Source organism: Taudactylus pleione, unplaced genomic scaffold (genome assembly GCF_031769625.1).
Source record: "Taudactylus pleione unplaced genomic scaffold, aTauple2 ptg001337l, whole genome shotgun sequence".
NCBI lineage: Eukaryota > Metazoa > Chordata > Amphibia > Anura > Myobatrachidae > Taudactylus > Taudactylus pleione.
This window is the reverse complement of record NW_028285737.1, coordinates 914,242-1,058,420: the sequence shown is the minus strand read 5'-3', so window position 1 is coordinate 1,058,420 and position 144,179 is coordinate 914,242. Positions and strand designations below refer to the sequence as shown.

At 45.9% G+C, this 144,179-nt stretch overlaps 2 protein-coding genes across 2 annotated transcripts; one reads left to right on the top strand and one right to left on the bottom strand.

The window, feature by feature from the left end:
- Positions 1–61,189: 61,189 nt before the first annotated feature.
- Positions 61,190–133,018, bottom strand: LOC148443071 (uncharacterized). The gene is made up of 6 exons (XM_088463299.1): positions 132,962–133,018; positions 131,256–131,367; positions 127,882–127,979; positions 126,719–127,436; positions 122,908–124,062; positions 61,190–62,090 (listed from the first exon to the last, which is right to left on the bottom strand). The coding sequence occupies exons 2-6, from the start codon at positions 131,305–131,307 to the stop codon at positions 61,495–61,497; spliced, it is 2,619 nt and encodes an 872-aa protein (XP_088319425.1). The 5' UTR covers positions 131,308–131,367; positions 132,962–133,018; the 3' UTR covers positions 61,190–61,494.
- On the top strand, positions 84,883–96,461 carry LOC148443072 (uncharacterized). Its single transcript, XM_088463286.1, has 7 exons — positions 84,883–84,931; positions 88,870–89,024; positions 90,504–90,695; positions 90,886–90,964; positions 91,083–91,180; positions 91,322–91,430; positions 93,493–96,461. The coding sequence occupies exons 2-7, from the start codon at positions 88,920–88,922 to the stop codon at positions 94,590–94,592; spliced, it is 1,683 nt and encodes a 560-aa protein (XP_088319412.1). The 5' UTR covers positions 84,883–84,931; positions 88,870–88,919; the 3' UTR covers positions 94,593–96,461.
- Positions 133,019–144,179: the final 11,161 nt, after the last annotated feature.

Genomic DNA, 144,179 nt, shown 5'->3' with positions numbered 1-144,179 from the left:
GATAGCGCGGGTGGTGGGGGAGGGTCTGTATATAGTATAGGGATAGCGCGTGTGGTGGGGGAGGGTCTGTATATAGTATAGGGATAGCGCGTGTGGTGGGGGAGGGTCTGTATATAGTATAGGGATAGTGCTTGTGGTGGGGGAGGGTCTGTATATAGTATAGGGATAGCGCGTGTTGGGGGTGGGTCTGTATATAGTATAGGGATAGCGTGTGTGGTGGGGGGAGGGTCTGTATATTGTATAGGGATAGCGCGTGTGGTGGGGGAGGGTCTGTATATAGTATAGGGATAGCGCGTGTGGTGGGGGAGGGTCTGTATATAGTATAGGGATAGTACGTGTGGTGGGGGAGGGTCTGTATATAGTATAGGGATAGCGCGTGTGGTGGGGGAGGGTCTGTATATAGTATAGGGATAGCGCGTGTGGTGGGGGAGGGTCTGTATATAGTATAGGGATAGCGTGTGGTGGGGGAGGGTCTGTATATAGTATAGGGATTGCACGTGTGGTGGGGTCTGTCTATAGTATAGGGATAGCGCGTGTGGTGGGGTCTATATAGTATAGGGATAGCGCGTGTGGTGGGGTCTGTATATAGTATAGGGATAGCGCGTCTGGTAGGGGGAGGGTCTGTATATAGTATAGGGATAGCCCGTATGGTGGGGGAGGGTCTGTATATAGTATAGGGATAGCCCGTGTGGTGGGGGAGGGTCTGTATATAGTATAGGGATAGCACGTGTGGTGGGGGAGGTCTGTATATAGTATAGGGATAGCGCGTGTGTTGGGGGAGGGTCTGTATATAGTATAGGGATAGTATGTGTGGTGGGGGAGGGTCTGTATATAGTATAGGGATAGCGTGTGTGGTGGGGGAGGGTCTGTATATAGTATAGGGATAGTGAGTGTGGTGGGGGAGGGTCTGTATATAGTATAGGGATAGCGTGTGTGGTGGGGGAGGGTCTGTATATAGTATAGGGATAGTGCTTGTGGTGGGGGAGGGTCTGTATATAGTATAGGGATAGCGCGTGTGTTGGGGGAGGGTCTATATATAGTATAGGGATAGTACATGTGGTGGGGGGAGGGTCTGTATATAGTATAGGGATAGCGCGTGTGGTGGGGGAGGTCTGTATATAGTATAGGGATAGTACATGTGGTGGGGGGAGGGTCTGTATATAGTATAGGGATAGTGCGTGTGGTGGGGGAGGGTCTGTATATAGTATAGGGATAGTACATGTGGTGGGGGGAGGGTCTGTATATAGTATAGGGATAGTGCGTGTGGTGGGGGGAGGGTCTGTATATAGTATAGGGATAGCGCGTGTGGTGGGGGGAGGGTCTGTATATAGTATAGGGATAGCGCGTGTGTTGGGTTAGGGTCTGTATATAGTATAGGGATAGCGTGTGTGGTGGGGGAGGGTCTGTATATTGTATAGGGATAGTGCTTGTGGTGGGGGAGGGTCTGTATATAGTATAGGGATAGCGCGTGTGTTGGGGGAGGGTCTGTATATAGTATAGGGATAGTACATGTGGTGGGGTCTGTATATAGTATAGGGATAGCGCGTGTGGTGGGGGAGGGTCTGTATATAGTATAGGGATAGCGCGTGTGGTGGGGGAGGGTCTGTATATAGTATAGGGATAGCGTGTGTGGTGGGGGAGGTCTGTATATAGTATAGGGATAGCGCGTGTGGTGGGGGAGGGTCTGTATATAGTATAGGGATAGTACATGTGGTGGGGTCTGTATATAGTATAGGGATAGCGCGTGTGGTGGGGGAGGGTCTGTATATAGTATAGGGATAGCGTGTGTGGTGGGGGAGGGTCTGTATATAGTATAGGGATAGCGCGTGTGGTGGGGGAGGTCTGTATATAGTATAGGGATAGCGCGTGTGGTGGGGTCTGTATATAGTATAGGGATAGCGTGTGTGGTGGGGGAGGTCTGTATATAGTATAGGGATAGCGCGTGTGGTGGGGGAGGGTCTGTATATAGTATAGGGATAGTGTGTTTGGTGGGGGAGGTTCTGTATATAGTATAGGGATAGCGCGTGTGGTGGGGGAGGGTCTGTATATAGTATAGGGATAGTACATGTGGTGGGGTCTGTATATAGTATAGGGATAGCGCGTGTGGTGGGGGAGGGTCTGTATATAGTATAGGGATAGCGTGTGTGGTGGGGGAGGGTCTGTATATAGTATAGGGATAGCGCGTGTGCTGGGGGAGGTCTGTATATAGTATAGGGATAGCGCGTGTGGTGGGGTCTGTATATAGTATAGGGATAGCGTGTGTGGTGGGGGAGGGTCTGTATATAGTATAGGGATAGCGCGTGTGGTGGTGGAGGGTCTGTATATAGTATAGGGATAGTGCTTTTGGTGGGGGAGGTCTGTATATAGTATAGGGATAGCACGTGTGTTGGGGGAGGGTCTGTATATAGTATAGGGATAGCGCGTGTGGTGGGGGAGGGTCGGTATATAGTATAGGGATAGCGCGTGTGGTGGGGTCTGTATATAGTATAGGGATAGCGCGTGTGGTGGGGTCTGTATATAGTATAGGGATAGCGCGTGTGGTGGGGGAGGTCTGTATATAGTATAGGGATAGCGCATGTGGTGGGGTCTGTATATAGTATAGGGATAGCGCGTGTGGTGGGGGAGGGTCTGTATATAGTATAGGGATAGTGCTTGTGGTGGGGGAGGGTCTGTATATAGTATAGGGATAGCGCTTGTGGAGGGGGAGGGTCTGTATATAGTATAGGGATAGCGCGTGTGGTGGGGGAGGGTCTGTATATAGTATAGGGATAGCGCGTGTGGTGGGGGAGGGTCTGTATATAGTATAGGGATAGCACTTGTGGTGGGGGATGGCCTGTATATAGTTTAGGGATAGCGCGTGTGGTGGGGGAGGGTCTGTATATAGTATAGGGATAGCGCGTGTGGTGGGGGGAGGGTCTGTATATAGTATAGGGATAGCGCGTGTGGTGGGGGAGGGTCTGTATATAGTATAGGGATAGCGCGTGTGGTGGGGGAGGGTCTGTATATAGTATAGGGATAGCGCGTGTGGTGGGGGAGGGTCTGTATATAGTATAGGGATAGCGCGTGTGGTGGGGGAGGGTCTGTATATAGTATAGGGATAGCGCGTGTGGTGGGGGAGGGTCTGTATATAGTATAGGGCTAGTGCGTGTGGTGGGGGAGGTCTGTATATAGCATAGGGATAGCGCATGTGGAGGGGGAGGGTCTGTATATAGTATAGGGATAGTGCGTGTGATGGGGAGGGTCTGTATATAGTATAGGGATAGCGCGTGTGGTGGGGTCTGTATATTGTATAGGGATAGCGTGTGTGGTGGGGGAGGTCTGTATATAGTATAGGGATAGCGCGGGTGGTGGGGGAGGGTCTGTATATAGTATAGGGATAGCGCATGTGGTGGGGGAGGGTCTGTATATAGTATAGGGATAGCGCGTGTGGTGGGGGAGGGTCTGTATATAGTATAGGGATAGTGCTTGTGGTGGGGGAGGGTCTGAATATAGTATAGGGATAGCGCGTGTTGGGGGTGGGTCTGTATATAGTATAGGGATAGCGTGTGTGGTGGGGGGAGGGTCTGTATATAGTATAGGGATAGCGCGTGTTGGGGGAGGGTCTTTATATAGTATAGGGATAGTGCGTGTGGTGGGGGAAGGTCTGTATATAGTATAGGGATAGCGCGTGTGGTGGGGGAGGGTCTGTATATTGTATAGGGATAGCGCGTGTGGTGGGGGAGGGTCTGTATATAGTATAGGGATAGCGCGTGTGGTGGGGGAGGGTCTGTATATAGTATAGGGATAGTACGTGTGGTGGGGGAGGGTCTGTATATAGTATAGGGATAGCGCGTGTGGTGGAGGAGGGTCTGTATATTGTATAGGGATAGTGCGTGTGGTGGGGGAAGGTCTGTATATAGTATAGGGATAGCGCGTGTGGTGGGGGAGGGTCTGTATATAGTATAGGGATAGCGTGTGGTGGGGGAGGGTCTGTATATAGTATAGGGATAGCACGTGTGGTGGGGTCTGTATATAGTATAGGGATTGCGCGTGTGGTGGGGTCTATATAGTATAGGGATAGCGCGTGTGGTGGGGTCTGTATATAGTATAGGGATAGCGCGTCTGGTGGGGGGAGGGTCTGTATATAGTATAGGGATAGCCCGTATGGTGGGGGAGGGTCTGTATATAGTATAGGGATAGCCCGTGTGGTGGGGGAGGGTCTGTATATAGTATAGGGATAGCACGTGTGGTGGGGGAGGTCTGTATATAGTATAGGGATAGCGCGTGTGTTGGGGGAGGGTCTGTATATAGTATAGGGATAGTATGTGTGGTGGGGGAGGGTCTGTATATAGTATAGGGATAGCGTGTGTGGTGGGGGAGGGTCTGTATATAGTATAGGGATAGTGAGTGTGGTGGGGGAGGGTCTGTATATAGTATAGGGATAGCGTGTGTGGTGGGGGAGGGTCTGTATATAGTATAGGGATAGTGTGTGTGATGGGGGAGGGTCTGTATATAGTATAGGGATAGCGCGTGTGGTGGGGTCTGTATATAGTATAGGGATAGCGTGTGTGGTGGGGGAGGTCTGTATATAGTATAGGGATAGCGCGGGTGGTGGGGGAGGGTCTGTATATAGTATAGGGATAGCGCGTGTGGTGGGGGAGGGTCTGTATATAGTATAGGGATAGCGCGTGTGGTGGGGGAGGGTCTGTATATAGTATAGGGATAGTGCTTGTGGTGGGGGAGGGTCTGTATATAGTATAGGGATAGCGCGTGTTGGGGGTGGGTCTGTATATAGTATAGGGATAGCGTGTGTGGTGGGGAGAGGGTCTGTATATAGTATAGGGATAGCGCGTGTTGGGGGAGGGTCTTTATATAGTATAGGGATAGTGCCTGTGGTGGGGGAAGGTCTGTATATAGTATAGGGATAGCGCGTGTGGTGGGGGAGGGTCTGTATATTGTATAGGGATAGCGCGTGTGGTGGGGGAGGGTCTGTATATAGTTTAGGGATAGCGCGTGTGGTGGGGGAGGGTCTGTATATAGTATAGGGATAGTACGTGTGGTGGGGGAGGGTCTGTATATAGTATAGGGATAGCGCGTGTGGTGGAGGAGGGTCTGTATATTGTATAGGGATAGTGCTTGTGGTGGGGGAAGGTCTGTATATAGTATAGGGATAGCGCGTGTGGTGGGGGAGGGTCTGTATATAGTATAGGGATAGCGTGTGGTGGGGGAGGGTCTGTATATAGTATAGGGATAGCACGTGTGGTGGGGTCTGTATATAGTATAGGGATTGCGCGTGTGGTGGGGTCTATATAGTATAGGGATAGCGCGTGTGGTGGGGTCTGTATATAGTATAGGGATAGCGCGTCTGGTGGGGGGAGGGTCTGTATATAGTATAGGGATAGCCCGTATGGTGGGGGAGGGTCTGTATATAGTATAGGGATAGCCCGTGTGGTGGGGGAGGGTCTGTATATAGTATAGGGATAGCACGTGTGGTGGGGGAGGTCTGTATATAGTATAGGGATAGCGCGTGTGTTGGGGGAGGGTCTGTATATAGTATAGGGATAGTATGTGTGGTGGGGGAGGGTCTGTATATAGTATAGGGATAGCGTGTGTGGTGGGGGAGGGTCTGTATATAGTATAGGGATAGTGAGTGTGGTGGGGGAGGGTCTGTATATAGTATAGGGATAGCGTGTGTGGTGGGGGAGGGTCTGTATATAGTATAGGGATAGTGTGTGTGATGGGGGAGGGTCTGTATATAGTATAGGGATAGCGGGTGTGGTGGGGTCTGTATATAGTATAGGGATAGCGTGTGTGGTGGGGGAGGTCTGTATATAGTATAGGGATAGCGCGGGTGGTGGGGGAGGGTCTGTATATAGTATAGGGATAGCGCGTGTGGTGGGGGAGGGTCTGTATATAGTATAGGGATAGCGCGTGTGGTGGGGGAGGGTCTGTATATAGTATAGGGATAGTGCTTGTGGTGGGGGAGGGTCTGTATATAGTATAGGGATAGCGCGTGTTGGGGGTGGGTCTGTATATAGTATAGGGATAGCGTGTGTGGTGGGGAGAGGGTCTGTATATAGTATAGGGATAGCGCGTGTTGGGGGAGGGTCTTTATATAGTATAGGGATAGTGCCTGTGGTGGGGGAAGGTCTGTATATAGTATAGGGATAGCGCGTGTGGTGGGGGAGGGTCTGTATATTGTATAGGGATAGCGCGTGTGGTGGGGGAGGGTCTGTATATAGTTTAGGGATAGCGCGTGTGGTGGGGGAGGGTCTGTATATAGTATAGGGATAGTACGTGTGGTGGGGGAGGGTCTGTATATAGTATAGGGATAGCGCGTGTGGTGGAGGAGGGTCTGTATATTGTATAGGGATAGTGCGTGTGGTGGGGGAGGGTCTGTATATAGTATAGGGATAGCGCGTGTGGTGGGGGAGGGTCTGTATATAGTATAGGGATAGCGTGTGGTGGGGGAGGGTCTGTATATAGTATAGGGATAGCACGTGTGGTGGGGTCTGTATATAGTATAGGGATAGCGCGTGTGGTGGGGTCTATATAGTATAGGGATAGCGCGTGTGGTGGGGTCTGTATATAGTATAGGGATAGCGCGTCTGGTGGGGGGAGGGTCTGTATATAGTATAGGGATAGCCCGTATGATGGGGGAGGGTCTGTATATAGTATAGGGATAGCCCGTGTGGTGGGGGAGGGTCTGTATATAGTATAGGGATAGCACGTGTGGTGGGGGAGGTCTGTATATAGTATAGGGATAGCGCGTGTGTTGGGGGAGGGTCTGTATATAGTATAGGGATAGTGTGTGTGGTGGGGGAGGGTCTGTATATAGTATAGGGATAGTGTGTGTGGTGGGGGAGGGTCTGTATATAGTATAGGGATAGTACGTGTGGTGGGAGAGGGTCTGTATATAGTATAGGGATAGCGTGTGTGGTGGGGGAGGGTCTGTATATAGTATAGGGATAGTGAGTGTGGTGGGGGAGGGTCTGTATATAGTATAGGGATAGCGTGTGTGGTGGGGGAGGGTCTGTATATAGTATAGGGATAGTGCTTGTGGTGGGGGAGGGTCTGTATATAGTATAGGGATAGCGCGTGTGTTGGGGGAGGGTCTATATATAGTATAGGGATAGTACATGTGGTGGGGGGAGGGTCTGTATATAGTATAGGGATAGCACGTGTGGTGGGGTCTGTATATAGTATAGGGATAGCGCGTGTGGTGGGGTCTATATAGTATAGGGATAGCGCGTGTGGTTGGGTCTGTATATAGTATAGGGATAGCGCGTCTGGTGGGGGGAGGGTCTGTATATAGTATAGGGATAGCCCGTATGATGGGGGAGGGTCTGTATATAGTATAGGGATAGCCCGTGTGGTGGGGGAGGGTCTGTATATAGTATAGGGATAGCACGTGTGGTGGGGGAGGTCTGTATATAGTATAGGGATAGCGCGTGTGTTGGGGGAGGGTCTGTATATAGTATAGGGATAGTGTGTGTGGTGGGGGAGGGTCTGTATATAGTATAGGGATAGTGTGTGTGGTGGGGGAGGGTCTGTATATAGTATAGGGATAGTACGTGTGGTGGGAGAGGGTCTGTATATAGTATAGGGATAGCGTGTGTGGTGGGGGAGGGTCTGTATATAGTATAGGGATAGTGAGTGTGGTGGGGGAGGGTCTGTATATAGTATAGGGATAGCGTGTGTGGTGGGGGAGGGTCTGTATATAGTATAGGGATAGTGCTTGTGGTGGGGGAGGGTCTGTATATAGTATAGGGATAGCGCGTGTGTTGGGGGAGGGTCTATATATAGTATAGGGATAGTACATGTGGTGGGGGGAGGGTCTGTATATAGTATAGGGATAGTACATGTGGTGGGGGGAGGGTCTGTATATTGTATAGGGATAGTGCGTGTGGTGGGGGAGGGTCTGTATATAGTATAGGGATAGCGCGTGTGGTGGGGGGAGGGTCTGTATATAGTATAGGGATAGCGCGTGTGTTGGGGGAGGGTCTGTATATAGTATAGGGATAGTACATGTGGTGGGGGGAGGGTCTGTATATAGTATAGGGATAGTGCGTGTGGTGGGGGAGGGTCTGTATATAGTATAGGGATACCGCGTGTGGTGGGGGGAGGGTCTGTATATAGTATAGGGATAGCGCGTGTGTTGGGTTAGGGTCTGTATATAGTATAGGGATAGTGTGTGTGGTGGGGGAGGGTCTGTATATAGTATAGGGATAGTGCTTATGGTGGGGGAGGGTCTGTATATAGTATAGGGATAGCGCGTGTGTTGGGGGAGGGTCTGTATATAGTATAGGGATAGTACATGTGGTGGGGTCTGTATATAGTATAGGGATAGCGCGTGTGGTGGGGGAGGGTCTGTATATAGTATAGGGATAGCGTGTGGTGGGGGAGGGTCTGTATATAGTATAGGAATAGTACATGTGGTGGGGTCTGTATATAGTATAGGGATAGCGCTTGTGGTGGGGGAGGGTCTGTATATAGTATAGGGATAGCGTGTGTGGTGGGGGAGGGTCTGTATATAGTATAGGGATAGCGCGTGTGGTGGGGGAGGTCTGTATATAGTATAGGGATAGCGCGTGTGGTGGGGTCTGTATATAGTATAGGGATAGCGCGTGTGGTGGGGGAGGGTCTGTATATAGTATAGGGATAGCACGTGTGGTGGGGGAGGGTCTGTATATAGTATAGGGATAGTGCGTGTGGTGGGGGAGGTCTGTATATAGTATAGGGATAGCACGTGTGTTGGGGGAGGGTCTGTATATAGTATAGGGATAGCTCGTGTGGTGGGGGAGGGTCTGTATATAGTATAGGGATAGCGCGTGTGGTGGGGTCTGTATATAGTATAGGGATAGCGCGTGTGGTGGGGGAGGTCTGTATATAGTATAGGGATAGCGCGTGTGGTGGGGTCTGTATATAGTATAGGGATAGCGCGTGTGGTGGGGAGGGTCTGTATATAGTATAGGGATAGCGCGTGTGGTGGGGGAGGGTCTGTATATAGTATAGGGATAGTGCTTGTGGTGGGGGAGGGTCTGTATATAGTATAGGGATAGCGCTTGTGGAGGGAGAGGGTCTGTATATAGTATAGGGATAGCGCGTGTGGTGGGGGAGGGTCTGTATATAGTATAGGGATAGCGCGTGTGGTGGGGGAGGGTCTGTATATAGTATAGGGATAGCACTTGTGGTGGGGGAGGGTCTGTATATAGTATAGGAATAGCGCGTGTGGTGGGGGAGGGTCTGTATATAGTATAGGGATAGCGCGTGTGGTGGGGGAGGGTCTGTATATAGTATAGGGATAGCGCGTGTGGTGGGGGAGGGTCTGTATATAGTATAGGGATAGCGCGTGTGGTGGGGGAGGGTCTGTATATAGCATAGGGATAGCGCGTGTGGTGGGGGAGGGTCTGTATATAGCATAGGGATAGCGCGTGTGGTGGGGGAGGGTCTGTATATAGTATAGGACTAGTGCGAGTGGTGGGGGAGGTCTGTATATAGTATAGGGATAGCGCGTGTGGTGGGGGAGGGTCTGTATATAGTATAGGGATAGCGCGTGTGGTGGGGGAGGGTCTGTATATAGTATAGGGATAGCGCGTGTCGTGGTGGAGGGTTTGTATATAGTATAGGGATAGCAAGTGTGGAGGGGTCTGTATATAGTATAGGGATAGCGCGTGTGGTGGGGGAGGGTCTGTATATAGTATAGGGATAGCGCGTGTGGTGGGGGAGGGTCTGTATATAGTATAGGGATAGTGCGTGTGGTGGGGGAGGGTCTCTATATAGTATAGGGATAGCGCGTGTGGTGGGGGAGGGTCTGTATATAGTATAGGGATTGCGCGTGTGGTGGGGGAGGGTCTGTATATAGTATAAGGATAGTACGTGTGGTGGGGGATTGTCTGTATATAGTTTAGGGATAGCGTGTGTGGTGGAGGAGGGTCTGTATATAGTATAGGGATAGTGCGTGTGGTGGGGGAGGGTCTGTATATAGTATAGGGATAGCGTGTGTGGTGGGGGAGGGTCTGTATATAGTATAGGGATAGCGTGTGGTGGGGGAGGGTCTGTATATAGTATAGGGATAGCACGTGTGGTGGTGTCTGTATATAGTATAGGGATAGCGCGTGTGGTGGGGTCTGTATATAGTATAGGGATAGCGCGTCTGGTGGGGGAGGATCTGTATATAGTATAGGGATAGCGCATGTGGTGGGGGAGGGTCTGTATATAGTATAGGGATAGCCCGTGTGGTGGGGGAGGGTCTGTATATAGTATAGAGCTAGCACGTGTGGTGGGGGAGGTCTGTATATTGTATAGGGATAGCGCATGTGGTGGGGGAGGGTCTGTATATAGTATAGGGATAGTATGTGTGGTGGGGGAGGGTCTGTATATAGTATATGGATAGTACGTGTGGTGGGGGAGGGTCTGTATATAGTTTAGGGATAGTGCGTGTGGTGGGGGAGGGTCTGTATATAGTATAGGGATAGCGTGTGTGGTGGGGGAGGGTCTGTATATAGTATAGGGATAGTGCTTGTGGTGGGGGAGGGTCTGTATATAGTATAGGGATAGCGCGTGTGTTGGGGGAGGGTCTGTATATAGTATAGGGATAGCGTGTGTGGTGGGGGAGGGTCTGTATATAGTATAGGGATAGTGCGTGTGGTGGGGGAGGGTCTGTATATAGTATAGGGATAGTGTGTGTGGTGGGGGAGGGTCTGTATATAGTATAGGGATAGTGCTTGTGGTGGGGGAGGGTCTGTATATAGTATAGGGATAGTGCGTGTGTTGGGGGAGGGTCTGTATATAGTATAGGGATAGTACATGTGGTGGGGGGAGGGTCTGTATATAGTATAGGGATAGCGCGTGTGGTGGGGGAGGTCTGTATATAGTATAGGGATAGTACGTGTGGTGGGGGGAGGGTCTGTATATAGTATAGGGATAGCGTGTGTGGTGGGGGAGGGTCTGTATATAGTATTGGGATAGCGCGTGTGGTGGGGGGAGGGTCTGTATATAGTATAGGGATAGTGCGTGTGGTGGGGGAGGGTCTGTATATAGTATAGGGATAGCGCGTGTGGTGGGGGAAGGGTCTGTATATAGTATAGGGATAGCGCGTGTGTTGGGGGAGGGTCTGTATATAGTATAGGGATAGCGTGTGTGGTGGGGGAGGGTCTATATAGAGTATAGGGACAGTGCTTGTGGTGGGGGAGGGTTTGTATATAGTATAGGGATAGCGCATGTGTTGGGGGAGGGTCTGTATATAGTATAGGGATAGTGCGTGTGGTGGGGGAGGGTCTGTATATAATATAGGGATAGTGCGTGTGGTGGGGAGGGTCTGTATATAGTATAGGGATAGTACGTGTGGTGGTGGAGGGTCTGTATATAGTATAGGGATAGTGCGTGATGGGGGAGGGTCTGTATATAGTATAGGGATAGCGCGTGTGGTGGGGGAGGGTCTGTATATAGTATAGGGATAGCGTGTGTGGTGAGGGAGGGTCTGTATATAGTATAGGGATAGCACGTGTGGTGGGGGAGGGTCTGTATATAGTATAGGGATAGTACATGTGATATAGTATAGGGATAGCGCGTGTGGTGGGGGAGGGTCTGTATATAGTATAGGGGTAGCGTGTGTGGTGGGGGAGGGTCTGTATATAGTATAGGGATAGCGTGTGTGGTGGGGGAGGTCTGTATATAGTATAGGGATAGCGCGTGTGGTGGGGGAGGTCTGTATATAGTATAGGGATAGCGCGTGTGGTGGGGTAGGGTCTGTATATAGTATAGGGATAGCGCGTGTGGTGGGGGAGGGTCTGTATATAGTATAGGGATAGTGCGTGTGGTGGGGGAGGTCTGTATATAGTATAGGGATAGCCCGTGTGTTGGGGGGAGGGTCTGTATATAGTATAGGGATAGCGCGTGTGGTGGGGGAGGGTCTGTATATAGTATAGGGATAGCGTGTGTGGTGGGGGAGGGTCTGTATATAGTATAGGGATAGTGCGTTTGGTGGGGGAGGTCTGTATATAGTATAGGGATAGCCCGTGTGTTGGGGGAGGGTCTGTATATAGTATAGGGATAGCGCGTGTGGTGGGGGAGGGTCTGTATATAGTATAGGGATAGCGCGTGTGGTGGGGGAGGGTCTGTATATAGTATAGGGATAGCGCGTGTGGTGGGGGAGGGTCTGTATATAGTATAGGGATAGCGCGTGTGGTGGGGGAGGGTCTGTATATAGTATAGGGATAGTACATGTGGTGGGGGGAGGGTCTGTATATAGTATAGGGATAGCGCGTGTGGTGGGGGAGGTCTGTATATAGTATAGGGATAGTACGTGTGGTGGGGGGAGGGTCTGTATATAGTATAGGGATAGCGTGTATGGTGGGGGAGGGTCTGTATATAGTATTGGGATAGCGCGTGTGGTGGGGGGAGGGTCTGTATATAGTATAGGGATAGCACGTGTGGTGGGGGAAGGGTCTGTATATAGTATAGAGATAGCGCGTGTGTTGGGGGAGGGTCTGTATATAGTATAGGGATAGCGTGTGTGGTGGGGGAGGGTCTATATAGAGTATAGGGACAGTGCTTGTGGTGGGGGAGGGTTTGTATATAGTATAGGGATAGCGCATGTGTTGGGGGAGGGTCTGTATATAGTATAGGGATAGTGCGTGTGGTGGGGGAGGGTCTGTATATAATATAGGGATAGTGCGTGTGGTGGGGAGGGTCTGTATATAGTATAGGGATAGTACGTGTGGTGGTGAAGGGTCTGTATATAGTATAGGGATAGTGCGTGATGGGGGAGGGTCTGTATATAGTATAGGGATAGCGCGTGTGGTGGGGGAGGGTCTGTATATAGTATAGGGATAGCGTGTGTGGTGAGGGAGGGTCTGTATATAGTATAGGGATAGCACGTGTGGTGGGGGAGGGTCTGTATATAGTATAGGGATAGTACATGTGATATAGTATAGGGATAGCGCGTGTGGTGGGGGAGGGTCTGTATATAGTATAGGGGTAGCGTGTGTGGTGGGGGAGGGTCTGTATATAGTATAGGGATAGCGTGTGTGGTGGGGGAGGTCTGTATATAGTATAGGGATAGCGCGTGTGGTGGGGGAGGTCTGTATATAGTATAGGGATAGCGCGTGTGGTGGGGTCTGTATATAGTATAGGGATAGCGCGTGTGGTGGGGTAGGGTCTGTATATAGTATAGGGATAGCGCGTGTGGTGGGGGAGGGTCTGTATATAGTATAGGGATAGTGCGTGTGGTGGGGGAGGTCTGTATATAGTATAGGGATAGCCCGTGTGTTGGGGGGAGGGTCTGTATATAGTATAGGGATAGCGCGTGTGGTGGGGGAGGGTCTGTATATAGTATAGGGATAGCGTGTGTGGTGGGGGAGGGTCTGTATATAGTATAGGGATAGTGCGTGTGGTGGGGGAGGTCTGTATATAGTATAGGGATAGCCCGTGTGTTGGGGGAGGGTCTGTATATAGTATAGGGATAGCGCGTGTGGTGGGGGAGGGTCTGTATATAGTATAGGGATAGCGCGTGTGGTGGGGGAGGGTCTGTATATAGTATAGGGATAGCGCGTGTGGTGGGGGAGGGTCTGTATATAGTATAGGGATAGCGCGTGTGGTGGGGGAGGGTCTGTATATAGTATAGGGATAGCGCTTGTGGTGGGGGAGGGTCTGTATATAGTATAGGGATAGCGCTTGTGGTGGGAGGGTCTGTATATAGTATAGGGATAGCGCGTGTGGTGGGGGAGGGTCTGTATATAGTATAGGGATAGCGTGTGTGGTGGGGGAGGGTCTGTATATAGTATAGGGATAGCGCGTGTGGTGGGGGAGGGTCTGTATATAGTATAGGGATAGCGCGTGTGGTGGGGGAGGGTCTGTATATAGTATAGGGATAGCGCGTGTGGTGGAAGGGTCTGAATATAGTATAGGGATAGCGCGTTTGGTGGGGGAGGGTCTGTGTATAGTATAGGGATAGCGCGTGTGGTGGGGTCTGTATATAGTATAGGGATAGCGCGTGTGGTGGGGGAGGGTCTGTATATAGTATAGGGATAGCGCGTGTGGTGGGGGAGGGTCTGTATATAGTATAGGGATAGTGCGTGTGGTGGGGAGGGTCTGTATATAGTATAGGGATAGTGCGTGTGGTGGTGGAGGGTCTGTATATAGTATAGGGATAGTGCGTGATGGGGGAGGGTCTGTATATAGTATAGGGATAGCGCGTGTGGTGGGGGAGGGTCTGTATATAGTATAGGGATAGCGTGTGTGGTGAGGGAGGGTCTGTATATAGTATAGGGATAGCACGTGTGGTGGGGGAGGGTCTGTATATAGTATAGGGATAGTACATGTGATATAGTATAGGGATAGCGCGTGTGGTGGGGGAGGGTCTGTATATAGTATAGGGGTAGCGTGTGTGGTGGGGGAGGGTCTGTATATAGTATAGGGATAGCGTGTGTGGTGGGGGAGGTCTGTATATAGTATAGGGATAGCGCATGTGGTGGGGGAGGTCTGTATATAGTATAGGGATAGCGCGTGTGGTGGGGTCTGTATATAGTATAGGGATAGCGCGTGTGGTGGGGTAGGGTCTGTATATAGTATAGGGATAGCGCGTGTGGTGGGGGAGGGTCTGTATATAGTATAGGGATAGTGCGTGTGGTGGGGGAGGTCTGTATATAGTGTAGGGATAGCCCCTGTGTTGGGGGAGGGTCTGTATATAGTATAGGGATAGCGCGTGTGGTGTGGGAGGGTCTGTATATAGTATAGGGATAGCGTGTGTGGTGGGGGAGGGTCTGTATATAGTATAGGGATAGCGCGTGTGGTGGGGGAGGGTCTGTATATAGTATAGGGATAGCGCGTGTGGTGGGGGAGGGTCTGTATATAGTATAGGGATAGCGCTTGTGGTGGGGGAGGGTCTGTATATAGTATAGGGATAGCGCTTGTGGTAGGAGGGTCTGTATATAGTATAGGGATAGCGCGTGTGGTGGGGGAGGGTCTGTATATAGTATAGGGATAGCGCGTGTGGTGGGGGAGGGTCTGTATATAGTATAGGGATAGCGCGTGTGGTGGGGGAGGGTCTGTATATAGTATAGGGATAGCGCGTGTGGTGGGGGAGGGTCTGTATATAGTATAGGGATAGCGCGTGTGGTGGGAGGGTCTGAATATAGTATAGGGATAGCGCGTTTGGTGGGGGAGGGTCTGTGTATAGTATAGGGATAGCGCGTGTTGTGGGGTCTGTATATAGTATAGGGATAGCGCGTGTGGTTGGGGAGGGTCTGTATATAGTATAGGGATAGCGCGTGTGGTGGGGGGAGGGTCTGTATATAGTATAGGGATAGCGCTTGTGGTGGGGGAGGGTCTGTATATAGTATAGGGATAGCGCTTGTGGTGGGGGAGGGTCTGTATATAGTATAGGGATAGCGCGTGTAGTGGGGGAGGGTCTGTATATAGTATAGGGATAGCGCGTGTGGTGGGGGAGGGTCTGTATATAGTATAGGGATAGCGCGTGTGGTGGGGGAGGGTCTGTATATAGTATAGGGATAGCGCGTGTGGTGGGGGAGGGTCTGTATATAGTATAGGGATAGCGCGTGTGGTGGGGGAGGGTCTGTATATAGTATAGGGATAGCGCGTGTGGTGGGGGAGGGTCTGTATATAGTATAGGGATAGTACGTGTGGTGGGGGAGGGTCTGTATATAGTATAGGGATAGCGTGTGTGGTGGAGGAGGGTCTGTATATAGTATAGGGATAGTGCGTGTGGTGGGGGAGGGTCTGTATATAGTATAGGGAGAGCACGTGTGGTGGGGGAGGGTCTGTATATAGTATAGGGATAGCGTGTGGTGGGGGAGGGTCTGTATATAGTATAGGGATAGCACGTGTGGTGGGGTCTGTATCTAGTATAGGGATAGCGCGTGCGTTGGGGGAGGGTCTGTATATAGTATAGGGATAGTGCGTGTGGTGGGGGAGGGTCTGTATATAGTATAGGGATAGTACGTGTGGTGGGAGAGGGTCTGTATATAGTATAGGGATAGTGCGTGTGGTGGGGGAGGGTCTGTATATAGTATAGGGATAGCGTGTGTGGTGGGGGAGGGTCTGTATATAGTATAGGGATAGTGCTTGTGGTGGGGTAGGGTCTGTATATAGTATAGGGATAGCGCGTGTGTTGGTGGAGGGTCTGTATATAGTATAGGGATAGTGTGTGTGGTGGGGGAGGGTCTGTATATAGTATAGGGATAGCGCGTGTGGTGGGGGAGGGTCTGTATATAGTATAGGGATAGCGTGTGTGGTGGGGGAGGGTCTGTATATAGTATAGGGATAGTACGTGTGGTGGGGGAGGGTCTGTATATAGTATAGGGATAGCGTGTGTGGTGGAGGAGGGTCTGTATATAGTATAGGGATAGTGCGTGTGGTGGGGGAGGGTCTGTATATAGTATAGGGAGAGCACGTGTGGTGGGGGAGGGTCTGTATATAGTATAGGGATAGCGTGTGGTGGGGGAGGGTCTGTATATAGTATAGGGATAGCACGTGTGGTGGGGTCTGTATATAGTATAGGGATAGCGCGTGCGTTGGGGGAGGGTCTGTATATAGTATAGGGATAGTGCGTGTGGTGGGGGAGGGTCTGTATATAGTATAGGGATAGTACGTGTGGTGGGAGAGGGTCTGTATATAGTATAGGGATAGTGCGTGTGGTGGGGGAGGGTCTGTATATAGTATAGGGATAGCGTGTGTGGTGGGGGAGGGTCTGTATATAGTATAGGGATAGTGCTTGTGGTGGGGTAGGGTCTGTATATAGTATAGGGATAGCGCGTGTGTTGGTGGAGGGTCTGTATATAGTATAGGGATAGTGTGTGTGGTGGGGGAGGGTCTGTATATAGTATAGGGATAGCGCGTGTGGTGGGGGGAGGGTCTGTATATAGTATAGGGATAGCGCGTGTGTTGGGGGAGGGTCTGTATATAGTATAGGGATAGTACATGTGGTGGGGGGAGGGTCTGTATATAGTATAGGGATAGTGCGTGTGGTGGGGGAGGGTCTGTATATAGTATAGGGATAGCACGTGTGGTGGGGGGAGGGTCTGTATATAGTATAGGGATAGCGCGTGTGTTGGGGGAGGGTCTGTATATAGTATAGGGATAGCGTGTGTGGTGGGGGAGGGTCTGTATATAGTATAGGGATAGTGCTTGTGGTTGGGGAGGGTCTGTATATAGTATAGGGATAGCGCGTGTGTTGGGGTAGGGTCTGTATATAGTATAGGGATAGTGCGTGTGGTGGGGGAGGGTCTGTATATAGTATAGGGATAGTGCGTGTGGTGGGGAGGGTCTGTATATAGTATAGGGATAGTGCGTGTGGTGGGGGAGGGTCTGTATATAGTATAGGGATAGTGCGTGTTGGGGGAGGGTCTGTATATAGTATAGGGATAGCGCGTGTGGTGGGGGAGGGTCTGTATATAGTATAGGGATAGCGTGTGTGGTGGGGGAGGGTCTGTATATAGTATAGGGATAGCACGTGTGGTGGGGGAGGGTCTGTATATAGTATAGGGATAGTACATGTGGTGGGGTCTGTATATAATATAGGGATAGCGCGCGTGGTGGGGGAGGGTCTGTGTATAGTATAGGGATAGCGTGTGTGGTGGGGGAGGGTCTGTATATAGTATAGGGATAGCGTGTGTGGTGGGGGAGGTCTGTATATAGTATAGGGATAGTGTGTGTGGTGGGGGAGGGTCTGTATATAGTATAGGGATAGCGTGTGTGGTGGGGGGAGGGTCTGTATATAGTATAGGGATAGTGTGTGTGGTGGGGGAGGGTCTGTATATAGTATAGGGATAGCGTGTGTGGTGGGGGGAGGGTCTGTATATAGTATTGGGGATAGTGTGTGTGGTGGGGGAGGGTCTGTATATAGTATAGGAATAGCGTGTGTGGTGGGGGGAGGGTCTGTATATAGTATAGGGATAGTACGTGTGGTGGGGGAGGTCTGTATATAGTAAAGGGATAGCGCGTGTGGTGGGGTCTGTATATAGTATAGGGATAGCGCGTGTGGTGGGGGAGGGTCTGTATATAGTATAGGGATAGCGCGTGTGGTGGGGGAGGGTCTGTATATAGTATAGGGATAGTGCGTGTGGTGGGGGAGGTCTGTATATAGTGTAGGGATAGCACGTGTGTTGGGGAGGGTCTGTATATAGTATAGGGATAGCGCGTGTGGTGGGGGAGGGTCTGTATATAGTATAGGGATAGCGCGTGTGGTGGGGTCTGTATATAGTATAAAGATAGCGCGTGTGGTGGGGGAGGGTCTGTATATAGTATAGGGGATAGCGCGTGTGGTGGGGGAGGGTCTGTATATAGTATAGGGATAGTGCTTGTGGTGGGGGAGGGTCTGTATATAGTATAGGGATAGCGCTTGTGGTGGGGGAGGGTCTGTATATAGTATAGGGATAGTGCGTGTGGTGGGGTAGGGTCTGTATATAGTATAGGGATAGCGCGTGTGGTGGGGTAGGGTCTGTATATAGTATAGGGATAGCGCGTGTGGTGGGGGAGGGTCTGTATATAGTATAGGGATAGCGCGTGTGGTGGGGGAGGGTCTGTATATAGTATAGGGATAGCGCGTGTGGTGGCGGAGGGTCTGTATATAGTATAGGGATAGCGCGTGTGGTGGGGGAGGTCTGTATATAGTATAGGGATAGTACATGTGGTGGGGGGAGGGTCTGTATATAGTATAGGGATAGTGCGTGTGGTGGGGGAGGGTCTGTATATAGTATAGGGATAGCGCGTGTGGTGGGGGGAGGGTCTGTATATAGTATTGGGATAGCGCGTGTGTTGGGGGAGGGTCTGTATATAGTATAGCGATAGTACATGTGGTGGGGGGAGGGTCTGTATATAGTATAGGGATAGTGCGTGTGGTGGGGGAGGGTCTGTATATAGTATAGGGATAGCGCGTGTGGTGGGGGGAGGGTCTGTATATAGTATAGGGATAGCGCGTGTGTTGGGTTAGGGTCTGTATATAGTATAGGGATAGCGTGTGTGGTGGGGGAGGGTCTGTATATAGTTTAGGGATAGTGCTTGTGGTTGGGGAGGGTCTGTATATAGTATAGGGATAGCGCGTGTGTTGGGGGAGGGTCTATATATAGTATAGGGATAGTGCGTGTGGTGGGGAGGGTCTGTATATAGTATAGGGATAGTGCGTGTGGTGGTGGGGAGGGTCTGTATATAGTATAGGGATAGTGCGTGTTGGGGGAGGGTCTGTATATAGTATAGGGATAGCGCGTGTGGTGGGGGAGGGTCTGTATATAGTATAGGGATAGCGCGTGTGGTGGGGGAGGGTCTGTATATAGTATAGGGATAGTACATGTGGTGGGGTCTGTATATAGTATAGGGATAGCGCGTGTGGTGGGGGAGGGTCTGTATATAGTATAGGGATAGCGTGTGTGGTGGGGGAGGGTCTGTATATAGTATAGGGATAGCGTGTGTGGTGGGGGAGGTCTGTATATAGTATAGGGATAGCGCGAGTGGTGGGGGAGGGTCTGTATATAGTATAGGGATAGCGTGTGTGGTGGGGGAGGGTCTGTATATAGTATAGGGATAGCGCGTGTGGTGGGGGAGGGTCTGTATATAGTATAGGGATAGTACATATGGTGGGGTCTGTATATAGTATAGGGATAGCGCGTGTGGTGGGGGAGGGTCTGTATATAGTATAGGGATAGCGTGTGTGGTGGGGGAGGGTCTGTATATAGTATAGGGATAGCGCGTGTGGTGGGGGAGGTCTGTATATAGTATAGGGATAGCGCGTATGGTCTGTATATAGTATAGGGATAGCGCGTGTGGTGGGGGAGGGTCTGTATATAGTATAGGGATAGCGCGTGTGGTGGGGGAGGGTCTGTATATAGTATAGGGATAGTGCGTGTGGTGGGGGAGGGTCTGTATATAGTATAGGGATAGCGCGTGTGGTGGGGGAGGGTCTGTATATAGTATAGGGATAGTGCGTGTGGCGGGGGAGGTCTGTATATAGTATAGGGATAGCACGTGTGTTGGGGGAGGGTCTATATATAGTATAGGGATAGCGCGTGTGGTGGGGGAGGGTCTGTATATAGTATAGGGATAGCGCGTGTGGTGGGGTCTGTATATAGTATACGGATAGCGCGTGTGGTGGGGGAGGTCTGTATATAGTATAGGGATAGCGCGTGTGGTGGGGTCTGTATATAGTATAGGGATAGCGCGTGTGCTGGGGGAGGGTCTGTATATAGTATAGGGATAGCGCGTGTGCTGGGGGGAGGGTCTGTATATAGTATAGGGATAGTGCTTGTGGTGGGGGAGGGTCTGTATATAGTATAGGGATAGCGCTTGTGGAGGGGGAGGGTCTGTATATAGTATAGGGATAGCGCGTGTGGTGGGGGATGGTCTGTATATAGTATAGGGATAGCGCTTGTGGTGGGGAAGGGTCTGTATATAGTATAGGGATAGCACTGGTGGTGGGGGAGGGTCTGTATATAGTATAGGGATAGCGCGTGTGGTGGGGGAGGGTCTGTATATAGTATAGTGATAGCGCGTGTGGTGGGGGAGGGTCTGTATATAGTATAGGGATAGCGCGTGTGGTGGGGGAGGGTCTGTATATAGTATAGGGATAGCGCGTGTGGTGGGGGAGGGTCTGTATATAGTATAGGGATAGCGCGTGTGGTGGGGGAGGGTCTGTATATAGTATAGGGATAGCGCGTGTGGTGGGGGAGGGTCTGTATATAGTATAGGGATAGCAAGTGTGGAGGGGTCTGTATATAGTATAGGGATAGCGCGTGTGGTGGGGGAGGGTCTGTATATAGTATAGGGATAGCGCGTGTGGTGGGGGAGGGTCTGTATATAGTATAGGGATAGTGCGTGTGGTGGGGGAGGGTCTGTATATAGTATAGGGATAGTACATGTGGTGGGGGAGGGTCTGTATATAGTATAGGGATAGCGTGTGTGGTGGAGGAGGGTCTGTATATAGTATAGGGATAGTGCGTGTGGTGGGGAGGGTCTGTATATAGTATAGGGATAGCGTGTGTGGTGGGGGAGGGACTGTATATAGTATAGGGATAGCGTGTGGTGGGGGAGGGTCTGTATATAGTATAGGGATAGCACGTGTGGTGGTGTCTGTATATAGTATAGGGATAGCGCGTGTGGTGGGGTCTGTATATAGTATAGGGATAGCGCGTCTGGTGGGGGGAGGATCTGTATATAGTATAGGGATAGCGCATGTGGTGGGGGAGGGTCTGTATATAGTTTAGGGATAGCCCGTGTGGTGGGGGAGGGTCTGTATATAGTATAGCGATAACACGTGTGGTGGGGGAGGTCTGTATATAGTATAGGGATAGCGCATGTGATGGGGGATGGTCTGTATATAGTATAGGGATAGCGCTTGTGGTGGGGAAGGGTCTGTATATAGTATAGGGATAGCACTTGTGGTGGGGGAGGGTCTGTATATAGTATAGGGATAGCGCGTGTGGTGGGGGAGGGTCTGTATATAGTATAGTGATAGCGCGTGTGGTGGGGGAGGGTCTGTATATAGTATAGGATAGCGCGTGTGGTGGGGGAGGGTCTGTATATAGTATAGGGATAGCGCGTGTGGTGGGGGAGGGTCTGTATATAGTATAGGGATAGCGCGTGTGGTGGGGGAGGTCTGTATATAGTATAGGGATAGCGCGTGTGGTGGGGGAGGGTCTGTATATAGTATAGGGATAGCAAGTGTGGAGGGGTCTGTATATAGTATAGGGATAGCGCGTGTGGTGGGGGAGGGTCTGTATATAGTATAGGGATAGCGCGTGTGGTGGGGGAGGGTCTGTATATAGTATAGGGATAGTGCGTGTGGTGGGGGAGGGTCTGTATATAGTATAGGGATAGTACGTGTGGTGGGGGGAGGGTCTGTATATAGTATAGGGATAGCGTGTGTGGTGGAGGAGGGTCTGTATATAGTATAGGGATAGTGCGTGTGGTGGGGGGAGGGTCTGTATATAGTATAGGGATAGCGTGTTGTGGTGGGGGAGGGACTGTATATAGTATAGGGATAGCGTGTGGTGGGGGAGGGTCTGTATATAGTATAGGGATAGCACGTGTGGTGGTGTCTGTATATAGTATAGGGATAGCGCGTGTGGTGGGGTCTGTATATAGTATAGGGATAGCGCGTCTGGTGGGGGGAGGATCTGTATATAGTATAGGGATAGCGCATGTGAGTGGGGGAGGGTCTGTATATAGTTTAGGGATAGCCCGTGTGGTGGGGGGAGGGTCTGTATATAGTATAGGGATAGCACGTGTGGTGGGGGAGGTCTGTATATAGTATAGGGATAGCGCATGTGGTGGGGGAGGGTCTGTATATAGTATAGGGATAGTATGTGTGGTGGGGGAGGGTCTGTATATAGTATAGGGATAGTACGTGTGGTGGGGGAGGGTCTGTATATAGTTTAGGGATAGTGCGTGTGGTGGGGGAGGGTCTGTATATAGTTTAGGGATAGCGTGTGTGGTGGGGGAGGGTCTGTATATAGTATAGGGATAGTGCTTGTGGTGGGGGAGGGTCTGTATATAGTATATGGATAGCGCGTGTGTTGGGGGAGGGTCTGTATATAGTATAGGGATAGCGTGTGTGGTGGGGGAGGGTCTGTATATAGTATAGGGATAGTGCGTGTGGTGGGGGAGGGTCTGTATATAGTATAGGGATAGCGTGTGTGGTGGGGGAGGGTCTGTATATAGTATAGGGATAGTGCTTGTGGTGGGGGAGGGTCTGTATATAGTATAGGGATAGTGCTTGTGTTGGGGGAGGGTCTGTATATAGTATAGGGATAGTACATGTTGTGGGGGGAGGGTCTGTATATAGTATAGGGATAGCGCGTGTGGTGGGGGAGGTCTGTATATTGTATAGGGATAGTACGTGTGGTGGGGGGAGGGTCTGTATATAGTATAGGGATAGCGCGTGTGGTGGGGGAGGGTCTGTATATAGTATAGGGATAGCGCGTGTGGTGGGGGGAGGGTCTGTATATAGTATAGGGATAGCGCGTGTGTTGGGGGAGGGTCTGTGTATAGTTTAGGGATAGTACATGTGATGGGGGGAGGGTCTGTATATAGTATAGGGATAGCGCGTGTGGTGGGGGAGGGTCTGTATATAGTATAGGGATAGCGCGTGTGGTGGGGGAGGGTCTATATATAATATAGGGATAGTGCGTGTGGTGGGGAGGGTCTGTATATAGTATAGGGATAGTGCGTGTGGTGGTGGAGGGTCTGTATATAGTATAGGGATAGCGTGTGTGGTGGGGGGAGGGTCTGTATATAGTATAGGGATAGTGTGTGTGGTGGGGGAGGGTCTGTATATAGTATAGGGATAGCGTGTGTGGTGGGGGGAGGGTCTGTATATAGTATTGGGATAGTGTGTGTGGTGGGGGAGGGTCTGTATATAGTATAGGAATAGCGTGTGTGGTGGGGGGAGGGTCTGTATATAGTATAGGGATAGTGCGTGTGGTGGGGGAGGTCTGTATATAGTATAGGGATAGCGCGTGTGGTGGGGTCTGTATATAGTATAGGGATAGCGCGTGTGGTGGGGGAGGGTCTGTATATAGTATAGGGATAGCGCGTGTGGTGGGGGAGGGTCTGTATATAGTATAGGGATAGTGAGTGTGGTGGGGGAGGTCTGTATATAGTATAGGGATAGCACGTGTGTTGGGGAGGGTCTGTATATAGTATTGGGATAGCGCGTGTGGTGGGGAGGGTCTGTATATAGTATAGGGATAGCGCGTGTGGTGGGGGAGGGTCTGTATATAGTATAGGGATAGCGCGTGTGGTGGGGGAGGGTCTGTATATAGTATAGGGATAGTGCTTGTGGTGGGGGAGGGTCTGTATATAGTATAGGGATAGCGCTTGTGGTGGGGGAGGGTCTGTATATAGTATAGGGATAGCGCGTGTGGTGGGGGAGGGTCTGTATATAGTATAGGGATAGCGCGTGTGGTGGGGGAGGGTCTGTATATAGTATAGGGATAGCGCGTGTGGTGGGGGAGGGTCTGTATATAGTATAGGGATAGCGCGTGTGGTGGGGGAGGGTCTGTATATAATATAGGGATAGCGCGTGTGGTGGCGGAGGGTCTGTATATAGTATAGGGATAGCGCGTGTGGTGGGGGAGGGTCTGTATATAGTATAGGGATAGCGCGTGTGGTGGGAGGGTCTGTTTATAGTATAGGGATAGCGCGTGTGGTGGGGGAGGGTCTGTATATAGTATAGGGATAGCGCGTGTGGTGGGGGGGGTCTGTATATAGTATAGTGATAGCGCGTGTGGTGGGAGGGTCTGTTTATAGTATAGGGATAGCGCGTGTGGTGGGGGAGGGTCTGTATATAGTATAGGGATAGTGTGTGTGGTGGGGGAGGGTCTGTATATAGTATAGGGATAGCGCGTGTGGTGGGGGAGGGTCTGTATATAGTATAGGGATAGCGCGTGTGGTGGGAGGGTCTGTTTATAGTATAGGGATAGCGTGTGTGGTGGGGGAGGGTCTGTATATAGTATAGGGATAGCGCGTGTGGTGGGGGAGGGTCTGTATATAGTATAGGGATAGCACGTGTGGTGGTGTCTGTATATAGTATAGGGATAGCGCGTGTGGTGGGGTCTGTATATAGTATAGGGATAGCGCGTCTGGTGGGGGGAGGATCTGTATATAGTATAGGGATAGCGCATGTGGTGGGGGAGGGTCTGTATATAGTATAGGGATAGCACGTGTGGTGGGGGAGGTCTGTATATAGTATAGGGATAGCGCATGTGGTGGGGGAGGGTCTGTATATAGTATAGGGATAGTATGTGTGGTGGGGGAGGGTCTGTATATAGTATAGGGATAGTACGTGTGGTGGGGGAGGGTCTGTATATAGTATAGGGATAGTGCGTGTGGTGGGGGAGGGTCTGTATATAGTATAGGGATAGCGTGTGTGGTGGGGGAGGGTCTGTATATAGTATAGGGATAGCGCGTGTGGTGGGGTCTGTATATAGTATAGGGATAGCGCGTGTGGTGGGGTCTGTATATAGTATAGGGATAGCGCGTGTGGTGGGGGAGGGTCTGTATATAGTATAGGGATAGTGCGTGTGGTGGGGGAGGTCTGTATATAGTATAGGGATAGCACGTGTGTTGGGGAGGGTCTGTATATAGTATTGGGATAGCGCGTGTGGTGGGGGAGGGTCTGTATATAGTATAGGGATAGCGTGTGTGGTGGGGGAGGGTCTGTATATAGTATAGGGATAGCGCGTGTGGTGGGGGAGAGTCTGTATATAGTATAGGGATAGTGCTTGTGGTGGGGGAGGGTCTGTATATAGTATAGGGATAGCGCTTGTGGTGGGGGAGGGTCTGTATATAGTATAGGGATAGCGCGTGTGGTGGGGGAGGGTCTGTATATAGTATAGGGATAGCGCGTGTGGTGGGGGAGGGTCTGTATATAGTATAGGGATAGCGCGTGTGGTGGGGGAGGGTCTGTATATAGTATAGGGATAGCGCGTGTGGTGGGGGAGGGTCTGTATATTGTATAGGGATAGCGCGTGTGGTGGGGGAGGGTCTGTATATAGTATAGGGATAGCACGTGTGGTGGGGGAGGGTCTGTATATAGTATAGGGATAGCGCGTGTGGTGGGGGAGGGTCTGTATATAGTATAGGGATAGCGCGTGTGGTGGGGGAGGGTCTGTATATAGTATAGGGATAGCGCGTGTGGTGGGAGGGTCTGTATATTGTATAGGGATAGCGCGTGTGGTGGGGGAGGGTCTGTATATAGTATAGGGATAACACGTGTGGTGGGGGAGGGTCTGTATATAGTATAGGGATAGCGCGTGTGGTGAGGGAGGGTCTGTATATAGTATAGGGATAGCGCGTGTGGTGGGGTCTGTATATAGTATAGGGATAGCGCGTGTGGTGGGGGAGGGTCTGTATATAGTATAGGGATAGCGCGTGTGGTGGGGGAGGGTCTGTATATAGTATAGGGATAGCGCGTGTGGTGGGGGAGGGTCTGTATATAGTATAGGGATAGCGCGTGTGGTGGCGGAGGGTCTGTATATAGTATAGGGATAGCGCGTGTGGTGGGGGAGGGTCTGTATATAGTATAGGGATAGCGCGTGTGGTGGGAGGGTCTGTTTATAGTATAGGGATAGCGCGTGTGGTGGGGGAGGGTCTGTATATAGTATAGGGATAGTGTGTGTGGTGGGGGAGGGTCTGTATATAGTATAGGGATAGCGCGTGTGGTGGGTGAGGGTCTGTATATAGTATAGGGATAGCGCGTGTGGTGGGAGGGTCTGTTTATAGTATAGGGATAGCGTGTGTGGTGGGGAGGGTCTGTATATAGTATAGGGATAGCGCGTGTGGTGTGGGAGGGTCTGTATATAGTATAGGGATAGCGCGTGTGGTGGGGGAGGGTCTGTATATAGTATAGGGATAGCGCGTGTGGTGGGGGAGGGTCTGTATATAGTATAGGGATAGCGCGTGTGGTGGGGGAGGGTCTGTATATAGTATAGGGATAGCGCGCGTGGTGGGGGAGGGTCTGTATATAGTATAGGGATAGTACATGTGGGGGAGGGTCTGTATATAGTATAGGGATAGCGCGTGTGTTGGGGGAGGTCTGTATATAGTATAGGGATAGCACATGTGGTGGGGAGGGTCTGTATATAGTATAGGGATAGCACGTGTGGTGGGAGGTCTGTATATAGTATAGGGATAGCGCGTGTGGTGGGGGAGGGTCTGTATATAGTATAGGGATAGCGCGTGTGGTGGGGGAGGGTCTGTATATAGTATAGGGATAGCGCGTGTGGTGGGGTCTGTATATAGTATAGGGATAGCGCGTGTGGTGGGGGAGGGTCTGTATATAGTATAGGGATAGCGCGTGTGGTGGGGGAGGGTCTGTATATAGTATAGGGATAGTGCTTGTGGTGGGGGAGGGTCTGTATATAGTATAGGGATAGCGCTTGTGGTGGGGGAGGGTCTGTATATAGTATAGGGATAGGGCATGTGGTGGGGGAGTGTCTGTATATAGTATAGGGATAGCGCGTGTGGTGGGGGAGGGTCTGTATATAGTATAGGGATAGAGCGTGTGGTGGGGGAGGGTCTGTATATAGTATAGGGATAGCGCGTGTGGTGGGGGAGGGTCTGTATATAGTATAGGGATAGCGCGTGTGGTGGGGGAGGGTCTGTATATAGTATAGGGATAGCGCATGTGGTGGGAGGGTCTGTATATAGTATGGGGATAGCGCGTGTGGTGGGGGAGGGTCTGTATATAGTATAGGGATAGCGTGTGGTGGGGGAGGGTCTGTATATAGTATAGGGATAGCGTGTGTGGTGGGGGAGGGTCTGTATATTGTATAGGGATAGCGCGTGTGGTGGGGGAGGGTCTGTATATAGTATAGGGATAGCACGTGTGGTGGGGAGGGTCTGTATATAGTATAGGTATAGCGCATGTGGTGGGGGAGGGTCTGTATATAGTATAGGGATAGCGCGTGTGGTGGGGGAGGGTCTGTATATAGTATAGGGATAGCGCGTGTGGTGGGAGGGTCTGTATATAGTATAGGGATAGCGTGTGTGGTGGGGGAGGGTCTGTATATAGTATAGGGATAGCGCGTTTGGTGGGGTCTGTATATAGTATAGGGATAGCGTGTGTGGTGGGGGAGGGTCTGTATATAGTATAGGGATAGCGCTTGTGGTGGGGGAGGGTCTGTATATAGTATAGGGATAGCGCTTGTGGTGGGGGAGGGTCTGTATATAGTATAGGGATAGCGCGTGTGGTGGGGGAGGGTCTGTATATAGTATAGGGATAGCGCGTGTGGTGGGGGAGGGTCTGTATATAGTATAGGGATAGCGCGTGTGGTGGGGGAGGGTCTGTATATAGTATAGGGATAGCGCGTGCAGTGGGGGAGGGTCTGTATATAGTATAGGGATAGCGCGTGTGGTGGGGGAGGGTCTGTATATAGTATAGGGATAGTACGTGTGGTGGGGGAGGGTCTGTATATAGTATAGGGATAGCGTGTGTGGTGGAGGAGGGTCTGTATATAGTATAGGGATAGTGCGTGTGGTGGGGGAGGGTCTGTATATAGTATAGGGATAGCGTGTGGTGGGGGAGGGTCTGTATATAGTATAGGGATAGCACGTGTGGTGGTGTCTGTATATAGTATAGGGATAGCGCGTGTGGTGGGGTCTGTATATAGTATAGGGATAGCGCGTCTGGTGGGGGGAGGATCTGTATATAGTATAGGGATAGCGCATGTGGTGGGGGAGGGTCTGTATATAGTATAGGGTTAGCCCGTGTGGTGGGGGAGGGTCTGTATATAGTATAGGGATAGTACGTGTGGTGGGGGAGGGTCTGTATATAGTATAGGGATAGTGCTTGTGGTGGGGGAGGGTCTGTATATAGTATAGGGATAGCGCGTGTGTTGGGGGAGGGTCTGTATATAGTATAGGGATAGTGCGTGTGGTGGGGGAGGGTCTGTATATAGTATAGGGATAGCGCGTGAGGTGGGGGGAGGGTCTGTATATAGTATAGGGATAGCGCGTGTGTTGGGGGAGGGTCTGTATATAGTATAGGGATAGTACATGTGGTGGGGGGAGGGTCTGTATATAGTATAGGGATAGTGCGTGTGGTGGGGGAGGGTCTGTATATAGTATAGGGATAGCGCGTGTGGTGGGGGGAGGGTCTGTATATAGTATAGGGATAGCGTGTGTGTTGGGGGAGGGTCTGTATATAGTATAGGGATAGCGTGTGTGGTGGGGGAGGGTCTGTATATAGTATAGGGATAGTGTTTGTGGTGGGGGAGGGTCTGTATATAGTATAGGGATAGTGCGTGTGTTGGGGGAGGGTCTGTATATAGTATAGGGATAGTGCGTGTGGTGGGGGAGGGTCTGTATATAGTATAGGGATAGTGCGTGTGGTGGGGAGGGTTTGCATATAGTATAGGGATAGTGCGTGTGGTGGGGAGGGTCTGTATATAGTATAGGGATAGTGCGTGTTGGGGGAGGGTCTGTATATAGTATAGGGATAGTGCGTGTGGTGGAGGAGGGTCTGTATATAGTATAGGGATAGCGTTTGTGGTGGGGGAGGGTCTGTATATAGTATAGGGATAGCACGTGTGGTGGGGGAGGGTCTGTATATAGTATAGGGATAGCGCGTGTGGTGGGGGAGGGTCTGTATATAGTATAGGGATAGCGCGTGTGGTGGGAGGGTCTGTATATAGTATGGGGATAGCGCGTGTGGTGGGGGAGGGTCTGTATATAGTATAGGGATAGCGTGTGGTGGGGGAGGGTCTGTATATAGTATAGGGATAGCGTGTGTGGTGGGGGAGGGTCTGTATATTGTATAGGGATAGCGCGTGTGGTGGGGGAGGGTCTGTATATAGTATTGGGATAGCACGTGTGGTGGGGGAGGGTCTGTATATAGTATAGGGATAGCGCGTGTGGTGGGGGAGGGTCTGTATATAGTATAGGGATAGCGCGTGTGGTGGGGGAGGGTCTGTATATAGTATAGGGATAGCGCGTGTGGTGGGAGGGTCTGTATATAGTATAGGGATAGCGCGTGTGGTGGGGGAGGGTCTGTATATAGTATAGGGATAGCGCGTTTGGTGGGGTCTGTATATAGTATAGGGATAGTGTGTGTGGTGGGGGAGGGTCTGTATATAGTATAGGGATAGCGCTTGTGGTGGGGGAGGGTCTGTATATAGTATAGGGATAGCGCTTGTGGTGGGGGAGGGTCTGTATATAGTATAGGGATAGCGCGTGTGGTGGGGGAGGGTCTGTATATAGTATAGGGATAGCGCGTGTGGTGGGGGAGGGTCTGTATATAGTATAGGGATAGCGCGTGTGGTGGGGGAGGGTCTGTATATAGTATAGGGATAGCGCGTGCGGTGGGGGAGGGTCTGTATATAGTATAGGGATAGCGCGTGTGGTGGGGGAGGGTCTGTATATAGTATAGGGATAGCGCGTGTGGTGGGGGAGGGTCTGTATATAGTATAGGGATAGCGCGTGTGGTGGGGGAGGGTCTGTATATAGTATAGGGATAGCGCGTGCGGTGGGGGAGGGTCTGTATATAGTATAGGGATAGCGCGTGTGGTGGGGGAGGGTCTGTATATAGTATAGGGATAGTACGTGTGGTGGGGGAGGGTCTGTATATAGTATAGGGATAGCGTGTGTGGTGGAGGAGGGTCTGTATATAGTATAGGGATAGCGCGTGTGTTGGGGGAGGGTCTGTATATAGTATAGGGATAGCGTGTGTGGTGGGGGAGGGTCTGTATATAGTATAGGGATAGTGTTTGTGGTGGGGGAGGGTCTGTATATAGTATAGGGATAGCGCGTGTGTTGGGGGAGGGTCTGTATATAGTATAGGGATAGTGCGTGTGTTGGGGGAGGGTCTGTATATAGTATAGGGATAGTGCGTGTGGTGGGGAGGGTTTGCATATAGTATAGGGATAGTGCGTGTTGGGGGAGGGTCTGTATATAGTATAGGGATAGCGCGTGTTGGGGGAGGGTCTGTATATAGTATAGGGATAGCGTTTGTGGTGGGGGAGGGTCTGTATATAGTATAGGGATAGCACGTGTGGTGGGGGAGGGTCTGTATATAGTATAGGGATAGCGCGTGTGGTGGGGGAGGGTCTGTATATAGTATAGGGATAGCGCATGTGGTGGGAGGGTCTGTATATAGTATGGGGATAGCGCGTGTGGTGGGGGAGGGTCTGTATATAGTATAGGGATAGCGTGTGGTGGGGGAGGGTCTGTATATAGTATAGGGATAGCGTGTGTGGTGGGGGAGGGTCTGTATATTGTATAGGGATAGCGCGTGTGGTGGGGGAGGGTCTGTATATAGTATTGGGATAGCACGTGTGGTGGGGGAGGGTCTGTATATAGTATAGGGATAGCGCGTGTGGTGGGGGAGGGTCTGTATATAGTATAGGGATAGCGCGTGTGGTGGGGGAGGGTCTGTATATAGTATAGGGATAGCGCGTGTGGTGGGAGGGTCTGTATATAGTATAGGGATAGCGCGTGTGGTGGGGGAGGGTCTGTATATAGTATAGGGATAGCGCGTTTGGTGGGGTCTGTATATAGTATAGGGATAGCGTGTGTGGTGGGGGAGGGTCTGTATATAGTATAGGGATAGCGCTTGTGGTGGGGGAGGGTCTGTATATAGTATAGGGATAGCGCTTGTGGTGGGGGAGGGTCTGTATATAGTATAGGGATAGCGCGTGTGGTGGGGGAGGGTCTGTATATAGTATAGGGATAGCGCGTGTGGTGGGGGAGGGTCTGTATATAGTATAGGGATAGCGCGTGTGGTGGGGGAGGGTCTGTATATAGTATAGGGATAGCGTGTGCGGTGGGGGAGGGTCTGTATATAGTATAGGGATAGCGCGTGTGGTGGGGGAGGGTCTGTATATAGTATAGGGATAGTACGTGTGGTGGGGGAGGGTCTGTATATAGTATAGGGATAGCGTGTGTGGTGGAGGAGGGTCTGTATATAGTATAGGGATAGTGCGTGTGGTGGGGGAGGGTCTGTATATAGTATAGGGATAGCACGTGTGGTGGGGGAGGGTCTGTATATAGTATAGGGATAGCGTGTGGTGGGGGAGGGTCTGTATATAGTATAGGGATAGCACGTGTGGTGGTGTCTGTATATAGTATAGGGATAGCGCGTGTGGTGGGGTCTGTATATAGTATAGGGATAGCGCGTCTGGTGGGGGGAGGATCTGTATATAGTATAGGGATAGCGCATGTGGTGGGGGAGGGTCTGTATATAGTATAGGGTTAGCCCGTGTGGTGGGGGAGGGTCTGTATATAGTATAGGGATAGCACGTGTGGTGGGGGACGTCTGTATATAGTATAGGGATAGCGCGTGTGTTGGGGGAGGGTCTGTATATAGTATAGGGATAGTGCGTGTGGTGGGGGAGGGTCTGTATATAGTATAGGGATAGTACGTGTGGTGGGAGAGGGTCTGTATATAGTTTAGGGATAGTACGTGTGGTGGGAGAGAGTCTGTATATAGTATAGGGATAGTGCGTGTGGTGGGGGAGGGTCTGTATATAGTATAGGGATAGCGTGTGTGGTGGGGGAGGGTCTGTATATAGTATAGGGATAGTGCTTGTGGTGGGGGAGGGTCTGTATATAGTATAGGGATAGCGCGTGTGTTGGGGGAGGGTCTGTATATAGTATAGGGATAGTGCGTGTGGTGGGGGAGGGTCTGTATATAGTATAGGGATAGCGCGTGAGGTGGGGGGAGGGTCTGTATATAGTATAGGGATAGCGCGTGTGTTGGGGGAGGGTCTGTATATAGTATAGGGATTGTACATGTGGTGGGGGGAGGGTCTGTATATAGTATAGGGATAGTGCGTGTGGTGGGGGAGGGTCTGTATATAGTATAGGGATAGCGCGTGTGGTGGGGGGAGGGTCTGTATATAGTATAGGGATAGCGCGTGTGTTGGGGGAGGGTCTGTATATAGTATAGGGATAGCGTGTGTGGTGGGGGAGGGTCTGTATATAGTATAGGGATAGTGTTTGTGGTGGGGGAGGGTCTGTATATAGTATAGGGATAGCGCGTGTGTTGGGGGAGGGTCTGTATATAGTATAGGGATAGTGCGTGTGGTGGGGGAGGGTCTGTATATAGTATAGGGATAGCGCGTGTGGTGGGAGGGTCTGTATATAGTATGGGGATAGCGCGTGTGGTGGGGGAGGGTCTGTATATAGTATAGGGATAGCGTGTGGTGGGGGAGGGTCTGTATATAGTATAGGGATAGCGTGTGTGGTGGGTGAGGGTCTGTATATTGTATAGGGATAGCGCGTGTGGTGGGGGAGGGTCTGTATATAGTATAGAGATAGCACGTGTGGTGGGGGAGGGTCTGTATATTGTATAGGGATAGCGCGTGTGGTGGGGGAGGGTCTGTATATAGTATAGGGATAGCGCGTGTGGTGGGGGAGGGTCTGTATATAGTATAGGGATAGCGCGTTTGGTGGGAGGGTCTGTATATAGTATAGGGATAGCGCGTGTGGTGGGGGAGGGTCTGTATATAGTATAGGGATAGCGCGTTTGGTGGGGTCTGTATATAGTATAGGGATAGCGTGTGTGGTGGGGGAGGGTCTGTATATAGTATAGGGATAGCGCTTGTGGTGGGGGAGGGTCTGTATATAGTATAGGGATAGCGCTTGTGGTGGGGGAGGGTCTGTATATAGTATAGGGATAGCGCGTGTGGTGGGGGAGGGTCTGTATATAGTATAGGGATAGCGCGTGTGGTGGGGGAGGGTCTGTATATAGTATAGGGATAGCGCGTGTGGTGGGGGAGGGTCTGTATATAGTATAGGGATAGCGCGTGCGGTGGGGGAGGGTCTGTATATAGTATAGGGATAGCGTGTGTGGTGGGGGAGGGTCTGTATATAGTATAGGGATAGTATGTGTGGTGGGGGAGGGTCTGTATATAGTATAGGGATAGCGTGTGTGGTGGAGGAGGGTCTGTATATAGTATAGGGATAGTGCGTGTGGTGGGGGAGGGTCTGTATATAGTATAGGGATAGCACGTGTGGTGGGGGAGGGTTTGTATATAGTATAGGGATAGCGTGTGGTGGGGGAGGGTCTGTATATAGTATAGGGATAGCACGTGTGGTGGTGTCTGTATATAGTATAGGGATAGCGCGTGTGGTGGGGTCTGTATATAGTATAGGGATAGCGCGTCTGGTGGGGGGAGGATCTGTATATAGTATAGGGATAGCGCATGTGGTGGGGGAGGGTCTGTATATAGTATAGGGTTAGCCCGTGTGGTGGGGGAGGGTCTGTATATAGTATAGGGATAGCACGTGTGGTGGGGGACGTCTGTATATAGTATAGGGATAGCGCGTGTGTTGGGGGAGGGTCTGTATATAGTATAGGGATAGTGCGTGTGGTGGGGGAGGGTCTGTATATAGTATAGGGATAGTACGTGTGGTGGGAGAGGGTCTGTATATAGTATAGGGATAGTACGTGTGGTGGGAGAGGGTCTGTATTTAGTATAGGGATAGTGCGTGTGGTGGGGGAGGGTCTGTATATAGTATAGGGATAGCGTGTGTGGTGGGGGAGGGTCTGTATATAGTATAGGGATAGTGCTTGTGGTGGGGGAGGGTCTGTATATAGTATAGGGATAGCGTGTGTGTTGGGGGAGGGTCTGTATATAGTATAGGGATAGTGCGTGTGGTGGGGGAGGGTCTGTATATAGTATAGGGATAGCGCGTGAGGTGGGGGGAGGGTCTGTATATAGTATAGGGATAGCGCGTGTGTTGGGGGAGGGTCTGTATATAGTATAGGGATAGTACATGTGGTGGGGGGAGGGTCTGTATATAGTATAGGGATAGTGCGTGTGGTGGGGGAGGGTCTGTATATAGTATAGGGATAGCGCGTGTGGTGGGGGGAGGGTCTGTATATAGTATAGGGATAGCGCGTGTGTTGGGGGAGGGTCTGTATATAGTATAGGGATAGCGTGTGTGGTGGGGGAGGGTCTGTATATAGTATAGGGATAGTGTTTGTGGTGGGGGAGGGTCTGTATATAGTATAGGGATAGCGCGTGTGTTGGGGGAGGGTCTGTATATAGTATAGGGATAGTGCGTGTGGTGGGGGAGGGTCTGTATATAGTATAGGGATAGTGCGTGTGGTGGGGAGGGTCTGCATATAGTATAGGGATAGTGCGTGTGGTGGGGAGGGTCTGTATATAGTATAGGGATAGTGCGTGTTGGGGGAGGGTCTGTATATAGTATAGGGATAGCGCGTGTGGTGGAGGAGGGTCTGTATATAGTATAGGGATAGCGTTTGTGGTGGGGGAGGGTCTGTATATAGTATAGGGATAGCACGTGTGGTGGGGGAGGGTCTGTATATAGTATAGGGATAGTACATGTGGTGGGGTCTGTATATAGTATAGGGATAGCGCGTGTGGTGGGGGAGGGTCTGTATATAGTATAGGGATAGCATGTGTGGTGGGGGAGGGTCTGTATATAGTATAGGGATAGCGTGTGTGGTGGGGGAGGTCTGTATATAGTATAGGGATAGTGTGTGTGGTGGGGGAGGGTCTGTATATAGTATAGGGATAGCGTGTGTGGTGGGGGGAGGGTCTGTATATAGTATAGGGATAGTGTGTGTGGCGGGGGAGGGTCTGTATATAGTATAGGGATAGCGTGTGTGGTGGGGGGAGGGTCTGTATATAGTATAGGGATAGTGTGTGTGGTGGGGGAGGGTCTGTATATAGTATAGGAATAGCGTGTGTGGTGGGGGGAGGGTCTGTATATAGTATAGAGATAGTGCGTGTGGTGGGGGAGGTCTGTATATAGTATAGGGATAGCGCGTGTGGTGGGGTCTGTATATAGTATAGGGATAGCGCGTGTGGTGGGGGAGGGTCTGTATATAGTATAGGGATAGCGCGTGTGGTGGGGGAGAGTCTGTATATAGTATAGGGATTGTGTGTGTGGTGGGGGAGGTCTGTATATAGTATAGGGATAGCGCGTGTGGTGGGGGAGGGTCTGTATGTAGTATAGGGATAGCGCGTGTGGTGGGAGGGTCTGTATATAGTATAGGGATAGCGCGTGTGGTGGGGGAGGGTCTGTATATAGTATAGGGATAGCGTGTGGTGGGGGAGGGTCTGTATATAGTATAGGGATAGCGTGTGTGGTGGGGGAGGGTCTGTATATTGTATAGGGATAGCGCGTGTGGTGGGGGAGGGTCTGTATATAGTATAGGGATAGCGCGTGTGGTGGTGGAGGGTCTGTATATAGTATAGGGATAGCGCGTGTGGTGGGGGAGGGTCTGTATATAGTATAGGGATAGCGCTTGTGGTGGGGGAGGGTCTGTATATAGTATAGGGATAGCGCGTGTGGTGGGGGAGGGTCTGTATATAGTATAGGGATAGCGCGTGTGGTGGGGGTAGGTCTGTATATAGTATAGGGATAGTACATGTGGTGGGGGAGGGTCTGTATATAGTATAGGGATAGCGCGTGTGGTGGGGGAGGGTCTGTATATAGTATAGGGATAGCGCGTGTGGTGGAAGTGTCTGTATATAGTATAGCGATAGCGCGTGTGGTGGGGGAGGGTCTGTGTATAGTATAGGGATAGCGTGTGGTGGGGGAGGGTCTGTATACAGTATAGGGATAGTGCGTGTGTTGGGGGAGGTCTGTATATAGTATAGGGATAGTACGTGTGGTGGGGGAGGGTCTGTATATAGTATAGGGATAGCGCGTGTGTTGGGGGAGGATCTGTATATAGTATAGGGATAGCGCGTGTGTTGGGGGAGGTCTGTATATAGTATAGGGATAGTACGTGTGGTGGGGGAAGGTCTGTATATAGTATAGGGATAGCGTGTGTGGTGGGGGAGGGTCTGTATATAGTATAGGGATAGCGCGTGTGGTGGGGGAGGGTCTGTATATAGTATAGGGATAGCGCGTGTGGTGGGGGAGGGTCTGTATATAGTATAGGGATAGCGTGTGTGGTGGGGGAGGGTCTGTATATAGTATAGGGATAGCGTGTGTGGTGGGGGAGGGTCTGTATATAGTATAGGGATAGCGCGTGTGGTGGGGGAGGGTCTGTATATAGTATAGGGATAGCGCGTGTGGTGGGGGAGGGTCTGTATATAGTATAGGGATAGCGCGTGTGGTGGGGAAGGGTCTGTATATAGTATAGGGATAGCGCTTGTGGTGGGGGAGGGTCTGTATATAGTATAGGGATAGCGCGTGTGGTGGGGGAGGGTCTGTATATAGTATAGGGATAGCGCGTGTGGTGGGGGAGGGTCTGTATATAGTATAGGGATAGCACGTGTGGTAGTGGGACGGGGGTTCCCGTGAGCACTGTGTCAGGTGGGAATATATTACTTATATTGTACTATATCGGTCTGGTAACCGCTTCCTATAACGTGTTGTTTCCTGTATGATCCGTGCATTCCATATTGTTATGTATACCGTATACCTAACCAGTGCCGATAATTCCCGGCCCAGGGCGGCACGTGTAGCTTCTCTGAACCCTAAGTGTGAACCATGTGGCAGGTTACCGGATAGCCACGCGGTTCCGGAATAAAGACTAATCCTGACACTGATAAGCAATAAACCAGTATTATTATAACTACAGGGAGGGTCATAGAGACTGTTACACATAATACACTAAGTAACCATAGATCACACTAACATTGGAAGGGAACAGGTCACAGGTCTCCGCACATTTAGGGGACTATCCCTGACCTCACTACTCCCCTTCTGCAGGCCAATACGGTTTATCCCTCTCTACTTATCACATCCCCGGATGAATTCCTGTCTGTGGGAACCAGTCTCCCTATTGAGCTGGGAATAGTTTCAGAAAATAACTGTTCCGCTGTTAGCAGACAGTCTGGGGCTGTTGATCCTGGTCTGACTCTATTCACACAGATGAATCTATCCAGTAACAATAATCGGGGTAATCCCTTACCAGAGTGTTAAGCATGGCTATAATCTATTGAAGGGTGGGTATGAGGCACACTTGGTCTAAAACAGAACAGTTTTTACCCTGTACCTAGCAGGCCTGGTGAGACAGCCAATGTGCCCGGGTACTGAAGGGGCTGTGGCCAAATCCAAAAGACATGGCCCCGCCCTGTCTGGAAAAAAAACATGGAGAATACCGCGTGAGGCAGGCCCAATATCCTCCAACAGGCCTGGGTATTAGTACCCGCTCTCCATCCTTTCTGCACCCCTGGTACCTACTGTGGAAGAAGAGGGGCACTTTTGAGGTATTACTGGTCAAGTTGGACATGGAGAAGTAGATATTTATATATTGCACACACAGAGAATACATCAGTCCCTGCTCCAGTGGGGGCTTACAATCTATGGGGTCTAGTTACTAAGCAGTGTTAGGAGACAGTCAAAAGTGATAAGAAAGTGATAAGGTGCCAGCCAATCAGCTCCCAACTGTCATTTTTCAAACACAGCCTGTGAGATGACAGTTGGGAGCTGATTGGCCGGAACCTTATCACTTTCCACTCTGTCTTCTAACACTGCTTAGTAAATAGACCCCTATATTCCCTATTACATGGACAGACACATACACACTCGGTTTAATTTTTATCAGAGGTCTATGAACCTACCGGTATGTCTTTGGAGTGTAGGAACTTACCTAGAGAGCCCAGAAGTACAAGGAAAAACAGGGGGGGGGGGCATACAAATTCTGCACAGATCGGGCCCTGTTTAAAAACCCAACCTTTGACGCCAGTGCCGTGTGACATCAATGCTGACCATTGAACTGGCGCAAATAAACGATTTGTTTTTCTGCTGTAAGATTTCGAGCAACCTGCACCAGCTATCGCCTCAGGTTATATACAAATTGTTTTATATTCTGGTTCAATACTGCCATTACTATGACAAAGAAAGTAGCAAAGTATATCAGAAATATATTTCCCTTAATGTGTAGACTTGTACATGTACTGCCTGTAACACATTGTGTAGTAATATGGGTTTCTTACCCACACCGTTCATCCACTCATTTTTTGATATACGTCACTCACCTGACACAATTTTTTTATTAATAGATAGCCATTTCCAGAGTAGTATTTAAGGGCGATGTGTTGCCATGGAGAAACAGGGAAGGTTGGATTCACGGTCTACGCCGGCCGCTTGTTTCCAGGTGACGTCACTTACATTTTTTTTGTTGTCCTGAGGAAGGAGAGTTTGACCACCGAAACGTTGAGAATCAACGCGTCTTGCTTGCTTCACAGTTTAAACAGCCTCTGAGTGCCACCTTTCTGCACTGCAGTTGGGTTGAGTCATCCCCTAGGAAGGTCCCAGGGTAGGATATTTAGGGCTTGTCCAGACGGAGGAGCGCCGGACATGATGTTTCTACACAATACGTATGCTTTATTCCGCCTTACCGATGGTAAAAGTTCATCTGCGATCCATTGTGTGGGTCTATCCCTCCTTAAAGGGGTAATGGCTACCCCTATACTTCCATATCCCTCCTGCCAGTGTTATTCCTATATCTGTGATACCCTATGGCTATAGCATCACTGATTCACTATATCTCCTAGTAAGAAAGGTATTATCTACCTTTCATTCAGGTCATTCCTTTTGGGCTGATAATATTCCAACAGTGCCGAGGTGATAACGGTCAGCATTGCGACGTGGTGACTGCAAACTCTTACTGCACCCCAAAGCTGAGATCTCTCGCCGGTGGTGTCCTCAAATTCTAATGGTTTTAGATGCCTCCAATCAGACGCTGTACTCATGCACTGCACGTGATCATGTGACAAATTACACGTACATTGGATGGTATGCAGTCTAAATGCCGACCGTCAGCATCCCGACTGTCTAATCCCGGCAAGGGTCTAATGACGGGCATCGAGATCCCGATAAATTAAAATATAACTTTTATTAGGTATTCATTAAGGTATAATTCCCCTCCGGGAATAGTTGATTCAGCGAAGTATTTAAAAATAATAAAGTACAGGACAGAATGTGAAAAATTCAAATAACGTGCCAGGGGTCTTGTCATACCATCCAACAAAGACTCCTAATAGTATCCTAAGTATTGAACGTCACTGTCATATCATCCAATAATCTGATGACCTTTAGAATGTGTCTGAATCTTCCCTATTTGCTATGTATGATCTGTGGTTCAGATGAAGAAAGTTTATTATAATCAAAAGTGTGATATTTTACATCATATAGAATACACTATACATATATATATATATATATACACACACAGTATATCTCATGTGTGTGGGTATTGTATGTACACCAAATAGCCTGAAAGTGCAGTTATAGGCCCTGATTCAGAGCCGGACGCTCTGACCAGAGCGCTCGCTCTGAATCAGGGCCCACCTCCATTAAAATGGAGCGTCCTCCTGGACGCTCGTATAGCTGTGGGTCACCACCCACAGCATATACGAGCGTCCAACAAGATGGTCGCGATGGTCTTGACCATCGCGACCATCGGACTTGCGCGTGAAACCCTGTGGTCGGGTTTCTCAACCACAAGGCCAGGAGTGATTTTGGCTCTATCAGAGCCAAAATCACTCCCACTGACATCACTAGTGATGTCAGTGGGGCGGGCTTCAGACGGTAGGCGTTCCCATGGGAACGCCTCCGTCTGGCAGGCACGCCCACCAAAGGGGGCGTGCTGTCAATCAACATCGACAGCACGCCCCCTTTGGTTCGAGACTCCGAGCGAAGGAAAGTCCTTCGCTCGCCGGGTCTCGCGCATGCGCACGACAGAGCTCCCTCCATCGTGCGCATGCGCAGTGGGGAACATCGACCCACTTGCGAGCGTACTGCCGCTCGCGAGTGGGTCTGAATGACCCCCATAGTCTTTTATAATTAGGGATTTCCATGTCCCTTGTTATAGATTTCTAATTACTGAGCTGGGTTGTTACCCATCTATTTGTTGGCTAGTCTTAGGGCTGTACAAGGTGATCTTCCCCCCTTATGTTCTCAAATAAAATAAGCTCACATAGGTATATTTGTCGGTGGAATTAAAGGGATATGAAATTATATATGAGACCAGTCCTCACTCGTCACAAATGGAATCTCACCAATGAAGTAGGCTCCATGCTTATATGAATACAGCGCTGTGATTGTCACTCTGAGATATTTCCCTTTATTATAAATTAGATCTTTAGTCAATTTGAAAATATATCAGTAATTCCATAAAGAATTTCCAACGTGATTCTAATGTTGGTTAAATTACTCTATACTGTTAATTCTCTTGTCCCAATCACACACTTTTCAAAAATAATAGTAGGTTTATTGCATGGTATTATATGATTGAGCGTTATAATTCCCAGTATAGAACCGGTCAGTCAGGGATATTACATATACGCCGAGTATGACTGTAATTAGTGACAAAATGTTGAGGGATAAATAAATAGTCCCTTAGCTTACTGAGGTTGATAACTAATGATCATGGTTACCATGATTAAGCTCTAGGCGAAATGCGCATCGGGAATCGTGCCAGGGGTTCCCTCACACCTTGTGCTACTTACTAATGCTGACCACGGCTTCATTACTTGTATCTGAATGCCGGGCAAGATTGTCAGAGTAGCTTCCAGCGGCTGCGTGCATAGAGTCGCTGCTAGGAAGATGTAATGTAACAAACGAATATTGTAACAAACATCCTAGCACACATTGGGCCTCATTCAGACCCGGTCGCAAGCGCTGAGCGCTCGCAACCAGGTTGATGTTTGCCCACTGGGCATGCGCACATCGTAGACCTGGCTAGCGACAGCCGCTCCATCGCTCCGGGTCTCGCTCCAAAGGGGGCGAGCTGTCGATGTTGATTGACAGCTCGCCCCATTTGGAAGGCGGGTCGGGGGGGTGGCCGGCCAAATGGAGGCGTTCTTGACGGTACGCTTGCCATTTGGGGGCGGCCCCACTGACATCAGCAGTGATGTCAGTGGGGAACTTCCTGCTCGATCAGAGCAGGAAGCTCCCTGGGGCTTGCGAGTGCCGAGACCCAACCTTAGGGTCTCGTCGCAAGCCCCGATGGTCCTGACCATCGCGACCATCACCCTGGTCGGTCGCTAAGCTGTGGGTGGTAACCCACAGCTTAGCTAGCGACCAGGAGGCCGCACTTCAAGATGCAAGCGGCCGCCCTCAATCAGAGCGTCCACTTGCATCTAACGACCGGGTCTGAATGAGACACATTGTATCCATGCTCTCAGTCAGCGTGGGCACAGCTGTTCAAGTGATTAACTCCACATGATACAATATCAATATGTCACTTATTTCATCCTTGTGAATGAACATATTAATACAGCGGTTCCCAAACTGTGCACCGTGGCACCCTGGGGTGCCTCAAGACACTTGCAGGGGTGCCTCAGGTTGGTGGTCCAGCACCAAATCAAATTATTTATGGTAAATGTAATGTAAATATGTGGACAAACAGAAGTGCAAACCTGTCCACCACCATATAACTGACCCTAAGGAGGACAGGTCAGCACAATTTACTTCACTTTACTCATTTACTTAATTTTATTTCTGAATTTCTCAATAACAGACTTAAGCTTAGGGGTGCCATGAAAACATTTCTGATACTCTAGGGCAGGGTTTCCCAACCACGGTCCTCAAGGCACACTAACAGTCCAGGTTTTTTTTTTTTTTCATAATAGTTTTTATTGAAAGTTTAATACAAAGAAATGGGGATACAGAAGGAAAAGGGGTAAGCCAGACATATAGCATATCACAATATAAATCAATCGATCTTGGTCCTTGTACATATAATTGATACTTAAACTTTTTAGGACAAGAAAAATGTTTTATAAAACACTTCACAACACATATAGACAAAATACTAAATATTCAGTTAATGGAGCTGCCCCGGATCTGCGTGAGGTGAACAGAGAACACCGGGATCAACCAGAGCACTATAAATGGTGGAATAGCCTTGTTTTTCCCTATATTCTCCCCATTTAAACCATTTCATATGGATGGAGTTGGCGGAGGAGGAGTATTTCTCACCTGTTGTTTCAAAAACAAAATGCTTATGTATCTTGTTTTCTATGATTGTGATGTTGGAGAGAGAGGCTGTCTTCCACCCCTGAGCAATTGTAACTTTCATAGCGATCAACACATGACCCATAATAAATCTCGCCACGTGATAATTCCCCAGGATAAAAGTGGAATAAGGCAACTAGAGGCTCCGCCTGAATAGTTACACCAACTATTTTACTAATCATAAAAAATACTGCATTCCACAAGGGGCGAAGCAGAGGACAGGACCAAAAGACATGAAAGATGTCTCCCACCAAACCACAACCTCTCCAGCAATATTGAGAGACAGAGGGCCAGATCTTATGCTGCCTTTCAGGAGTAAAATATGCTCTCTGAAGTAATTTGTAATACATTTCTGAATGGTTGATACATTTGGATATAGTAAAACTGGAACGAAAAATAATATTCCAGTCCTCATCAGAAAGGTTCACAGCCAGATCCCTCTCCCACCTAAGCCGACACGGAAGTTTCCCTTTTTTCTTTAACATTAACATTATCTGATACTGATACCAGCAAGATATACCACCTTTGTGATTAGAGGATCGTAGGCGAGTCAGCAGCAGTGATGGGAAGGCAGGTTTTTTAAGTGGAGAAGGGAGGTGACCGTGCAACCAATGTCTCAGCTGTAAATATTTATGAAAGTCCTGCCTCGTTAAACCAAATTGCGTTTGAAGGGACACAAAAGCCAAATCCTCCCCCGCGAATACATCCCCCAAAGAAGAGAGGCCCACCTTCGCCCAGGAACCTAAGTGCATATCAGGGATCAAATTGGCTATTGATCGGAGAGACAGATTAGGAGAAGGCAGGGAAATCTCTTCATCTAAGGAAACAGGTATGCCAACATACTATTGTAGTCTGGACTGCTTTACAGAATCCCGGTCTGAAGGAGATTTCAGAAGAGGGCAGCCAGAATAGATCAGGAAGGGGAAAGGGGCGCATAAGTTCCCTTTCAATAATTACCCAGGGTTTGGGAGAGTCTATTATGAACCAGTCCCTGGCCTGGCTAAGTATACATGCTGAATGGTATCTCTCCAAGTCTGGGAAGGCCACTCCGCCTGTCTCCTTAGAGAGGGAGAGGGTATTTCTCGCTATTCTGGGTTGATTCCCCTTCCAAATATATTTAGTTAGTATTTGGTAAAATTTGTTACATATGGATTTGGATAGGGGTCTAGTAATGGTCCGAAATAAATACATTAGTTTCGGGAGCAGCACCATTTTTGCAGCCGCAATCCTTCCTAGCCAGGACACCTCATGTAGCATCCATTCTTTTGTTAAAGTTTCATAAGCTTTCAAGAGGGGCCCAAAATTACAATCAATAAGATCATGGTCTCTAGCTAAATGCACCCCCAGATATTTGAGGGACCTAGATTTCCATGTATATCTATACGTCTCCTGTAGTTTCTCCAAAATTACAGTTGGGATGTTAAGAGGGAGGGCTTCTGTCTTTGCTGTGTTGAGTTTGTAAAAGGACACTGCTGCGTATTGATCCAAAATGGCATGCAATGCTGGAAGGGACTCTTCTGGGTGGAGTAAACACAGTAAAATATCATCTGCGAATAAGTTTATTTTATGGGAGAAACCTCAGAGCAAGGGACCATGTATGGATTTGAGGGTTCTGATCATCTCCGCCAGAGGTTCAATGGCAAGCGCAAAGATGAGTGGCGAAAGTGGGCACCCCTGACGTGTGCCGTTGGTTATGTCAAATTTGTCAGATAGACAACCGTTTACAAATACCTTCGCAGAAGGGCAAGTATATAGGGCCGAAATGGAATCTAAAATACCTCCCTGGAAACCGAAACTGTGTAAAACCTTCATCAAATAACCCCAGTGCAGGCGGTCAAACGCCTTTTCGGCATCAAGCGATAGGATCAATAAAGGCTCCCTACGGTAGTCATAATATTCTATAATATTGAGAACTCTACGTGTATTGTCTGGGGCTTGCCTGTGCATCACAAATCCGACCTGATCCGGTTTAATGAGAACCGGCAACAGCCGAGACAGGCGACTAGCAATCACTTTGGCAAACAACTTGACATCTGTGTTCAGCAAAGCAATAGGTCGGTAATTAGCTACAGCATTAGGGTCTTTGCCGGGTTTTGGTATGGCAATTATACGTGCCTCCAGCATTTCTTCAGGGAATTGCTTAGATTCCGTTGCTTCACCGAACACAGACAACAAAACCGGAGCCAGCTCAGCTTTAAATGTTTTGTAAAAGTTGGCAGAATAGCCGTCCGGACCTGGAGCCTTATCTGATTGCATTTTACTAATGGCTACATCTATTTCCTCCAGAGTCCAAGGAGTGCTAAGGGACAGACAAGCCTCAGAAGACAATTTCGGGAGAGAAAGCCCACTCAAGAATTGCTCAATAAGGGCTGCCATTGGTTGGGCAATATTGGGGTCATCTTTGAGGTTATAAAGTTGCGCATAATAGGTTGCAAAAGCATTAGCTATCTCTACAGGGTCCGATACTTTAGCCCCATGGTGATTGTAGATTCTCTGTATCTGCCCCCTAGCCCTTCGTCCACGTAATTTATTAGCCAACAGTCGACTTGCTCGATTACCAAATACATAGAACTTTTGATTTAATCTGGCAATATTACGCTGTACTTCTCTAAGTGAGAAGACATTCACCCTTTCTCGAGCATTGAGGAGTTGTTTATATAATATTTTATTAGAGGGGTCTGCTTTATGAGCTTCTTCAATTTGCGCTGCCTCAACTTCCGCTTTCTCATACTGTTGTTTATATTCTCTCTTAAGCCGAGCCGCAACTTGAATTGCTGAACCTCTAATAACTGCCTTCAATGAGCACCAAAAGTTAAATATGGAAGTTTCTTCCGGCTTATTGGTACTAAGAAAAATAGAAAGAGCCTCCTGAACTGCTTTATGAGCCTCCGGCTGAGTCAACAGGTGATTACCTAGTCTCCACGGGCCCGGGATTACTCTCCTATTCCCTATATCCCATTTAACAAAAAGGGGGGAGTGGTCTGACCAAGTCATGGGAAGAATATTGATACTACTAATAGATGATAAGGTCCATCTATCACATAGGGCCAAGTCTATCCGGGAATACGTCCTATGGACATTCGAATAAAAGGAATAATCTCTTACTGTAGGGTGTTTTGCTCTCCAGGCATCAAACAACCCGTGCTCTACTAAAAGCTGCTGGAAACCCTTAGAAAACTCCTGTGGTCTATTTGAACGGGAAGTTGTTGAATGGGATCTATCCATGGTTGGATCCAGGACCATATTAAAGTCTCCGAGGAGCAATAATGCTCCCTTAGAGTGTTTTTGTAAAGTCAAACAGAATTTTCTACAGAAGGCCAATTGCCCTGTATTTGGAACATAACATGAGACAATAGTAACCTCAACATTATCTAGTAATCCCACTAGAATTAGATACCTTCCCTGTGGGTCTGCATATTTTGAGGTTAGTGTAAATGCGCAATGTTGAGAAATAAGGATGGCTACTCCTGCTTTCTTTTGAGGCCCATTAGCTGTGTAGCAATGAGGGAATCTGATGTTATTAAATCTTGGAGGGGCAGACTGTTGAAAATGCGTCTCCTGAATCGCAACAATGTGGGCTTTAACCTTAGAAAAATACCGCAGTGCTAAATTTCTTTTTTGGGGAGAGTTCAATCCTTTCGCATTGATTGATAATAAATTAACCATATCTATACAGACAAGGTGTAAAATACTGTGCAGTGACCAACATCAAAATAACAATCCTGGGATTGCAAATCTGGCTGGGGAAAAGAGAAACACATAACGGGGTAACATAGATAAAAAAGAAAATAAAAAGGAAAAAAAAAACAGCAGACATTAGAAGGGGTATAAGAGAACATAAACGACCCCACTTGGAGCCAACAAGAGTCGTGTAAAAAACTACGACTCTTAGGAATTTGTGATTGGGGGGTAGTAGCCTATCCCCGTCACCCATAAACAAAACAGTTAATTAACACTATAAATAAACCAAGCATATAACCATATCTTTACATACAAACGAGATCACTCAGGCAATGCAATTATGTGAAAAAGATAGCACGTAGTTTCAGCCTCCCCCCCGAATTTACGGGGAAGGGGCAGGAAACATTACCCGTAAATAAACAGTACCCAAGTGTAACCCCCTAGGAGAACATGGCCATACAAAACTTGGTAACATATAAAAAAAAACGTATCCAAAGATACATACAAAAATTAAAATAAGTAACTGGCCTACTTGTAAATGAAACATATACTAGAATTCGAGTAAAATAATACAGTGAAAATGCATTATTGCCACTCTGAATAGACTAAGACATTCAAAATACTCACAAAACTTTCTCAGACTATATATAGTAGCATACAGCAGAAAGAAAATTATAATGTGTACTTATGCTTGAAATCCCGCTATAGATCAGTCTTTCTGCAGGTTTTGATTGGATGAAGAATCAAAAGAATTTCCAGCAATGTTCCACCTAGATAGGGTTTTCCACCCTTCATCCAGGTTTGTAATTATGACTGTGGAACCATCACGTGACACTAGGAGTTTGGTAGGAAAACCCCATCGATAAAGTATATTAGCTCTCCTGAGGGCACTAGTAATTGGATAGAAGGAGCGTCTCTTTGCCAATGTTGCTTGAGAGAGATCACCAAATAATTGGAGGCCTTTCAAAGCCGCTGCTGATTCCTCTGAAGGTCTAGCTGCCTTCAATAATGCCTCCTTCATATGAAAGAAATGCATCCGCATTAATACATCCCTAGATGCACCCTCCGGAGCACTTCTGGCTTTTGGGAGTCGATGAATGCGATCAATAAGAAGGTCATCTGATCGCGCTTCAGGCAGGAGCTTCCGAAATAAATTCAACGTAAATTCGTGGAGACCACTATGGGGAACAGTTTCAGGAACTCCTCGGAGTTTAATATTGTTGCGTCTTGATCTGTCCTCCAAATCTCCGACTTTCTCCCGAAGAGCAGTAATTTCAGTTTGGAGAGGCTCATGCTGAACTATGAGGTCATTGTGTGACCCGACTACCTCCTCCATTTTATTTTCAAGGTTATTTGTTCGATCACCGAGGTCGTCAATTGACTGTTGACAAGCTTGAAGAGTAGCACGAAATTCCGCAGCAACCTCTACTTTAAATTGTGAGAGGAGTAGTTTCATGGTGCCGACTGTGAGAGAGTCACAATCTTTAGGGGAACTCGGTGCAGAATCGGTATGAGTGGGGGAGGAACTTGCATTAGATGGAGTAGTCAATTTAGTTTTCTGGGGAGCCAACGTCTCCATCCCGATAGCTTTAACAGTTTGAGGAGAGGGTTTGAAAAAGGCTATTTTTGAGACAGATTTAGAGACTTTAACTTTTTTCGGGCCCATAGTAAAATCCAGCGTAATCTCTCACGATAAAAAAAAAATAAAGTGAATAAAAATGGGTATCACGTGAATGTATGTTCCACTTAACTCAGAAAAGTGTTAGGCCATTGAGATATCAGGGTGACAGGACAGAGAATTTAATCATCAGGCATAGAGAACTGCATTAGTGTGCCATGTAATATACTTTTCGGCCACCAGAGGGAGCTCACACCTCATACAAGCTCTGTTTCTATGGGGAATATTGCAGAAAAAAAAACCCAAGATGGCGTCATCCCGGGGCTCCGGAGCCCAGCGTCCCCCACACTGCGGTCTTGATATGGGGAACTCCCAACAACTTAGGTAAGTCCCCAGGGTACCTTTAGATATGTGTCTGCTGCCCCTGAGCTTGAAGGCAGCAGGTGGACACTCGCGGCAGCGCAGCTATGGAAGTCGGAGGGCCTCTGAAATCTAGGTCCCGGCTGCAGGGTGGAAGGTAGGCCGCAGCACTCGGGGAGGCAGGGAAGGTCACCCAGGCACCGCAGACACCTCTGCTGGCCTCTCTCAGGGTGAGAGACGCAGGGGAAAGTAAATATTTGGCAGTAAGATGCCTTTAACCTGAGCAGTAGGCAGTTTTAGAGAAGGGCTATCAGGAGCTCTTAAGCCACACTTCCGTCCCTGATGGCTGCCAGGCCACGCCCCCCTAACAGTCCAGGTTTTAAGGATAGCCATAGTTGAGCACAGGTGACTTAATTAGTACCTTAGGTATTTTGATTTAACCATCTGTGGTTAAGCATGGATATCACTAAAACCAGGACTGTTAGTGTGCCTTGAGGACCGAGGTTGGGAATCACTGCTCTAGGGTGCTGTGATTCAAAAAAGTTTGGGAACCTCTGAATTAATAGAAACTACTTGATTCCTATTTGCTAAGAGTATGTACAAACTAGTCTGTAGGGTATATATCACATAAAAAACATGAGCTGTGCTTAAAGCGTACAGTCAATGGGAAATATTTGAATCATTAGGTGTGCAAATATAAATGCTAAACAGTATAAAACATTAAAAATGAGTTCCTTTAACGAATAAAAGGAGGAAAAAATCCCCTCATGAAAGAAAATAGGAAATCACAGCCTATACATGTAAATATACCACTGGAGGGTATGCAGGGTTAGAAAAAACTTGCATTGATCCGTGTTGAATCTTAGCAACCTGTCCGGATGCGATGAGTGTCAGATGCTGTGCGGCTGGGAGCAGTCAACGAGTGGCGGGCTTCTCGTTCTGGTAATTCTTGTGTCACCGGAGCCCCGTATGAGCAACTGACCCGCTAGCAGCCGGCCACTAGATGAAGAAAGTGGAGTATCCCAATAAGGTGCTTTGTTGCCAGTTCCTGGAACTCATGAGTATGAGAATTCTTTACAAGTTCCTCTTAGCCAGCAGCCTTCAGTAGGTTTCCTAACGTGTTTCCCTGTGTAACACAGCTATCTCTTTACACTGCACTTTTCTTACTATGGCGGTGCCCTGGGGAAGCTTAGCTGGGCCGGTTTGGGGGGGTCCTGCGCTCTGGATTTGAACCCTAGTATGTTAGGGACCTACCCTAAAGAGGTTACCTGGATATGGTGGGTAGGCCCATAACCTTGACCATGATTATGCTAAAAACCTCTGATTGCAAAATTTTATTGCATTTATATATTATCAATAATTTGGAGTTGTGCACCTGAGATTGGTCTGTTTCTGTAATTAGTCTCATCAGGTAGCACCTCCCATTATATATATTCAGGGTGTGCAGTCCAGGAATCTTTCCCATATACTCCATTTAATGTGCTTTATTGCACTTCTGAGGTAAAGGAGACGTCCTCATTCTGGACTAGCACCCTTCCTTATTGGTTTCAAAGCATGGAGTATGGTAATGTATATGCACACTGTATTAGGCACAATTCTAGGTAAGGCCTACAAGTTACATACTGTAGTGCAACTTTGGTTAATTTTTGGGGCGTGAGTCCCCCTCGATTGCTTTTGTTGATCTGTCTCAGGGCACTGCATTATAACACATTTTAATTTTATAACACATTTTAACCCTTCACTGTGTGTTTATTATACATGTACCTCACTTTTTTATTTTCATTCTTTATATGCAGCTGTGGCTGCTCTTAACTATTGTTGAATTTGTAAATAAACCTTTTAATACATTCCTGCCTATAAACCTCTAAGATTCACCTGCCTAGAACCTCTAAGACAAAACCTGCCTATACCTTCTGAAACCACAAGATGTCGCTAATTAGCGCTATGTTTGATTATACCATTAATGAAATACTGAGACAGTTGAATAGCGGTCTAACGCGCTAAAGATTATTCAGGTAAAAGTACAGTCAGTTACACGCAATCTATACATACACAAGTTAGGCGTAAAAGGAAATAATACAGACCCAAGTACGGTTATACATACGCTGCGCCTCTGGACCCAGAGATAGACTTCTGACTAGATATCCTCAGTTCACCCAAAATTCAGCATGAACTGGCAAACCAGTGTTCGGACACATGTATTTATTCCCCCCCAGACTGAAACAGGACAAAGGGGGAACTTCCTGCTGATCTCATTGGTTCCCAGAGGAGAAGCATATGTAATGACACATTTAACAGGTTGTTTCAAATAGACTTTCCCTGCCTCTAACAGCCGGAGTCTTTCTGGTAACGCCTCATGTAACATTCCATCAACTAAACATTTTGTTGCTTGTAAGTTCTGCGATCCGTAACTTGAGTTTGCATGATGCGATCTCTCCACCGATAACACCGGGATTCTGTAAAAAGCGTACGCATCAGAACGAAACCAAACACACCTTGCTTATCATGTATAATACCTTAGATATCAAAAACCTCTATTTCTTAGCATTTAAACTAACTTAACCAACTTGAATCATACAATTTGATGCTAATGGAACCTTGTGTGCGAATATGTAGTGTGTGAGTATTCGGGGTTTGATATAAGGACGCTAGTTATTAATGGGTGAGATTTAAGTGCATAATCTCTCATACACGAAGTGAACATCCAGCAGTGTGGATGGCTGAGGGTTGTAGTTCTACATGCCCTCTGTCAGCAGGCCCCCACCTGTTGTGTGTTCAAAGGAAAACAAAACCTCTTTTGTTCTCACAGACTCTTGTGTGAAGTGCAAATGTATTATCACCTCAAGCTGTGGAATTTGGGGCCATTCTGTCTAGGATTCAGACAAATCCAATTGTGTAGATATTATATTACAATTGCCACAACTATACTTTATCTGCATCCAGGGATTCCCAATTTGTATGTAAAAATACCCATTGTCTCTTCTTATTTACTTTTACTCAGAAAGCTTGTTTTTCCAGTTGCCCTTGGTAGGTTAACAAAAACATTGCCATCTGTTCTTAGCTCCTGAGTTATAACTTGAATTGGCTGACCACAAAAATGGTGTCTTGTGATCTCATTTCCAAAATGGAGTCTTGCGGCCATTCGCAAGATGGCATCGCCGCGATTAAATTTTAAACTGAATTTATCTCAGCCAATTATTCAGCTTTGACACTATCTCTTTTACACTGCACTTTTCTTACTATGGCGGTGCCCTGGGGCAGCTTAGCTGGGCTGGTTTGGGGGGGTTCTGCGCTCTGGATTTGAATCCTAGTATGTTAGGGACCTACCCTGTAGAGGTTACCTGGATATGGTGGGTAGGCCCATAACCTTGGCCAAGATTATGCTTAAAACCTCTATTGATTGCAAAATTTTATTGCATTTATATATTATCAATAATTTGGAGTTGTGCACCTGAGATTTGTCTGTTTCTGTGCCTGCAATTAGTCTCATCAGGTAGCACCTCCCATTATATATATTCAGGGTGTGCAGTCCAGGAATCTTTCCTGTAACACAGCTTCGTCAGAGGCAGTATGAGGGCTTGATTACATTGGTTTGATACAAAAAAGAAACTGTTACAACTGTTCTCTGGAACTTTTGATACATTATTACATGCTAAGATTCAACACGGATCAATGGAAGTTTTTTCTAACCCTGCGTACCCTCCAGTGGTATATTTACATGTATAGGATGTGATTTCCTATTTTCTTTCATGTGGGGATTTTTTCCTCCTTTTATTCTTAAAAGGAACTAATTTTTAATGTTTTATACTGTTTAGCATTTATATTTGCACACCTAATGATTAAAATATTTCCCATTGATTGTATGCTTTAAGCACAGCTCATTTTTAATGTGACATATATTTCTACTTCAGGGTCCATAGGGTATCCACAGGATACCTTGGGGTATAGGTGTGACGTCAGTCGCAGGGCACCAAAGAGTTAAGCTTTCAGCCTCCCAGGATGCACTAGGTCCCCCTCCTATACCCCGCCCCCGGGCCAAGGCACCTCAGTTTAGTTTGGTGCCCGGCCGGAGTCGGGTGCACCTGTTGGAGTGGGGGCTAGAAGAGCCCCTGAAGCTTTTTCTTCATGCAGCTGTGGCTGCACATCTGGATGAACAGCATGGACAGTCAGTCCTGACGTCCATGCTGTCTTCCCTACACCCCGCCGGTACCAGAACGCCGGTACTGATCCGGGGATGCTGGTGGGCATCTGGGGTCACAGCTAGCGGTGACCCCAGATGCTCCGGACCATGGCCGGATTCAAGGGGGACAGAGGTAAGCAGCGGGGTCCCGCGGTGGGTCCCCGCTGATCACATGGTCCTAAGTCCCCAGGCAGGGGGCTCCCTGGGGACTGGCTGCAGCGTGGAGCCAGGCGACCAACCTGCGCTTCCACTACCCCCTGGGACAGCGGACCGCAGCAGAGCGGTAGCGCTGCGGCGTCCCAGGGGTTAAATGCATGCCAGGGGAGCGCGCCTTCCCTGTCTCACAGCCGGCGCCTCCCCCGCTGCACACAGCCCTCTCTGCATGCTGCCGACTGGTCCTGTGGCAGCGCTCCTCCCCCAGGCCAGCTTCTCTCTGCTCCTCGGCGGCCATCTTCTCTGCAACGCATGGTGAACGCTGCTGGAAGTCTGGAAGGAAGCATCGTGGTCTGGGTTCCCCCGCATACCTCTCCTCCGCTGTGGCTCAGGTCTGTGTATGCTGCGCTGTGTCCTACCAGGCCCTGTGTCTGTGTAGTTGAGTGATCAGCGCTGTTAGTGCAGGAATTGTTATTTCTCTGCATTGTATGTGACTGTGCTAGCGCTGCCTGTAACTTTTCTTCTCTAAACTGTCAGCTTTATTACTGTCCCTGTTCTTTCTGCTAAAGCCCTTGCGGTGCGGTGCTGCAGGGTGGTCTCTCACCTATTTAATACTTAATTGGTGAGAGAGGTCACATACGTGGTGCCATCATGTCTGAAAGTGATTTTCCCCTCCGGCTACAGTGTACCACGTGCAAAGTACCGTTAGCGGAGGGGGAGGGTAGCGCGGAGGGCCTTTGCCGGCAGTGTTTGTCCATGGCGCGGCCTATTACGGTTACAGCACCGGTACAGGAGCTGCCCTGGGCTTGTTTCGCTCAGGCGTTAACAGCTTTAATGGGCCAGTTAGCTCCGCAGCCCGCGTTTACTCCGATGGGTTTGTCCCAGCAGTCTGTGGTGTCGTCACCCATGCAGGGGTTCCCACGACAATTGGTGGTACCCCACAGTCTCCCTATTTCCTCGCTCCCGGGTTCTCAGGAGCCAGCGTGGGTTAACTCCCTGACGAGTTCTGTACAGCACTTGTCGGATGTGTTGCAAGGGGAGTCTGTGATGCGGCCTCATAAAAGGCCGGTGGCGTCTCTGTCCGCTCCTTATGAGGATGACGAAGGGACGTCTGATGATGGGGAGATTCTGGATCCTTACGATCAGGAACCTCTCCATACTAAGGACGCTGATGCTAAGTCCAGAGTATATATTCCTGGACTTATTCGGGCGGTCCGCACAGCCTTGGTGATTGAGGACGAAGTTCCCCCAGCGGCTAAATCTAAGTATGCCTTTTTCAAAGATGTGAAGGGCGATGCCACAGTCTTTCCTCTTTCGGGTCAGTTGGTGGACCATTTAGAGGAGGCGTGGAAACAACCTGGCAAAAGATACCAGCCGCAGAGACGCCTGGCGGTGGCTTATACGTTCGCGGATAATTATTTTGCTAAGTGGGAATCCCCTCCACAGGTGGATTCTCACGTGACCCGTCTTGTCCGTAGTGCCACATTGCCGATGCCATCCATGTCCTCCCTTAAGGATGCTACGGACCGCAAGGTAGAAATCTGCCTGAAGTCCGCTTATTCCCTTGCAGGGGGGGCAGCACGGCCGGCTATGGCCATTTGCTGGGTTGCCAGAGCGATGGAGCGCTGGGTGGATTCATTAGAGGCTTCTTTTGAATCCGACTGTCCGGCCGAACAGGCGGAGTTGATTGGCAATCTCCGTGATTCGGCCACCTACATCAACGAGGCGGCTCTAGACATTAGTACTCTGGTGTCTAGAATTTCTTCAGCAGCGGTAGCTGCTCGTCGCACCTTGTGGCTGCGATCCTGGAAGGCGGACGCAGATTCCAAGAAAGGTCTGGAAGCGTTGCCGTTTACCGGAGTTCTCTTCGGTCCGGATCTGGATAAGATTGTGGCCACGCTGGCGGCAGCCAAATCTGCTTGTCTCCCGTCGGCCGCTGCTCCTTCTGGTTCTGGACCATCGTCCTTTCGGTCATCTAGGGCCCAGGGCAGGCCCAAACCACAGTCGTTTCCTCGACAGGCTGGCCCTAAGAAATCGGTCAAGCCCCGGAAACAGGCATGGAGTACCAGACGTCAGGCCCCCAAGCCAGATGACAAGCCTGCGGCCTGACGGTCCGGGTCTCCCCTTGGGGGATCCCAGGGTGGGAGGCCGCCTGCTGCAGTTCTCCCGGTGTTGGTCGTTCACTAAGACAGACACTTGGGTTCTGGAGGTGGTCTCCCACGGGTACGCCCTCTCCTTCCGGCACAGACCCCCGGCTCGATTCTTCACCACGGGTCTACCATCAGACCGGAACAAGGCTACGGAGCTGCGGAAGGTATTGCACACTATGCTCCAGGCTGGAGTTATAGTGCCTGTTCCATTCTCCCAGAAGGGCCAGGGTTTCTATTCAAATTTTTTTTTGGTACAGAAACCCAATGGGTCATATCGTCCGATTCTCAACCTCAAAGCACTCAACAAGTCTTTGCGGGTCCCGAAGTTTCGGATGGAGACCCTACGGTCCATCATTCTGGCGCTGGAACCTGGGGACTACATGGTGTCATTGGACATACAGGACGCTTACCTGCATGTCCCTATTCTTTTGCGCCATCAAGAGTTCCTTCGGTTTGCAATCCGCAGCGACCATTTCCAGTTTCGGGCGTTACCTTTTGGCCTGGCGACAGCACCACGTGTTTTCACCAAGGTGATGGCGGTCATGGCGGCTTCTCTGCGGCTGCAAGGAGTCCGCATGTTGCCGTACTTGGACGACCTGTTATTGGTGACAGGATCTCCAGAGCTCCTGTTACACCACTTGGACCTGACCATTGCACTGCTGCAACGGCACGGCTGGCTAATCAACTGGCAGAAGTCCACTCTAATCCCGTCTCGGAGGATTCTGCATCTTGGAGCCTTATTGGACTCGGGACAGCAAAGGATCTTCGTGACGGAGGACAAGATCTCTGCTTTACAGTCAAGGGTGCGCAGTTGTCTGCACAGCCGCCGGGTGTCCTTACACTCGGCGATGAGGTTACTGGGCTCCATGGTGTCGGTGTTCGACATGGTGGAATACGCCGTTTCACTCCAGACCTCTGCAGCACCTGATCCTGTCCAAGTGGAACGGGCTGCCTCAGTCTCTGAAGTTCCAGACGATTGTGCTCACCCCGGAGGTTCGCCTGTCCCTTGCGTGGTGGTTAAAGACGACCCACCTCAACAAGGGACGTCCGTTCTGGGTTCCAAATTGGGTCCTGTTGACAACGGACGCCAGTCTTCGGGGCTGGGGAGCAGTTTCGGGTCCACACTTGTTCCAGGGCAGGTGGACGCCGACAGAAGCGGAGCTTCCAATAAATATCTTGGAACTCCGTGCGGTCTTCAATGCTCTCCTGCAGGCACAGCGGTTTCTCCAGGGTCACCCGGTGCAGGTCCAGTCGGACAATGCTACCACCGTGGCCTACATAAACAGGCAAGGAGGAACTCGCAGTCGGGCGGCTCTCGTAGAGGTCTCTCGGATCCTGGTTTGGGCGGAGCGCAATCTTCCGGCCATATCAGCGGTCTTCATCCCGGGAGTGCTAAATTGGCAGGCGGACTTTCTAAGTCGCCAGGACGTTCATCCAGAGGAATGGTCCCTGCACCCGGACGTTTTTCAACTACTGGTGGACAGGTGGGGTCTTCCAGAAATCGACCTCATGGCGTCCCGGCACAACAACAAGTTGCCGGTGTACGGGTCTCGCACAAGAGACGAAGGGGCGTCTCTGGTGGATGCTCTGTCCGTCCGGTGGACGTTCAGGTTCGCATACCTGTTCCCTCCGGTCTCCCTTCTTCCACGGGTAATCCGGAAATTCAAACAGGAAGGAGGGACGCTCCTGTTGATAGCTCCCGCGTGGCCCAGACGGCACTGGTTCTCAGACCTTCAGGGTCTGTCCGTGGACAGTCCTCTGCGGTTGCCGCTACGACCGGACATTCTGTCTCAGGGTCCTTGTCTTCACCCGGACCTGACTCGGCTGTCTTTGGCGGCGTGGCTGTTGAGACGGCCATGCTGAGGTCCCGGGGGTTTTCCAGCTCTGTGGTGCGTACCATGTTACGAGCTCGGAAACCGTCTTCCGCGAGGATATACCATCGCGTGTGGCATACGTTCTTCCAGTGGTGTCGACCGATAGGTTATGCACCGCGGGAGTTTCGTCTGTCTCGGATTCTCGCCTTCCTGCAAGCGGGACTAGATCATGGGCTTCGCCTTGCTTCTTTGAAGGTACAGGTTTCGGCCCTATCTGTCTGGTTTCACCGTAGGATTGCTACAATCCCGGATGTGCGCACCTTTATGCAAGGTGTTCTCCGTATTCAGCCGCCCTTTGTTCCACCTATGGCGCCTTGGGATTTGGCTGTGGTCCTGAGGGCTCTCCAAGGACCGCCGTTTGAACCACTGGGCTCAGTGGATATTAAATGGCTAACAGCTAAGACTGTTTTCCTTCTGGCCGTTGCTTCGGCCAGACGTGTTTCTGAGTTAGGGGCTCTTTCTTGTAGACCCCCTTTCTTGGTTTTTCATGGGAACAGGGCAGTGCTCCGCACTCGGCCCGAGTTTCTTCCCAAAGTTGTTTCCCAGTTTCATGTTAACGAGGAAATAGTTGTTCCGGCCTTTAACTCACCGGGTCTTTCCGTGGGTGAGGCCTCTTTGGATGTTGTGCGGGCCTTAAGGACTTATGTTGACCGCACTTCTTCGTTTAGGAAGTCGGACGCTTTGTTTGTCCTCTATGGCTTCCGTAAAAAGGGTTGGCCTGCTTCAAAGCAAACTTTGGCAGCCTGGATCCGTATGGCTATTTCTGAAGCTTATCTTCATGAAGGCCTACCGGTCCCTCCTTCTCTGAAGGCTCATTCCACTAGGTCTGTGGGTCCTTCGTGGGCAGCTCGACGTGGTGCCTCGGCAGTTCAGATCTGCAAGGCTGCTACGTGGTCTTCTGTCCATACCTTCGTGAGGTATTACAGGTTTGACACCTTCGCCTCTCAGGATGCTTCCTTCGGGCAGCGGATTCTCCTTTCTGCACAGGAGCGTCCCCACCCTTAAAGGATACTGCTTTGGGACATCCCCAAGGTATCCTGTGGATACCCTATGGACCCTGAAGTAGAAAATGAGATATGATAAGAACTTACCCTTGTTATCTCTATTTCTACGAAGTCCATAGGGTTCCACAGGACTCCCGCCCTGTCGCACCTGTGCTGCAGATGGGCTTTGCTCTGGTCACCGGTTTTCCGTCTCCCTCTGGTGAGAATGTGATTCTTGTATGTGTCCAGATCTTTGTTCTCTCTCTTCCTTCTCCTCCTCCGGCCTATGGCTTGGTAACTAACTGAGGTGCCTTGGCCCGGGGGCGGGGTATAGGAGGGGGACCTAGTGCATCCTGGGAGGCTGAAAGCTTAACTCTTTGGTGCCCTGCGACTGACGTCACACCTATACCCCAAGGTATCCTGTGGAACCCTATGGACTTCGTAGAAATAGAGATAACAAGGGTAAGTTCTTACCATATCTCATATTTTCTATATTATACCAGGACACTACCTGATTTTTTTGTTGCAGCAGCTGAAGCATTTACAGATAGGGAACTCCAAGAACACTCATAATAGCGCTACCGTTTTTCTTTTCACTTCTTTAGTCTGTAGGGGTTTGTGTATTATATTGATGGGTGAGCAGTACAGTTTTCCTCCCTTTGGATGCCCTAGATAAATGCTATATCTCCAGGCGTCAGACTACCTATTAGGCAGCACAATGAACATCTTGGTACAGCTTGGGTCAGGTTCTCCTCCTCTGTGATGTCGATGTCACGATTAGCTTTTATTTCTTCATCGTATAATTACCGAGTTTCTTGGTTCGCCAACTCATTGTGCATATGGGTTATCTTGAGCCGGTCTAATTTGAGTACCGCATGGTTTCATTTCCTGTGGCGTGTCTATTTCCTGTTGAACCTATGTAATAAAATGTTTTCATTTTAAAAAATTAGCAGAATCGCTCAGGTTACACGTGAAGACAAGCGAAAATATTTTTTGGAATTCAAATGATAAAACGCATGGCCACACGGAGAACAAGATCTTCAGATACATTGTAGGAGGATGATCCCTACATACGGAATATCAGTCCCTACGTACATGGTGTAAGCCAACACTTGCCCTCAACTGCTCTCCTCTGGGAAGACACCTAGATGCTCCAAATCCCAGTACAAATGATAACATTGATAAAGAGATCAGACACCTTACCGAATACAAAGGAAGAGAGACCAGCGCCCATGCACAATTCTAACATTAATAGTAGTTTCCGTAATAATGATTAGTGTCATAGGAAATGGGAAAGGATCCAACTGCATATAAAACATTGATATAGACGAGATGTTAAAGAGAAGAGGGAGACCAAATCCGTAATACAGTTGACAGCAGTCACAGGGGATTACCTGCCGTCACCTCAATGAAAAATGTTCTGTTTATGGGGCTGATGGTTCCGTGCTAGGAGCAGAGCTGCCCACTCACTCCTGCTGTGTTTCCCACTATCTGAGCTCTGCACATTGCTACATATCAGCTACAGGAGCTTGAGGATACCAAAGGCTGCATGCCATCTGGTCTGTGGATGAGCTGAAATCTGCACAATTAACTTTTATTCCCTAATACTTTGCTCTGGGACTTCATATATAGTCTTCATTCTAGCACCCTGCACCTGTTACAACCCGTGCATCTCTGTTTTCCTGTCCGCGGTGTCGCTCCCTGCTCTGGTGCTTCTAGCCCAACAAACTGCTGAGATACAGACCAGGGTGTGCTAGAAGAGTATCTTGATTTCACACGGGTGTCCGAATAATTACTCCTTTATTGTCACTCACAGGATAGAACGCCCTGGATATAAAGATACCTTTATGAAAGGGTAACCTCTGTTTTACAGAGTGAGTATGGTATGACCCAACATCTGACAGACTTATTGCCATTTCAAAAACATTCTCATTGTTAAAAACTACTACACTATTAGTCCTTCTTTTTTTCTCCCTGTCCTTCTTTTTCCCTCCGAGGACCATTATATGGAGTGAACTATATAAGTTAAGGAATCTGGGACTACATCTCTTCCTTTTCATGCTATAGGAGGACTTTTGGACCAACCAAGTGTGGCCGTAATTATAGGTCTAAAATTCGGTTTTATATGAAAACCTAAACATTGTCTATTTGTATTGGATACTCAACTAGTGATCATTATTTAGGTCATAAGAAATTAAGAAAGAGGTTGAGCCAGGGGCATATCTATAATTGGTGCGGGGTCCAGGGGCACCCCGCACCGCACACCCTACACCCATAATTTTACTTACCTCTCCGGAGTCCCACTTCGGCACGGGGGTCCGGCGCTGTAAAAATGACTGGAAAATGGCTGGCAGCGCAGTAAAGGGAAAATGGCCACCGCGCCTATTTTCCCGGTGACCTGCGCATACTCTATAGAGTCTGGGCGCACTCTAGTGCCCAGAGTCTATAACTCCGGCGCTGGCCGCGCACAGCTCAGTGTGCTCCTGCCCGCTGGACAGAGAGGAGGGATCCATGTTGGGAGACTGCACAAGCGCCCCCTCCTCTCTAGAAATGCCCCTGGGTTGAACGCAGTTTGGAGTCATCGAATGTTTATGTAAATTGCTAGGCTGGTGGTAGGTGACCCACCATTTGATTTCTTCCACAGCGGCCGCCTTGGTGGGCAGAGGACCCCTAGATTTTTTTTTTTTGTAGTACACTAATCTATCTGCCTAGTGTACACACAGATCTATATGCACGTTCCGCTTTTGTGCAATAATAGCAGGGCCCTGCATCCTGTCTGTAAGCACTGAAATGGGCCCTGCCCTTATGGCGGCACCCCGCAAAACAAGTTGTACCCATCCGTGGGCCGCAGTGTCCTGTGGGGAGGGGGGGGGGAATGCCGGTGAAATAATCACTGGTGAGTGAATAGATTCACACTGCAGAGAGAACTTGGGGGCAGCCCAGTATCTCCGAGAGGGCGGTGCATCTCAAGGACACACCCACTTTTCTGAGCGACCATCCTTTTTCGGGCACGCTTAAGTGTCCACTTTTGACAGGTGCCCTGCCCTGCTGTAGCGTGAAGAATATTAAGTCATGAGGGAGGTGACACCAGGATATTTACTTCGTGTGCCCCATTTGTGTGTTTTATTACATGTTTATTTTCGACCCAGAAGAAGCCCAATGAGATTGTATAATTAGTTCTGTAATTGGTTACTAAGTATCTCACACCTTCAATTGCAAAGTATGACCAAAGATCATTTTCATAGTGTCCCAGACCTAACATAATATTTCCATCCAATTGGGGGAGGATATTAATTCTGTGGGAAAACGAAAATAACTAGGCAGCTCCTAGTGCAGGAAACCTTCCATGAAACATCAATTAGAACCAAATGACATGTGATAATATGGGTGATCCTGTACCAAAAATAAAAATGAATGTGCTAATCTGTACTGCGAGAATTCACGTTTCATCTCTGACAATGAGATGTTACTTATGATGAAATCCTACTGACATCTCATTTTTAGAGATGAAACGCGTTGGGTTCATATCCTGATCCACTGTATGATGAATAAGAGGCACTCTGAGTCTCCTGCATATCTGCCCAGATAAGCTACATCTGATTTTAACTACTGTATATTTGCATTTATATAGTAATACATTGTATCTGTTATATATGTTATGTTATGATTTCTTGTTCCATTTTTTTTTTTTTAAGACCTTCCAATTGGATATCTGGAAATATTTTGATGTCTCAAGAATTATCGTGGTTCAAATATTCATATTTATTTTTGGTACAGGGTCATCCATATTATCACATTTTATTTGGTTCGCACTGGTGTTTTTGCTCTATTTTAGGACCCTATATAATAACAATGTGGTATTTTACTACTATGCAATAAATTGCAATATGTTCTATACAGGAGTAATCTGTCTAATCTTCTGTCACATTCTTCCTATGTCTCTGGATGCTAATAACATTATAACATGTTAATATGCTCTGTGACTAAGAGAAGTTTAATTACCCTTCAATTTACCCTCTGTAAATGTATTCGTGTCTATATTTACCATTCAAATTAATATCAACAACTTTTACAATATTTAAAATATTACCATAACTTCATTTTATGTCTATTAGCTTATAAAAATTGGTTCCTTTGTATGAATTCTCTGATGTCTATCAAGATGAAGTTTCTGTGTAAAACATTTCCCACACACTGAACAAGAAAATGGCTTCTCACCTGTGTGAGTTCTCTGATGTATAACAAGATCTGATTTCTGTACAAAACATTTCCCACACTCAGAACATGGAAATGGTTTCTCACCTGTGTGACTTCTCTGATGTCTAACCAAGTTTGATTTAGCTGTAAAACATTTCCCACACTCAGAGCATGGAAATGGTTTCTCACCTGTGTGAGTTCTCTGATGTTTTACAAGATCTGATTTCTGTGTAAAACATTTCCCACACTCAGGACATGCAAACAGTAGCTCACCTGTGTGAGTTTTCAAATGTGTGTCAAGATTTAGTTTGTATGTGAAACATTTCCCACACTCAGAGCATGAATATGGTTTCTCACCTGTGTGAATTTTCTGATGTTTAACAAGGTTATATTTCTGTGTAAAACATTTCCCACACTCAGAACATGGAAATGGTTTATCACCTACGTGACTTCTCTGATGCTGAACAAGGATTGACTGATATATAAAACGTTTACCACATTCAGAACAGGAATATAATGAATCACCTTTATGACCTGCACTATGTGTCATTACATGCGATGGATGAGGGGAACATTGCCCAGGATTGTTGGGATCAGGTGATTTATCTGCACTGAGAAGTACTGGATGCTTATTAAGGATAATGGGGCTGTCCCCTAGAGAATCCTGTGTAATGTTATCTTCTATTTTAAAATCTGGTGACACACTGAGATCTCCCTCAGTGGTCTTCCTGCTTGTTCGTCCATCTGTTGGAAACAAATGAAAAAGGAATTTCATTTTACATTGAAGAGCATATTTTTATATGGTTAGCGAAATTAAAATTAAAATTTCAAGAACAGCAAAAACTGTATTGTAAATTAAATATATAGATAGAGCAAGTCTTTTACTGCACCAATAAAATGTTGGATTAAAATATAACAAATCGCACTCAACAGCCACATTGGACATGTGGGGGGTGTGAGATTTGAGGGTGCGGAAAGGAGACTGGTCAATTATATTGGCTGGTACCACACAATATGATGTGAGGGGGGATCAGTAGCAGTATAATTGGGGTTGATGGCTCCTGATGTATGAGATACACCAGAGAGTGTGGAGAGGAGACTGGTCAGATTTCTGGGCTGGTAACACACAGTGACATGATGTGAGGGGGAGAGCAGGAGTATAATAGGGGCTGATGGCTCCTGATGTATGAGATACACCAGAGAGTGTGGGAAGAAGACTGGTCAGATCTCTGGGCTGGTAACACACAGTGACATGATGTGAGGGGGGAGAGCAGGAGTATAATAGGGACTGATGGCTCCTGACTCCCGCACTGGGCAGATACATTTCCCTCATTAGTCTGCAGTGACAGAGGAGGGTGTAGGATAAGAGATTGTTTTAGTGACTGAGCAAGGAGAATATGTGACTCTATTCTGTAATTAGTATTTATTACTCACCTGTACTGATATATATAGGGATTTCCTCCTCCTTACACAGATGACCTCTCATGTCTGTCTCTTCTTCACCCTCTATATCTTCTACCTTAACAATAGTCAGATCTTCACCCTACATAACCCCCCCAAAAAATAAAACAACACTTTAATAATGTCTGAATTCATAAATTGAGGACAGACAGTAAAATAGTGTATAAGACACACACAGCTGCTGTACAGATCATATAGTGACAGTCACTTTAGAATATTGGAGAGACCCTAAATCCCACCTACCTGCTGCTCCTGTGGGATCCTGTGATTCTCCTCTGTACAATCCTGGGAATAAAGAGGGCGGGGACATCTCTCTGCAGTATTTCTGTTACTGGATCCATCTGTAGGAGACACACAGTGGCAGAATACATTGATATCTATCATACCATGTGATTAAATTATGATTAGGCAAAGCAACTCATAAGCTTGATAGGAAAAGCAGGACTGACTCCCTATTCGACATTTACTATATTGATAAGGAAGACCTTCTTGCATGTTCCATCCTTAATGTAATTGTAATACAGCAATAAACAGGCTGGATCAATAGGGAAAGGCAACAGCAACTCCTTTATACTCCTTAAATAGAGATAAGAGGAAAGAGTGAATATCTAAATAGTAAAATGAAGGGAAAAACTGGCTATGGGAGCAGGACCCTTGACGCGTTTCTGTGCAGGGACCAGCAGTTTCCTCGGGAGGTTAAACAGTACCTATTCACATATAAAGGGGAGTGCAATACGTTTCCAGATGAGCAGTGCATAGGTAGAATAAGCACACTGATTGTATTCTTGTGTACTGTAATCTGTGATTAAAGTTCTGGTGAAATTTCAGGGAACAGAACCATATATAAGCAGCACTGTACACTGAAGAGGTCAGCTTGTTCACTTCCTTCAAGAAACTCATTATGGAGCTCAACAGAGGCCACTTGAGAGCCATGATCTTCTACGACTACAAAAGTGGTCTACGACAGCAGGAGAGTTTTGACTGACTACGGGTTGCCTTTGGGGAGGAGGCGCCATTCACGGTGTTTCAGTGGTTTGCAGAATTATGTCGGGGGAGACAGTCCCTGAAAGAAGAGGAGCACTGTGGCCAAATTGTGTCTGCCATCACCGAGGTCAATGTTGCTGCTGTGCAGGCCATAGCGGAGGTGGATGCCAGGGGGAGCATAACCCAGGAGATAAGCATCTCATTGGTATCCATCCGCTGGGTACTCCATGAAAAGCATGGCCTGTGCAAGGTTTCTGCACGCTGGATGCCCCATCAGCTGACTCAAGAGCATAAGGAGGCTGGGTGACTTGGAGCCGCAATATGCTGGCCAGGTTTGATTGCGATCGGTCAAACGCTGTCTGGAAGATCATCAGTGGCGATGAATCCCAGATCTACAGTTTAGGCTCAGAGACCGTACAACAGTCGACCCAGTGGTTCCCAGTTGCAGGTGCTCTACCATGGAAGTTCCGATGTGGGCGCAGCCTGGCCAAGCAGATGGTGGCTGTGTTTGTGGCCAACACTGGTCATGTGGCTACCATATTACTTGTGCAAAAGAGCACCGTCACTGGGGAATGATACGCCAACCAATACCTGACGCAAGTCCTGGAAGCCAGTCCCAGGCGTCAAGGACTCACGCTCGTGGTGCCCTTCTCCATCACTTCAATGTACGGTACCTGTCCACAAGTCCAGGAAAGTGGTGGATTTTCTGGCCCATGAACACATCCAGGAGCATGGTCATCTGCCATACAGTCTAGACCTAGCGCCCTGTGACTTCTTCGTGTTCCCACAAATGAAGCGCATGATGTGTGAGATTCGTTTTGAGTCACTTGAAGCTGAAGTGGAGACCTTAATCCAGCATGTAGAAGACATACCTGCTTTGGACTGGTCCAGCTTCTTCACCAAGTGGTTTGGGCGCATACAGCTCTGCATGACTCCTCTGGCGAATACTTTGAAAAAATGTAATGTTAACTTTATTTGTAAATATAATACTTTTTATTGCTCACCCTTTTATTTGATTGGACAACAAGAGAAAAAATATGTTTCATTAGTGGCATTTATTAGTCAACAAGTGAACAACAATCCTGACAATGAAATCTTTAGAGCATATAAAATATCAGAATCTAAACCTAAAAAAAATATATAGTAAAATGGTAAAATATCCAGTGTAACCACTGAAAAGTTTTTAACATAAGTATAAACTCCCATTTTCTCTTTCATCCAGTTCTACTCTGGGTCACTGGTGAATGCTCAGAGATGTTCCTAAAAACTTATACACTCAGGAGTCACTTTATGACCAAAATTACTATCCTTGGATGCAAAAGTATTGAATCAGTAAAACAGTATGATGAGGTGCACCGAAGAACGGGTGGGCGCCCACCACAGCTGTTTAGTGGAGACCCTGTGCTACACCACCCAGGAAGCACCAGCCAATCTGGTAGAATACACTCTCACATTCTCAGGAAAGGCTGGTCTGCCCGAATGTAAGCCTAGTGAGTTGCCAAAATAATGGCAGTAGCCAACCTCATTTGTGGACAACATGCAAGACAAACAGGTCATCAGTACTCCACAAATCTTGGAACCTAAGGACACTCCTGCATCCAGAGAGGCCTCTTCCTCTTTGTCCCAATCTAAGACCAGGATCATAATGTCGTGCTTCATCTGCAATGTGGAGACCACCTTGGGCTGAAAAGTTTTGTACAAGGACAGTCGTACTTCATGGAAAGATTAGAAAATGTGATCTACAAGATAGAATGCCCAGCTGTGGAGGCTGTGGAGAAAACCAAAAGATGGACAATCTTCTAGGTAAGAAACGAGAAGTCCTCTAAATCCAGTGGTTTGAAATGAGCATGCTATAAAGCCGTCAGCATCAGGTTGACATCCCCAGGAGCATTTAGGATGTGTGAAACTTGCAACTTCAATCAATCCCTGAAAGAAAATCTGCACTTCAGATGTGGACTTTCTCCAGAACATGAGCCGACAGCTTGGGAAGGGAGAGTGCATTGGTCAGCAGATAGTCTACTTAAGTGATACTGGGGCAGATATAGAACGTTTGTTGAATGCATTAGTGGTAAGGGCGCACAATATGTGCAGCGGTTACCACTTCCATGCATGTATCCATGTGCAGAAGGATGGAGGCATCCCAGTCAGCATTGGTATACCTAGATAGTGCGCTGAACAGCGGCACTGACCATTCCAACGGCAGACTCCATTAAGAAAAAGTAGGAATGATGCTAAGCAGTATAAACGGGAAAATATAAATACCATAAAAGACCATATGAAATGTTGATATACAATGTTATTTAATCTATAGTGATAGATCCACTATGAAACATATAAAAACAATGATATCTAAAATACATACATATATAAATTATACACATGTAAAAAACCGGATGGAGGCAAATGCTGTTTGCAAACATAATTACCGGTGTCCAAAAGTGTCCTTAAAGGGACGAGCAGTTACCTACAATTATTATTATTATCATTTATATGGCGCCACAAATGTTCCGCAGCGCCTTACAAAGTACATAAACAAGTTGTAGACAAGCGACTTACAGAACAATACAATACAGGACCAGGACATGGATAATATATATTGCCACATTAGCGACCATAACACTCAGATAAGCAACCAAGTGTTAGGTGCCCTAGTGGTGAGTAAGAAGTAAATGAAACTAAAGTAGGGAGAAGCACATGAGGGTAGAGGGCCCTGCTCGTAAGAACTTACATTCTAAAAGGATAATGTTGTAGCAACCATAGGTATCTTTTGTGGGAAAGGGATTGAAATATCGACAGTGGATGCTCGACGGATGAAGATCCCGACTGGGGCAGGTAAGTACCCTAACCCTCCCTAGTGCCTAACCCTAAACCCCTCTTACCGCTCCCTAAACCTAACCCTCCCCTGGGGGGGGGTTTTCTAACCCTGCCCCCTATGGGTGTCTATACATAATCCCCCCCAAATCTAACCCTAACCCCGCTAGACTCCCTAATCCTAACCCTCCCAGCCCAGCGGCTAACGCTATGGGCGCCCCGGCCTTACCTTCGTTCACGCTGGCGTCCTCAGCATTCTGGCTTGGGGATTAACATAGGCATCGGTATTTCGGCGCCTATGTTAAATCCCTTGCCGGGATTCCACCGTCGGGACTGAGAACGGCGGCCATGCGGCTACCGTACTCAGAACTACATCCCCTGTAGTGCTGTAGTAAGGGTCCCACACTTGAAATAAAATGACTCTGTGGTAGTGGATTTGTGCAACCAATAATGATGTAATAAACCAGCAGGTTTGCAATGCTGCAATAGAATTCCCCACTATTGATAGTAGCGTGGGGCACCCAACGATCCGTATTGTGGTTCCTTACTACCATGGATAGAACCCTGTGTGATGATAATCAATAATGGACGCAGGAACGATCCGATCTGTAGGTAAATAAAGTCTAACAGTGTCCCAAGATCCAAAGGGCAAATGGTAATCGGCAGATTAATGTCCATAAAAATCAGCGCTGGTAATAGCGGCCCCGGCGGTCACAAATGCGCACTGCAGATCCCTGGCTGTTGGCCGGCATTTCGCGTGTATATGTGCCGAAAATTGTCCATGGATGATGCTGTATAGGTTGGAACGGCACATGCGCAGTATCACTTCATTCATAGATCGATAATGCCGAAACGGGGATTTGTCGAAGAAGTGAGTTACCACTCTCCCTTTTCGGCAAATGCATTATTAATACATTCCATCAGTATTTGTCCCGACTTCGTATCGATAATGGGTAAAGTAGGGCCATGTATTTTAAGATCTTTATTGACCACTTTAATACATCTCTCTCACTTTGACTAGATGGGCTTACTCCACCACTAGATACAGGGGAAGAAATATTTCTGAATGACCCGAGCCATCTGTTGTGTATAGGGACTCCATCTTTCTATCAGTAACAACCTATTACGTACTCTTTACTACACCAGTACCTGGAAACGCTTCTAGGTAAGTTTGTGGCCAGGCTACTGCAACACTTCCAGGATGGTGAGGGCAGATTCCCAGGTACCAATTACTGTGTACCGGGCAGATTCCCCAGTGCTAATTACTGTGGAACCGGTTCTGCTCTGGTAGCAAATAAAGATCAGGACTGCCAGAGAACGAATAAAGCTTCTGGCACATATCTGGTAGCCACAGGGTACAAGCATCTACAGGCATCTCGGAAGCAAGTAGTGGTTTATTAGGTCCGATAAATGTCCTGAAGAAGACAAGTATTCTCAATTGAATGTATTGACAATACTCAGCGTACAGGTTCTTCTGAAGTTCAGTTATTACACACACATCAAGATGGTATACAGTATATTTTCTGAGCTTACAGAGCCCCTTTTTATACAATCTGAACAAGGATAAGCCAGAGCCCTGTCTTTCTAATCCAATTAAGACAAGGTCACCAATTTTGCATGTAAGAAATTAAAACGTTTGGATACATATTCACGTTTATAACCTTGCAACAGGAAACACAGCCTTCCGTACTTTCATTTAAATGAAATTGACAGCAATCTGCTAATTGAATTCATTCTCTGTGCCACACTTTTTGAAATCATCTATTTGGATTTCAACATTTGGATGATTACCAAACTATAAGCTTCATCATACTGTATGCTTCATCATACTATAAGCTTCATCATACTATAAGCTTCATCATACTGTATGCTTCATCATACTATATGCCTCATCATACTAGATGCCTCATCATACTAGATGCCTCATCATACTAGATGCCTCATCATACTAGATGCTTCATCCTACTAGATGCTTCATCATACTGTATGCCTCATCATACTGTATGCCTCATCATACTGTATGCCTCATCATACTAGATGCCTCATCATACTGTATGCTTCATCATACTATAAGCTTCATCAATTTATATGCTTCATCATACTGTATGTTTCATCCAACTGTATGCTTCATCATACTATAAGCTTCATCATACTATATGCTTCATCATACTGTATGCTTCATCCATCTATATGTTTCATCCAACTGTATGCTTCATCATACTATATGCAACATCATACTATATGCCTCATCATACTGTATGCTTCATCATACTATATGCTTCATCATACTGTATGCTTCATCATACTATATGCTTCATCATACTGTATGTTTCATCATACTATAAGCTTCATCAATTTATATGTTTCATCATACTGTATGCTTCATCCATCTATGTTTCATCCAACTGTATGCTTCATCATACTGTATGCTTCATCATACTATAAGCTTCATCATGCTATATGCTTCATCATACTATATGCTTCATCATACTGTATGCTTCATCCATCTATATGTTTCATCCAACTGTATGCTTCATCATACTATATGCAACATCATACTATATGCCTCATCATACTATATGCCTCATCATATTGTATGCTTCATCATACTGTATGCTTCATCATACTGTATGCTTCATCATACTATATGCTTCATCATACTGTATGTTTCATCATACTATAAGCTTCATCAATTTATATGTTTCATCATACTGTATGCTTCATCCATCTATGTTTCATCCAACTGTATGCTTCATCATACTGTATGCTTCATCATACTATAAGCTTCATCATTCTATATGTTTCATCCAACTGTATGCTTCATCATACTATAAGCTTCATCATACTATATGCTTCATCATACTGTATGCTTCATCAATCTATATGCTTCATCATAGTGTATGCTTCATCATACTGTATGCTTCATCATACTATAAGCTTCATCATAGTGTATGCTTCATCATACTGTATGCGTCATCAATCTATATGCTTCATCATACTATAAGCTTCATCAATTTATATGTTTCATCATACTGTATGCTTCATCCATCTATGTTTCATCCAACTGTATGCTTCATCATACTATATGCTTCATCCATCTATATGTTTCATCCAACTGTATGCTTCATCATACTATATGCCACATCATACCATATGCCTCATCATACTGTATGCCTCATCATACTGTATGCCTCATCATACTATAAGCTTCATCATACTATATGTTTCATCATACTGTATGCTTCATCCATCTATATGTTTCATCCAACTGTATGCTTCATCATACTATATGCCTCATCATACTATATGCTTCATCATACTATATGCTTCATCCATCTATATGTTTCATCCAACTGTATGCTTCATCATACTATATGCCTCATCATACTGTATGCTTCATCATACTATAAGCTTCATCGTACTATATGCTTCATCCATTTATATGCTTCATCATACTGTATGCTTCATCAATTTATATGCTTCAATTTATATACTTCATCATAATGTATGCTTCATCCATCTATGTTTCATCTTCATCATACTATAAACTTCATCATACTATATGCTACATCATACTATATGTGTCATCATACTGTAAGATTCATCATACTATAAGCTTCATCATACTATATGCTTCATCCAACTGTATGCTTCATCATACTATATGCCACATCATACTATATGCCTCATCATACTGTATGCTTCATCATACGTCTGCTTCATCAGACTAGATGCTTCATCAGACTATAAGCTTCATCATACTATATGCTTCATCATACTGTATGCTTCATCAATCTATATGCTTCATCATAGTGTATGCTTCATCATACTGTATGCTTCATCATACTATAAGTTTCATCATAGTGTATGCTTCATCATACTGTATGCGTCATCAATCTATATGCTTCATCATACTGTATGCTTCATCCATCTATGTTTCATCCAACTGTAACTGTATGCATATTATATGCCACATCATACTATATGCCTCATCATACTATATGCCACATCATACTATATGCTTCATCCATCTGTTTCATTTTCATCAAACTATAAACTTCATCATACTATAAGCTACATCATACTGTATGCTTCATCATACTGTAAGCTTCATCATACTATATGCTTCATCATACTGTATGCTTCATCAATTTATATGTTTCATCATACTGTATGCTTCATCCATCTATGTTTCATCCAACTGTATGCTTCATCATACTATAAGCTTCATCATACTATATGCTTCATCATACTATATGCTTCATCCATCTATATGTTTCATCCAACTGTATGCTTCATCATACTATATCCAACATCATACTATATGCCTCATCATACTATATGCCTCATCATACTGTATGCTTCATCATACTGTATGCTTCATCATACTATATGCTTCATCATACTGTATGCTTCATCATACTATATGCTTCATCATACTGTATGTTTCATCATACTATAAGCTTCATCAATTTATATGTTTCATCATACTGTATGCTTCATCCATCTATGTTTCATCCAACTGTATGCTTCATCATACTATAAGCTTCATCATGCTATATGCTTCATCATACTATATGCTTCATCATACTGTATGCTTCATCCATCTATATGTTTCATCATACTATATGCAACATCATACTATATGCCTCATCATACTATATGCTTCATCATACTGTATGCTTCATCATACTGTATGCTTCATCATACTATAAGCTTCATCAATATATATGTTTCATCATACTGTATGCTTCATCCATCTATGTTTCATCCAACTGTATGCTTCATCATACTGTATGCTTCATCATACTATATGCTTCATCCATCTATATGTTTCATCCAACTGTATGCTTCATCATACTGTATGCTTCATCATACTATAAGCTTCATCATACTATATGCTTCATCATACTGTATGCTTCATCAATCTATATGCTTCATCATAGTGTATGCTTCATCATACTATAAGCTTCATAATAGTGTATGCTTCATCATACTGTATGCGTCATCAATCTATATGCTTCATCATACTATAAGCTTCATCAATTTATATGTTTCATCATACTGTATGCTTCATCATACTATATGCTTCAACATACTATATGCTTCATCCATCTATATGTTTCATCCAACTGTATGCTTCATCATACTATATGCCACATCATACCATATGCCTCATCATACCGTATGCCTCATCATACTATAAGCTTCATCATACTATATGCTTCATCATACTGTATGCTTCATCCATCTATATGTTTCATCCAACTGTATGCTTCATCATACTATATGCCTCATCATACTATAAGCTTCATCGTACTATATGCTTCATCCATTTATATGCTTCATCATACTGTATGCTTCATCAATTTATATACTTCATCATAATGTATGCTTCATCCATCTATGTTTCATCTTCATCATACTATAAACTTCATCATACTATATGCTACATCATACTATATGTGTCATCATACTGTAAGCTTCATCATACTATATGCTTCATCCAACTGTATGCTTCATCATACTATATGCCACATCATATTATATGCCTCATCATACTATATGCCTCATCATACTGTATGCCTCATCATACTATAAGCTTCATCATACTATATGCTTCATCATACTGTATGCTTCATCCATCTATATGTTTCATCCAACTGTATGCTTCATCATACTATATGCCTCATCATACTGTATGCTTCATCATACTATAAGCTTCATCGTACTATATGCTTCATCCATTTATATGCTTCATCATACTGTATGCTTCATCAATTTATATACTTCATCATAATGTATGCTTCATCCATCTATGTTTCATCTTCATCATACTATAAACTTCATCATACTATATGCTACATCATACTATATGTGTCATCATACTGTAAGCTTCATCATACTATATGCTTCATCCAACTGTATGCTTCATCATACTATATGCCACATCATATTATATGCCTCATCATACTATATGCCTCATCATACTGTATGCTTCATCATACTGTATGCTTCATCATACTATAAGCTTCATCATACTATATGCTTCATCCATCTATATGTTTCATCCAACTGTATGCTTCATCATACTGTATGCTTCATCATACTATAAGCTTCATCATACTATAAGCTTCATCATACTATATGCTTCATCATACTGTATGCTTCATCAATCTATATGCTTCATCATAGTGTATGCTTCATCATACTGTATGCTTCATCATACTATAAGCTTCATCATAGTGTATGCTTCATCATACTGTATGCGTCATCAATCTATATGCTTCATCATACTATAAGCTTCATCAATTTATATGTTTCATCATACTGTATGCTTCATCATACTATATGCTTCATCATACTATATGCTTCATCCATCTATATGTTTCATCCAACTGTATGCTTCATCATACTATATGCCACATCATACCATATGCCTCATCATACTGTATGCCTCATCATACTATAAGCTTCATCATACTATATGCTTCATCATACTATATGCTTCATCCATCTATATGTTTCATCCAACTGTATGCTTCATCATACTATATGCCTCATCATACTGTATGCTTCATCATACTATAAGCTTCATCGTACTATATGCTTCATCCATTTATATGCTTCATCATACTGTATGCTTCATCAATTTATATGCTTCAATTTATATACTTCATCATAATGTATGCTTCATCCATCTATGTTTCATCTTCATCATACTATAAACTTCATCATACTATATGCTACATCATACTATATGTGTCATCATACTGTAAGCTTCATCATACTATAAGCTTCATCATACTATATGCTTCATCCAACTGTATGCTTCATCATACTATATGCCACATCATACTATATGCCTCATCATACTGTATGCCTCATCATACTGTATGCTTCATCATACTGTATGCTTCATCATACTATATGCTTCATCATACTATAAGCTTCATCATACTATATGCTTCATCAATCTATATGCTTCATCATAGTGTATGCTTCATCATACTATAAGCTTCATCATAGTGTATGCTTCATCATACTGTATGCGTCATCAATCTATATGCTTCATCATACTGTATGCTTCATCCATCTATGTTTCATCCAACTGTAACTGTATGCATATTATATGCCACATCATACTATATGCCTCATCATACTATATGCCACATCATACTATAAGCTACATCATACTGTATGCTTCATCATACTGTAAGCTTCATCATACTGTATGCTTCATCATACTGTATGCTTCATCATACTGTATGTTTCATCATACTATAAGCTTCATCAATTTATATGTTTCATCATACTGTATGCTTCATCCATCTATGTTTCATCCAACTGTATGCTTCATCATACTATAAGCTTCATCATACTATATGCTTCATCCATCTATATGTTTCATCCAACTGTATGCTTCATCATACTATATGCCACATCATACTATATGCCTCATCATACTATATGCCTCATCATACTATATGCCTCATGATACTGTATGCTTCATCATACTATATGCTTCATCATACTGTATGCTTCATCATACTGTATGTTTCATCTTACTATAAGCTTCATCAATTTATGTTTCATCATACTGTATGCTTCATCCATCTATGTTTCATCCAACTGTATGCTTCATCACACTATAAGCTTCATCATACTATATGCTTCATCCATCTATATGTTTCATCCAACTGTATGCTTCATCATACTATATGCCACATCATACTATATGCCTCATCATACTGTATGCCTCATCATACTATAAGCTTCATCATACTATATGCTTCATCATACTGTACGCTTCATCCATCTATATGTTTCATCCAACTGTATGCTTCATCATACTATATGCCTCATCATACTATATGCCTCATCATACTATATTCCTCATCATACTATATGCTTCATCATACTATATGCTTCATCCATCTATATGTTTCATCCAACTGTATGCTTCATCATACTATATGCCTCATCATACTGTATGCTTCATCATACTATAAGCTTCATCGTACTATATGCTTCATCCATTTATATGCTTCATCATACTGTATGCTTCATCAATTTAAATGCTTCAATTTATATACTTCATCATAATGTATGCTTCATCCATCTATGTTTCATCTTCATCATCCTATAAACTTCATCATACTATATGCTACATCATACTATATGTGTCATCATACTGTAAGCTTCATCATACTATAAGCTTCATCCAACTGTATGCTTCATCATACTATATGCCACATCATACTATATGCCTCATCATACTATATGCCTCATCATACTGTATGCTTCATCATACTATATGCTTCATCATACTGTATGCTTCATCAATCTATATGCTTCATCATAGTGTATGCTTCATCATACTGTATGCTTCATCATACTATAAGCTTCATCATAGTGTATGCTTCATCATACTGTATGCGTCATCAATCTATATGCTTCATCATACTGTATGCTTCATCCATCTATGTTTCATCCAACTGTAACTGTATGCATATTATATGCCACATCATACTATATGCCTCATCATACTATATGCCACATCATACTATAAGCTACATCATACTGTATGCTTCATCATACTGTAAGCTTCATCATACTGTATGCTTCATCATACTGTATGCTTCATCATACTGTATGTTTCATCATACTATAAGCTTCATCAATTTATATGTTTCATCATACTGTATGCTTCATCCATCTATGTTTCATCCAACTGTATGCTTCATCACACTATAAGCTTCATCATACTATATGCTTCATCATACTATATGCTTCATCCATCTATATGTTTCATCCAACTGTATGCTTCATCATACTATATGCCACATCATACTATATGCCTCATCATACTGTATGCCTCATCATACTATAAGCTTCATCATACTATATGCTTCATCATACTGTACGCTTCATCCATCTATATGTTTCATCCAACTGTATGCTTCATCATACTATATGCCTCATCATACTATATGCCTCATCATACTATATGCCTCATCATACTATATGCTTCATCATACTATATGCTTCATCCATCTATATGTTTCATCCAACTGTATGCTTCATCATACTATATGCCTCATCATACTGTATGCTTCATCATACTATAAGCTTCATCGTACTATATGCTTCATCGCACTATATGCTTCATCAATTTATATGCTTCAATTTATATGCTTCATCATAATGTATGCTTCATCCATCTATGTTTCATCTTCATCATACTATAAACTTCATCATACTATATGCTACATCATACTATATGTGTCATCATACTGTAAGCTTCATCATACTATAAGCTTCATCCAACTGTATGCTTCATCATACTATATGCCACATCATACTATATGCCTCATCATACTATATGCCTCATCATACTGTATGTTTCATCATACTATAAGCTTCATCAATTTATATGTTTCATCATACTGTATGCTTCATCCATCTATGTTTCATCCAACTGTATGCTTCATCATACTGTATGCTTCATCATACTATAAGCTTCATCATGCTGTATGCTTCATCATACTGTATGCTTCATCCATCTATATGTTTCATCCAACTGTATGCTTCATCATACTATATGCAACATCATACTATATGCCTCATCATACTATATGCCTCATCATACTATATGCTTCATCATACTGTATGCTTCATCATACTATATGCTTCATCATACTGTATGTTTCATCATACTATAAGCTTCATCAATTTATATGTTTCATCATACTGTATGCTTCATCCATCTATGTTTCATCCAACTGTATGCTTCATCATACTGTATGCTTCATCATACTATAAGCTTCATCATACTATATGCTTCATCCATCTATATGTTTCATCCAACTGTATGCTTCATCATACTGTATGCTTCATCATACTATAAGCTTCATCATACTATATGCTTCATCATACTGTATGCTTCATCAATCTATATGCTTCATCATAGTGTATGCTTCATCATACTATAAGCTTCATCATAGTGTATGCTTCATCATACTGTATGCGTCATCAATCTATATGCTTCATCATACTATAAGCTTCATCAATTTATATGTTTCATCATACTGTATGCTTCATCATACTATATGCTTCATCATACTATATGCTTCATCCATCTATATGTTTCATCCAACTGTATGCTTCATCATACTATATGCCACATCATACCATATGCCTCATCATACTGTATTCCTCATCATACTATAAGCTTCATCATACTATATGCTTCATCATACTGTATGCTTCATCCATCTATATGTTTCATCCAACTGTATGCTTCATCATACTATATGCCTCATCATACTATATGCTTCATCAATCTATATGTTTCATCCAACTGTATGCTTCCTCATACTATATGCCTCATCATACTGTATGCCTCATCATACTATAAGCTTCATCGTACTATATGCTTCATCCATTTATATGCTTCATCATACTGTATGCTTCATCAATTTATATGCTTCAATTTATATACTTCATCATAATGTATGCTTCATCCATCTATGTTTCATCTTCATCATACTATAAACTTCATCATACTATATGCTACATCATACTATATGTGTCATCATACTGTAAGCTTCATCATACTATAAGCTTCATCATACTATATGCTTCATCCAACTGTATGCTTCATCATACTATATGCCACATCATAATATATGCCTCATCATACTATATGCCTCATCATACTGTATGCTTCATCATACTATATGCTTCATCATACTATAAGCTTCATCATACGTCTGCTTCATCAGACTAGATGCTTCATCATACTATAAGCTTCATCATACTATATGCTTCATCATACTGTATGCTTCATCAATCTATATGCTTCATCATAGTGTATGCTTCATCATACTGTATGCTTCATCATGCTATAAGCTTCATCATAGTGTATGCTTCATCAATCTATATGCTTCATCATACTGTATGCTTCATCCATCTATGTTTCATCCAACTGTAACTGTATGCATATTATATGCCACATCATACTATATGCCTCATCATACTATATGCCACATCATACTATATGCTTCATCCATCTGTTTCATTTTCATCATACTATAAACTTCATCATACTATAAGCTACATCATACTGTATGCTTCATCATACTGTAAGCTTCATCATACTATATGCTTCATCATACTGTATGCTTCATCAATTTATATGTTTCATCATACTGTATGCTTCATCCATCTATGTTTCATCCAACTGTATGCTTCATCATACTATATGCCACATCATACTATATGCAACATCATACTATATGCAACATCATACTATATGCCTCATCATACTATATGCCTCATGATACTGTATGCTTCATCATACTGTATGCTTCATCATACTGTATGCTTCATCATACTGTATGCTTCATCATACTGTATGTTTCATCATACTATAAGCTTCATCAATTTATGTTTCATCATACTGTATGCTTCATCCATCTATGTTTCATCCAACTGTATGCTTCATCACACTATAAGCTTCATCATACTATATGCTTCATCATACTATATGCTTCATCCATCTATATGTTTCATCCACTTGTATGCTTCATCATACTATATGCCACATCATACTATATGCCACATCATACTATATGCCTCATCATACTGTATGCCTCATCATACTGTATGCCTCATCATACTATAAGCTTCATCATACTATATGCTTCATCATACTGTACGCTTCATCCATCTATATGTTTCATCCAACTGTATGCTTCATCATACTATATGCCTCATCATACTATATGCCTCATCATACTATATTCCTCATCATACTATATGCTTCATCATACTATATGCTTCATCCATCTATGTTTCATCCAACTGTATGCTTCATCATACTATATGCCTCATCATACTGTATGCTTCATCATACTATAAGCTTCATCGTACTATATGCTTCATCGCACTATATGCTTCATCAATTTATATGCTTCAATTTATATGCTTCATCATAATGTATGCTTCATCCATCTATGTTTCATCTTCATCATACTATAAACTTCATCATACTATATGCTACATCATACTATATGCTTCATCATACTATAAGCTTCATCCAACTGTATGCTTCATCATACTATATGCCACATCATACTATATGCCACATCATACTATATGCCTCATCATACTGTATGCCTCATCATACTGTATGCTTCATCATACTGTATGCTTCATCATACTATAAGCTTCATCATACTATATGCTTCATCATACTATAAGCTTCATCATACTATATGCTTCATCATACTGTATGCTTCATTAATCTATATGCTTCATCAATCTATAGGCTTCATCATAGTGTATGCTTCATCATAGTGTATGCTTCATCATACTGTATGCGTCATCAATCTATATGCTTCATCATACTGTATGCTTCATCCATCTATGTTTCATCCAACTGTAACTATGCATATTATATGCCACATCATACTATATGCCTCATCATACTATATGCCACATCATACTATAAGCTTCATCATACTATAAGCTACATCATACTGTAAGCTTCATCATACTGTAAGCTTCATCATACTATATGCTTCATCCATGTTTCATCATACTGTAAGCTTCATCATACTATAAGCTTCATCCTACTGTATGCTTCATCCATCTATGTTTTATCTTCATCATACTATAAACTTCATCATACTATATGCTTCATCATACTATATGCTTCATCATACTATATGCTTCATCATACTATATGCTTCATCCATGTTTCATCATACTGTATGCTTCATCATACTGTATGCTTCATCATACTATAAGCTTCATCATACTGTATGCTTCATCATACTATAAGCTTCAACATACTATATGCTTCATCATACTGTATGCTTCATCATACTGTATGCTTCATCATAGTGTATGCTTCATCATACTATAAGCTTCATCATAGTGTATGCGTCATCAATCTATGTTTCATCCAACTGTAACTGTATGCATATTATATGCCACATCATACTATATGCCTCATCATACTATATGCCACATCATACTATAAGCTTCATCATACTGTATGCTTCATCATACTGTATGCTTCATCCATCTATGTTTCATCTTCATCATACTATAAACTTCATCATACTATAAGCTACATCATACTGTATGCTTCATCATACTATATGCTACATCATACTGTAAGCTTCATCATACTATATGCTACATCATACTGTATGCTTCATCATACTGTAAGCTTCATCATACTATATGCTGCATCAAACTACATGTTTCATCCAACAGTATGCTTCATCATACCAGAGTATATGCCTCATCATACTATATGCTTCACTATAAGTGTATTTTAAAGAAAGTGCTGCTTAATTTATACCAAAGCGTCACCAAGCCCATGATAAATAACTTATGAATCCCAAAACGACTCATAAATCATATACATTAAGAACACATTGCTACACCCGGCATCAGGACTTAGGGCTTCATTGAGAGGCGGACGTACGGTCTACGACCGCGTCGATGTTTGTCCAGTGCGCATGAGGGAGCCGGCTCCTTCGTGCGCATGCGTGAGACCCGCTACGACCGACAACGCAGGTCGTAGCGGGTCTCTATCCAAAGGGGGCGAGCTGTCGATGTTGATTGACAGCTCGCCCCATTTGGAAGGCGGGCCGGGGGGAGGTGGCAGCCCAAACGGAGGCGTTCCCATGGGAACGCCTGCCGTTTGGGGGAGGCCCCACTGACATCACTAGTGATGTCAGTGGAGAGCTTCCGGCTCTGACAAAGCCAGAAGCTCTCCAGGGCTTACGACAAGGGAGACCCTACCCTAGGGTCTCGTCGTAAGCCCCGATGGTCGCGATGGTCTATGACCATCGCGACCATCACCCGAGCGGTCGTTAGAGCTGTGGGTGTAAACCCACAGCCTAACGACCGCAACAGAGGCGGCCGGTCAAGATGCAAGCGGCCGCCCAGTTTCTGAGCGACCGCTTGCATCCTACGACCGTCTCTGAATGAGGGCCTTAATCCCCCTCAGCGCTGTAACACTGGACATTAGCTATTCCAGCTCGGCACTGCCAACCATAAACCGGTTATTATAGATGTACGTGTTTTTACATAACGTTAGTTACATATTACGCCACATTTTGCACATAGCACCGGCATTTGCTTTGGGACAACACACGGAGTACAGGCTGCTGACTGCAGTATTGTTTCCAGGATATATTCTACATTGTGAGTTTTGAGTCACCAGGAGTCTTTTTTTAAAATTGGCGCCTTAGCATTGGGACTAACACCCCTCAGTGCTGCGTCCGCCACCTCAGCCACGTGATCCGGGTCCCGAGACATAACGGGTCTAGTTCTGTGTGTGATCGCAAGGAGGGAGGAATCTCCTGCTATTTTGCGTTATTACTGCAGCTTTGACATAAACATGTGTAATTAATATTCAGGTATTAATACATGACGATAAAGGGTAATATCACATGTGGTAGAGCACAGGGGGGATCACGGGTAAAGTCACATGATGTCCCATCCACTGCATTGTTGATAAGATTCAACATGGGGACATCCCTCCTACTAATGTATGTGAGTCACTAGAGTGTGTGAGGAGGAGACTGGTCAGATCTCTGGGCTGGTAACACACAGTGACATGATGTGAGGGGGAGAGCAGGAGTATAATAGGGGCTGATGGCTCCTGATGTATGAGATACACCAGAGAGTGTGGGGAGGAGACAGGTCAGATCTCTGGGCTGGTAACACACAGTGACATGATGTGAGGGGGAGAGCAGGAGTATAATAGGGGCTGATGGCTCCTAAATCCCCCACTAGGAAGACACATTTCCCTCATTAGTTTGTACTATCAGAGGAGGGTGTAGATTGCTGTAGTGACTGATCAAGGCCAATATGTGACTCTATTCTGTAATTAGTATTTATTACTCACCTGTGCTGATATCTGTAGGGATTTCCTCCTCCTTACACTGCTGATCACCCCTCATATACGTCTCTTCTTCTCCCTCTGTATCTTCTGCCTTAATAATAGTCAGATATTCACCCTACACAACCCAAAAACAAATTCATAAATTGAGGACAGACAGTAAAATGATAGTACATAAGACACACACAGCTTCTCTACAGATCATATAGTGACAGTCACTTTGCTATATCGGTGAGACCCTAAATCCCACCTACCTGATTCCCCTGTGGGGTCCTGTGATTCTCCTCTGTACAATCCTGTGAATATAGAGGACGGGGACATCTCTCTGGGGTATTACTGTTACTGGCTCCATCTGTAGGAGACACACAGTGACTGAGTACATTGTATATATGTGATTATCAGATGATGTGTGTATATAGGAGACCCCCATACCTGCTCTCCCCTGTACAATAAATAACAGTCTCCTCTTACCCAGTGATGTGAGGGGCCGGTGATTCTCCATCATCAGGTCCTTGTACAGACCCCTGTGTTCCTCTATATACTCCCCCTCCTGCATGGAGACATAGACAGTGACATCCTGACACCTTATAGGGGACCTAGAATATAGTGGTATAGTGTTGTGTTGCTTCCAGTCATAAGGGATTGCAGATATTGGAAGCCAGAGAACTTTATTGAACACAAAGCAGACAGACAAAGCAGTCATCAGGGTGACTATTTTTGCTCCGTCTTTAGTGCATATATCCTATTTGGTCCCACTCCTCTTATATTATTAACTTTTACTTATAAGGCGCCACAAAGTGCCTCCAGCGCCGTACAAAGGAATAAAGCTGCATACACACACAACCATTTTGTTGCCAACGATTTTATGAACGATTTTCGTCAGATTACCTGTCAGATTTTTTTAAAGTGTAATGAACGATTGTTTTGAACTCCAAACGATTTTTGCATATTCCCTTACTGAAAATCGTTCAATTGGTCAGTCTGACTGAAGTACAAACTACAAACGCGCATGAACGATGATCATTCATCGTTTTAACTCAGAAAGTGAACGATTTTTACAAAGATTGAACAATAAACGATATCGTTAACAATAATCGTTCAAAAAAACGTTGTGTGTGTATGCACCTTAACATTTTAAAAAAGGAATAATAACAGTGTAACAGTATAATTACAATATACAGCACCTAACCAGAGCATAGATACATAGCATAAGTGCAAACATTACTATAACACCATAGACAAGGTAGGGCAAACAACTTGGGTAAGGGTAGGGCAACTGGCTGTAGCTTCATGGAGTGCAGGAGGGGTCAATTCAGTACTCAGTGATCCTGTTCCCAATATAAAGTTGACATAATGAATCAATAAGATGAACAAAATACATATATATATATATTATTTATATATATATATATATATATATATATATATATTTATATACACACACACACACACACACACACACATATATTTATAGTAATATAGGATGGGCATTATAAGTATGAATTGTGGGAATTACATAATATAAAATGAGCATTAGGAGTTAGTATGGTAAACCCCAATTCCCCGTTACTGTGAAATGTTCTCTATATTAAAGCTGTACGGTGTGGTCTACACTTTGCGGTGCCTTATGTATAAATGTTAATAATTACAGTGGTCAGTGTTCTGCTGTATAGTGGACACGATGGTGCTATAAGTCTGGAATTGTAAGGCACTAACAGATTTAGGGTACATTATGTGACTATAACATGGTCATTCATCTTTTAGGTTTGCATGTTGAGGTTACATGGTTGGCATACCAAGGTAAGGTCGTCAGAACACTAAAGGTAAGAGGTGGCCATTTGGAGGTGCAAAAAGGGAAGGGTTATGAATTGGGCGTCATGAGACAGAGTCGGGCATTACAAGGCCACAAGAGACTACATAAAGGAGCATGATGAAGCGTGATTTAGGAGACTATGAAGGGACTTTGACGTTGGCATCTGGAGGACATGAGGTGAGCTATATAAAGTGAGTATTATGAGGGAAGGCATAACAACTACATTGCTTTGGGTTGTGGTGAGAGCGGGTGTCTTAGGCATCCCGCCAAAGTGCTGAAACATTGCATCTAGTGTAATGTTCTTGTGTATGTGTGTGTGTATAGTGTATAATGCATGTAAGTCATTCTTCAATGCTGTTATGGCTATCTAGTAGCTGTGTATATATGCTGGCAGTGTGCCTTGCCTGATGGGTCACATCCGTTCGAGCAGACATGCTGGAGCCATGTTGCATGTGGCGTCTACAGTGAGGTAAGGGCTGTTGGAGGTACTGAACCAGTCCAGGTAAGTGAGTTCCCACAAGATATGGGGAGGCTAGAAAGGGCCAGATCTAGCGCCTTGCGATGGACTTGTGCGACTGGGCAGTGCCGACATGTGGAAAGGGCTCTGGTTACACCGGCCATAGAGGGGCAGGAGCGGATGGCGCTGTACGACAGTGTGGCACAATACTGCGATTAGATTGGGTGCGAGGAACCCCCAGGTAATTTGTTCTATGTGGTGTTATTCAACAACACTGCGGCTCTACGGTGATATCAGGTGGGCAACAAGATTCAGACAAGAAGGCTGGGAGGTATGAGGCAGCACTGGGAGGTATGAAGCCATGGACTGGGAGGTATGAGGCCATGGACTGGGATGTGTGAGGCCATGGACTGGGATGTGTGAGGCACCACTGTGAGGTATGAGGCTATGGAGTGGGAGGTTTGAGGCACCACTGGGAGGTACGAGGCCATGGAGTGTGAGGTGTGAGGCACCACTGGGACATGTGAGGCCATGGAGTGGGAGGTGTGAGTAACCAGTGAAAGGTATGAGGCCACGGACTGGGTGAGATGTATATTATATCATTATTATATATCTATGCACTTACCCCCTGCCAGCCACTGCTCTTCTAACCCCCAAACCCCCAGTTAAGTAACAAACCCGACTTCCGCTCTGTGCGTTCCCCCCGACTCTTGGGTTGGCAGGTCGGCTCCACCACATAGTCCCATATGCGTTCCACCTCACTTCCGGGTTGTGCGTTCCACCAAAACTCCGCCCTCTGAGTTCCATAGATGGGAAGTGACTTTTCGAGACGTCGTCGCTGGGAAGTGGATAGATCCCCTTCAGTTTATTGTCGCTGTGTCCGGCAGCAGCTGCAGGTAATGGTGTACTACTAGACAGGGGGAGCAGCCTGTGGTGTCAGGGTTGAGGCTAGATCCTATGTGGGAGTAGACTGTGGTGTCCCACTATACAGGGGGAGCGGACTGTGGTGTCCCACTATACAGGGGGAGCGGACTGTGGTGTCCCACTATACAGGGGGAGCGGACTGTGGTGTCCCACTATCCAGGGGGAGCGGTCTGTGGTGTCCTACTATACAGGGGGAGCGGCCTGTGGTTCCTACTATACAGGGGGAGCAGAACGTGGTGTCCTATTATAAAGGAGGAACGTCCTGTGGTGTCCTACTACTCAGGGGGAGCAGCCTTTGGTATCCTACTATACAGGGGGAGCGGACTGTGGTGTCCTAATATACAGGGGGAGCGGCCTGTGGTGTCCTAATATACAGGGGGAGCGGCCTGTGGTGTCCTAAATGGGGAGTGGCCTGTGGTGTCCTAAACTGGAAGCGGTCTGTGGTGTCCTACTATACAGGGGGAGCAGCCTGTGGTGTCCTACTATACAGGGGGAGTGGCCTGTGACGTCCTACTTTACAGTGGGAGTGACCTGTGGCATCCTACTATACAGTGGGAGCGGCCAGTGGTGTCCTACACTATACAGGGGGAGCGGTCTGTGGTGTCCTACTATACAGGGGGAGCAGTCTGTGGTGTCCTATTATACATGGGAGCGGCCAGTGGTGTCCTACACTATACAGGGGGAGCGGTCTGTGGTGTCCTACTATACAGGGGGAGCAGTCTGTGGTGTCCTATTATACAGGGGAGCGGTCTGTGGTGTCCTACTATACAGGGGGAGCGGTCTGTGGTGTCTTACTATAAAGAGGGAGCAGCCTGTGGTGTCCTGTTATTATTCTACAGAGGGAGTGGCCTGTGGTGTCCTGCTATTATTGTTCTGGTCACACATGACACCTACATTTGAAGGCAGTGGTAGGGCTACTGTGGAATCTAGCATGACAAGTTATGCTGGTACTTTTGATCCCACTACAGTTGCAGCGTCACATATTTTCCATGACTGGGGAAATTTTGTATTATCCCTTCTCTAATTTCATTTGTTGTATGCTGTCATATTCCCATTCATGTTCTATTATGTTAGTTTTATTCTTCCCCCACCCCGTCAATTCTTCCAACTCTTTTTTCCAACTTTAGTCTTCCCCTTCCCATGTCTTTACCTTGTCTACTGCCTTGTGTACTCTACCCATGTGCTCCCAGTTCTTCTCTCCCCATGTCCTTACCTCTGTGCTCCCTGTTCCCCTCTCCCCATGTCCTTACCCCTGTGCTCCCTATTCTCCTTTCCCTACGTCCTTACCCCTGTGCTCCCTGTTCTCCTCTCCCCATGTCCTTACGCCTGTGCTCCCTGTTCTCCTCTCCCCATGTCCTTACCCCTGTGCTCCCTGTTCTTCTCTCCCCATGTCCTTACCCCTGTGCTCCCTGTTCTTCTCTCCCCATGTCCTTACCCCTGTGCTCCCTGTTCTTCTCTCCCCATGTCCTTACCCCTGTGCTCCCTGTTCTTCTCTCCCCATGTCCTTACCCCTGTGCTCCCTGTTCTTCTCTCCCCATGTCCTTACCCCTGTGCTCCCAGTTGTCCTCTCCCCATGTCCTTACCTCTGTGCTCCCTGTTCCCCTCTCCCCAAGTCCTTACCCCTGTGCTCCCAGTTCTCCTTTCCCTACATCCTTACCCCCTGTGCTCCCTGTTCTCCTCTCCCCATGTCCTTACCCCTGTGCTCCCTGTCCCCCTCTCCCCATGTCCTTACCCCTATGCTCCCTGTTCTTCTCTCCCCATGTCCTTACCCCTGTGCTCCCAGTTTTCCTCTCCCCATGTCCTTACCCCTGTGCTCCCAGTTCTTCTCTCCCCATGTCCTTACCCCTGTGCTCCCTGTCCCCCTCTCCCCATGTCCTTACCCCTGTGCTCCCTGTCCCCCTCTCCCCATGTCCTTACCCCTGTGCTCCCTGTTCCCCTCTCCCCATGTCCCTACCCCTGTGCTCCCTGTCCCCCTCTCCCCATGTCCTTACCCCTGTGCTCCCTGTTCCCCTCTCCCCATGTCCTTACCCCTGTGCTCCCTGTTCCCCTCTCCCCATGTTCTTACCCCTGTGCTCCCTGTCCCCCTCTCCCCATGTCCTTACCCCTGTGTTCCCTGTCCCCCTCTCCCCATGTCCTTACCCCTGTGTTCCCTGTCCCCCTCTCCCCATGTCCTTATTCCTGCGCTCCCTGTCCCCCTCTCCCCATGTCCTTACCCCTGTGCTCCCTGTTCGCCTCTCCCCATGTCCTTACCCCTGTGCTCCCTGTTCCCCTCTCCCCATGTCCTTACCCCTGTGCTCCCTGTTCCCCTCTCCCCATGTCCTTACCCCTGTGCTCCCTGTTCCCCTCTCCCCATGTCCTTACCCCTGTGCTCCCTGTTCCCCTCTCCCCATGTCCTTACCCCTGTGCTCCCTGTTCCCCTCTCCCCATGTCCTTACCCCTGTGCTCCCAGTTCTCCTTTCCCTACGTCCTTACCCCTGTGCTCCCTGTTCTCCTCTCCCCATGTCATTACCCCTGTGCTCCCTGTCCCCCCTCTCCCCATTTCCTTACCCCTGTGCTCCCTTTTCTTCTCTCCCCAAGTCCTTACCCCTGTGCTCCCTGTCCCCCTCTCCCCATGTCCTTACCCCTGTGCTCCCTGTTCTTCTCTCCCCATGTCCTTACCCCTGTGCTCCCAGTTCCCCTCATCCCAAGTCCTTACCCCTATGCTCCCTGTCCCCCTCTCCCCATGTCCTTACCCCTGTGCTCCCTGTTCTTCTCTCCCCATGTCCTTACCCCTGTGCTCCCAGTTCTTCTCTCCCCATGTCCTTACCCCTGTGCTCCCTGTACCCCTCTCCCCATGTCGTTACCCCTGTGCTCTCTGTTCTCCTCTCCCCATGTCCTTACCCCTGTGCTCCCAGTTCTTCTCTCCCCATGTCCTTACCCCTGTGCTCCCTGTTCCCCTCTCCCCATGTCCTTACCCCTGTGCTCCCTGTTCCCCTCTCCCCATGTCCTTACCTCTGTGCTCCCTGTCCCCCCTCTCCCCATGTCCTTACCCCTGTGCTCCCTGTTCTTCTCTCCCCATGTCCTTACCCCTGTGCTCCCTGTTCGCCTCTCCCCATGTCCTTACCTCTGTGCTCCCTGTACCCCTCTCCCCATGTCGTTACCCCTGTGCTCTCTGTTCTCCTCTCCCCATGTCCTTACCCCTGTGCTCCCAGTTCTTCTCTCCCCATGTCCTTACCCCTGTGCTCCCTGTTCCCCTCTCCCCATGTCCTTACCTCTGTGCTCCCTGTCCCCCTCTCCCCATGTCCTTACCCCTGTGCTCCCCTTTCTCCTCTCCCCATGTCCTTACCCCTGTGCTCCCTGTTCGCCTCTCCCCATGTCCTTATCCCTGTGCTCCCTGTTCGTCTCTCCCCTTGTCCTTATTCCTGTGCTCCTTGGTCAAAAAAGTCTCTCTCAATAAAACACAGGGCCTGGTTCCGAGATTTACACTATGTCGATATTTTTGCAGATCAAGCGTATGTTTGCCATTGAGCATGCGCGAATGTCGCACTGTGCACGCGCAGCGATTGTATTGCGATGGCGCTCGTACATTAGATTCACTCGCAAAGTGAGTGACAGGCAGTCAGTGTTTGGGGGTGGTTAGAAAGATCTCTGAATCAGGCCCACTGAGTAAAAATAGAAAACTTCCCTACTTCATGCGTTGTAACATATTTTAAATTGAGCTAATTAAATTAAAGAGATGTTTGGCCAATTGGAGTGGTTTAACCATAAGTGCTCTGTGATGGTCTCTGAGGAATATTATGTAGCTGGATCAGAGTAACGTCTCAGAAACACTGACCAGGGCTGTACGGCTTGGAGGAAAGGGGTCACTCAGTGTTTCCTATCTGAGTATGGTACATGTGTATTCTGTGATGTTTATTACATTTATTTCTAGACCGCTGTGCTTTGAGGAACTAGTTTATCTCTATTAGAGGTCAGCTGAGGATGAGACACATCACTGACTCACTAAGGATGGACAAGGATCGGAGTCCTATGACTGAGAGGATACTAAATCTCACCCTGGAGATCATCTACCTGCTGACTGGGGAGGTGAGAGGGTCTGGGAGTGTCACAGTGACATCACTTATATCTATAGTAATAATACAGGGACATGACTGGGGAGGTGAAGGGACAAGGTAGAGTCACCGTGACATCACTTATATCTATAGTAATAATACAGGGATATGACTGGGGAGGTGAAGTACAAGGTAGAGTCACCGTGACATCACTTATATCTATAGTAATAATACAGGGATATGACCGGCGAGGTGAGGAGATCTTGTAGTAGTACAGTGCCGATCAGCGATAACATTAATACAATCTGCCTAATATTGTGTAGGATCCTTTTGTGCTGCCTAACAGTTCCTATCCATCGAGGTATAGACTCCATAAGACCACCGAAGGTGTCCAGTGGTATCTGGCACCAAGACGTTAGCAGCAGATCTTTTAAATCCTGTAAGTTCTGAGGTGGCATGGCTCAGACTTGTTCTTCCAGTACATCCTACAGATGCTCAAACGGATTAAGAATTGGGAAATTTGGAGGCCAAGTCAAAACCTTGAACTCTTCGTCATGTTCCTCAAACCATTCCTGAACAATGTTTGCAGTGTGGCTGGGTGCATTATCCTGCTGAAGGAGGCCACTGCCATCAGGGAATACCATTGCCATGAAGGGGTGTACTTGGTCTTCAGTAATGTTTAGGTAGGCGGTACGTGTCATAGTAACATCCTCATGAATGCCGGGACCCAAGTTTTTTCAGCAGAAGTGCCCAGAGCATCACACCGCCTCTGCCAACCTGCCTTCTTCCCATAGTGCATTCTGGTACCAGCTTTTCCTCAGGTGAACAACGCACACGCACCTGGCTGTCCACATGATGTAAAATAAAATTGCTTCCTGGTCCAGTTATGATTCTTAGAATCCCATTGAGGCAATTTCGGCGGTGGACAGGGGTCAGCATATGCACTTGGACTGGTCTATGGCTATGCAGCCCCATACGCAGCAAGCTGCAATGCTCTGATACCTTTCTATAATAGCCTTTGTGCTACAGTAGCTCTTCTGCGGGATAGGACCAGATGGGCTAGCCTTCAGTAACCACAGGCATCAATGAGCCTTGGGCACCCATGACACTGTTACCGGTTGTTCTTCTTTGAACCACTTTTGGTAGGTACTAACCACTGCACACCAGGAACGCCCCACAAGACCCATCACAATTTAGACCTGGTCAAAGTCGTTCAGATCCTTATGCTTGACCATTTCATGCATCAAACACATCAACTTGAAGAACTGAATGTTAATTTTCTGCCTAATATGTCCAAACCCATGACAAGTGCTATTGTAACGAGATCATTAATGTTATTCACTTCACCTGTTATTGCTTTTAATGTTATGGTTGATCAGTATTACAGATAGGGAAGGGGTTGTATTCGTAAAATCAATTTTATTGTATATTATGCACAATTGGCTCCTAAAAAACAGCTCCGTATGGGTGGAGTTTAATTTACCTTTTTATTGATGTCTCCATAACTGCACAGAATTACACAGTAGTGAAGAAGACATTCAGTGAGCCTGAGACATCTGGTAACCTCCTCTATTTATCAGAAAGATTGAGCGGGACCCAGAGCCCCATCTCGGTGCATCCATCTCACTCACTGATACATGAGAGACACAATGACCAGAAGATCCTGGAACTCACCAACAAGATCATTCAGCTGCTGACTGGAGAGGTGACTGCTGGGAATGGGACATTATACAATAACACCAGGGGATGTGTCTGGGTGATGACTGGAGAGGTGACTGCTGGGAATGGGACATTATACAGTAACACCAGGGGATGTGTCTGGGTGATGACTGGATCATTGTGTGTGTCAGGTTCCTATAAGGTGTCAGGATGTCACTGTCTATGTCTCCATGCAGGAGGGGGAGTATATAGAGGAACACAGGGGTCTGTACAAGGACGTGATGATGGAGAATCACCGGCCCCTCACATCACTGGGTAAGAGGAGACTGCCATTTATTGTACAGGGGAGAGCAGGTATGGGGACCCCTATATACACACATCACCTGATAATCACATATATACAATGTACTCAGTCACTGTGTGTCTCCTACAGATGGACCCAGTAACAGAAATAACCCAGAGAGATGTCCCCGTCCTCTTTATTCACAGGATTGTACAGAGGAGAATCACAGGACCCCACAGGAGCATCAGGTAGATGGGATTTAGGGTCTCACCAATATACCAAAGTGATTTATCACTATGTGATGTGTGGAGGAGCTGTGTGTGTATTATATGCTGAGATTCTACTATTAATTATTCAAGTGCTATTTTATTGTTTTGTGGGTTATGTAGGGTGAAGGTTTGACTTACATTAAAGTAGAAGTTATAGAGGGAGAAGAGACGTATGTGAGGGGTGATCAGCAGTGTAAGGAGGAGGAAATCCCTACAGATATCAGCACAGGTGAGTAATAAACACTTATTACAGAAAAGTGTCACATACTCGCCTTGTTCCAAGTGGAGGCTTCTCATGATCAGACCTAGCTGGTACTGAGAAGCCCACACGCTGGTCAGCTTCATATTCTCTCTTACCAGTTGCCTTCATATGATCTAGTGATTATTCTAAGGAATTATGATCATTAGAAGTTTCAAAATAAAGACTCATACAAGTTAAAACTAAACAGCGCTTATCTGATAACTTCTGGCAAACAGAACACTTGATGTTACGCTGTGCTGAAGAATCCGATTGGAAACACTTGAAATAACATAAAGGAAGCCGCTCAACGCGTTTCGTTCAAGTACTTTCATCAGGGGATATATATTTATGTACAGCCATGGCCAAAAGGTTTGAGAATGACTCAAGTATTGGTTTTCACAAAGTTTGCTGCTTCAGTGTTTTTAGACCTGTTTGTCAGATGTTACTATTGGTATACTGAAGTAACATTACAAGCATTTCATAAGTGGTAAAGGCTTTTATTGACAATTAGTGTAAGTTTTGGCAAAGATTCAATATTTGTACTGTTGACACTTCTTTTTCAAGACCTCTGCAATTCGCCCTGACATGCTGTCAATCAACTTTCAAGCCACATACTGACTGATGGCCGTCCATTCTTGCCTAATCAATGTTTGGAGTTTGTCAGAATTTGTGGGTTTTTGTTTGTACACCCGCCTCTTGGGGATTGACCACAAGTTCTCAATGGGATTAAGATCTGGGGAGTTTCCTGGCCATGCACCCAAAATTGAGGGTTTTTTTTTTTCTTCCCCGAACCACTTAGTTATCACTTTTGCCTTATGGCAAGGTGCTCCATCATTCTGGAAAAGGCATTGTTCGTTACCAAACAGTTCTTGGATGGTTGGGAGAAGTTGCTCTTGGAGGATGTTTTGGTACCATTCTTTATTCATGGCTATGTTCTTAGCCAAGGGAGTGAATTCACTCACAATTTTGCCTGAGAAGCAACCCCAAACATGAATGGTCTCAGGATGCTTTACTGTTGGCATGACACCGGACTGATGGTAGTGCTCACCTTTCCTTCTCCGGCAAGCGTTTTTCCAGATGCCCCAAACAATCTGAAAGGGGATTCATCAGAGAAAATAACTTTACCCCAGTCCTCAGCAGTCCAATCCCTGTACATTTTGCAGAATATCAGTCTTTCCCTGATGTTTTTCCTGGAAAGAAGTGGCTTCTTTGCTGCCCTTCTTGACACCAGAACATCCTCCAAAAGTCTTCCTCCTGTGTCATGCCAACAGTAAAGAATCCTGAGACCATTCATGTGTGGGGTTGCTTCTCAGCCAAGGGAGTGGGATCACTCACAATTTTGCCTAAGAACACAGCCATGAATAAAGGATGGTACCAAAACATCCTCCAAGAGCAACTTCTCCCAACTATCCAAGAACAGATTGATGATAAACAATGCCTTTTCCAGCATGATGGAGCACCTTGCCATAAGGCAAAAGTGATAACTAAGTGGCTCGGGGAACAAAACATCGAAATTTTAAATCCATGGGCAGGAAACTCCCTAGACCTTAATCCCATTGAGAACTTGTGGTCAATCCTCAAGAGGTGGGTGGACAAACAAGAACCCACAAATTCTAACAAACTCCAAGCATTGATTAGGCAAGAATGGGTGGCCATCAGTCAGTATGTGGCCCAGAAGTTGATTGACAGCATGCCAGGGCAAATTGCAGAAGTCTTGAAATAGATGGGTCAACACTGCAAATATAGACTCTTTGCATAAACTTAATGTAATTGTCAATTAACGCCTTTGCCACTTATGAAATGCTTGTAATGCATACCATAGTAACATCTGACAAAAAGGTCTAAAAACACTGAAGGAGCAAACTTTGTGAAAACCAATACTTGTGTCATTCTCAAACCTTTTGGCCATGGCTGTATATATTTAATGAGTTCTACATTTCTACCCAATTTATTGTATTTTGGGGATCTTTCACATTAATCTTTAGCAGAAAATTAGATTTCTTTTACAGGGAAACATTTATCTTTCCATATATTTATTTTATTCCCACAGATGGATGTAATGGCCGGAATTTCTCAGTTGATCATCTAATTTTAACTCCAGTTTGTGAAATAGAAAATAACTTCATCGCCCGAGATTCTCCAGGAGAAAACGCTATTATCCCAATTATACATCCAGCACTTCACAGTGCAGATATATCGTGTGATCCCTGTAATCAAGATGAAATTGGTCCTGATACATCTGACATTTGCACTTATATTACAGCTCTTACAGTAGATAATTTATTTCCCTGTTCTATAGATGCCAAATGTTTCACACAGAGCACAAAGCGTATTACCCATCAGCCGGGTAAAACAGTCGTGAAGCCATTTCCATGTTCTGAGTGTGGGAAATATTTCAGATACAAATCAGCTCTTGTTAGACATGAGACTCTTCACACAGGTGAGAATCCATTTCCATGCTCTGAGTGTGGGAAATGTTTTGCACAGAAATCACACCTTGTTAGACATCAGATAAGTCACACAGGTGAGAAGCCATTTCCATGTTTGGAGTGTGGAATGTATTTTAGAGACAAATCACATCTTGTTAGACATGAGAGACGTCACACAGGCGAGAAACCATATTCATGTATGGAGTGTGGAAAACGTTTTACGCAGAAATCGCATCTTGTTATACATGAGAGACTTCATACAGGTGAGAAGCCATTTTCCTGTTCTGAGTGCGGGAAATGTTTTACACAGAAATCTGCTCTTCTTAAACATGAGAGATATCACACAGGTGAGAAGCCATTTCCATGCTCTGAGTGTGGAATGTACTTTAGAGACAAATCACATCTTGTTAGGCATGAGAGACGTCACACAGGTGAGAAGCCATTTTCCTGTTCTGAGTGCGGGAAATGTTTTACACAGAGATCAGATCTTCTTGCACATCAGAGAAGTCACACAGGTGAGAAACCATTTCCATGCTCCGAGTGTGGGAAATGTTTTACACAGAAATCCGCTCTTGTTGCACATCAGAGAAGTCACACAGGAGAGAGGCCATTTCCATGTTCTGCTTGTGGTAAATGTTTTACACAGAAATCACATCTTGTTAAACATCAGAGATGTCACACAGGTGAGAAACCATTTCCATGCTCTAAATTAGAGAAATGACAGATCTTTTTTTGATAAACCATACATTATTATTATTCACAAAGATTTACCAGGTGATACTTTGTGTGTGTTGCAAGTGGAAACCTTTTATCTAAAGAGCAAATCTCAAGTATATTATTTTTCCTGACACAGGGAAAGTCAATTAGAGGCGATAAGCTGTTTCGTATGAAAAGTGATTATCGTCCAATTCAATTGCAGTTGAAGTTAACACCTGATAATTCTCAATGCTAATTTTTTTCACCACCTCTTGAGCAGGTGAAAAGTTGGGGAAAATCCCTGTGTTAAAGTAAAAATGTTGGGACTTGGGGCCTGATTCTGACCCGCTCGCGAGCACATAGCGCTCGCAAGCGGGTCGATGGTGGGGTTCTGCGCACGCCCCCGGAGCGAGAGAGAAATTCTCTCGCTCCGGGACTCACTACAATAAGGGCGGCTGTCGATGTTGATCGATAGCTTGCCCCATTTTGTAGGCGGGGAGGGGGGGGTGACTACACGCTTGCGACCGACGAGACCCTACCACAAGGGTCTCGCCGCAAGCCGCGATGATGGCGACCATCACCAAGCCGCCTGCAAAAGCTGTGGGTGGTCACCCACAGCTTAGCGAGCGGCCAGGAGGCCACACCAAAAAAATAAAAAAACGCCCTGATTCAGGACGAGCGCTCATAAAGAGTGTCCGGCTCTGAATCAGGCCCTTGGTTCAGATCCACTGGGACAACCTCCTTAATGACTAATTAGGCAAAAAAAATTTTTTAATTATCTTAATTCGGCCAATAATTACATGTAATTTTTGGGGTGAAATTGTGAATTGCAGGAAAATTAGTTAATTGATGTGGGGCAGGTATATAAGGGTGCTGTATGAATGGCACAGGTGTTTTTAATTGTGCAGGTGGGTATTAGAGGTGTATTTTGAAGGGGTTTTTTTAAACATGGCTTAATATAACACAAATATATATTTACAGGCGTTTTTATACACCCCTAATTTAAGTAGAGCATCATTATACAAAAAAACACTAGTGTTCTATTATTTATTTTCACTGTTTGAAAAAATGCATTTAACAGCCATTTGACACAATTTAAGAACCCCAAATACTTTTATTATGGCCACTAATATACTTCTATACTGTTATCCAATATTAATTTGCCTTTTTTGGGGCAGATTTACCCATTTTCACCTCTACTTAACGAGTGTAAAACCAGGAAAGAATTATCGGGTGAAACACTTATCACCCATTTTCTAATTGGATTGCACGATACGTTAACACCCGTATACAGGCGTTAGGTGAAATTATCGCGCGATACGATAAGTTGACACCCGTGAAAACGTATCACTTTCGCCTGTAATTGAATTCCCCCCCCAAAGTCTTTCCATTGACCTCTCATTTCCTCTCTGTTTATACAATAAAGTGTTCAGCTTTCGCTGTTTTTTTACTGTACAAAGCGTATTCTTGTGTATTTGCTGTTTTTTTACTGTACAAAGCGTATTCTTGTGTATTCGCTGTTTTTTACTGTACAAAGCGTATTCTTGTGTATTTGCTGTTTTTTTACTGTACAAAGCGTATTCTTGTGTATTTGCTGTACAAAGCGTATTCTTGTGTATTTGCTGTACAAAGCGTATTCTTGTGTATTTGCTGTTTTTTTACTGTACAAAGCGTATTCTTGTGTATTTGCTGTTTTTTTACTGTACAAAGCGTATTCTTGTGTATTTGCTGTTTTTTTACTGTACAAAGCGTATTCTTGTGTATTTGCTGTTTTTTTACTGTACAAAGCGTATTCTTGTGTATTTGCTGTTTTTTCTTATTATTATCCATCTTGCAAGAACATATCTCCTTATTAAGTGAGTGGAGGGGCAGGAGAGTCACTTTGCCGAAGGGCGAGAGGGTTGTTTTTTGGAATTGTGAGACCATGGGTTTATTTGCTAAAATAAAAAAGTCTGTCACCATCAGGCATCAGGACACAAAAACAACTGTGTGGAATAAGGACAGGTCCTATATCAGGGTGATCTGGCTGGGGTGACGCTAATTGTACATTTGTGTGTCTTCAAAGAGATCTTTCTTTTCCAAACTTAATTTTATGCTTATTGTTGCTATAAGTTGGTAAACCAGGAGGAAAAGCGCACCATTTCTATTGCGGTAAAGGTGTGGAAGATTTTACTTATATAGTGAGAAGCTTATAGTGCTCATTCTAGCACCCTGCACCTGTCACAACTGTGCAGTTTTTCTTTCCTGCCTGTGGTGTTGCTCTGGTGCCTCTAGCACACTCTGGACTATATCTCAGCAGTTTGTTGCATCAGCTGAGTACGTTAGAAGCACCAGAGGAGAGAGCGACACCCCAGGCAAGAAAGAGGAACTGCACGGATTGTGACAGGTGCAGGGTGCTAGAGTGAACACTAGGCTTAGTGTTATCACACACACATACCCTATCACAATGAGAATAATAGATTAAGCATTTTTAGTCTCAGAATATTTATGTGCAAAATGAAAACCGTAATACCAAAAATGTTCAAATTGCAGAGTAACAAGTCAAAAAATAAAATTAACTGGGTGAGGCTCCTCTGGACACCTGGAGTGAACGGTCTGGGTGCCATGGTGCTGGATGGGGAGGATCTGGACACCATGGTGCCGGGGGGAAAGGTCTGTGCGCCATGGTGCCGGGGGGCGGGTCTGGACGCCATAGTGCCGGAGGGGGGGGGTTTGGATGCCATGGTGCTAGAGTTAGACATTGCAGGACTTCATGATAACAGCCAAGACTGCTTCCTCCACTATTCTTCTGCCACTGCTGGGGTCCAGGTCCATTGCAGCTCACCAAAATCATCTCTGGTGAGTCACTCTAAATGTCCAATTTTATATCAGTACCTTTGCCTGACATCGGCTAAATGACTTGACATTACCTTACGCTGCCAACACTCCTTTGTGTAGACCATGCTTCCCCATGACCTTCCTCTGGAATTTTGCTATTGTACCCCTATTGCCTCCATCTAACAAGGGTGTGGTCTAACAGGCCGACAATCAAAAGGTTGACGTGGATGTAGGTCAACAAAGTCAAAGTTTCATACAAAAATGGTTGACATTTTTTTTTTCTAACCCTAATCTTCACCCTGCACCTAACCATCCCTTCTAGTGCCTAAACCTAATTGTGGAGGTAAGTGTCTAACCCTAACTCTCTGGTAAGTCCCTAACCCTAATAAAAAAAAGTATCAACCATTTTTGTCGACCATTCCCATGTTGACCTTTTGTACCTGACAACTTACATCCATGTCAACCTTTTGTCTGTCAACCTTTTGTTCCTGTCAATCTTTCAAATGAAACCCATCTGACAAGGCTATGCGTCCCAAGAAAGTGAAGATGAATACCCTTCCGTCCCACTTCTCTCTTAGACCATCTTTAGGTCCAGCAGTCGTAGCAAGGGAAGAGAACCAGACTCCATGATATCTAAACTTCTGGAGCCTCCTGTTTACCCTTCAGACTTAGAGGTTTACCTGGACTGTGATGCTTCAACACAGTGTGCACCTTACATCAAGTGCTTAAGGTACTTCGCTCAAATCTTTCTTGAGATATGAGTGCCTCCATTAAAGACTTAAGTGCGGATGAATCAGATATTGGAGGCCAGCTAGAGACCAAAATGGAGGAGCTGGTGGCTTCAGTAAATGCTTTAATCTCCACCTATGGTGCTCTTCAAACTGAAATAAAGTGGTGGACTTGGAAGATGCAAAAAACAGGTACTCCAGGCTTAGTGGCTAACACAGAATTGTTAGACGATGCTATGACACACTACTGTAAACTACTTCCAGATGTGAACAACAAGGATTTGCTTACTGATCGTATCCATAGGCCTCCAAAAGCCAGGACTGCTGCTTCTAGCTATCCAACGTACACTCTCTTAAGGGTCCACTTCACCATCAAGGAGTGTCACCTAAGAGCGGCCATCATTCAGGCATTCCCCCTAGGCCATGGTGCCTTTCAACGGATGCCGGGTCTGCCGTACAACAGGGACTCATTAACTACATTCTTAATAATTGCCCAAGCAACATCTCCATCTACTTTCTGGTGCGCCCTTAAGGTGGTTGTTAGAGGAATAGCCTTTCAAACTGGTGCTAGGCTTAGGCGCAGCTCTTGGCGGATTGGAATTCAAACTTATTCTGACAGAAGTAATTAATAGAAAACATCCCAGTAAGGCCCGTAACCATCTGGTGATTGTTTATTGTACCCTGGCTTGATTGTTTGGACATTGGTCGCCCCCTGCTGGTGTCTTTTTCCTTTACTATGGTGTTTTATCTCTTGTTCTACCCCTTTTTCCTGACTGTAACCTTAAGTTCAAAAAGTTTCAACAAACATTATTGATAAAAATTAACTAAAATTGATCAAAAGGAAATTTCAACACTATACCGCTGAAATGTAATAAATGAAGATGACTATACCTGGAAAGTAGATAGAATAAGAGAGCGAAAAATATTGCTGGAAATGGTTTTTGCTCTATTGACAAAAACAAACCCGTTGGAAGGGACAATCCTGTCTACTCTACCAGCGCTGTAAAGTCAATAAAATAGGTCCTCTACTACATTCCCTAGGGCTACTTCTCTGGCTTACAGTCAGGTGAGTTCTCTTGACTCGGCTATTCTCCCCTTCTTGTCACAAGCAACTATGTTACATTACCTTTTTTTTCACGTTGGGCACCAATGGCAGGGACACACATTTAGATATGGCAAAACCAGGTCCACAGCCACACGTATAGGTAGATAGTAAGGGGATTATCCCCACGTCTTATATTGTCAGGAAACAATTGATCATACTTGCCTACATTGTACTTAGCTTTTGCGGGAGACTTGGGGAGAGGAGAAAAATCGGGTTGTGATGGGGGCGGGGCCTGACATCTTGCGTCATTAGGCCCCGCCCCCTTCGTGGCAAATCCCCGCGATTGGCGTAAATTTGCATAAGGGAAGGGGCTAAATGACGTGATTCGTGCAGAATCGCGTAATTAAGCCCCGCCCCCTACACCGAGACCCGCGATTGCCGCGGAAGTTCTCCCCATTCTGCCCACTTCACTAGGAAGTGGGCAGAATGCGGGAGAAATGCCTACCCTTCCGGGGGTGCGGGGGGTTACCCGAAAAATCGGGAGCCTCCCGCGAAAACCGGGAGGGTAGGCATGTATGCAATTGATTCATAGTTGTACTGTCCAGTGCCAGTATAATGCTTAGCATGTAGCTCAGCAGACAATGTAGTAGACAAAGCAAAGTCCAATAGCAAGCCTACAGGTCTGGTACGGCAGGCAGGGATGAAGCAAAAATAATATCCAGGAAATAAGGCCCAGATGTATCAACGAGTGATATTCTTGTTATCACTCGTTACTAATCTCAAATGGTGCTCCAACCAATCAGCTCCTAACTTGTTTTCAAACACATGATCGTTATGAGCTGATTGGTTGGAGCACCATTTAAAATTAGTAATAACAAGAATATCACTCGTTGATGCATCTGGGCCTAAGACTAATATTTGGTACTCAGCAGTGGATATTTAGAAGCCAAGAATTAAGCAGAGTGCCTGGTAGTAAGCCAGGAGAGTACACAGCAGTTCAGCCTAGGAGAAGGCAGAGGAGTAGCCAAGAAGTCATAATCTGGTGTCTTTTTCACTGTTTGTGTGAGGTGTGCACAGGTACAGTTTCACAAAGCAATCACCTAGCACAGACTGCTACATGATATGTCTTATATTATGGGCTATGGTGTCAATCTAGCACAAGCAAAATGAGACCTCGAATCATGGTAGGTGTCACTGCAAGTGGTAATTCGGAACTGAACTGGGCCTAGTACAAGAGATATGGTGAGTACAGCCTGGAGCAGGATTGTTACCCAGAGCGTTCTATATAATATACTTAATTTTACCCGCTGCCTCACTCTTCATTCTCACATCCTCTGAATCCCTCTCCCTGCTCTCACACATCTTGTTTCCCCCTCACTCTCCACTCTCACATCCTCTGGATCCCTCTCCCTGCTTTCGCACATCCGGTTTCCACTCTCACATCCTCTGGATCCCTCTCCCTGCTCTCACACATCCGGTTTCCCCCTCACTCTCCATTCTCACATCCTCTGGATCCCTATCCCTGCTTTCACACATCCGGTTTCCCCCTCGCTTTCCACTCTCACATCCTCTGGATCCCTCTCCCTGCTCTCACACATCCGGTTTCCCCCTCACTCTCCACTCTCACATCCTCTAGATCCCTCTCCCTGCTCTCACACATCCCGTTTCCCTCTCTCCACTCTCACATCCTCTGGATCCCTCTCCCTGCTCTCCCACATCCGGTTTCCCAGTCACTCTCACATCCTCTGGATCCCTATCCCTGCTTTCACACATCCAGTTTCCCCCTCGCTTTCCACTCTCACATCCTCTGGATCCCTATCCCTGCTCTCACACATCCGGTTTTCCCCTCACTCCACTCTCACATCTATTAGATCCCTCTCCCTCCCTGCTCTCACACATCCGGTTTCCCCCTCACTCTTCATTCTCACATCCTCTGGATCTCTCTCCCTGCTCTCACACATCCGTTTCCCTCTCACCACTCTCATCCTTTTGGATCCCTCTCACTCCCTGCTCTCACTTAACTTTGCATCCATGGCAAGTGAGGTAGAATGAGGCCATAACACATTACATGATGTCTGCTGTCTTCTACAAAGAGGCTGGAAGTTCCAGCAGGAAACAATGACATGTGGCAGTTGTGAAATGTTCAACACTGTTCAGCATTGCGCGTTGCACCGAGAATTACAAGGAAGACGGATGAAAACCAGCAGTAGATAATGGACAGGGGAGAAGGTGACAGCAATAATTTTGCATCTGGAGTTCAAGACACTTGAGACCAGAGGCGTCACTAGGGTTGGTGTCACCCCCCCCCCCCTCCCTCTCCACCCAAAAAAAAAATCAGGACCAAGGTGTGCAGCTCCACACTCTCTCCCCCCTTACCAATCACACAGTCCAGTACTCACACTGCAGTGCTCCACCCAGAATGCCGGCGGGCATGAGCAGAGAGAGAGGGACTCACGAGATGATGACACATCATCTCACGGGAACTGTAGCTCCGCATCGGCGAGATACAGTGGGCACTAACTATGATAGACACATAACACAACAGTACCAGTCCAGACCGAACATTAGGCTGGCCCGGAGAGCAGGGCCATTTCAACGGGCTGGAGCTCCCAGTGCAAACCTATAAAATATGCCCCCCCCCAAAAAAGCTTAATATAGTAAAAGTGGTCTCACAATAAGAGGCGTGTTAAAAGACTACCTTATGAATAAATGACGTTAACATAACCATAGGATTAGGGACAGCAATACCTGTTAAAATTTCCATGGTACACCATCAGTCATTCCCCCCCACAGGGAAAAAAACACTTTGCTCCCCAATAGAAAAAATAACAATGCTCCCATTGAGAGAAATAACATTGGTCCCCCACAGAGATAAATAACATTGCTCCCCCACAGAAAATAGCACACGTCCCGGCCAACCAGCCCCCCCTTTTATGTCCCCAGCCAGCCTGCTCCCCCCTTCTGTGTCCCCAGCCAGACTTCTCCCCTTTCTTGTCCCCAGCCAGCTCTCCTTCTGTGTCCCCAGACCGCCAGCCCCCCTTCTGTGCCTCCAGACAGCCAGGCCCCCTGTGCAGCCAGATAGCTACCCCCCTTCTGTGTCCACAGCCAGCTAGCCCCTTCTGTGACCTCAGGCAGCCTGCTCCCTATTGTGTTTCCATACAGACTGTCTCCCCTTCTGTGTTTTCAGACAGCCTACCTCCTTTTGTGATCCCAGACAGCCTGTCCCTCCATCTCTGTCTCCAGCAAGCTACCCCCTCTTCTGTCCCCAGCCAGTCAGCCCCACTTCTGTCTCCAGCCAGCCACTCCCTCTTCTGTGCCCAGCCAGTCAGCCCCACTTCTGTCCCCAGCCAGCCACTCCCTCTTCTGTCCCCAACCAGTCAGCCCCACTTCTGTCCCCAGCCAGCCACCCCCTCTGCCCACTGTTGTCCCCAGCCAGCCACTTCCTCTTCTGTCCACAGCCAGTCAGCCCCACTTCTGTCCCCAACCAGCCACCCCCTCTGCCCACTGTTGTTCCCAGCCAGCCACTTCCTCTTCTGTCCCCAGCCAGTCAGCCCCACTTCTGTCCCCAGCGAGCCACCCCCACTTCTGTCCCCGGCCAGCCACTCCATCTTCTGTCCTCAACGAGTCAGCACCACTTCTGTCCCCAGCGAGCCACCCCCACTTCTGTCCCCAGCCAGCCACTCCCTCTTCTGTCCCCAACCAGTCAGCCCCACTTCTGTCCCCAGCCAGCCACTCCCTCTTCTGTCACCAATCAGTCAGCCCCTCTTCTGTCCACAGCCAGTCAGCCCCATTTTTCTCCCCAGCCAGCCACCCCAATTCTGTCCCCAGCCAGCAACTCCCTCTTCTGTCCCCAACCAGCCACCCCCTCTGCCCACTGTTGTCTCCAGCCAGCCACTTCCTCTTCTGTCCCCAGCCAGTCAGCCCCACTTCTGTCCCCAGCCAGCCACCCCCACTTCTGTCTCCAACCAGCCACCCCCACTTCTGTCCCCAGCCAGCGACCCCCATTGTGCACTGTTGTCCCCAGCCAGCCACCCCCTCTTCTGTCCCCAGCCAGAGACCCCCACTGCACACTGTTGTCCCCAGCCAGCCACCCCCACTTCTGTCCCCAGCCAGAGACCCCCACTGCACACTGTTGTCCCCAGCCAGCCACCCCCACTGCGCACTGTTGTCCCCAGCCAGCCACCCCCACTTCTGTCCCCAGCCAGCCACCCCCACTGCGCACTGTTGTCCCCAGCCAGCCACTCCCTCTTCTGTCCCCAGCCAGCCACCCCCACTGCCCACTGTTGTCCCCAGCCAGCCACTCCCTCTTCTGTCCCCAGCCAGCTACCCCCACTGCCCACTGTTGTCCCCTGCCAGCCACTCCCTCTTCTGTCCCCAGCCAGCCACCCCCACTGCCCACTGTTGTCCCCAGCCAGCCACTCCCTCTTCTGTCCCCAGCCAGCCACCCCCACTGCCCACTGTTGTCCCCAGCCAGCCACTTCCTCTTCTGTCCCCAGCAGCACTCTGGCTTCCCTTACCTTGACGGCTCCTCTCTTGCAGCAGCAGCGGCGGCGGGCGAGCAGCAGGCTCCACTCCACTAGCAGCAGCGGGCGGGATGGGGGGCTCTTCTCCTCCAGCAGCAGCGGGCAGGTGGGCTCCTCTCATCCAGCAGCGGAGGTGCAGGTTGATGCCATGACGTCACACGCCGCGCGCCTTCACGGAGGCCGGGATGTGCAGTGGCCGTGGAAGAAGGTGGGAAATGGGCGGGCAGATCCCCTTCCAGAGAGCATGAAGTGGCTAGCTACTGGTGTGCTCCACCACCTCTCTGAGGTTCTGCGGTAAGTGTAACGGTGGGGGAGTGTGCGGTCTTTGGTGTCACCTCCTTGGAGGCTGACACCCAGTGCGGCCCGCACCCCCCTTGTGACGCCACTGCTTGAGACCTCAGTGCTCAGAAATAGGTAAGGTAGTTGGAATGGACTACATACTCCTATGTATATAACCACTCATCTCGCCACCTGTCACACCATCCCTCATCCCTACTCTTACCATAGTTCCCACACTGTACACCAAGGACACATCCTAATGTCCCTATATTTACTATCACTTGCCTAACACTATATACATAGTGGCTGATTTAGAGATGTGCGCTAACCCGATGGTTAAAGCACATCTCCGATTGCGCCTCCTCTGCGCAGGCACATGACCCATACTGCGCATGTGCAGTACGGGTCCTGCGGCCTCGCATGCAGAGCGCCAGCAGACTTATTGATTGACAGTATGCTGACATTTGTGGACAGGAGGGGGGAGCGATGTCCTCTGTTTCCCCAAACGGAGGCTTGTCGCTGCCATTGGGGGGGGGGAAGAGGCCACTATTTTCGTCGGCTGATGGAGATTGCTTGGCCTCTTTTGTGTATCTGTTGTCGAAGCTGAATAATTGGCTAAGACAAGTTCAGGTTGAAATGTAATCGCGGCGATGCCATCTTGCGACTGGCCGCAAGACGCCATCTTGAAAATGAGATCGCAAGACGCCATTTTGCGAATGGCCGCCTAAGCGCCATTTTAGATAAACTCACATTTTAGTACATGTGGCGATAATACTAATAGCACCATGCGATTGCATTTTTCATCATCTCCCATACGCACATTAATACATACAATAGCGCTGTTAACTAGTCGCATATTAGCGAATGCATAGGACTTTGTATGAAACCGCTGTTTTATTAGCTTTATGCGCACGCATCTGCCCCAAGTTAACTAGCGTCCTCATATCAAACCCTGGATACCCACACATTACATATTCACACATAAGGTTCAATAAGCTTTAAAGTGTATGATTTAAGTAGGTTCAGTTTAAGTGCTGAGAAATAAAGATATTTGATAACTAAGGTATTATGCATGCTAAACCAGTCGTGTTTGGAGTTGTACTGATGCGTACTCTTTTCACAGTATTCCGGTGTTATCGGTGGGGAGATTGCATCATGCATTCCCGAGTTATGGATCGCAGAGCCTACAAGCAACAAAATGTATATTTTAGAAACAACTGTTTAGGATGCTGCCGGAGGTGTGAAGAGGAAGACCCCCAGCTGTTAGAGGCAGGGAGAGTCTGTTTGAACCAGCCTGTTAAATGTGCTGTAACAGATGCTTCACCCCTGAGAACCAATGATATCAGCAACAGACTTCCCTATTGTCCTGTTTATTCTGGGGTACTTGGGTCTGTATAATTTCCTTTTGCGCCTAAATTGTGTCTTGATCAATTGCGTGTAACTTTTACCTGAATATCACTTGTGCTTTTGAACCACAGATTCCACGTCTAAGTCTTTATTTATGGTGTGACTGCGTACGCAAATTAGCGTCATCCTTAGAAGGTATAGGAAGGTGTGTATAGAGGTTCTGATCCAGTATCGTTAGTTGGGGGCTCGTAGTGAAGTCACTTACCTGCTCACATGGTACATATGGTCATCAATATTTCAGCAAAGGGTGGAGTGGCCACATGCAGGGTTTGCCTGCAACCGCTTTGTGCTGAAAGATCGCTATCCGTCTCCGTGTGAATCAAGGGAGCTGACTAGAATCCAGGGACAAGAGAGGAAAAAGTTTGTTTTCCTCTGTTGATAGAACCTTATGTTTAAAGGGGTGTCGCAGTACTGAGTACGCGGCTAAGTCGCTGGTTTGCGCATAGCAAAGACGCACTTTTGTGTACGTAGTTAAAACAAGCCATTATACGGTTGTGTGGTAGTCGCATTATTATGTATGCGACTGGTCGCACAATATCATATACGTACTTCCGTTTGTGCTGCCACGTGTTTGAACAAAGCCATTGAGGTTTTCATTTTTTTCTATTACCAATATCTGGGTTAACGTGTATTTTTCTGCGCAGGAAAAAAGTGTGTAACAGTGAATATTTGTTGAACAAAGTTAAGGCTATCATATGATCCTTAAAGGCTAGGTGCAAGGGTTAGTCTAGCCGCTCGGTAAGCAGCTTTACCGTTATATACATAGTAGCAGGTGTACATGTTGTCTTTGTTGTAGAGAGGTGCGTGAGAGTAGCCAACATACAAACTCTCATAGGTGTGGAAGTTGCCTTACTAAATCTTATCCGGGTGTGGAAGTTGCCTTTTTCAAATCTTATCCAGGTGTGGAAGTTGCCTTACTAAATCTTATCCAGGTAAGTGAAAGTGTCTTGATTGTCTTTCACCGGTTTAAATCTTTATTGAAAAGCGTAGGAGTTGTCTCAGAATGGGAGCCACGCAAACAGTAGAGATGTTAGGCAATGATGTGCTGCTAATGGAGGCGCCGATCGGATCGGCCCGTCGTATCATGCATACCAAGTACGGTACTTATGCAATAAGGTATTGTGATTTATGGTTTAATATGACAAGAAAGAGTGTTAGACCGTTTCCCAGAATTGGTAGTTTCGATAAAAATGTGTTAGACAATGTCCGGGATCACATCAGTTTGATGCGCTCCCGAGAGATATAGGTTAAATATTTTGAATGTTTAAAACTGTGGCAGCATGAAGGGGATGCGTGGCTTAACAATGTGCAAACGACGCAAACTAGCGTCGTGAGCACATTGTCAGAAAATACATCCGCGACGTTAAATTGCAATACGGGCAAGCCGCAAAATGGCGCGCACATGCGACAAGGTAGCGTCGTGGAGAGTATTGCCAGAAGTTGACGCTCACCTCCCCCATCTTATGTGGATGGAGGTGCAAGTACAGTAGCCAAAAATACCCATAAAAATGTAACAAGCAACTTGTACCCTCTCTTAAGCAACTATAAAAAAAAATGTTCATGATGCGGATGATGAGCCTATTGTAATGTCTGCCATTTCCCATGCTGTGCAGATGATAGATGCTGCATCACCACAATCACAAGTGGTGCAGCCATCTCCATCTGTAACAGCAAGGGAAGTGTTAGTGTCCTCTGCACCTGTAGGGGAAGTCGTTCATACCATACGCAGCAGCAGCAGACTTAACCCCCAGGCAGGTAACCAGGTCAAAGGTAGCAGCGCTACCGGTCTACATCCCATTCGGACAATAACTGTTCCAAATGGAAATGCAGATGCAAACGGTATAGTGCCCATGAGGGAAGTAGTAATGCATTGTCCTTGGACAAGAGCAGAACTAAATTCCATCATAAATGATTTCCCCGATCCCAAAAAGGAATTAGCCAAATGTCAAAGATTTTTGAGAAATTTGGGTAGTTCACATGAGCCCACTAATAAAGATTGGCGTGTGGTGTTAATGGCCTGTCTGCCACGCAATACCGACGTGACAAAATTTATCACGGATTGTGTATTGGATGGTGACATTCCCTTAACAGACCAAGTAAACCAAGTTAACATTTCCCGCATTGTAACTCAGTTGGGTATATATTTTCCAGTAGTAGTTAACTGGAACAAAATTTTCACCATTAAACAAAAAGAGAGTGAGACTGCAGAAGATTACTGCGATCGGGCTCTGCAGGCTATCACCCAGTACACTGGGATAGAAGATATTAAAGATAGCACTCACCACAGGGGAATGATAGTTACGGTACTTGTGGACGGTCTGAAAGAGAGTTTAAAAACTCGGGTTCAGACCTCACAGCCTGGCTGGCGGGGACTTACAATCGATACCCTCATAGAAACCGCTATTGAACATGATAAAAACATCTCCAAAAAGAGAGAAGCCCAGAGCGAAAAACTAATGGCAGTTAGTATACAAGCTCTGGAGGGAATGATGGTAACAGCACAGCCAACAGACACACTTGCACTTGCACACACACTCACTTCTGAACAAGTATGTGCTCTCACTAACCCCACTCAACAACAAACACAACTCTATCCTACTAGCCTGATGCAACCACAGGTCCCAGGCTATCCACCAACCTCTTATCCCCCACAATACCCTTACCCTCCCTATCCTTACCCATATCCATCACCTTTACCCTCTGCGCAAACCTCACAACACCACATGTCTTCACCCGAAACATGAACATGTTTTAACTGTAAACAAACAGGACACTTAAGTAGAAACTGTACAGTAAAAGGAGTAGGGATCTCACATCAGGGAAGACCTAGATATCCCCATAAGGGATATGCACAGAGGCCAGCAAATGTTCAGCAAGCACCAGCTCCAATTGTAGCCGTAAATGCTTTATTGGAGAATGGTAGCCAACGCTAGCGGTCAGGTCATACCTGTAGTCTACAGATGGTCAGGTTAACGGGAAGTACTAGGGAAGAACCGGTCATGATGGTTGATGTAACTGGTACTGAATATCCTTTTCTTGTAGACACAGGGGCGACCAGGTCGGTGATAAAATCTCCCGTTAATTTGCAGGTGACCAACGAGACAGTACCAACAATGGGCGTAACAGGTAAAGTGGAACATTATCCTTTAACAAAGTCCACAGAGGTTACTATTGGGCCATTGCATATCAGGCATTCTTTCCTCCTGGCTGCTGCGGCTCCTACTAACCTACTGGGCAGAGAATTGTTATGTAAAATGGGATGTGTTATATATTGCACCCCTGATGGTGTATTTTTAGATATCCCAGAGAGAATGGTATACGAGGTGCGGGACATGTTAGACACTCCTCAAAGGATAATGTATCACTCTACCGTTTTAAATGAAACTCCATCACAAGTAGATGAAATGTTGTCCCTAATTCCAGATTCCCTTTGGACTAAAGATGGACAGGACACTGGATTAATGGCAAACGTAAGCCCAGTAATGGTAAATTTAAAAAGCGGAAGGCAAGCTCCAAAAATTCCCCAGTACCCACCAAAGCAGGAGGTAGAACTAGGGGTTTTTCCAATAATTGAGCGATTATTGCAACAGGGAATTTTAGTTCGTACAGCTAGTGTAGCCAACAGTCCCATCTTTCCAGTGAAGAAGAGTGGTGGGAGGGGTTATAGGCTGGTATAAGACCTTAGAGGTGTTAATAAGGTAGTAGAGAGCCAATTCCCCGTAGTGCCGAATCCAGCTGTCATTTTGATGCAAATCCCACCAAATGCAACCCATTTCACTGTCATTGACCTCTGTTCAGCTTTCTTCTCTGTGCCTCTCCATCCTGACTGTCAGTATCTATTCGCATTTACATACAGAGGTTTACAATACACATGGACACGATTACCCCAAGGTTTCATAGACAGCCCCAGTATCTTTTCCCAGGCATTGCACGACTGTTTACAATCTTTTGAACCTGCCAATGGATCTGTTCTAATTCAATATGTGGACGATTTATTGCTATGTTCTGACTCGTTTATGTCATGTTTGAATGATACTAAACTTTTGTTACTTCATCTCTCACAAACAGGACACAAGGTGGCTAAGGACAAACTACAGCCGTGCCAATCCAGAGTAAAATATTTGGGACACTGCCTAACCCAGGGGTTACGACACCTTACAACAGATAGAATCCAGGCCATACAAAATATGACACTGCCGCAGAATCAACAGCAAATTCGTACCTTCTTGGGAATGTGTGGATACTGTAGAATGTGGATACCAGGTTTTTCTATTTTGGCCTTACCTTTACAGGAATTAGTCTCTTCCTCAAAGCCCGATCGTGTCATACACACAGAGGAATCAGAACAGGCTTTCCTTAATCTTAAGGATAGTCTGACAAGAGCTCCTGCATTGGGAATACCTGATTATGAAAAACCTTTTGATTTGTATTGTACGGAAGCCGATGGTTGTGCTGCAGGTGTCCTTACACAAAAACATGGTGATGCCAGTAGACCCGTAGCATACTACAGTGCCCAATTGGACACGGTAGCAAGATCACTCCCCACCTGTTTGAGAAGTGTAGCAGCTACCGCTTTATTGGTGAGTAAAAGTGAGGATGTAGTATTGGGCCATGATATGATTGTCTACACTCCCCATGATGTATCTGCTCTGTTGAACTCAGCTCAAACCAGACATGTCTCCTCGGCTAGGTTCACCAAATGGGAACTAGCTCTAATCGCTCCTGCAAATATTACTATTAAACGTTGCAGTACGCTGAATCCAGCAACATACCTACCATATGTACAACATGATGTACAAAGGGTGGAAGGAGAGGAGTTGCTGGCGGGAGGTGAGTTCAGCAGACATAATGATACGCACGGTTGTATGACATATCTGAATCAGACCTTTACTGCTAGACCTGACATACATGACACACCTTTAGAGAATGTGGATGTAGCTTTTTATACGGATGGGAGTTGTCATAGACAAACAGACACAGGTGAATTATGTACAGGCTATGCTGTTGTAAATGACACAGACACCATAGAAGCTAAACCTTTCGGTCCTCCTCACTCAGCCCAGGTGGCAGAGTTAGTAGCACTGACTAGAGCATGTGAACTGGCAGCAGGCAAATCTGCTAACATTTACACTGATTCGAGGTACGCGTTCGGGGTGGTGCACGATTTTGGGGCTCTATGGCGTCTGAGAAATTTTATGACAGCAGCAGGCACACCAGTTGCACATTCCCAACACATAAAACATCTTTTAGAGGCAATTCAACTGCCCAAAGCAGTGGCAGTAATTAAATGCAAAGCCCATACATGTGAGGATGACCCGGTGTCACTGGGCAACAACAGAGCTGACAAAGCTGCAAAATGGGCGGCAGGGTTAAAAATGTTTCCTCCAACTGAAACAATTATGTCATTTCAAACTATTGATATGCTGAAATTAATTGAGATGCAAAATTTGTGTTCAATTCAGGAAAAATCCATTTGGAAGTCCAAGGGGTGTGGGCAAGAGTCCTCTGGGCTCTGGAGGGACGGACATGGTAAGCCAGTAGCCCCCAAGGCATATTACTCCAGCCTGGCTGAGGCAGCACACGGTCTGACTCACCTGGGTAAACAGGGTATGTGCAAGTTGGTGAGGGCATACTGGTGCGCACCAGGTTTTTCTTCACAAGCAGAGAAAATAGCAATGTCCTGTCTGACCTGTTTGAGAAAGAACATAGGGAAAGCGATCCCTATGGAACCGTCCCACATTCCACCGACTGATGGACCTTTCCAGGTGATACAAATTGATTTCATCCAATTACCACCCTGCAGGAACCTTAAGTATGTATTAGTGTGCACAGACGTATTCTCTAACTGGGTTGAGGCTTACCCAGCGGCCACTAATACTGCTGCATTCACTGCTAAGAAAATAGTTCAGGAATTTGTATGCAGGTACGGTATCCCTAAAATCATCGAGAGTGATAGGGGTACCCATTTCACAGGTGATGTTTTCCAAAATATGTGTAAGCTGATGGGTATTAATAGCCGACTTCACACCCCCTACCGACCGCAAGCCAGTGCCAAGGTAGAGAGGATGAACGGGACTATTAAAAATAAGCTAAGTAAAATCATGGCAGAGACTGGACTAGGATGGCCAGAAGCTTTACCTTTGGTCCTACATAGCATAAGGACCACTCCTAGACCTCCTCTGAATCTGTCCCCATTTGAAATATTGTTCGGTAGACAACCTCATTTGATTATAAGTCCACAGGAAGATCTAAAGGGTAACAACGAGGTAACTGTGAAGTATCTTATATCAATGAGTAAGCAGTTAAAGCAACAGCAGCAGAAACTGAAATTGTTGTCTAATGATATGCCTGAAATGAACTGTCATGATGTTGAACCAGGATAATATCTAATGATCAGAAATTTCTTGCGTTCAGATTGTTTGACTGATCGGTGGGAAGGTACGTACCAGGTGCTACTGACGAGTACTACATCTTTGAAGGTGGCCGAGAGAGATACCTGGGTCCATTCCACTCACTGCAAAAAGGTCAATCAACCGGTGGAGAAACAAGTCGGAGACAAAGCTGATAGCGTGAATCTGTCGCTCGCGAGCTTGTTCCGGGAGGATTGAAAAGGTCGTAGTAAGATACCTGAACTGAGAGAAATTTGCAGGTCTTGTTGTGAGAATGGATGGGCCTGCTGTGTTCATTTTCATATTCTCTTTTAGAGTGTTCACCATCCTGGTCAGTCCGGGGATATCCAGTGTCTGTGATGGGGGACCGATTGAGGAAACGGGAGCTGATGGCAGTGCTGATGGAGTGGAATCAGGAGGAGTGCAATGCCAATCAGGGGAGTGTCTTTCCAATCTTAGTACTGTTATTGTTAAAAGAGCTGTCATTCCGGATAGTCGGGGAAGGTGTGGAGGGTTATCATCTGAAGATTCCTGTATTTGAGCTTTGTGGGTCCCTAGTTGATGAGAACTGTATCCAACGGTGCCAACCTAAATATAATCCGTACTGGGGTGGGTATGCTCTAGAGGATTATCACAGTATGGTAGGCAAAGTGTTAAACCAAACTGATTGCTGGGTGTGTTCACATGTGCCCCAGGGACAGCATAACGTAGGGTTGGTGCCATTTCCGCTGAATATCACGGAAATTTTAGAATTACAAAAAGGGAAAACATTGGATGGAAAATTCCTCTCATCCAAACCATCTCATTTCAAACTCTATCAATTCCAAGTAGATAATTCACTTTTGTGTTTAAACATAACCAACCCCAATAAACCCGGGAGTTGGGAAGTGACGGGGAATAATCAGACGATGACCTTCTCACAAAGAGCTGATAATGAGTCCATAAACCATGATCTGCTGCGCTCCATTAAGTCTGGTGGGAAACATTTTAGGTATCGGTATACATTGAGTTCCACCAAAGAAATTATTGGTAAGGTGCCAAATGGTTATTGTGCTAAAATAATACAGCCAGAAACTTGCATGTACCAGATGGAAGAACCAGAAATAGGATTGTTTGCAAGGGAAATGTGCTTAATGATAATGATGCATACCATTCCTTATGTTCTCCCTGATAATGTATATTTCATCTGTGGAAGAAAAGCGTATAAATGGCTCTCCCCGAGTTCCGAAGGTTTGTGTTACCTGGGAAAAGTAGTCTCAGAAGTTATGACCCTCACACATGTTGAAATGCTGGGTATACATAAAGACACACCCTCACCATATCTTCACACACAATATGAACACAGTAGCAAAAGAAATATGGTACCTGGTGATATACATAAAGCCACTCAGTTAATCAGTGAGACAACTGGCTTTCAAGTTCTGGTCGCATTGGACCCCACCAGGATCGCTCGGGGTACATTAAATTTTAGATATATCCAGGAACTTGCTAAATTAATAGATAATATCACCGAGATGTACGATGACACATTTAGGTATACAGGGAAAGAATTGCAAGCGTACAAGAAAGAACTTGTGCAACACAGGCTAGTGTTGAATTATTTAACTGCTGTTACTGGAGGGTATTGCGTAACATAGGTGCAACATTTTACTCCAAATTATGTGGCCAATGTCACCAATGATACCAGCGACCCTAAGGAGGTGATAGACCGGAAGATGGATGAAATTCTGCAGCTAAAGTGGGAATTGCGCAAGAACCATAACGCTTCAGTGGCTGAAGTAGGGGAAAAGATAGAAGGATGGGTGTCATGGCTGAACCCAGTAAAATGGTTCTCAGGTCTAGGGGAATGGGTCCAGGAAGTGATCGCCAGCATAGGCAAATTCTTAATCCTTATACTGATTGTCATGATAATAATTGGCATATGCGTCCGGTGTGTTCCTATTGTGTTGAAGTGTGGAAAATGTAGAAACAGAGTGAAACGAAAGAACAAAACTATGATGGTGGTCAGTAATGACAATATGTATACTGAGGTAAATATAGAACTGCATTACAACCCTGAACTAGGAAACACAATCGTTTGATGTATTATATTTAGACATGCATAGAATGTATTATTGAAATGTTATTCATAGAACACCTCAGATGATGTAAAGTCTCAATCCCCTTCAAGACTGCTATTATAAGACTGGTGCATTCCCACACCTTTCACATGATTTTCCAAGATCTGCGGTGTGCGTATAATAGTAGTTTTATGTCCCCACCCAGAGACACATTATTGATGGATAAAGAACCACCTTGTGCCATCCCATAATAACACCAAATAATATGTAAATGTAAGCCTAAATTAAATTCTAATAGCAGATTGTGATAGCATGTTGTTTGCTATCAAAGGGTGGACTGTCGAAGCTGAATAATTGGCTAAGACAAGTTCAGGTTGAAATGTAATCGCGGCGACGCCATCTTGTGACTGGCCGCAAGATGCCATCTTGAAAATGAGATCGCAAGACGCCATTTTGCGAATGGCCGCCTAAGCGCCATTTTAGATAAACTCACATTTTAGTACATGTGGCGATAATACTAATAGCACCATGCGATTGCATTTTTCATCATTTCCCATATGCACATTAATACATACAATAGCGCTGTTAATTAGTCGCATATTAGCGAATGCATAGGACTTTGTATGAAACCGGCGTTTTATTAGCTTTATGTGCACGCATCTGCCCCAAGTTAACTAGCGTCCTCATATCAAACACTGGATAGCCACACATTACATATTCACACATAAGGTTCAATAAGCTTTAAAGTGTATGATTTAAGTAGGTTCAGTTAGTTTAAATGCTGAGAAATAAAGATATTTGATAACTAAGGTATTATGCATGCTAAACCAGTCGTGTTTGGAGTTGTACTGATGCGTACTCTTTTCACAGTATTCCGGTGTTATCGGTGGGGAGATCGCATCATGCATTCCCGAGTTATGGATCGCAGAGCCTGCAAGCAACAAAATGTATATTTTAGAAACAACTGTTTAGGATGCTGCAGGAGGCGTGAAGAGGAAGACCCCCAGCTGTTAGAGGCAGGGAGAGTCTGTTTGAACCAGCCTGTTAAATGTGCTGTAACAGATGCTTCACCCCTGAGAACCAATGATATCAGCAACAGACTTCCCTATTGTCCTGTTTATTCTGGGGGGGTATAAATATAAGTGCACGAACGCTGATTTGAAGTCTTCTTGCTGAATGATGAGGGGTCTCTTGCTGATGCCTATCTCTGGGTCCAGAAGCGCCTGCGTATGTATACTGTACTTGGGTCTGTTTCATTTTCTTTTGCGCCTAAATTGTGTCTTGATCAATTGCGTGTAACTGTCTGAACTTTTACCTGAATATCACTTGTGCTTTGGAACCACAGATTCAACGTCTAAGTCTTTATTTATGGTGTGACTGCGTACGCAAATTAGCGTCATCCTTAGAAGGTATAGGCAGGACATTAGAAGGTATAGGAAGGTGTGTATAGACGTTCTGATCCAGTATCGTTAGTTGGGGGCTCGTAGTGAAGTCACTTACCTGCTCACACGGTACATACAGTCATCGATATTTCAGCAAAGGGTGGAGTGGCCACATGCAGGGTTTGCCTGGAACCGCTTTGTGCTGAAAGATCACTATCCATCTCCGTGTGAATCAAGGGAACTGACTAGAATCCAGGGACAAGAGAGGAAAAAGTTTGTTTTCCTCTGTTGATAGAACCTTATGTTTAAAGGGGTGTCACAGTACTGAGTACGTGGCTAAGTCGCAAGTTTGCGCATAGCAAAGACGCACTTTTGCGTACGCAGTTAAAAAAAGCCATTATACGGTTGTGTGGTAGTCGCATTATTGTGTATGCGACTGGTCGCACAATATCGTATATGTACTTCCGTTTGTGCTACCACGTGTTTGAACAAAGCCATTGAGGTTTTCATTTTTTTCAATATCTGGGTTAACGTGTATTTTTCTGCGCAGGAAAAAAGTGTGTAACAGTGAATATTTGTTGAACAATGTTAAGGGTATCGTATGATCCTTAAAGGCTAGGTGCAAGGGTTAGTCTAGCCGCTCGGTAAGCAGCTTTACCGTTCTATACACAGTAGCAGGTGTACATGTTGTCTTTGTTGTAGAGAGGTGCGTGAGAGTAGCCGACATACAAACTCTCATAGGTGTGGAAGTTGCCTTACTAAATCTTATCCGGGTGTGGAAGTTGCCTTACTAAATCTTATCCAGGTGTGTGGGCGCCGCCGACTTAAATCGTCCACAGGTAAGTGAAAGTGTCTTGATTGTCTTTCACCGGTTTAAATCTTTATTGAAAAGCATAGGAGTTGTCTCAGAATGGGAGCCACGCAAACAGTAGAGATGTTAGGCAATGATGTGCTGCTAATGGAGGCGCTGATCGGATCGGCCCGTCGTATCATGCATACCAAGTACGGTACTTATGCAATCATTTATTGTGATTTATGGTTTAATATGACGAGAAAGAGTGTTAGACCGTTTCCCAGAATTGGTAGTTTCGATAAAAATGTGTTAGACAATGTCCGGGATCACATCAGTTTGATGCGCTCCAGAGAGAAAAAGGTTAAATATTTTGAATGTTTAAAACTGTGGCAGCATGAAGGGGATGCGTGGCTTAACAATGTGCAAACGATGCAAACTAGCGTCGCGAGCACATTGTCAGAAAATACATCCGCGATGCTAAATTGCAATACGGGCGAGCCGCAAAATGGCGCGCACATGCGACAATGTAGCGTCGTGGAGAGTATTGCCAGCAGTTCACGCTCACCTCCCCCACCTTATGTGGATGGAGGTGCAAGTACAGTAACCAAAAATACCCATAAAAATTTAACAAGCAACTTGTACCCTCTCTTAAGCAACTATAAAGAAAATGTTCATGATGCGGATGATGAGCCTATTGTAATGTCTGCCATTTCCCATGCTGTGCAGATGATAGATGCTGCATCACCACAATCACGAGTGGTGCCGCCATCTCCATCGGTAACAGCAAGGGAAGTATTAGTGTCCTCTGCACCTGTAGAGGAAGTCGTTCATACCATACGCAGCAGCAGCAGACTTAACCCCCAGCCAGGTAACCAGGTCAAAGGTAGCAGCGCTACCGGTCTGCATCCCATTCGGACAATAACTGTTCCAAATGGAAATGCAGACGCAAATGGTATAGTGCCCACGAGGGAAGTAGTAATGCATTGTCCTTGGACAAGAGCAGAACTAATTCCATCATAAATGATTTCCCCAATCCCAAAAAGGAATTAGCCAAATGTCAAAGATTTTTGAGAAATTTGGGTAGTTCACATGAGCCCACTAATAAAGATTGGCGTGTGGTGTTAAGGGCCTGTCTGTCACGCAATACCGATGTGACAAAATTTATCACGGATTGTGTATTGGATGGTGACGTTCCCTTAACAGACCAAGTAAACCAAGGTAACATTTCCCGCATTGTAACTCAGTTGGGTATATATTTTCCAGTAGTAGTTAACTGGAACAAAATTTTCACCGTTAAACAAAAAGAGAGTGAGACTGCAGAAGATTACTGCGATCGGGCTCTGCAGGCTATCACCCAGTACACTGGGATAGAAGATATTAAAGATAGCACTCACCACAGGGGGATGATAGTTACGGTACTTGTGGATGGTCTGAGAGTTTAAAAACTCGGGTTCAGACCTCACAGCCTGGCTGGCGGGGACTTACAATCGATACCCTCATAGAAACCGCTATTGAACATGATAAAAACATCTCCAAAAAGAGAGAAGCCCGGAGCTAAAAACTAATGGCTGTTAGTATACAAGCTCTGGAGGGAATGACGGAAACAGCACAGCCAACAGACGCACTTGCACACATACTCACTTCTGAACAAGTATGTGCTCTCACTAACCCCACTCAACAACAAACACAACTCTATCCTACTAGCCCGATGCAACCACAGGTCCCAGGCTATCCACCAACCTCTTATCCCCCACAATACCCTTACCCTCCCTATCCTTACCCATATCCACCACCTTTACCCTCTGCGCAAACCTCACAACACCACGTCTTCACCCGAAACACGAACATGTTTTAACTGTAAACAAACAGGACACTTAAGTAGAAACTGTACAGTAAAGGAGTAGGGATCTCCCATCAGGGAAGACCTAGATATCCCCATAAGGGATATGCACAGAGGCCAGCAAATGTTCAGCAGGCACCAGCTCCAATTGTAGCTGTAAATGCTTTATTGGAGAATGGTAGCCAATGCTTAGGGTCAGGTCATACCTGTAGTCTACAGATGGTCAGATTAACGGGAAGTACTAGGGAAGAACCGTTCATGATGGTTGATGTAGCTGGTACTGAATATCCTTTTCTTGTAGACACAGGGGCGACCAGGTCGGTGATAATATCTCCCGTTAATTTGCAGGTGACCAACGAGACAGTACTAACAATGGGTGTAACAGGTAAAGTGGAACATTATCCTTTAACAAAGTCCAGAGGTTACTATTGGGCCGTTGCATACCAGGCATTCTTTTCTCCTGGCTGCTGCGGCTCCTACTACCCTACTGGGCAGAGACTTGTTATGTAAAATGGGATGTGTTATATATTGCACCCCTGATGGTGTATTTTTAGATATCCCAGAGAGAATGGTATACGAGGTGCGGGACATGTTAGACACTCCTCAAAGGATAATGTATCACTCTACCATTTTAAATTAAACTCCATCACAAGTAGATGAAATGTTGTCCCTAATTCCAGATTCCCTTTGGACTGAAGATGGACAGGACACTGGATTAATGGCAAACGTAAGCCCAGTAATGGTAAATTTAAAAAGCGGAAGGCAAGCTCCAAAAATTCCCCAGTACCCACTAAAGCAGAAGGTAGAACTAGGGGTTTTTCCAATAATTGAACGATTATTGCAACAGGGAATTTTAGTTCGTACAGCTAGTGTAGCCAACAGTCCCATCTTTCCAGTGAAGAAGAGTGGTGGGAGGGGTTATAGGCTGGTACAAGACCTTAGAGGTGTTAATAAGGTAGTAGAGAGCCAATTCCCCGTAGTGCCGAATCCAGCTGTCATTTTGATGCAAATCCTACCAAATGCAACCCATTTCACTGTCATTGACCTCTGTTCAGCTTTCTTCTCTGTGCCTCTCCATCCTGTCAGTATCTATTCGCATTTACATACAGAGGTTTACAATACACATGGACACGATTACCCCAAGGTTTCATAGACAGCCCCAGTGTCTTCTCCCAGGCATTGCATGACTGTTTGCAATCTTTTCAACCTGCCAATGGATCTGTTCTAATTCAATATGTGGACGATTTATTGCTATGTTCTGACTCGTTTATGTCATGTTTGAATGATACTAAACTTTTGTTACTTCATCTCTCACAAACAGGACACAAGGTGGCTAAGGACAAACTACAGCCGTGCCAATCCAGAGTAAAATATTTGGGACACTGCCTAACCCAGGGGTTACGACACCTTACAACAAATAGAATCCAGGCCATATAAAACATGACACTGCCGCAGAATCAACAGCAAATTCGTACCTTCTTGGGAATGTGTGGATACTGTAGAATGTGGATACCAGGTTTTTCTATTTTGGCCTTACCTTTACAGGAATTAGTCTCTTCCTCAAAGCCCGATCGTGTCATACACACAGAGGAATCAGAACAGGCTTTCCATAATCTTAAGGATAGTCTGGCAAGAGCTCCTGCATTGGGAATACCTGATTATGAAAAACCTTTTGATTTGTATTGTACGGAAGCCGATGGTTGTGCTGCAGGTGTCCTTACACAAAAACATGGTGATGCCAGTAGACCCGTAGCATACTACAGTGCCCAATTGGACACGGTGGCAAGATCACTCCCCACCTGTTTGAGAAGTGTAGCAGCTACCGCTTTATTGGTGAGTAAAAGTGAGGACGTAGTATTGGGCCATGATATGATTGTCTACACTCCCCATGCTGTATCTGCTCTGTTGAACTCAGCTCAAACCAGACATGTCTCCTCGGCTAGGTTCACCAAATGGGAACTAGCTCTAATCGCTCCTGCAAATATTACTATTAAACATTGCAGTACGCTGAATCCAGCAACATACCTACCATATGTACAACATGATGTACAAAGGGTGGAAGGAGAGGAGTTGCTGGCGGGAGGTGAGTTCAGCAGACATAATGATACGCACGATTGTATGACATATCTGAATCAGACCTTTACTGCTAGACCTGACATACATGACACACCTTTAGAGAATATGGATGTAACTTTTTATACGGATGGGAGTTGTCATAGACAAACAGACACAGGGGAATTATGTACAGGTTATGCTGTTGTAAATGACACAGACACCATAGAAGCTAAACCTCTCAGTCCTCCTCACTCAGCCCAGGTGGCAGAATTAGTAGCACTGACTAGAGCATGTGAACTGGCAGCAGGCAAATCTGCTAACATTTACACTGACTCGAGGTACGCGTTCGGGGTGGTGCACGATTTTGGGGCTCTATGGCGTCTGAGAAATTTTATGACAGCAGCAGGCACACCAGTTGCACATACCCGATACATAAAACATCTTTTAGAAGCAATCCAACTGCCCAAAGCAGTGGCAGTAATTAAATGCAAAGCCCATACATGTGAGGATGACCCGGCGTCACTGGGCAACAACAGAGCTGACGAAGCTGCAAAATGGGCGACAGGGTTAAAAATGTTTCCTCCAACTGAAACAATTATGTCATTTCAATCTATTGATATGCTGAAATTAATTGATAAGCAAAATTTGTGTTCAATTCAGGAAAAATCCATTTGGAAGTCCAAGGGGTGTGGGCAAGAGTCCTCTGGGCTCTGGAGGGATGGACAGGGTAAGCCAGTAGCCCCCAAGGCATATTACCCCAGCCTGGCTGAGGCAGCACACGGTCTGACTCACCTGGGTAAACAGGGTATGTGCAAGTTGGTGAGGGCATACTGGTGCGCACCAGGTTTTTCTTCACAAGCAGAGAAGATAGCAATGTCCTGTCTGACCTGTTTGAGAAAGAACATAGGGAAAGCGATCCCTACCGAACCATCCCAGATTCCACCGACTGATGGACCTTTCCAGGTGATACAAATTGATTTCATCCAATTACCACCCTGCAGGAACCTTAAGTATGTATTAGTGTGCACAGACGTATTCTCTAACTGGGTTGAGGCTTACCCAGCGGCCACTAATACTGCTGCGTTCACTGCTAAGAAAATAGTTCAGGAATTTGTATGCAGGTACGGTATCCCTAGAATCATCGAGAGTGATAGGGGTACCCATTTCACAGGTGATGTTTTCCAAAATATATGTAAGCTGATGGGTATTAATAGCCGACTTCACACCCCCTACCGACTGCAGGCCAGTGCCAAGGTAGAGAGGATGAACAGGACTATTAAAAATAAGCTAAGTAAAATCATGGCAGAGACTGGATTAGAATGGCCAGAAGCTGAAGATGGAGTTTGCCAATGTAACCCATGGACTACATATTGCAAAACTATCCGGGAGAAGGTTCCATAGGAACCCTCCCCTGGCAATGGACGCCGCACATGTGTGGTCTGTAGACTGCGTATGCACAGGATCCCTGGCACAGGAGTAAAGAGCTCGCTGGCGCGATCATGGGCGCTAATGTCGCAGCTAGATCGCATTGCAATCATTAATAAATGGACCTGTAAGTCGTTCTAAGATGTTTGGCTAATTCACATGCACCTCTAGTGTATTTTGATAGGTAGGTCTTAATGTAATCAACTGTGAGATCAAACACACAGGCAAAGTTACATGATAGATGAGTACAAAGCCAGAGATTACTTAGGTATAGGATAACATGTTTTAAGCAGTTACTTTATCTCATATAATCTCATGCCTTTACCTATACATTGTGTAGGCAAGAGATCTGCTGGGCATCTTTCAATAAGTTGCAAGGTTTCAATTGGACAGAATTTACTGCCTGACTATCCTTCAACTCGCAGGGATCCCTGCAAAACAAATACACTAATCTATCGGCCTAGTGTAGACTTAGGTCTATACGTGCGTTCTGCTTTTGCGCAATCCTTTGTGTGCGCACACGGTGGAAAGAATAAAAATGTTACCTCCAAAGCCTGATGCTATTTTAAAACTAAAGGCTTTATTAAAGCAAAGGTTTTATTTATTTAAAAACGCTCCTCATTCCAGGCCTCATTCACGGTTTTATTGTTGAGTGAGGGGACATCTTACTTACATTTACTATTAGACATATATTAAAATATCTGTGCTATAGATATATCCAGTTGTTTTCACTATTGGGAGAATTCAGAAATCCACACCAAGTTCAATAAAAAGACATTAATTTAATATACATCAAAACACATTAACGAAAACATCACATATCCATATTAAAAATCCAAAAACAAAGTAGCATTGAGCAGACTAAAATGAGCCAACTATGGGTGCACAAACTTTCAAGAAAAGTTATTCCATATATATGTGTACCCAGTAAAATACTGTGCATGGGGACAGTTAAAAATAGTCAAAATTACCCCCATGATGCAGTTAAACTGGGATTTGTAATCCCTCTAGGGCAAAACGATGAATAAATCCTGAATGGTACTAGAAAAATATTATTCACAGCAGAATGTTATGTGTTATCACTAGTTTGTTCTCTAAATAGCGGTTTTGGAATAGGTGGTCTTTCTCTTTATGGAGGTTAGAAGCAATCGCTCCACTATACAGTAGATAAAAATATATAGCCCACCAAACAATTTGAGCGATGAGTTTTATCATACTTTGGAAACTTTTTATTAAGGATGTCTGAAAAAGTTGCGAAATGCATTGATATACATATTATACATATTACATAGGACCCTAACAACTACAGTGGTACAGATATCTAACAGAATAAGAAAACTGCAATAAGTTACATACAGTACAAGTGTGATCTGTCTAGTTTTATGTGATGCTGCCCAATGACATTGAAATATAGCATTATAACACGTTAAAAATTGGTGTGAATGGAGCTTTAATCTGCCCTACATAACTCTGAGATATACCTTTAAGTGTACATCCTGTAACTGTACTCATGATTCATTCATCCACATTAATATCAACAGCTTTTTATAATATTAAAACATTACTGCAACCCTGTTTAATGTCTTATCAGCTCATGGAAATTGTTTTTCCCTTGTATGTATTCTCTCATGTCTAATCAGATTTGATTTCTCTGTAAAACATTTCCCACATTCAGAACACGGAAATGGTTTCTCCCCTGTGTGAGTTCTCTGATGTGTAACAAGATCTGATTTTTGTGTAAAACATTTCCCGCACTCAGAACATAAAAATGGTTTCTCACCTGTGTGAATTCTCTGATGTTTAACAAGAAATGCTTTCCGTGTAAAACATTTCTCACACTCGGAGCATGGAAATGGCCTCTCACCTGTGTGAAGTCTCTGGTGTTCAACAAGTTTATATTTCTGTGTAAAACATTTCCCACACTCAGAGCATGAGAATGATACCTCACCTGTGTGTGTTCTCTGATGTGTAACAAGATGTAATTTCTCTGTAAAACATTTCCCACATTCAGAACATGGAAATGGTTTCTCACCTGGGTGAGATCTCTGATGTGTTACGAGAGCTGATTTTCGTGTAAAACATTTCCCACACTCAGAACATGGAAATGGTTTCTCACCTGTGTGGCGTCTCTGATGTTCAACAAGAAAAGATTTCTGTGTAAAACATTTCCCGCACTCAGAGCATGAAAATGGCTTCTCACCTGTGTGAGTTCTCTGATGTGTAACAAGACCTGATTTATGTGTAAAACATTTATCACACTCAGAGCATGGAAATGGTTTCTCACCTGCATGACTTCTCAGATGTCTAACAAGAAATGATTTCTGTGTAAAACATTTCCCACACTCAGAGCATGGAAATGATTTCTCACCTGTATGACCTCTCTGATGCGTAGCAAGACCTGATTTATGTGTAAAACATTTTCCACACTCAGAACAGGGAAATGGTTTCTCACCTGTGTGACTTCTCTGATGCCTAACAAAGACTGACCGATGTATAAAACTTTTACCACATTCAGAACAGGAAAATACTGAATCACCTTTATGTGCTGCACTTTGTGTCAATATATACGAAGGTTGAGAACATTCCCCATGACTGTAGGGATCAGGTGCTTTATCGGCACTGAGAAGTACTGAATGTTTATTAAGAATAATGGGGCTTTCCCCTAAAGCATGATGTGTGATGTTATCTTCTGTTTTAAAAGCTGGAGACACATTGAGATCTACCTCTGAGGTCTTCTTGTTTGTGTGTCCATCTGTTGGAAATAAATGTATGAAAGTGGAATTTCAATATGCAAACTGCAAAAACTTTTATATAATAAAATACTAAAACCACCTTCCTAATATTAGGTGTAGGTCCCCCTTGTGCCATCAAAACAGCCCTGAATCATTCACTAAAAGTCAAGTTTGGCGGATTGTGGGTCGATTTTTTTTAATATTTTTTTCTTTCAGGGTCTAAATTACACATTTACTAACAGATTATTTTAGACATTTTAAATTTTTTTTAAACAATGTCAAAAAAATCATCTGTAAGTGAATGTGTGATTTAGACACAAAATTGACCAAAAATCAACCCAAATCGACTTTCAGTAAATATACCCGTAAATCACACATTTACTAACACATGATTTTTGACATTTAGAAAAATTATGTCAAAAATCATGTTAATTTATGATTTAGACCCTGAAATACAAAATTGATCACAATCAACCTTTGGTAAATATACCCAATGGACTCCACAAGACCTCTGAAGGTGTCCTCTTGTATTTGGCACTAAATATTAGCAGCAGATCTGACTTGTTTTTGCAGTACATCCCACAGGTGCTCGATCATCCTGAGATCTGGGGAGTTAGGAGGCCAAGTCAAAACCTTGATTTCTTTGTCATGTTCCTCAAACCATTCCTGAACAATGTTTTGCAGATGCATTACCCTGCTGCAAGAGGCCACTGCCATCAGGGAATACCATTGCCATGAAGGGATGTACTTGGTCTGCAACAATGTTTAGGTAGGCAGTATGTATCAAAGTAACATCCTCATGAATGGCATGACCCAAAGTTTCCCGGCAGAACATTGCCCAGAGCAGCACACTGTCTCTGCCAGCTTGCCTTCTTCTCTTCCCCAGGTAAATTACATGCATGCACCCGGACGTCCGCATGATAACATGATTTATGCGACCAGCCCACCTTCTATCGTGGTCCGTTTTGACGCTGATGTGCCCAGTGTAGGCACTTTTGGAGGTGGACAAAGATTAACATAGGCACATTGACTGGTCTGTGGCTAATTAGCAAGCTGTGATGCACTTCATGTTCTGACACCTTTCTATCATGGACAGCATTCATTTTTCAAAAATTTTTGCTACGGTAACCCTCCTGTTGGATAGGACCTGGCGGGCTAGCCTTCGCTACCCAAGCACATCCATGAGCCTTGAGGGCCCATAAACTTGTTGCCGTTTGTCCTCCCTACCATTTTTGGTAGGCACTAACCACTGCATACTGGGAATACCCCACAAGACCAGTTGTTTTGGGGATGTTCTGACTCAGTTGTCTAGCCATCACAATTTAGCCCTTGTCAAAGTCACTCGGATCCTAACACGTGCTCATTTTTCCTGCTTCCAATGCATCAACTGATTCAGCAAGAAACGGATATGCAAATTCGCACGCACTCGGCCGATGTTGGCGTGCTGCGCATAAGTATGCATTGCAGTGCGTGAACTAGACACTGCGATCGGGAAAGTGATCGCAGGGAATATGCAGACCCATGGCTCAGTGATTGACAGGAAGGGCAGTTTGTGGGTGGTGATGGGGGCTGGTCAGTGAAATGCAGGCATGCCAGTGCGTTTAAACGCCGTTACAGGGGCGTACATAATTAAGTCTCTGCGAGGGGAAACAGTGAGGCCTCATGGCGTGCAGGAAGGTTAGCAATTTCTGAGTACAGTCTGACCTGCTGTAATGTTGCATGAGGCTCCGACGTTTCTCGATGTTACTGATGTTTTTGGAGACTTGCAAGGTATTACGGATGTCTGAGAGGGGAAGTGGGCATCCTTATACTGGGCTGCGAGTGCGATAAAATAGCATATTTCGCAGCTGTATTGCGTGAGCGGGTGTGTTGGCATTTGCATCTGCGTTCTGTGCTGAATCAGGCCATGAGTGTTCAATTCCTACCTAATATAGCCCCCATCCCATGAAGGTGCAATTGGAAAAAGATTATGAATGTTATTCACTTCACCTGTCAGTGGTTTTAATGTTATGGTTGATCGGTGTATATACATAGCTCAACTGTGAATTGTATCAAACAGATAAAACACATCTTCGGAGAAATAATAGGGGCTGATGGCTCCTGAGGTATGAGACACACCAGAGAGTGTGGGGAAGAGACTGGTCAGATCTCTGGGCTGGTAACACACAGTGACATGATGTGAGGAGGAGAGCAAAATATAATAGGGGCTGATGGCTCCTGATGTATGAGATACACCAGAGAGTGTGGGGAGGAGACTGGTCAGATCTCTGGGCTGGCAACACACAGTGACATGATGTGAGGGGGAGAGCAGGAGTGTAATAGAGGCTGATGGCTCCTGATGTATGAGATACACCAGAGAGTGAGGGGAGGAAAATGGTCAGATCTCTGGGCTGGTAACACACAGTGACATGATGTGAGGAGGAGAGCAGGAGTATAATAGGGGCTGATGGCTCCTGATGTATGATACATAAGAAAGTGTGTGGGGAGTCAGTCTCTGGGATGGTAACACAAAGTGACATGATGTGATGGAGAGAGTAGGAATCAATAGGGGCTCGTGGTTCATGACTCTCCTATTGGGCAAATATATTTCCCTCATTAGTCTGTACTGACAGAGGTGGGTGAAGTATAAGAGATTGCTGTAGTCACTCTTTTCTGTAATTAGTTTTTATTACTCACCTGTGCTGATATCTGTAGGAATTTCGTCTTCCTTACACTGCTGATCACCCCTCACATACGTCTCTTCTTCTCCCTCTATATCTTCTGCCTTATTATCAGTCACATACGTCTCTTCTTCCCCCTCTATATCTTCTGCCTTCATATCAGTCACATACGTCTTTTCTTCTCCCTCTATATCTTCTGCCTTCATATCAGTCACATACGTCTTTTCTTCTTTCTCTATATCTTCTGCCTTATTATCAGTCACATACGTCTCTACTTCTCCCTTTATATCTTCTGCCGTCATATCAGTCACATACGTCTCTTCTTTTACCTCTGTATCTGTCACATACGTCTCTTCTTCCTCTATATCTTCTGCCTTCATATCAGTCACATATGTCTCTTCTTCTCCCTCTATATCTTCTGCCTTCATATCAGTCACATACATCTCTTCTTCTACCTCTATACCTTCTGCCTTCATATCAGTCACATACGTCTCTTCTTCTTCCTCTATATCTTCTAGCTTCATATCAGTTACATACGTCTCTTCTTCTCCCTCTATATCTTCTGCCTTCATATCAGTCACATACGTATCTTCTTCTCCCTCTATAACTTCTGCATTCATATTAGTCACATACGTCTCTTCTTCTCCCTTTATATATTCTGCCTTATTATCAGTCACATATGTCTCTTCTTCTCCCTTTATATCTTTTGCCTTAACATTAGTCAGATATTCACCCTAAGTAGTTCAGAAAACAACGAGAGTTGTCTAAATACATCACCTGAGATTAATTAGAACAATATGAGTGTATAAAGCACATATGAGATTTAGTTGACATCCTGGCAGTCGTGATGCCAGCACTCAGAATACCGGCGCCAGAATCCCAACAGCAGTCGGAATATTGGAGCTGGAATCCTGATAGTATGATTAGTCAAATGGTTAAGTTTAGGGATAGGGTCAGGCTGGGGAAGGTTAGGCTTAGACTGCGGGTTGGGGGGTGGTTTAGGGTAAGTATACTTATCTAGCTGGGTCGAGAGTCTGACTGTCAGGATGCCGCTGTCAGTATTCTGACAGCTGACATTCCGACCACCGGCATCCCATATCCAAACCACAAACACTGCTTCTCTATAGATCACAGTGACAATCACTTTGGTATTTTGGTGAGACCCTAAATCCTACCTACCTGATCCTCCTGTGGGGTCCTGTGACTCCATTCTGTAAAATCCTGTGAATAAAGAGGATGGGGACATCTCTGTGGGGTATTTCTGTTACTGGGTCCATCTGTAGGAGACACACTGTGACTGAGTACATTGATATTTATAAGATTTTCAGATGATGTGATAATATGGTCACAAAAGGCATCACAATCAGGGTCTGTGAGGGAGAGGTGCAGGGAGAAAATCTCTAAAATGCAGTTCCGCTCAGCCACAGTAACATGGGCTGATACAGGCCTATGTTTTCCGGGACTGTGCATGTACTGGAAACGCAGTGAATCTGGAGTCATGTACGGTGTGAATAAAACATATGTGCAGATGAAAAACATCTCCCCACTGCTTCGTATATCGCTGATGCGTCCGACACAGAATCAGCCTCTATGGGAGTAATGACAGAAAGAGCTCCCAGTAGCCATTTAGTGTCCGGGAGAAAAAAGGCCCCAGTGTGGGGTGGTACCATCAGGGTGTGATGGAGCTGCCTTTGTGAAGAGGAGCCACAGTCCATAATGCATTCCCAGATACCTCAAGGAACCCAGCCATCCAGAAGGCAACCAACAGCTGAGGGGTGTCACCAAGAAACGTCCAATAGGGCTCTGGAGGGCAGAGGAGATGCCTTCATGGGGAATTTGGTTCGAAGCTAAGGAAGCCAATCCTGGTATTTAGCATGAAAAACACCTGGATTTGAATCCCAGGATTGATGCCTCCAATCCCGGGATTTTCGGGATTAAGCTGCGGCACACACAGGGAACATGCTGCGCAGCCACCCGCCAGCCCGACCCTTATACAGCTGCGCCCACCTGCAATGTGGAGTCTGCTGTGGGTGGCCAGCTGTTGTTAAGTGGAGGCTGACTGCTGACACTCTTACTCACTGGCTGCTGTGAGATGACCAGGGTGGGAGTTGGGACTACTGAGAGATGGGAGTCGATGCCTGCTGCTGCCTGCCAGTGTCCTGAGCTAGCCCTGCACTCTGAAAAGCTTGCTGAAGCCTGCTGTTCTTCAATTTGGACTGAAGGAGGGTGGTCACACAGCCGGAAATTTTCAACTCAATCCCGGGTATCCTGGGAATTCCGGGATTTAGATTTTTTTCAATCCCGAATCCCAATAGTATGGCCAGCATCATTGTGGAGACCACAGATTGCAGGAGAAAGAAGTAAAATATAGAGCGGTTGAAATCAGGAACTCATGCAATGCACGTCCGCCATGTTGGGCCTCCACACCATGCAACTACATATAAAGAATCAAACATTCAGCTAATAATGTTACATGAAGTGCACTTGGAGGACTATGTCACATTTAGTAGTGCACTGGGAGGATAGTTACCAATGTCACATAGTGGGAAATTCAATTGATTGCGAAGTTGAATAGCCCCAGGAATAAGGTCCCGGAGCAAGTCAACTGGCCGAGATGTTAAGCCAAGGGCCGTATTCAATTAGCCGCGAAAAGTCAGAAAGGTTTCGCCTGCCGCACATTTCGCGTGTTTTGGCTGCGGAAACTTATCAAGAGCTCCCCCACTATTCACCGTATTCATTCCAAAGGACGCGAAAAACGCATCCCGGCAAAACTCAAACAGGCGAAAAGTGCTGTCAAAAATAGGGAAATCAGCCTGACACCCCCCAAAAGATGTACTAACATTGGGGATCAATATAGATGTCCCTGAATAGCCCTACAAGGTATTTGGGGTACTTAAGTGCTGTCAATTGCCTCTAATTAGCATCTTTGCACAAGTGGTGAAGAATAGTATTAAGCAGTTTTTTTTGAGAAAATAAGTACTCCTGTCAAACTTGGGGTGCTTGAAAATGGGTACAAGTATGGTTTAAAATCGCAAAAGTGAAGTTTTAAAAAACGCACCTTCAGCAAGCACCTGTAATAAAAATAACACCTCCCCCATACTTGCAGACCCCCCAAATTTCAATTTAGCTAGGTTAAAAGTTTTTACCCCCACTTTGCACTTTTTCATCCCCATTTTCAAAGTAATTTTTTGGGGTGTTCCTCATTTTCTTTTAGGGATTTTTTTACGCAGTTATAATTTGGGGGGATCTGGCCCACGGGTGCTGAGTGGTTCCCGATGTTTGCACCCAAAACAACAATTCTGCACTTTTTTTCACCACCTATTAATAGGCGAATGTTTTTCGTCTTTTACATTGCGTTTTCGTGTACGCGAAAACTATTTGGAATTGAATACGGCGAAATGTTTCCGCCTGGCGAAATGATGATATGCGCTATACTTTTTCGCAGAAAACGGATTTTCGCATCTAATTGAATACGGCCCTAAAGAGGGTTTCAGCTCGCACCTCCTCAGTGGAGAGCAGAAATACGACTAACGTGCCAGGCGCGATGCTGTTTTGCAGCTTAGTGCGGCGCTAACAGCATCCTGGCCGGCACGTAAGTCGGAAAATGCCAGTTCTCGTAACTAAACACCCTGGTCTGTCTATCAAACGTGCTTCTAGTTGGACTTAACAGTGCTCTGCTAAGTCCGACTAGAAGCACTTAAGTCAGTGAATTGAATAGCTCCAGGACCTCCTTCTCGGGGCTATTCAACATCGCAATCAATTGAATCACCCCCATGGTCTTTCATCCCGTTGCACAATGATTAAAATACTATGCTGATGTCCTTTGTTTGGATGTACAAGAATCGTGTGTGTATGTGTGTGGTGGGGGGCTGTCAGATCTCTGGACTGGTAGCCAACAGTGATGTAATGTAAGGAGAAGAGCAGAAGTATAATAGGGGCTGATGGCTCCTGATGTATGATATACACCAGAGAGTGTGGGGAGGAGACTGGTCAGATTTCTGGGCTGGTAACACACAGTGACATATGAGGGGGAGAGCAGGAGTATAATAGGGGCTGATGGCTCCTGATGTATGAGATACACCAGAGAGTGTGGGGAGGAGACTGGTCAGATCTCTGGGCTGGTAACACACAGTGACATGATGTGAGGAGGAGTGCAGGAGTATAATAGGGGCTGATGGCTCCTGATGTATGAGATACACCAGAGAGTGTGGGGATGAGACTGGTCAGATCTCTGGGCTGGTGACACACAGTGACATGATGTGAGGGGGAGAGCAGGAGTATAATAGGGGCTGATGACTCCTGATGTATGAGATACACCAGAGAGTGTGGGGAGGAGACTGGTCAGATCTCTGGGCTGGTAACACACAGTGACATGATATGAGGGGGAGAGCAGGAGTATAATAGGGACTGTTGGCTCCTGACTCCCTAACTGGGCAGATACATTTCCCTCATTAGTCTGTACTGACAGAGGAGGGTGCAGGATAAGAGATTGCTGTAGTGACGGAGCAAGGAGAATATGTGACTGTTTTCTGTAATAAGTGACTATTACTCACCTGTGCTGATATCTGTAGGAATTTCCTCCTCCTTACACTGCTGATCACCCATCACGTGCGTCTCTTCTTCTGTCTCTATATCTTCTACTGTAATATTAGTCAGGTCTTCACCCTTAATAACCCATAAAACACATGATAATGTCTGGTGTCAGTAACAGAGATTACACAGTAGAAAAGGGGTGGGGCCATTTTGATATTATTCGTGGGCCCGATGCAGGCCATGCCCCCTCCGTGTGACATCATTCGGTGGTGTGGCACAATCGCCAGTGATTAAAGCAATACCCGGAGCTGTAAGGGCAGCGGTGTGACTATTTGAAGCGTCCTAAATACACTCCAGGCGGCACTGCTAAATAGATTCTGGCTGCAGGGTGCCATCCTAGGTACACCAGATGAGAGGTATGAGGCAGCATTAGGTTAACAGGTGAGTAGTATGAGGCGGCATTAGGAAGACACCTGGTAAGCAGTATGAGGAGATATTAGGAGGACACCAGGTAAGCAGTATGAGGAGGCATTAGGAGGATACCACGTAAGCAGTATGAGGCAGCATTAGGAGGACACCTGGTAAGCGTTTTGAGGAGGTATTAGGAGGACACCAGGTGAGCAGTATGAGGAGGCATTAGGAGGATACCAGGTGAGTGGTATAAGCAGACATTAGGGGGATACCAGTTGAGAGGTATGAGGTGGCATTAGGAGGACACCAGATGAAAGGTATGAGGCGGCATTAGGAGGTTACCATGTGAGCAGTATGAGGAGGCATTAGGAGGATACCAGGTGAGTGGTATAAGCAGACATTAGGGGGATACCAGTTGAGAGGTATGAGGTGGCATTAGGAGGACACCAGATGAAAGGTATGAGGCGGCATTAGGAGGTTACCATGTGAGTAGTATGAGGTGGCATTAGGAGGACACCTGGTAAACGGTATGAGGAAGCATTAGGGGGATACCAGGTGAACAGAGCACTATTAGGCGGCATTAAGAGGTTACCGCGTGAGTGGTATGAGGCGGGATTGATGGGGAGGGGGGGTTAGGAACAGGTCACAACTCCAGACTTAGAGGCCTATTTAAGGAGCCATTTGGTCTCGGAAATCACTCAGTGTCTCCCCTCCTCCCCCCATAACCACGACATGAAGTAACAAATCTATTTTCTAAGCCTGTAGCTGTCAGTGCTGGAGCCCAGCACCCTCCCCACACAATGTACAGGACCTCTGCGCTTCTGTCATCTATTAAGCTTCCAAAGGATTTCTGCGCTTGAGCCATTTTCTGAGCTCCTGGAGCACAGTGAAAGTTCCCAGGTAGATCCCACCGGTAGCGTTGCTAGTGTAGAACTGGGCAGGGTAGTGGGCTGCACCAAAACACTGTGTATCGGAGGGGCTGCACCGACTGGGGGGCAACAATGATAAATAACCAGGGAGCGGTGGCTAATGGTGCAAACAAGGAACACGATTGGCTTGGGGGCAATAAATTCCAGTGTGACAAAACTAACTGGCCCCTTAGTTTGGAGATAACAGGGGGCCCCTTAGTGTGGAGGTAACAGGGGGGCCCTTAGTGTGGGGTAACAGAGTGCAGCAGGGAAGAGTTACAGGGCAGCACCAGAGCTGAGAGAGGTGGACTGGCCGCAGAGTGCAGGAGGAGACTAAAGTCCCCTTCATGCCCCACACCCGCTACATGTACCGTGTTATATCTCTCCCTGTATATGTATGTACTTACCAGTTACCACCAGTCCTCACCCGGAATGCGCTGCACACCCCACTTCCGCTGTGTGCGGTCCACCTGACTTCCGCTATGTGCGTTCCAAACGACTTTCGGCCTGTGCGTTCCACCTGACTTCCGCTCTGTGCGTTCCACCAATTTCCTTCCTTTGTAACAGCTTCCGGTAGACTGTGCTGTGCAGGAAGAGGCTAGAGCAGCAGAGAGGAGACTTTTGTTGTGTCTGATGGTGACTATTACTATTATGCAGGGGTTGCAGCCTGTGGTGTCGTGTTATTATTATACAGGAGAAGCATCCTGTGGTGTCCTGTTATAACTATTTTTATTATAGAGGGGGAGCAGCCTGTGGTGTCCTGTTATTATTATTATACAGGGGGAGCAGCCTATGATTGTCCTATTATTATTATACAGGATTAGCATCCTGTGGTGTTCTGTTATTATTAGAATACAGGCGGAGCATCCTTTGGTGTCCTGTTATAATTATTTTTATTATACAGAGGGAGCAGCCTGTGGTGTCCTTTTATTATTAATATACAGGGGGAGCAGCCTGTGGTGTCGTGTTATTATACAGGAAGAGCAGCCTGTGTATTCCTGTTATTTGTATTATACAGGGGGAGCAGCCTGTGGTGTTCGGTTATTATTATACAGGGGGAAGAGCCTATAGTGTCCTGTTATTATTATACAGGGGGTGCAGCCTGTGGTGTACTGTTATTATTATTATACAGGGGGAGCAACCAGTAGTGTCCTGTTATTATACAGAGGGAGCAGCCTGTGGTGTCCTGTTATTATTATTATACAGGGAAGCTGCCAGTGGTGTCCTGTTATTATTATACAGAGAGAGCAGCCTGTGGGGTGTTGTTGTTAATATTATACAGGTAGAGAGGTCTGTGGTGTGTTGTTGTAATTAGTAATAGTAATATTAATACTATAAACGGACACCAACCTTTCACCCAAATCCCCAGTTGCGCCCATTGTAATAGATTTTAAATGGAGGAAATAAAATGAAATGAAATATGTGACATTTTATAGCTATAAGCAGTACAGCTCTGTGAGATGGGCAGTGACCTGTCTCATGAAGCTGGATCTGAGAAACACTAACCAGGGCTATTTTGCCCGGGGGAAATGGGATAACATAATGGACACTGAGGGTGACTCAATTTGTATAGTGGAGCTGCAGCTCCCGGGTTAAGTGCCCTGGGCTATCCAGATGCTCCCGCAGTAAGCTCATAGCTTGCAGATTTCTGCGCACACCCTTCTGAGGGTGAGAGCAGAAATCCACATTAACTAGTGCTTTGGGAATTGTTGTGGTCTTACTGCATGCGGTAACAGCATCGCCCCTGACACTTAACCTAGGAGATTTAGTGTACCACGGCTACTCCCCTGTATTGCCTAAGCGCTGTATTGCTTATACTTACACCATGGTCCTGTCATGTCACATATTTAGTTTAATTTCCTTCACTTAAAATGAATTACAATGGTCGCATTGGAGATGGGTCTGTCTCCATTGTCATCTTGTTCCACTCAGTGTTTCATACCTATGTTACATGTATACTCTGTGATGCTTATTATAATTATTATATTAGTTCCTAGAAAACCGATCACTGAGGAACGGAAGCATCTGTCCTAGAAATCTTGCGAAGATGGGACTTATCATCGATTCCCAGAGGATGAACACTGACAGGAGTTCTATGAATGAGAAGATACTAAGGAGCCCATTCAGAGGCGGTCGTTAATTGCAAGCGGTCGCCCTGAATCAGGGCGGCCGCTTGCATCCTGAACGACCGCCTCCTTGTCAATCGCTAAGCTGTGGGTTAACACCCACAGCTCTAGCGACCGACATGGGTGATGGTCAAGACCATCGCGACCATCGGGGTTTATGACCAGACCCTAAGGTTGTGTCTGGGCACTCGGAAGCCCCAGGGAGCTTCCTGCGGGAACGCCTCCTTTTGGGCAGGCACGCCCCCTGCCCGCCTTCCAAACGGGGCGAGCTGTCATCATCGACAGCTCGGCCCGTCTGCTGCGAGACCCCTAGCGATGGAGCGTCCGTTGCTAGCCGGGTCTCGCGCATGCGCACGACGGAGCCGGCTCCGTCGTGCGCATGCCCAGTGGGGCAACATCGAGTCGGTTGCGAGCGACTCTGAATGACCCCCTAAATCTCCCTGGAGATCATCTGCCTGCTGACTGGAGAGGTGAGAGAATCTGGGAGTGTCACAGTGACATCACTTATATCTATAGTAATAATACAGGGACATGACTAGAGAGGTGAGGAGATCTGGGAGTGTCACAGTGACATCACATATGTAATAATACAGTGGAATGACTGGGGAGGTGAGGGGATCTGGGACTGTAAGCAGTGATATTTGGTGTATTCCCCAATACACAGGATTACACAGCAGTTAAAAAGACATCCGGTGAATATGCGACACCGAACAACCATCTCTGTGTGTCAGGAGGACTGGGCAGAACCCAGACCCCCATCCCGGTGCCTCCACCTTGCTCACTGATACATGAGAGAGACAATGACCAGAAGATCCTGGAATTCACTAACAAGATCATTCAGCTTCTGACTGGAGAGGTGGCTGCTGGGAATGGTACATTATACAGTAACACCAGGGGATGTGTCTGGTTGATGACTGGAGAGGTGACTGCTGGGAATAGGACATTATACAGTAACATAAGGGGATGTGTCTGGGTGATGACTAGAGAGGTGACTGATGGGAATGGGACATGATACATTAACACCACGGGATGTGTCTGGTTGATGACTGGAGAGGTGACTGCTGGGAATGGGACATGATACAGTAACACCACGCGATGTGTCTGGTTGATGACTGGAGAGGTGACTGCTGGGAATGGGACATGATACAGTAACACCACGGGATGTGTCTGGTTGATGACTGGAGAGGTAACTGCTGGGAATGGGACATTATACAGTAATGTCACTGTGTGCTAGCATCCCAGAGATCTGACCAGTCTCCTCCCCACACTCTCTGGTGTATCTCATACATCAGGAGCCATCAGCCCCTATTATACTCCTGCTCTCCCCCTCACATCATGTCACTGTGTGTTACCAGCCCAGATATCTGACCAGTTTCCTCCCCACACTCTCTGGTGTATCTCATACATCAGGAGCCATCAGTCCCTATTATACTTCTGCTCTCCCCCTCACATCATGTCACTGTGTGTTACCAGCCCTGATATCTGACCAGTCTCCTCCCCACACTCTCTGGTGTATCTCATACATCAGGAGCCATCAGCCCCTATTATACTCCTGCTCTCCCCCTCACATCCTGTCACTGTGTTTTACCAGCCCAGAGATCTGACCAGTCTCCTCCCCACACTCTCTGGTGTATCTCATACATCAGGAGACATAAGCCCCTATTATACTCCTGCTCTCCTCCTCACATCATATCACTGTGTGTTACCAGCCCAGAGATTGACCAGTCTCCTCCCCACACAGGAGCCATCAGCCCCTATTATACTCCTGCTCTCCTCCTCATATCATGTCACTGTGTGTTACCAGCCCAGAGATCTGACCAGTCTCCTCCCCACACTCTCTGGTGTCTCATACATCAGGAGACATCAGTCCCTATTATACTCCTGCTCTCCCCCTCACATCATGTCACTGTGTGTTACCAGCCCAGAGATCTGACCAGTCTCCTCCCCACTCTCTCTGGTATATCTCATACATCAGGAGACATCAGCCCCTATTATACTCCTGCTCTCTCCTGCACATCATGTCACTGTGTGTTACCAGCCCAGAGATCTGACCAGTCTCCTCCCCACACTCTATGGTGTATCTCGTATATCAGGAGCCTGCAGTATCAGCCTGCCAGCAGTAGCTTCACCGTGGTGCACTTAAGGGGTGGCTGATAGGTAAGTATAACCTTTCCTATATTCTGGGAGATAATTTTTTAATACTATCTGTGGTTGGCTTTGGATGTCCATTAGTGGTACAGGAGCTTTCTGCTGAGAGGTACTACTAGGGACTAAGGTGACAGAAGGAGACATCCTCAGGGACGGCAGGCATCTTGTGACTGGATTCTGGAGAGAGGATTTTCATTTCTCTTCATGCACCTATTTATTGGCGGGTTCTCACAATCTATCTAGAAGACCGCCAGGAGCAGCAGCAGTGAGTAGCAAGTACTTTTTCTGATTGTATTCCGCTATTGTCTTATAGCTGTTTGTTGATTTTCTGCTTTGTCGTGTAAGATGCAAGAGCGACAGCAGGGAGGGAGTACTCCTGCCCCACCTGCTATATTAAATAGCTGATGGAGCAAACAGGTGTTGCCAGACCTTGCGCAGCCTGGGAATCAGGGGTCGCCCATTCCATGGGGGACTGAATCAAAGTTTATGGAACATGCCTAGGCCTGATATTTATAGCTGACTTTGTTGCTCAACTACTCCAGAGGGGGATTCCGGGTTGGTCTCTAGTCACCCCAAGTTTTATTTGGTGGTGACCCTTAGATTTCTGTGGCAGCTGCTCAGAAGGAGCCGGCTTTATTTAAAGGTTTTCCTCAGCAGAGTAGAGGCTTATCAATGTCTCCTTGCAAAACTTGGAATGTCCTGGCTACTTCTTGCTAATGGAAGCATCCACTGGGACAATTTTGGCTTGGGATGCGACTTACGGAGGTGCTGGGCTTGGCATCTTGTCATCCGGTGGTAATTGGTCACCGCAACTTTTTCCACTCACAGGACACTGTGGCCCGCGGGTGGGGAAGGCTGAGGGCATGCTGTTTTAGCGGGGTGCCGCTAATAGGGAAGAGGGCATTTTACCCTTTTAAAAGCAGGTAGGCTGCGACGCCCCGCTAAAAAAGCTAGCGGGAACAATATCACTCAAGGAAGGTGAAAAAGGCCTTAATTCAAGGTTACTTTGTAATTTAAGGATGAAGCCTCATGTTGGCAGTGGGCAGATGTCCTAGTTTAAACAATGTGTCCTGCACTGGATATCCTATAAACTAAAATACCACTATATGGTGATGTGACGGGTTTCTTCTCCTTTTTTCTCCAGGTTTGGAGGATCTGGTTAGTCAAGTGTGGGCTAGTTCGTAAACTCCATGCCATGCACAGAGTTTTGTCCAGTCGTCCTCTTCCTAACAATAATTGGGAATGGTGGGAATAGAGTCTGATTGTAAATGCCTTCTTTTTAAGGTTTTCCCGGACTGCCACCATTCACATACCTAGTGCTGGAGAGCTTTATTGTGTCCTTAAACTGGCCATAGACTAGACCAACTTTCGTTTATTTAGTTGGCTGGAATTAAAATCTGGTAATGTATGGAAGCAAATGACAATCAGCCATTTATTCCCAAACATCTGAATATTGACAAAAGCTGTTATTCGGACAAGTTGTTTCAATCAGATTTACCCAATTTGTCTAAATGACAATTTTCGTCTGTTTTCTGGTGTTTGGGAGCAAATGGCTGATTGTCCAAATTACCAAATTTCCATTCCAGCCAACCAACTAATTGGATGACAGTTGTTCTAGCGTATGGCCACCTGTAGGCCTTTTTGGATTTCCATGTGGTTAATTATGGCAATGGACAAATTGGTAATTGAACTCTTGGAGGTCATAAAGTCTAATAAGCCAAGAGCAGAATTGCTTAACTTGGTGGAACATTCTCCTGTCAACTTACTGTACCTGGATAATACAGCTGTAGATGAAGGGGCAAAACCTGTATCGGCAATTTTGCTGCACTGTACTCAGCTTATTAAGTCACATTGAGCAGATTTAGAGTCCGAGGAGACTCTGAAATATTTTCTTTATACAGTTAGAGGATTTATTCGGTCCCGACCTGTATCATTTTACATGACATGGTGTGCAAGGGTTCTTTCCTGCCAGGTATTGCCCGTAGACCTAGATGTCCCAGATTCCGTCCTTTTCGCACCTCTGTAACTGCGAGGAATTGGGCTATTTCAAGGTTCGCTCTCCATTTCTTGAGAGGCACAGCAGACAATCAGACAGGAAAACAAGCTTGGATAAAAAGAAGACAGAGCTACAGAGTAGCATTTGTCTGCAAACAGAAAAGGGCATGGGGCTCTGTCATGTAGTCTCCGTTTCTCATTTTCCATCAGCACTTGATGGTCCTTTGGACAAATCCTTCCTTTTAGACAACAGTGGTCTTTGTATGGTTTGAACCACTGTTTTTTATTTACTTTGGGAATGTCACTGATGGCAGTTTGAGGAGATCCGGAATCCAATGACTGCAACGTTTAGTGCTTTATCTATACCATCTGCCCCAATGTTATGAAAGTGCTGTCATCCATACTTTCTACACTTTGTTAGATTTTCTTAATAAATTATCCTTTTTGATACGAGCTCCGTTCCTCCCTTTCTTTTTGTCTTATGGCAAACTCCGTATACGAGGAAACAAGGAGGGAATAAAAGGAGGAGAGAGGTTGAAATCTCCAGAAAGAAACCTTTATATGCATGTGAAAGCTGATGGAGATGGGTGGCAGTCGGGATCCTGATGGTCCAAATGCTGACCGTCGGCATCCCGACTGTCTAATCCCGGCAGGGGCCTAATGACAGGCATCAAAATCCCAACGCATGTCATTTTCCCTACGCCAAGAGCCTGACGCCCGGCATACCAATCGAAGGTAAGCTGGGCGATGGGCGTGGACAGCCATGCTAGGCTAGGGGCTCCCGGGGGGGGAACTTAGGGCTAGGCACCTTACGGGGGGATTTTAGGGTTAGGCACCCCTGGGAGACTTAGGTTTAGGCTGCAGGGAAGGGGGGGGCTAGGTTTAGGCACTTACAAGGGGGGTTAGGGTTAGGCACTTGGGGGGAAGGTTAGGGTTAGGCACCCCTAAGGGAGGGTTAGTGTTAGGGGGGTTTAGGTTAGTAAATAGTTAAAATACTTACGTGTCGGGATCTTCACTGCCGGGATTAGAATTCCATATTCCATACCGATCCTGATGGAGATGTGAGTCTGGACATGCTTTCCTATCATTTGACTATATATTGTAGATCGGTTGAACATTGGTTTGGAAAAGAAACCTTTACGTACTTTCAGACCACCTGCTCTATAGAGAGTGGGGTATGCTATATTTCCATACTACATGCCTTAATAATATAGACCTCTGGATTTTAAAATTGATGATTGACCAATACCGGGAAAAGGACTTGAACGGTTTGTACATATTTTCTTCTTTTTCATGTGATGAATTATCCTCTTCATGAGCTTAAATCAACACTGACGTTGTATTATCAAAGGCTTCAATCATCTGGACATTACCACTAGCCTGAGTATTTGTAAACCAGCGCCATCTTGTGTGCTGCATAATTTTGTTTTTTTATATGTATTGCTGTTAGAGTGTAGATTACCTTCTATTGTAAGACATATAAGTAGACAGCAGGTATTTTTTGCATACCTTAAGTAGTCAATTTTTTATTTTTTAACAGTGTTGTTTGGTTTCATATTATTCAGGATGCTACGATTCTGGCTTTAGACCATCACTTGTCTCTAGAATAGGGCTCTCTTTGTCCCTTGGATGTGGTCAGGGCTTCGATGGGTTATGTTCTGGGGATAAAGTAATGTCCGCCAGATGAAGGATGGTCCTCTATGATACTTGTAAAAGGGCTTAGCTGTCCTCGACGCAGTCCATTACAAGGTGGATCACTTCTACTATTAATCAGGCTTACAGGGTGGCTAGGCAAGCCTGTTCCCGAAATCTCAAGCATCCTTCTACCAGACTGGGTGAGTGGCTCCTGGTCGGTGCGGGACTTGGGGCCTTAGCTGAACAGCTGCGTAAGTCCACCACCTGATCATCTCATCACACATTTACCAGGTTCTTCATGTGTTTACATCCAGGGTTTCCACTCCCACTTAGCATGCCCTCCAATAGAGACCATGGCCATGCCTAAAATCAGCAATGTCCTCCAATGCGATGAAGAGGATTTACTGTATAAACTTTCATTAAATCCTTCTCTTTGAGTATATTGGGAAGGGGGGACATTGTGAGCCCACCCATGTTCTTCTGTATGTTTAATGGTGCTATTTTCTTCATTCTCGTTCCTTACTCGCCATCCTGCCCCTTAGGGTTTGGTTAAATGTAACCATGTGCCTGCAGGTGCAGTGTATAAAGAGAGAGTGGGATGAGGGAGGCTACAATCAATCTTTCAGATTTAAAGTGCCTGCACCCCTGGCTTCACCACTAGAACCCAATGTCTTTAGTACAGGGCTCGACAAATTTTTCTAAAATCTAGGAGCCAGCTTAAAAGTTTAGGAGCCAGACAATCTCCCCAACTAAAATATATGAAACCTTGTATAGACAACAATACAAGCCCTTTCAATGCCCCTCAGAGCTCCCATCCCTCCAGACCCTTAATGATATGCTCCACAATGACTCACTTACAGCAGTCTGCAAAAAAAGTGACAGGCAGGAGAAGGCTGCATTTATCACCGTCACAACCAGCCCACACAGTCCAGCCTGCTCCGCTGCTCGAGATGGTGCCCACCTCAATGTATCCTCAGCGTCCTCTCTGCACAAAGAGGACAGGTGGGTCCAGCCGCGGAATAGACATTCTCAGCCCGTGCGCCGCGCCACTCAGCCAGACCACTCTCTATGATGCTGCGCTGTGGGCCTGTGCGGCTTCACTGCTGACAGCAGCGCCAGCTGAGTCGGCTGACACTCTCAAAGTGTGCGGGGCTTTCAGGGTTGTGTGCCCCCCACTCCTGGATCCGCCACTGGCCCCAGATTCCGGCTGTGCAGGGTAGAAACAAGATTATAGGCGGGACGGCCACCCCGGGCCCCCACACTTACTATAAAAAACCCGGAGTACAGCGTTTAGCTGTGTCAGCTCCAGTCCTTGGTCTCCTCGGCGGCTCAGCTATTACCTGTTACCGCGGCCACTGAGGAGCTGTCACAGTACCAGTCTCGCAAGATGATGAGTCAAATCTCGCGAGACTGGTACTGTGACAGCACCTCAACGGCCGCGGTAACAGGCAATAACAGCTGAGCCGCCGAGGAGACCAAGGACCGGAGCTGACACAGCTAAACGCTGTACTCCGGGTTTTTATAGTAAGTGTCGGGGACAAGGTGGGGGGCCCGGGGTTGCAGCCCCGCCTACAATCCTGTCTATACCCTGCACAGCTGCAAGCTGGAGAACTGCTTCCCTGGATCCTCCCTCCCTGAAAAATCTGGTCGCCAGGCAAAAAAATATAGTCACCATGGCGACCTGGCCCCCGGGATTTGTTGAGCCCTGTTTTAGTATTCCCCAATGGACTAAAAAAAATGTTTTTTAAACTTTTCGAATTTCTCTCATTTGGTAATCTGGTGATCTTTCTCAATTGCCTTTATTACTTCCATTTCCATATATATATTTATATATATATATATTATTCTCAGCAGATGGAAGCAGCGGCAGTGATAGTTCAGAGGGAAATCTTCTTTTATCTTTTACTTGGGCAGTAGAAGACACTGTACCTTCATCACACGAGATTCTCTGGGAGAAAACCCTACTGTCCCAGTTATACATCCAATACCTCACAATGCAGATATATCATCTGCCCCGTCTCCTCATGGAATGGAATGTTCTCCTGATAACTCTGACATTTAGTCAATTTATTACAGCTCTTCAGAGTAGATAAAATATTCCTGTTCCATAGATGCCAAGTATGTTACAGATGGCACAAATCTTAGTAGCCATCAGCTAGTGTTTGGAAAGAGAGCGTATGCTCGGTATATGCCAGCTCCTGTTGTGCCATCAGCTCTCTGACATATCTTTATTAGTGTTCATTCTAGAATTCTAGTTCCTCTCTCCTGACTGGGGTGGTGCTCTCTGCTCTGGCGCTTCTAGCACACTCTGGTCTGTATCTCAGCAATTTGTTGCATTAGCTGAGTGTACTAGAAGCACCAGAGCAGGAAAGAGGAACTGCACGAGTTGTGAAAGGTGCAGGGTGCTAGAATGAACACTATTTATCCGGATGCCTTTTTCCAATAAGTGCGTTACTTCACCCCAAGCTGCAGTTGTGGCAAAATTAAAAAATAATAACTGGCACGATTGTGGCACCTCCTCTGTGATCTTCTACACTCTACCGTTCCGTTTAACAATTGCACTTGTGTAGGATATTGTCATGTTTGTAGCCAGCATTTCATGGTGTTACCACATCTGGCTTTATTAATACATTCTTCTCATCTCAAACAGGGTATGTCCACAATTTGCAGGTGAATAAATGAGATCGACATAGAAGCCCCTCTAGTATATTCCTATAATTCTATAACGGCACAATTTTTTACATTTATTTTTTATATTTTTAAATTTTTTAAACAAGGCTTCTCTGAGCTGGAGAAACGATCTACTCATGACTATTCGACACATTGGGGTAAATTTACTAAAGGTCGATTTAGATCCCATTCACATTGATCTAAATTGATGTGTTTCTGGGGCTAAAACACACATTTACCAACAGACAATGTTTGAATTTATTTTTTGTAAGTGTTCCTAAATGTGTGATTCAGCCTCAAAAACACAACATCGATTCAAAATGAATTTTTAGTAAATTTATCCAATTAGAAAGGGATCCTACTCTTCTGCATCTGGTATGGTGGCACCTTTTTGTTTTGTCAACTGGCCCCACATGGGGGCTCTCTCTCTTCTTACTCAGGGCTCCGACATTACTAACTCCAATGCTGCTTTAGTTCTTACTTTAGCACACTGAAGCATATTACTTTCAGGGATGCTATTTAGCCCGCAAATGGGTTATTTGCTGTGATAAACATGGTGATCTTTCCCTTGGTGCTCTGTTCCCCAGCGCGCACCATTATCCTGCTGGTGACTATTGGATTGACCCTCCAACAACCTGCACCTCTGCCATGTGGAGATAATCAGGGGTTCCTTAACTCGGCCAGCTTTTGGTTTAGATCTCTCCAGGTGCCCGTCCAGGATTACTCTTCTAGATCAATGCTCGGACTCCACCGCATGGCCTGGCTCTCTGATTACTGAAGATTTCATATGATAGGTGCCGTCAGGAGTTGTATAGCAGCTATATTCGTACAAAGGAAGGAGTCAGCCTCTAAAAGGATGGGGAACAAATAAATAAAAAGAGGGGGGTTGTAAAGTATTAAAGGAGTCTAATCAACGTTAAAATGATTGTCATATGGCCTGATTAAAGTGAATTAAAAATGTAGAATATTTTATATAAAAAATATCAATGATATCAAAATGACAAACATATTATGTAGAGATTATATAAAACACTTCAAAGGATAGTCAGGC

Bases quoted from the DNA above. Each gene is read 5' to 3' on its own strand.
- LOC148443072 (XM_088463286.1), top strand. From the start codon at position 88,920: ATGAGACACATCACTGACTCACTAAGGATGGACAAGGATCGGAGTCCT. The intron at 89,025-90,503 runs GTGAGAGGGTCT...ATAACTGCACAG, and splicing joins TCTACCTGCTGACTGGGGAG to AATTACACAGTAGTGAAGAA. The intron at 90,696-90,885 runs GTGACTGCTGGG...GTCTCCATGCAG, and splicing joins TTCAGCTGCTGACTGGAGAG to GAGGGGGAGTATATAGAGGA.
- LOC148443071 (XM_088463299.1), bottom strand. From the start codon at position 131,307: ATGGGTGATCAGCAGTGTAAGGAGGAGGAAATTCCTACAGATATCAGC. The intron at 124,063-126,718 runs GTGAGTAATAAA...TATTTCCAACAG, and splicing joins TCCTACAGATATCAGCACAG to ATGGACACACAAACAAGAAG. The intron at 62,091-122,907 runs CATGAGCTGATA...ATTCATTATATT, and splicing joins TACAAGGGAAAAACAATTTC to CCTGTTCTGAATGTGGTAAA.